Below are 144,179 nucleotides of genomic sequence, written 5' to 3'. Positions count from 1 at the left end.
AATGATTGTATGCATAATTGCAAGTTAACAACATTCCATATGGACTTTGCAGCCAGACGGGGTTGTAGTACTTCTTCTAAGCAAACGCAATTATCCCGTGATGAATATGCTTTCAAAGGCTTCCTAAAAAAGATTACTAGTTTGGCGCCAATGTTTGTCTTAACATAAATTCAAGTCATCATTACTATCCATCAGTTTGCGTAAATTATAACCGCGAACATTCATGCTGTAAAAATATCAGGTTCGCCCGTGCCCGATGATGATAGATATTTGGGCAAATTCACACAATTTAGTTTTTCTTTCAAAACTGCATTTGTTTGTAGTTACCGAACGTCAGCAAAAACAAAAACCAAGAAAAGAAACAAAACACACATACGCAAGGCATTATTTGACATGTTCTGGAAAATCGCTGACACAGCGATATAGCCTCGTCGAAAGCGTCCTTTACGACCACTACACTTTGACTGTTTTTCTGAAAACCTTAATTACATGCCTCTTTCTTAAAGGCACTGGACACCTCTGGTGATTGTTCAAGACCAGTCTTCTCACATGTAAGAAGACATGTAAGAAGTATGTGACAATTGCCAAATGTTTCCAGTAAACGTTTGTTATAAAATGCATATGGGTAGAAAGATGTTGTACAAGTAGAATATGACGATCCACACAAACATGCCTCAAAATTGCACAGTTTTCCTTTTACCTCTGCGACTAACACGGTCGGCCATTTATGGGAGTCAAATGTTTGACTCCCATAAAAGGCCGACCGTGTTAGTTCGCACAGTAAAAGGTAATTCACGCAATTTCGAGGCAAATTTGTGTGGATCTTTGTAATTTACTTTTAAAACATCTTTCCAACCATATGCATTTTACAAAAACACGGTTACAAACGCTTTTTATAGACCAACTCGTCCGATCCAAGGCAACGTGTTCCTTTAAAGCCATTGAACACTTTCGGTAAACAGTTTTGTCCATGGTCCACACTTCTTGTATCACAACTTCTATATCAAATAACAAACCTGTGAAAATTTAGGCGCAAATCGGTCTTCGGAGTCGGGAGAAAATAACGGGAAAACGTATCCACACGTTTCGCCGTGTCATGATATGTGCTTAAAATAAATCCGTAATTCTCGACAACGATAATTGGTATTGTTTTACTGTTTTTCTCAAAAAGCAAAGCATTTCATGGAATAATATTTGAAAAGAAGTTTTTCATCACTACCTTCTGTAAACCCTGTAAGTTATTTGTAAATCTGTGAACTTTTTTGTTTTTTTTTTTTTTGTACGGAAAGGGTCCTATGGCTTTAAGAACTACAGTTTATCTCAACAACGGCCTATGCATAAATTAACAAACTTATGAAAAGTTGAAATCAGTTGGTCGTCGAAGTTGCAAGAACACGTGTGCTTCCAGATGCCTTGATTTCGAGACCTCAGCTGAGGTCTCGAGTTCATTTCAAATACGAATTTAGTGAGAAAATTTAATCTTATTCAAAAATTGTTTCTTTCAAAGGGGGCCGTTTCTCAGAATGTTTTATTCTTTCAACAGCTCCACATCGCTCGTTCAGTAACTTGTTTTGCTTACACTTATTTTGAGTGGTAGTACCTTTAAAGTAATTTCTGCACAATATCTGCACCTGTCATGTCATCCGTGTGCCTTCTTGAAAGTCACAAACAAGATCGATTTGAGACTCATTTTACGAAGTAATCAGCGCTGATCGATAGGTGTGCAGTTTCATTGCATTGTGAAGTTTCGGCTCCAAGATAGGTTGAACACGATTGCCTTGGGTTGGGTTGGAATTGAGTAAATCGGCTACAGTCAAGTATCTTGGAAATCAGTAGTGTAATGTTTTGTGAAACCGCCATAGCTTACCAAATCGCTTAATGAACACAAACTAAGACAACAATATCAACAATTAAACACTAATTAAAGTGACAGTGACCCCAAAAAATGCGATAATAATTGAACAAATGTGAACTGAAAATGGCCCCACAAAACGGGGCTATCAATTGTCAAAACATCCGTTTCTAACACCCAAACTAATCATAGTAGTGAGAAATATAAATGAATACTCTAATCAAATCTGAATGTTTTACACGAGGAGGGCATGTATGCGGATGAGTGATTACAACGGCATCGTAGACATATCAACGAATAACTTTAGCCATAACAGATACTCTTATTTACTACTCCTATTATTTATTCTAGGATGTCTTTGAAATCGACTCCCCGCGGACACGTTTGAGAAACTACTTAATGTTTGTGGGTATGTGGAACCATTGGGCTACCGCTCAGTTCAAACCAAGCTAAAAACAATCTTGAACAATCTATCGGGTACACTTAGTTGCAGTTTCTATTTTTTCTTTATAAGAAACAAATCTCGCGAGTTAAAAGTTGTCTGATAAGACAATAATGCATAGAGAGAAAGCGATGGTGATGAGCGTCAAATCAAGAAACAGAGACCAAAGATTGATGCAGCCCCGATGCCGCCTAATTGATTAGAGCTTCAGCTGCGAAGTCGGGTTGTTTTGACAAACATTGTCGGGCTACATGGGTAAATAAGAACTGCTCTTATTCTTGTTCAATGTTCAAAGTATAGTATTCAGAGCACTGTTGGCACCGATGTAGAACTTAAAGCAAACAAACGCTGACGTTGTTAGGCGGAATACTTACCAGTATGCTTTCTAGCTTGAAGCAGTTGGTAATTAGGACTGGCACCAATTCATGTGGCCTGCCCCAAATAAGACAGATTAGGTTACTTCGGGTGTAACCGTGATAACAATAACCAATAACTCGCGAAAACTCAGTGATTTTGAAGGACTGCGAGCAAGACATCGCCGACATTCAAATGAGTAGATACAAAGTTACGCATTCCGGTTATAGCCGATATAGGGCAACTTACTAGACCAAAGGCGGTTGCACTTCCATGTAAAGTCATCGTGTATAACAATTTCCCGCTGATATTTTTTATGTGAAGCACTAAGCTCAATGAAGAGCTAGTCTTCCGAGCACTTTAAAAAGGTTGCATTGCAAGTCTTGAACATTTAGTGTATGACATCGAGGTTTTCTAAACATCGTGACTTGAGTTAGTTTCCCCCCGTATTTGTTTCTTTCTGTTTTGTATGAACCAATGTGAATGTACAATTTCATGTTTGTAACAATGCATGCGTTTGATAGTGCACACATTATTATAATTATCTGTAGCTTAGCGTCTTGTGGATTATTTCAACTCCCTTGGCAGTCTTAATAATTATTATAAACATTTATAAATAGAAGGAAACATTGTAAAATTTTCTCTTAAATTCCCCCGTATCAACTTATCATTCATGATTTAAATCCACGAATATTTTTTCAAAAAAGAAATGCTGGATTTTCACCTAGACATGCAACTTGACCAACCATTGACCGATTCAAGGAGAGTTCAAACCATCAGACCATCAATTGACAGAGGCCGATAAAAGAGAAGGTATTGAAAGATCAAGCTTCCTGCTAAGCAAATGCAATGATGTTTCCTTTTTTTATTTTTTATTGGCTTTAGCGCGTGGACTGTGTTGATGTTTGCATTGGATGTAAGTGCCTAGACGTTGTTGATTATCTGCAAAGGCCGAAGCGCAGATGGAAGATCATAAGATTGAAAACGGATCTATTTGAAATCAATCCATCCATTACGATGTGAAGATGCAGCCTCAATGGGCTCAGGATGTGTGTTAAATACTTTGAATAGGATTACAAATCTCACTATTACATGAGTGTATGGGTTTTGTCCACCAGACGAACAGTGGTCAAACTGTGTATTGTGTAATTGTTTTATTGTGTACGCCGGTACAAAAAGTTTCGGTCAACAACAACACCTGTTCCATAGATGAGTTTTCTTATTTAGATTAAACTGTAACTTAACAATAGCGAATAATCACTTTAAATCGCCCATGTATCGGTTATAACATCTGCTGTGAGCTCCAGTGATCGTAACATGCTGCCCTCATATTGTGCGCTGTGGGCAATACAACTACTTGCTATTATCTATTTTGTTTGTGGAATAAGTATGATTTACACAACTATCCCTCGAAATAAATGTGTTGTTTCGGTCATTAACCTTCCTTAGAAGTGCAGCCTCTTAATACGTTTGAGTATAATGAACAGACGTAACGAAGCAATTAATGATTAGGCAAAAAACCAAAATGTCTCTGGCCACGATAGAATAATAGAGAACGTGGCCAATTTCAAACAGTTGCTTAATCACCCAAAAAAAAGCTAAGCACATTAAAATGCTAACCAGAATATGGTTACCAGCCAAAAGAGACTCTCACTTAACGTATGTTACTGGTGCCCGGTTTACTTGTTCAGAGAGAAAACAAAAGCAATAGTTTGTGGTTTTGCAGCTTTTTGAGATTATTGGGCCAAAAGCAATACATTTGTTTCGTTCCGCCCTATCATATTTCAATACAACGTCGATTACAACGAACATCTTGTCTCCACGAGAAACTTTGAAAAATGGCAGCTAAAAAAGTTTACTATGATTTTGTCGGAGATGAAAAGAACCTACGTGATGATTCTCCAAAAAAAAAAAAAAGGGCCTGGGTCTGAATCCCACCTGAGTAACGCCTTTTTCACGCTACTCTATTCCCCGGGGTTGCCCCTGGGAATAACGGTCTTAACTGAATACAGAAAACTTCATCACACACATCTTTAAAAAGTCAATTTTGAAGAGTTTTCAACCTGTCGCTAGAGGGCGGTATTGTATTTTTGTGACGTCATTGATATTTCTTTTTGAACTGCCCACCCTTGCCAGGCACTAACATCTTTTGCCACTTTTGTTCACACTAAGATCGATTTACCCCTGGTCTCCCTCTGTCTGACCCGGCCTATCCCTACTCTGGGTTAGGGGTAAGCGGTCAAACCCTAGGGGGTAATCTTGATACGTGCAACCGGAACCCCGTGGAATAGTGATACAGCGTGAAGGTGCGCCGAGGTAACCATTGGAAAAAGACAAGTCCCGGGGCCTCTCCGGGGCTGTATTCCCCGGGCATAAGATATACAGTGTGAAAAGCGCCAATGATTTCTGAAGTTGTTTGTCTGTGGATATATGGTGCTTTAAACACATCGGTGTAATGGTCACAAACTAAATGACAAACTTGTACCTGTCGAATCCCGATGCATTTAACATAGGCTTATATCATCGCAGTGCCCGCTGCTAGGATTTACAATGCCTCTACCTACTATATGGCAGTTTTGGATAGTTATGACATTAGCTGTTTAATGGCGCGGGTTTGAGTTCTGGTAGAGTTATACGCCTGTGGTTGTTTCTTTCCTTCACATAACTCAGAAAAGCCAAAAGAGCCTTTTACACACATTAAGTGTAAAGGTAAACTATTACTTATTCCCACTGCAAGTAAAACGTACACAAACACGTTCATTTATACGTACTCAACGGCCATGTTTAATAATACCTTTTAACACACAAAATAGAGTTGTTGACATAAAACACATTAGCAACATTCTGGAATTGGGCTGTCCCTTCGGGGTAATTCGTCACAGCGCTGTAATTGCCCTGGCTAGGCGATGCCAGACTTTCCTCCTCTCTTGAGACTTAAAGACGGGATGAAACATCCACTGTTCAGCTGTGTAATCACAAGGCGAACAGTAGGAGCCAGCAGTACTTAAGGCACGTGATATAAGATCATTTGTTCTAAGATATTTATTGTATATAATCAAGAGGAGGGAATCTGTAATAAAGTAGAATGGGAGACTTCAGCTGATGTGCCTGTAATCGGTCTCGACTCATTCAGGTATTAGCATTCCTTCATTATCGAGATGAGGAGTCCCTGATTCTACATCTCTAATCCTCGAGAGCATCTATGTGATAATACATCAGGGTGATATATGCACCGCTCTCATGCTGTCACTCAGTTGTGTATATATTATGTCCGAAAAATCGCTTGCAGAGGAAAGAGAGAAACTAAGCAAAGCACAAGAACAGAATAAATGTGATCAGTAACAATAAATTGAGATATTCGATACATGCACCATTATCAAAAACAAAATTAAGTTTTGTGACTGGCCTATATTGAATCACGGTCTTTATGAGACGAGTCCTAATCAAAGTAAAACACTTGCCGAGGAAGGAGTGAGCCGAACAAATCACAAGAAGAGACCAAATGTGACCACATACAATAAATTGTGATATTCGATATGCACCAGAGAAATGTTGTCTGGGGACCTGCTATTGAAATAGTGGGTCCGGAACCCTCTCAGAAGCTGAAGTTGTTGTCATTTACGAAGCTTCTCATGCGTCGAGTTCGAACCGTGCATTGAAAACCAAGCTTTTAAAACATAAGGCGTAACTCAGTTCAACGGAAATGTGTCTAAACGGCTAAGAGCCGCAATAAGAGAAGGTGTATGAGTGGGAAGCAGGACTGACATAATGGCAATTTTGTTTTTACAAAAGTGGCACTGTGCTGCCTTATTTGTTTGAACAGGCTGACGGAGTGTTCCACTCCTACTGTTATGTCTGTATAACATAATATATAAATATAAACACAACGAAAACCATCAAACCATCACGTGTTGCCACCGTGTTCTCACTCCCGACAATAATGTCATGGTTTGCCTGCACAAGGGTCCATGTTTAACTTAAATTTCCCCTCTAAACAAAACCCCTTGTATTTCATTAAACTATTAAGAATTTCACTGTTGGCTTGCTCGAATTAGAAACGTGATGTAATTTATTAAACATCCTTGTAAATTCAGGGAATGCACATACAACTTTACAAACATTATTTTACGTAGAAACACGACTTTCATTAATTGTCTTTATGATCACATTTAATTCAGTGGACGCTACCGTGTTGGTAATAACTCAAACTATTTATTAGCATTTAACCTTACTTGGTAACGAGTAATGTTGAGCTGTTGATCATTACGGAAAACGGCTCCCTCTGTAGTATTGTGATTTTTGAGAATGAAGTAATTTTTAACGAATTTGATTTCGAGACATGAGTATTTTAATTTAGGGTCTCGAAATCAAGCATCTTTTTGTGAGAAGAGTGTTTTTCTTTCATAAATATCTCACAACTTAGAAAACAAATTGAGCTTAAATTTTCTCAGGTTTGTTGTTTTTGAAGACTCACTTGGACTTCCATGTACTTGAACGTACTCTACGCATTGCAGGCAAATTCAATGGGGGGTCGATGTTTGATCAAGGCAAAGTCTGCCTCGATTGACGTCACAAAAGGCTGAGTAACCCCTTTTCTTTTTTTACATATAAATCGTGACATTCAATTACTAAAACAATTGTTTTATTGTTCATTAACATATAGTCTTATATCATCTTACCTACAACTATCAAAGCTTTTCAACGTGCTGACAACAAGCGAAGGGGGCGTTTCATCCAATATGGTCCCTCACTGTAGGGTTAAACACCAACATGTTTCGTAATGTCCCATGTACTCTTCTTATTCACTCGTTTCTAACATCAGATACCTCGTAGGGATGAAAATTGATTGCGGGCAATCCATGGGTTACTCACATTACACCGATCTTAAATAGCATGATTCAATTGTCCCCCTAATCAGAATTATTTACCCGTAATATAATACACCGTCCGATCCTGCCCAGTGGATCCAACTTGTAAATTATTCCCCGGGGCTCTTCGTGATTAAGTTAATGACACACACGGATACGAACATTACAACGTATAACAACTCAAACTGATCAAAAGCTTTCCAGTGCGCTGATATCAAACCATGAGGGCATTGCAACTAAAATGGCCACGACGCGCAGGGTTTAAAAAAATTAGACATCGTCTTTCCCCCATAAGTTTTATTATATCGTTTCTTCCATAGAATTCCTCGTAGTGGTGATTATTGATCAATGTGGAGTCCTTAAGATACTCACATTACACCGGTCTCAAATAGCATGGCATTTAGTTTCCTGAACGACTTATGCAATCTGATGTGTTGTAATTCATCACTGATATAGTACTAATTCCAAGCATATCATATTTCGATATCCATTGACAATAAACTGGTGTTTAAATGCTGTCACTCCAAAGCGAATAATCCGTGCTTACCATACAGCTACCGTGTTACAAGGGTGCCCTTTATTTCATTATTATCTCACAGTTTCAATGACCAATTAGGTTCAAATGTCCAGTTTTTTCATACATAGTTGAGATACACTAAGTGAGAAGACTGTCTTTTTACAGTTAACAAAAGTCCTCAATGTCCATAAATTAAACAAGCCACTTAGCCAATATACCCTTATTAAACCTCCATCATACATTATCTAGTGTCCTTTAAACCCAACTTTGCACTTAGCTGAATTAATAATTAATGGCTTTAATCTAGGCCGACTAGGTCAAAATTATAGGTGCTACTATACGATACATACTAAAAGCAATTTCATCAACAATGTAATACTTTGTTATGAAATATAAAAAGGGTGCGCTGCACAAATTGCTTTATAAATATTGCAAACTGCTTCTCGAGCACCACACTCAGTTTTACCCTCGCTGCGGCCACAGTGCGTGTTTGGAACCGTACGGGTAAGGGTGTATCTGTAACTGACAATCAATTAAAGATCAACACCGAGTGAAGATAACTGCATTGCATCTAACAGCTTTCTTAGCTACCTTCAGAATGGACACGTTCATGGTTGCTGTCTTGATTATTTTCATGGTGGAAAGGCTACGTTGTCCAAATTGCTCTACAAAGATTGACAAAGCGCTGCTTGCACACTACAAAAATATCGGTTTTCGCTGTGGCCACAGTGCATGTTCGGTACTTAGCCGTGCGGGTAGGTCTGTCCATGTAACTGACGTCAAAGATCAACACCAAGTGAAGATACTAGATTACATATGGCAACTTTCATATTATCTTCATCATGAAACGGGTCATGGTTGTTGTCATGATTATTTTCCATGGTGGAAAGTTGCACAAGTGAGTGCATCACAAAAGGTTCAGCCTTTCACATGGTCCGCGATCGTGCGTTGCTGAACCATGTGTTTAAATGGAAGACTGAACCATCTCCAGTAAACTGCGTGCGACAATGCTTCACATATCCACAGTGTGTATCAGTCAACTATCACATCACAACCCGTTTATGTGAGTTGAATGACGGCAGCAGGTCACACGACCCAGATGACTTCGTTGAGCTGCAAGGAAGTGTGTACTATGATGACAATGTGAACAACACTCTGTACCCAGCACAGAGCACTGCAAGTTACAGCAGTTGTTTGATGATGTATCAAGCTGGTTATCGTAGGAGTGGCATATACACAATCTATCCAACAAGTCCATCTGGTGGGTTACAGGTTTACTGCGATATGGAGACTGATGGAGGAGGCTGGATCGTGTTCCAGATGAGACAAGATGGCTCGGTTGATTTTTTACCGTAACTGGACTGAATACCAATCTGGGTTTGGTGATCTGCATAATGAGTTCTGGTTAGGGAATAATATCCTGCGTGACCTTACTAAATCGGGTCAATGGCAACTCAGAGTAGATTTGGAAGATTGGCAGTCTAACAGAGCTTGGGCTTCTTATGGTGAGTTTGGTGTTACAGGTGTTACGATCCAAAAAACTCCAAACTATCCGTGAATATAAATCACTCAAAAAGCCTGAATTTCCTCAGATGCAACAAAGAAATCAAACAAGGTGACACTGATGTATAAGAACACAGAAACAAAGCGATTTAATGATAAAACTATCAACCACTTCAGTTACCGATTCGGTTTAACAAATATACAATGATTGATTAAATCAAATGTACATTAACAAATGGTTCTTATACAAAATAAGTATCTTACGGGCTAATACGTCGACAGCAACAGAAGATACGGTGAGGAACACAAACACTGGCTTTAAACGATCAGCTCCAGGGGCGATAAATAAGTTCTTTGCCGATGTGACTATGAGCTATCACGGGGTAAACTCACTCCGATAAAATGTCCAGAAGAAGACGAAACAACAACGGGTACACAATCTGACACCCGCCACAAAATATGGGGAAAAGGCCCCAAAATACCGAACTGTAGACTAAGTTCGAAAATGTCCTTTCCGGAATCTAAATACGCTCTTTAACTGCACTCGGTCAAACGCGAACTCTATCACAAGCTCCTTCAACGAGTTGTATCACAATCACAGAAGTCGTAGCTTCCACCAGTCTTGCGTAATGTGTCCTCTCGAAAATTTCTCACAGCCCGTATTTAAAGGATTCGTGTGTGGTTTTCTAGAAAGTACTACACTAGATTATTCTAGATCCTTCATAACAGATAAGCGCCGCCCACAGTAGGTCAACGGACTTACACAAATAAAATGATTGACAGCGTGTGCACATGCATTACGCAGGGTCTCATAACACAGGTGACAAGTACACTCTCCATGTCGGTTCATATGATGCTCAGAGTACAGCAGGTGATTCATTGACAGCATGGCACAATGGGCGCCCATTCACTACCAAGGACCAGGACAATGACGTGTTTGGTGTAAACTGTGCTGTGACATATACCGGTGCCTGGTGGTATAGAGATTGCCATACTGCTCATCTGAACGGTGTATACTTCCAACAGGCAGATGCGCCATTCGGACGGGGAATAGAGTGGATGGGTTGGAAAGGTCGAAGATACTCGCTCAAGAAATGCAGCATGAAATTACGGCAAGTAATATAAACTCAAAGTTTGTCACTGCGCACTGTCGTTGGTCCTTGGGGCAGTGCAAGCCCGCCCAGTACCAGCTTGGAAATATACATGTACCTAGTTCTTTACATCACTTACCTAGGTTCTACACAAATTACAAGCATGCCGTTACCTACCAACAGAGGCAGTAACATGGGGAGACGATTACAACCTGTGTCAGGGGAACTGTGCATCTTCTTGCCCCGTTTTGTCGTTAACTACTGGCACGAATGTGATGTATCGGGTGCTCACTTAAGAATTGTAGCATGGGAGTACGGCAGGTAACAGACAAGTTAATCAAAAGTAGGAACTCGAAAATAATTGACCCCGTTGAACTGGTTGTTAACTTTAAAAAGATTGTCTAACAATTTAAATCGTTCGTTGTCTTTGTTAAAGTGAAGGTACACCTTTCGTAATTGTCAAAGACCAGTCTTCTCACTGTGTGTATCCCATCATATGCATAAAATAAAGATAAGCTTGTGAAAGTTTAGGCTCAATCGGTCATCGAAGTTGCGAGTAAATGATGAAAGAAAAAACACTCGTAAAGGACGAATTTGTGTGCTTTCAGATAATTTCAGATAAATTACCCTTTTCGCAAAAACTACATTACTTCAGAGGGAGTCGTTTCCCACGACGTTTTTGACCATCTACAGCTCTCCAATGCTCGTTACCAAGTCAGTTTTTAAGTTAACTTTGTTTTGAGTAATTACGAAACATGTACCTTCCCTTTAAACTTGGACTATTTATTTGGTTTAATGCAGCGTTCGTTGCATTGACGTAATAAAACCATATCGATATAAAACATATTACAAAGGTTTGTTTCATTACGAAGTGGGGAAATATCCGGTCAGGATGGCCGAGCGGTCTAAGGCGCTACGTTCAGGTCGTAGTCTACCCTGTAGGCGTGGGTTCGAATCCCACTCCTGATACTTTTTTTAATTATACTATTATACATATAATAACTACTAAAACAAATAATAAACGTTATACCTTAGTCACATTATTAGACAGGATATCTGTAAGTAAAACAAATTGGCAGTGATGTTGTCGTGTTTGATATTGAAGCAAGCAACCAATGAAATACTTTATTAAGATATCATTTCTAAATTTGCATTTGTTTATATTCATAATACCGATAATGTTACTCTTTTCATTTCTAACTGTTGTAACGATTCGTACAAATATTCCGTAGTTTGATAAACACTTTTGCTGTTACGTCATACTATTGATAAACGTTAGCATACTTATTTCATAGGAATTTACACTCAACCAAACTCGTTACGGTATGCACTTTACTGTGGATTCGTTAGAAATAGATGTAGACTTGTTGTAAACTTAAGTTAAAAAATATACTTGAAAAGGATCGTCTTTTCAAATTAAAAAAACGTATGTAATAATATTTTAATGTACACATTCACGTTTAAGAAAAATCAATTGAGTAACACTTAATGTAGATGTTTCAAATAATGTTGCAAAGGATATCAAGTATTTCTACAAATTATACAGTAGTTATACACAAGACCAAAGTGTAGATTTCACGTAGTCCGTAACAATATACAAATGTGTTGTGTGCTTTAATTGCTCTAAAAACACCGATAACAGGTGTGGAGAGGATGGCTGTTTCCTCATCATAGCCATCAACAACTTGACAATGTGGAAACTGCCGCCTTCAATTCCAACAAGGGCACAAAATAACGATTAGCCTGTGAAAGTTTGGGCTCAATCGGTTATCGAAGTTGCGAGTAAATGATGAAAGAAAAAACACCCTTGTTGGACGAATTTGTGTGCTTTCAGATAGGAATAAAATACTTCTTCGACCAATTTACTAGCAAGTTAAGGGTTACTTTTATTTATAACGATTTAAGTAAAAGGCTATTGTAAAAGCAAATGCTAGTTTTTGTTTATACGACCCATTGTTTTACTTTTTTTCACAAATATTTTAAGGGAAGCTTTACTATTACTATTTGTCTTCAAATTGTGTTAGTTTAGTGTAAATATGTGAGCATTGTGTTTTGTGTTAGAAAAAGTACATTATACCCTTTGACAAAGTTGCTTCATGAACTGTCCATGTAGTACAAGTTGATGTTAATGTATGATAATTTAATTGAGTTTGACAAGTTTAAGTGATCACACCAAGTAAAAATGTTTTTTTAAATTAAAAGTGAAAGTCTTATGTTTGCTATTATACGGCACAATTTTAATTTGTATCAATTCTAGTGTTGCAGTGTGTTGTGAAATAATTGCAAGTAGGATATGTGTTATGGTTTGTTTGATGGTAGTTAAAAAAAATCAAATCTGCTTGCAGAAGCATTGCATGAACAGTCACACAATTAAAATGATTGGGTAAAATATTACAACAGTAGTTAAAATGGCTTATCTATAATAAACATTAAACATACAAAATAAACATCATAAATAAATCAAAATACAATACAATACAATAAAGCAATACAATGAACTTTCCATATTTAGATGAAAGTGACTCACTCGCCATCGGCTGGAGTAAAATAGCTTTTGAAAAGTGTTTGCAGACCACTGACTGCTTGTCGAATTATTAATATTTTTTGTGTTGCTGTACAAAGTGATTTAAAACTTCATGGTTTTGTTTCATACTTGACGAATAAACCATTCAATTAAAGGCAGTGGACACTATTGGTAATTACTCAAAATAATTATTACCATAAAACCTTACATGGTAACGAGTAATGGGGAGAAGTTGATAGTTTAAAACATTCTGAGAAACGGCTCCCTCCGAAGTAATGTAGTTTTCGAGAGAGGAGTAATTTTCTACGAATTTGAATTCGAGACCTGAGATTTAGAATTCGAAGTCTCGAAATCAAGCATATGAAAGCACACAACCTCGTGTGACAAGGGTGTTTTTTTTCTTACATTACTATCTAGCAACTTCGACGACCGATTAAGCACAAATTTGTAAACGTTTGGTATCTTATGCATATGTTGAAATACACCAACTGTGAAGACTAGTCTTCTATAATTACCAATAGTGTCCAGGTCTTTAAATTTAACTCAATTATTATATATCGCCCTTTTTACATGATCGTCTATCTCCACCATTTCACATTACCTCCAAAGTCGTCAATAAGAGAAAGGAAATATTTTTGTCATTTTAAATAATGTCTTTATCTCGCCGATGAATTCGAAGAAGGTTTTCCTGTTACATGAACGACATGATTCAATTTGGATTCAGGACCTCCCGTTGCCAATAATGTGCACTGCGATCTCATTAGTCAATGAGCATTGACAATCAGAACGAGAACATGCTGACATCCAACTGTCCAAATCTCAATGTGGGGAAGATAGTTTGCCTCAATTATATTGATGCGGCTCGTCAATCCTGCAATTCAATTATGCAGTTCTATCCAATTTAATCCTGCAACCCCAATGATGTGGTCGGTATGCTTAAAGGCAGTGGAAACTTTTGGTAATTACTAAAAATAATTATTAGCATAAAACCTTACTTTGAAACGAGTAATGGGGAGCTGTTGATAGTGTAACATATTGTGAGAAACGGCTCCCTCTGAAGTAATGTAGTTTTCGAGAAAGAAGTAATTTTCAACACATTTTGTTTCAAAACCTCAGATTTATAATTTTATGTCTCGAAATCAAGCATGAAAGCACACCACTTCGTGTGACAAGGGTGTTTTTTCTTTCATTGTTATTTTGCAACTTAGACGACCAGTTATGCTCAAATTTTCAGAGGTTTATCATTTTATGCATATGGTGAGATACACCAAGTAAGGAAACTGCTTCGACAATTACCAATATTGTCCAGTGTCTTTAATACATACACTAATAACCCGGGGATGATATTAACTGTTTCTGAATTATTTTTAGGGCTCGAAACATTACAGGGTCCCCATTGGTGGTTCATGTTTATAAACTGGACGGATTGACCCGTGCGTAAAACAATAAACGTGCTTAAATTGGTTGGGTTACGTTTGCGTCCCTTTAGTCAGAACAATATCCCACATTACAGCGCGTAAGTTGGCCCTTGAGAGTTAAGGTGGACTTCTCCATTGTAATAACACTATTTAACATTATTCTTTTTAAAAGAGATAGTCATTACATGGTGTTACCGCAAACCCTTCTATAACACTATTTAAGCATTTTTTTTAACGAAAATGTGTACTTGTATAGACTTGATAAGTCGACTGACACCACCAAATAGTTTTTACCAACACCAAATGAGTTTAATAGAAGCATAAATGCTTCAGCTGCCATGTATTACAACAGGTGCAAATGGGCATGTTGCTTGTATTTGTACTTGTTTTGAAAACTGCTATATGCCTCAGGGACATCGTAGAACGTGCAACATGTTACTTTTCATGTTTTCTTCTTATATTTCAAATCAAGATAATTAATGTTTCGCAGGATCAAATAACGGCTCTAAGCGCCTTCTGTCCTAGATATACTTTAAAACACACCCAATTTACCAGAGGCATGTTCCATATCATAATTAATCGAACCTTGCTCCCGTGTAAAAAACGTGCTTCATAGCGGCAACAGTCACGTGCCTTTGCAATTTGTTCGGGCAATCCTGCCTCCACCCACAATCATCTTTGTATCTTTGGTTACTAATCCCCAGAGGGATTTAACGAGTAACCGAACTTGGAATGACCCATTTGTTCTTCATCCCAAAATGGTCAATCAATTACCGTATGCAATATTGTTAGCCTAGTTCTAGTGTGGACGAGTTCTACTGGTGTTTTGCTGAGTGGGAACATACGTTGATCGCGTTCAATGAGGATGCTTTCAGTGGAGTTATCTTACATTCGAATAACCAAACAGCTTCCTCAATGGAATTAAACATTTAACGGGCATGTTAACTAGTCTCGTTTGTAGTTTTTCACATGTTAAAGGAACACGTTGCCTTGGATCGGTCGAGTTGGTCTCTGAAAAGGGTTTGTAATGCTTGCAAATGACTAACAATTTGTTATCGTTACCAAGCACGATACTGGTGAAAGTAATTCCGTTGAAGGTGTTTCTGATCTGGGACAAAAAAGACAGCTAAAAGGCTGCAAAACGGTATCCGTTTTTCTACGACGTGTATGCGCTTCTGTATCCGTAGCTAACATGTGTGTAAAATACGATAGCCGCGGATACGCGTCACGTGAACACACGAAGTGTTGACGAATCGGTATATGTATGTGTATCCGTAGACTTGCGAAACCTCTCCGATCAGGTCGCATGGAACCGTAACTCTCCACCCGGTTACTGCACCCTCGCGCCCTCGCTATTTAAATCAATAAAGCAAGTGTGTGCATCCATTGACCAGGTACAAATCATTAAAACAAGAACAAGAACTATAAGTGGGTTATGATGTCTCGAACTTCAGTGCTTTGGATAATTGATTTTGTTGACCCTGAACTAGAACCGTAAAAATCATAAGCCCGTTAAAATAAGACGTTAAAACCCAATTCATATTGCATGTGGACTGTGTCGTCAAGATCAATGCATGCTAGTGGCTGTAAATCGAATTGAACTCCCTTCCAGTTGCCGCCGACAAGCACGTGCGTTCAAACTGGGTTTAAGTTTTATTAAACAATGTACAGCCACGGGCCAGCTATGTGATTGGCCGACATTAACTAAATGGCCCCAATCATACTCTGCAGAGTGGGAGCTTCCAGCCGGTTTCCCTTAACGTTGTATTTCCCATGACAAATTTGAAGTTTTCGTCAATCCTGCAGCTAGTGCTTTCATCATTATTTAGGACGGACTAGATGGGTCGCCAGTGCTTTTCGGCAATGGTAAACAGACACTGGTCTTTAAAAGCCGAACGAAGTGTGGCGTCAGATTGTCGAGCCTGCCACAGACTTGCAATTGTAGCCACCTAGTTCTCAAGCGATTGCAATCGAGCGCACTCTTGGGATCACCGTCTCATCTTATCTGTCAATCGCAGCTTCTTAGCTTGTGCACTACTGATTATACCACTCCACTTTGCTTTGTCACACTGTCTAGCGATCGCAGCTTAAGACGACTCCTGCTCAGTGCTTCATCTTGTATTTGTTTTAGGGGTTCTCGTTCATATGTCATATGAAGGGTCTATGTACTTTTTCCTAACACTAATCGCAATGTCCACAGATTTACATTTAACTTACACAGTTTGAAGATTATGATAGTAGACAGCTTCCCATGACTTTTTACTTACTGAGGTGCTGTATTTTTGAAAAATTAGTAAAACAAATAGTTTTCGTCTGGGTTATGTAAAAACGTATGAACAAGTTATGCTATGGTTATGGTATATCTTTTTTTCTGAAATTTAAACTACATAACCCCAGTTAGTAATTTGAAGGGAAGCTTTCCACTATAATTATATTCAAACCCTGTAAGTTTAATGTAAATCTGCGGACATTTTTAAAAGGTACCGAATCCTTCAATCAATAAAGAAAATGTTCAACGAAATATTGCAATGTTAATTTTCCTTACCGTTAAACAATCTGTATTGTGATCAGAGTTTACCGTAGTTGAATCATTGCTTATTGTAAACCCCCCAAATTTGTTTTTGTATTTTGTTTGAACATTATTTGCAAAACCATAATGTTTTTGTTTAAAAGGAAACTAACACAAAACAATCTGTATGCCCCTTTGGTTAGGTTGTACAAAAGGCACAGAGTTCCATTTGCCATTAAGATTCTTGTTTCGATTTTGCAGAAAAAACATACGGAATTGTCCATTTAGCTGAACAAGTTAATTTTTTATTTTGTCTATGGTCCGTGCCATCAATACAACTTAGCAAGCTGCGCACTGCGCATTGCACACCCAGTGCTTACCTCACATACACCGTGTGTATTACTCTCATATCGAAGCCTGGTTTTATACTCGCAGTGTCGCCTATTTCCGCGCACAATCATGGATGATATCAGGCGGTACATGTGGTTCGTAACGCGGATGGCTCTGCCGTTGTGGATGTTTGTAGCACGGGTGGTCACATCGGATGCACAGGGTAAGTCTGCGTTCATTTCTGTATATTTATCTCGATGCCAACATATTTGATTTTGTTTTGTTGAATCACTTTGACACTATAAGCATTGCTTTATTATAAGGACAAAATAAGTATTACAAAAACTAGATTCAGTTATTTATGAACCGTTGATTTCAGAGTTCCTAAAAGCTATATTATTCCTCCGGAGAAAATGTCCCAACTTTGATAAATACAAGTATTGCAATAGCTTATACTTTGGCATTGTGTGAGTGATACAAGCCGTGGTGACCCTATCTTTAATTTGATACCTTATTGGACATTTGTCTTCATGGGGGAATGAGTTTGAGTGAAATTTTAAGACTGCTTAGTTTTTTGACGGGATGATGTGACTCCCTGTGAGTTACATACTGTATTTTACGTTATGCAATTGCTGCAAACAAAATGAGCCAGTGCGAATGTGCATTAAATTCAAACCCACCAAAAACTATAATCACAAACACTGCCTATAATTAATAACAAATGCTGATGTTTTCTTTAGAAAAAAAAATCGAATTATTTGGGGCGTTTCCTACATGGAAATTAGCTACATTGGTTGTTGAAACTCATTCACAGTATTTTGTTTTCACCAGTGAATGGAAACTCAATGTTTGTTTTGTCTTACTCTTACTTTAATTTGTAATTATGTATTCCTTACTTGTCTTGTCTGCGCCCTTTTTAAAATCTCTTTTGAAAGGGACTCCTCCAAAGGGATGCCATGCAGTCGATCCATGCATGGTTAGCCGTTTGTCTCTAGAGCCTGGAATTGGTGACATCGATGATAATACGCACTGTGAAATTCTGTATAGACACGTTTTCATATTATGAGACCATCTTCCAAAATAATACCATTATACATCTAAATGCAAATAAAGTAATAAGTCGAGGCACGACAGAAACGTGGACGGACTCCTGCAAAGAGCCTATGGTTAAATTTACTTTTCCTTAAACAAAAACTGTGAAGTATTTGAGTGAAACGTTTTTCGATCGAATGAGTTTTGTTTTAGAGAAAATTACATCTGATAACGGAAATTCGATATTTGTTTTCCACACACAGATAAAATGTTGGCAAAACGCTCACCATACGTTCATAATCCGTATACTGTGGTTAAGTGCTTGTTTGCGCTTCTTGCAAATTGCCGCAATTTACATCATGTTTTATCCCGAAGGGCACGTTTGTACAAATCAGCCTTAACAATTTAAGGCCACAATTTGACCAGCCTTTCAAATTTAATGAGACCATTTGTTCAGCCTAAACAACTTGACCAGCCTTATAAATTTAATGGATCGATTTGACACGGTCTAATGGATGTTTTGTACTAATGAAATGAGTAATTATGTATAAAGTGCATAATTTATTCATGTCTAAAATGATGAGAAATACATAATCTAATTTCGCGTTTGGAGTTTATCGCTCAGTGAGCGTTTTATTCGTTAAAATGTGATATAGTTGTTTTTTTAATATATTTTTTTTTTTTGAAATTGCCGATTGATACCAAACTTCGACTGTTTGTCAGTTTATGTATAATGGTGGATTACAGCAAGTGCTTTCACTGCCAGCAACTGTTTTGTAAGCAAACATATTCTGTATAAAACAAATACTACGGATACACGAATATCAATCATAGACAGAAAGGACAAGGACAAACTTACGTCCTGGTTGTTATTTTAGCCTACACACCTTAAAGGGTACATGTACTTTTTCCTATCAAATGTACAGATGTAAATTAAACTAACACAATTTGAAGATTAAGATAGTAGAAAGCTTCCCGTGAAATTTTACTTTCTGAAGTGCTGTAGTTTTTAAGAATACATAACCATTTACAGCTAGTAAAATACAACGGGGAAACGGGGGGAAGTACACTATTGATCGTTCTATACAATAAAACCCAAACTACCAAAATGTGGTCGCGTTTTTGAGATATGCGTACAACATCCGGATCGGGTACATGCCACAAAAGTACAATAATCCCTTCACGGATTTTTTGTTTTATTTGAGGATCGTTACTGACTGTAACGTTTTCCATTTTTTTTTCTATGGATAAAAACTATTAGAAATCAACATAACCACATAACTAACAAACAAATGATTCTAACCATACTTTATGCGATCAAAAACTTTTGTATGTCTGTCTTACCAAACGTATGCACCCCCTTTAAATGCTCAACCCAGCAATTGCCAAGGGAATGATTTCACAAATTGTTTCTGTAAATATTTACTGTGCTACAATGTTAACGATCTTAATTGGTGGCCAAACTGTGTAGTCACGAGGAAAATCAATATTTGTAACATGTACATCTCATCTTGAAAATACACATTGCCGATGTACTTAGCGGTTTATGATGCTCTTTTCTACTCGGCCACAGCACGCCCAAGTGAGCTGTCATGTCAGCCATGTTTTAATGGGGCCCCTTTAGCCTGGGCCCCAATTCCATAGAACTGCTCAGCACAAAAATTTGCCTAGCTTTCAATTGTCTTCATTGAAAAAAAAAAACATCGTTACCCACGGAATTTTTGCTTGTTTCTGGTACTCACCCGTTGCTTGCTTGTCCTGAAAATCACGTGGAACTTTGGTTGGTAAGCCTTTTTTCTTTCTTTTTTTACCAAGGGAGAGGTATCATGCTTAGCAAATTGTTGATGTGCTTAGCAGCTTCATGAAATCTGGCCCTGGTTGTTTATACAGACTTGGATACGATGACTGGGAAAACAGGCCACTCCAAACAAGCCTGTGTTTGTGAACAAAACATACTATACATGGCACGTGTTTCCACGTTCGATTTGCTCTGACATGTCATCGGATCAGTGACACTGGCTTTCTAAGAATACTTGACAGTGTCCAGGTGGGATTGACCAATCAACACACTCTACGTGTGTGGCTTGAGTCCATTGTACGGTATGTAATACAATTGTACGGTATGTAATACAATTGTACGGTATGTAATACAATTGTACGGCGTGTAATACAATGTAAGAACGCACCATATCAATGTCATTCTGTGAGCAGCCCAGAACCCACGAGAGAATTCTTTAGAAAAGGGAATAACATAACAACAAATAGCATACCATGCAAACCGGATCTGGATAAGGTTAATTGTTTAATCATCATTAGCGTCCATATTAGCAACCAACTTTGAAGGGGCAATTAATTATGATCTATACTGCGTGGGCCTACTCTCGACTATTGCCACTGTACTACTTTGCTTTGATGGTTTTTTTTCTCGAGGTTTTCGCATCAGGGTTGTAGCTAGACCTATTTTAATGGTAGGCAGTGAATCCAATTTTGTTGGAAGTCTACTGAGGGCAAGGAGATCAACAAAATTTATCATGTTTAATTATGGGGCCATGATTGCTGAAGTAGGACCAGTTTCCCAAACTGTTCGTGTTATGGGGCCATGCAATAAGTTGAATGGCCTTTGGTTTGTGTTATTTCTCACTCCTTATCATTAGCTGTGTCTCAGACCAGTGCAAAGTAGACAATATTTGAAATCTGTGCTGGGCAGCAGAATGTAGTTTTTCAGAGTGCTGGGCAAAAAATGTGAGTCCTGGGCAGTCCCACCCAGCACAGCCCACCGTGGCAACAACACTGTTTCGCCTCCGGCATTATAATACTGTATATTTTGAGGAGGCTGCGCGGTCAGTGGATTTCTGGTTTACCACGTAGGTTAACATATTAGGTAGTAAATAACAAACTCACTAGAAAGGCCCGTCTTTGAAGAAACGTCTTTGAATCCCCTGTAGTTGATATGCTATATTTGTATCGCAGTGACCTGCAACTAGTAAACAATCCTCTGCACACAATATGTCACCAATAAATGACAAGTTTTACTGTTTGTTTTGTATGTTCCCTTTTAAATACTGTATTGAATAGTTCGATGTCAATATTGATCACTAAGTTATCATTCTAAAAAGTTCGTGTAATTCGATTCCGAGAGTAAATGTTAATATCCGTTAAAGGCAGTGGACACTATTGGTAATTACTCAAAGTAATTATTATTATAAAACCTGATTTGGTAACGAGTCATGGGGAGAGGTTGATATAATGAAACACGTTGAGAAACGGCTCCCTTTGAAGTAAACTATTTTTTGAGAAAAAAAGTAAACTTTCACGAATTTGATTTCGAGACGTCAAGTTAAGAACTTGAAGTCTCGAAATCAAGCATGTGAAAGCCCACAACTTCGTGTGACAACGGTGTTTTTTCTTTCACTATCATCTCGCAACTTCAACGACCAAATGAGCTCAAATTTTCACAGGTTTGTTATTCTATGCATATGTTGAGATACACCAAGTGATGAGACTGGTCTTTGACAATTACTAATAGTGTCCGTTGTCTTTAAAATTTCTCACCTTTCAAGCGCATCATTTTTTTATTTAAAGGCGTTTAGTGTTAATAACAAAACAAACAGATGAATAATTCAGTCATGGAACAGTCTCCCAGAGGTTGTGAAATAGACTGAAACTTCAGAACAATTCAAAATGTTTACTTTGGAAACATTTTGTTTTCATTTAACATGATATGGGGAACTCACAGTTAGATGCGCTACATGGCAAACAAGTATTTATTTATAATTATTTTTAAGATTGTGTATCACACACAAATTTACTTTCTCTGCGAGTATTGCGTCAGTTCAACCAATTAAGACACCTTTAACAAGTGACATCGGCGATGTAAAAACAACTGAAATGCAAGTCTCGTGCATATTAAATTATTCGATGTTCTCAGATCAGGGTTAGTCCCAACCAAAATTGAGGTAAACATGTGTGTGATGTTTCTATTTCAAAATGCTCGTAAAAGCTTGATTCTAGAACAAAAAATAAAAATCATATTCTTTTTGGAATGTATACCAGAACAATACAGACAATGGAAACAGTTTATGCTGAGTATTTATTTTTAGGTTAAAATTTGGATATCGTTTCCTGGTACTTAAACAAATATTTATTATTAAACATTCTTGTGCATATTGGTAGCAAACATAATATGTTACACTACCTTAAATGTGTTCCGGGAAAAAGTGTTATAATAATAATGTAATTATGCGCAAGCAATAAATTGGCAAAGTTGTTTCGTCACGCATTGAGCATCTCCATATACATAATTGGATAAATAACTCATAATGCTGTGATAATTAGGTCATGCACAATTGAACAGGCTGTACTTAAATATCTGTTTAATGGGGCATTTTAATACAAGTTGTACTCGTCCCTAGACCGTAAACAGTGTACGTTTACATTACGGGAACGGCTTCTGGGTTTATAATTCCAGTATCAATGCACCCATAAGATATATATTTCCATGAAAACGAATTATATAGTACATGCAATAAGTAGGGCCTTGTTATAGTGAACATGAATAATTCACCCAGAAAAAAATATATTTACTACGATAATATTTTAATGAATATGATAGGTAGCATTAGCTTTCGATACAAACCGGACCTTCTACAGAGGTATCAAACAAGTAAAAACAAATACATATCCATTTATAGGAAAAGAGAGGGGAAAGGGATTAAGGGAAGGATTCAGAAAGAAGCGGGAAAATAACAGCCAATCAAAGTTTCTATTTCAGTGGCTAGCAACCAATAGGAGTGAAGTGGCGAGGAAAAAGTTTAGTATGAAAGGAAGGATGACTGGACCATTAAAGTGGTAATGTATTGTTCGACTACAATGCAGTGTTCTAATAATAATGTAATTATGCGCAAGCAATAAATTGGCAAAGTTGTCTCGTCACGCATTGAGCATCTCCATATACATAATTTGATAAATAACTCAAAATGCTGTGATAATTAGGTCATACGAAATTGAACAGGCTGTAATTAAATATTTGTTTAATGGGGCATTTTCATATAATTAGTACTCGTCCCTAGACCGTAAACAATGTATGTTTACATTACGTGAACGGCTATAATAATATTAATAATTCCAGTATCATGGCACTCACAAGATATATATATTTCCATGAAAGCGAATTATATAGTACATGCAATAAGTAGGGCCTTGTTATAATAAACATGAATAATTCACCCAGAAAAAAATATATATATACTACGATAATATTATAATGAATAGGATAGGTGGCATTAGCTTTCGATCTAAACCGGACCTTCTTCAGAGGCTTAAAACAAGTACAAACAAATACATATCCATATTAAGGGAAGGATCCAGAAAGAAGCGGAAAAATAACAGCCAATCAAAGTTTCTATTTCAGAACCAATTGGTGGCTGAGAACCAATAATAGGAGTGAAGTGGCGAGGACAAAGGATGTTTAATATGAACGGAAGGATTACTGGACCATAATAGTGGTAAATGTATTGTAAGGGTAGAATTAGAGAGCAAGTTGCATCATGATGCAACTAACAATGGTCAATTAATAAGAATATAGCAAGATCAAAGGTATGATGATTTTAAAAATAGGTATGAGGGACCTGTGGGAAAAAGGGGGGTTACTTACATCAGATAGTTATAGTGATGAATTTATACAAGCAAGTTTTTAAAAATGAACTTATATTTTATGTACAGAATATATACAACATAATTATAACTTCTTAGGCAGGAGTGAAGTGGAGGGTAATGGGAAGTTGTTTAAAGCCATTGGACCCTTGCGGTACAGACAAAAAAAAAAGGTTCACAGATTTACAAGTAATTTACAGGTTTTACAGAAGGTAATGGTGAACGACTTCTCTTGAAATATTAGTCCATGAAATGCTTTACTTTTTGAGAAAACAGTGAAACACTATAAAATTCTCGTTAGCGAGAATTACGGATTTATTTTAAAAAACATGTCATGACACGGCGGAACGCGCGGAAACAAGAGTGGGTTTCCCCGTTATTTTTTCCCGACTCGGATGACCGATTGAGCCTAAATTTTCACAGGTTTGTTGTTTTATATATATATATAAGTTGTGATACAAGAAGTGTGGGACTTGGACAATACTGTTTACCGAAAGTGTCTAATGGCTTTAACACCAGTGTTTATGTTAAGTCCAAAGGGTCTGACTGTCTTCAGTTGGTGAATCCAGTGTGATTTTCTACGATAATATTATAGTTATGCTTCAATAAATATTAGGCGAAGTTGTAGATTGAGCATGCGGTGAGAGACACTTGATCCATCGGCACCCACAATGCCATTTCAGTACTGATATATCAAAACACTTGAAACAACTTATCTTTACTTGAATGTGCAGTAAGCACTGGTGAGAAATACCCCAAGCTTGCACTTTTCCCCCAATATTTTTTAAAGAGCAAAATAGTATTGCCTCAACATCGCACGGGGCTGGTGTACTTAGAATACTGCTACAAATATTTTGACATCTTAAAGTAACACGTTGCCTTGGATCGGTCGAGTTGGTCTCTGAAAAGCGTTTGTAACTGTTCTGTATAAATTACATATTGGTAGTTAGATGTAAAAGTAGAATACAATGACCCACACCAACATGCATCGAAATTGCGTGGTTTTCCTTTAACCTCGTCGACTAACACGGTCGGCTATTTACATTTTTGACTCCCATAAATGGCCGACCGTGTTAGTTCGCACAGTAAATGGAAAAAAACATGCATTTTCGAGCCAAACTTGTGTGAATAATTGTATTCTACTTTTAAAACATCTTTCCAACCAAATGCATTAAAAAAAAAAAAAAATCGGTTATAAACGCTCAGTTATAGACCAACTCGTCCGATCCAAGGCAACGTGTTCCTTTAAGGCAGGAATAAGGGTGTTCTCGTTTTCTCACTCAAAGACTCCGATCCTGAAATGTGTTTAAATCACACACTTGTATTTTAATAAGTTGGTGTGAAAATCAGAGGTGTTCTGGACCGAATGCCCAACACACCTACTAATCAATCCCGGGGAGTCCCACACAATCCTGCTGGGACTGACAACTTAACCCACGTACTTCCTCCCACCGGGATTCGAGCCGTATCCTAATCTGATGCAAGACTTTAACCCCGCTTTCTAAAACGAAAGAAGGGGATACACCACATTTATTTGTGTGTTAAAGAGACAGTGGACACTTTTTGTAATTGCAAAGACCAGTCTTCTCACTTGGTTACTACACATGCATAAAATAACAAACCTGTGAACATTTGGGCTCCATCGGTCGTCGAAGTTGCGAGATAATAATGAAAGAAAAACAAACCTTTGTCACACGAAGTTGTGTGTTTTCGGATGCTTGATTTCGAGACCTCAAATTCAAAATTTGAGGTCTCGAAATCAAATTCTGTGAAATGACTTCTTTCTCGAAAACTATATGACCTCATCGGGAGCTGTTTTCACAGTTGTCCAGCTTTCCCCATTTTTCGTTACGAAGTTAGGTTTTTATGCACAGACATGTATTGAGTAATTACCAATAGTGTCCACTGACTCCAACAACGACATTTCAGTAATGTTTCAATAAACTTTAAAAACTTATATTTTTACCTTGATTGTGTCGGACATAAAGTAAACGCCTCAGTGGTTGATTGTAATGTTGTGAATAATTAGTTATTCACCAAAATCAAGTACACCGTAATGATGTGTAGTTATTAACTAGCAATAATCTTGTTAAGTTTCATCGTCATTTATTGAGCGTCTGGCAAGAAACACCTATCGGCACAAGTGGTTAAATTATTCAAATTGCTGTATAACTAATATCATCAAAAAATTAATATGATTTTAGTACGGGGTTCACTTCGATATAACGTCTTACTCATCCTTGAAGCGTAAACAGTGTATGTTTGCATTGTGGAATTGGCTCTGGGGGTTAGACATTGAGGCACATTGAATACTGATATTTCATGGAAAGTGTGACATATCGTTAAAGTAATAGGTATGGCCTTGTTATTATCAGAACATAAATAATTCACCCTGGACACAAAATAAAATGATAATAATGTAGTTATACTTCAGTGGTTAGTAGGCAATTGTATGGTGAAGCATTGAGCGTGCGGTGAGATATACACATGTATCAATGTAGTACAAACTGAGTAAAGAAGGACCCACCGCTTGCACTTATCGGCCAATAGTTTCCGAGAAAAAAGGGTAATTTAGTCAAACTAATACTAATAAATAATTATAAAAATAAGACTTTGTTCAACCCCAAAACTAATAAGACTTGTAATGCGCACGTTTCCACCCTGCTGGGTGTTCAAGGCGCAAATAGCAGGGAGCGGGATTTTCAAACTTATAATTAAGTATGATTTGAAACTTTGCATGGTGGAAATACGATATAGAAATGTTTGCGGTAACACCATGTTATGGGTTGTTCTAAAAACCCCTCGACCCCCTCGACTATTTGTGAGTGCACGTTTTTATGGTTTATAAACCATGATTTCTGACTGCACATTTTTTATGGTTTGTAAACCATGATTTCTGAGTGCACATTTTTATGGTTTGTAAACCATGATTTGTAAGTGCACTTTTTTTATGGTTTACAAACAACGTTTTTGAGATGTGTAAATTTTCATGGTTTATAAACCATGTTTATTAAGAAGTCTCGATTTTCATGGTTTATAAACCATGTTTTTTAAGAAGTCTCGATTTTCATGGTTTATAAACCATTGTCACAAACCATGATTGTATGGTTCATTTGTTATGGTTTATAAACCATGATTTGTAAACCACGATTTTTATTCTTCAATTTTCATGGTTTATAAACCATGTTTTTTAGATGTCTCAATTTTTATGGTTTGTAAACCATGATTTGTAAACCATGAATTTGATGCTTCATTTTTTATGGTTTATAAACCATGTTTTTAAGATGTGTAAATTTTCTTGGTTTATGAACCATGATTTGTAAATGTTTTTTGTATGTTCATGGTTTGTAAACCATAAACTTTTACACAACAAATACTTTACTGGTATGTAAACCATAACAGGATTTGGCAACAGTTTCTTTGGTTTACATCTAATTGCTGTAAACCATGGTAAAAACATGCCTTAAAAGTGTCAAACAATTAATGGACAAACGGCGCCCCATACTCGACCCCCACGACCCACGACCCTCCGACGTCCGCCCCGTGTTCGAAGAATGTCTAGGCTTGACTTAAAGTATGAGACTGCGGTTATATTCATCTGCATCAGCCACACAGAATTGGGAGTATTTACTCTCCGCTTCCGCACGACAAGTGCACACCGATTGGGGACCCCAAACACGTCCGTCTGGCCATTCGGTCGGTCGGGTCTACAACCTTGAGAGCAACTAGTAGTACCATAGTACTTAGGACGGGAGCGATCGGCCGGAAATGGGTCGTCCTGATCATCACGTAATGAGTTGGCCGTTATCGTACTCGGGCGGTAAACGCAGGTTTCCAGTTGGGATAATAATCTCGGATCGGCCAAGAGATACACGTGGAAATGCCGCGGTTTTTTATCTGTACATCGTAACTGCCACAGGCCCGATCTCGGCAGCCAATCACGCGAAGTTTGCTTCGTGCATACTACGTGTCTCGCACGCTGTGTTGTTGTGTTTTGCGAGGCATGGTAGTCGATGTCAGCATACAAAATAATTATGTGCGTGATTGGCTGAGGTTGTGAACTGTGGCAATTTCGGTGTACAGAAAAAAAGATCGCCCAAAAGTCGATGGTCGAGGGGGTCGTGGGTCGAGGGGGTTTTATAACAACCCCCATGTTATGACTATCTCTAATGAGTTGGGGTGGTTCTGAAATGAACCGTTGGTTTCAACTCGACGTTTCGATCAGTATGATCTAATCGTCTTCTCTAAACTTATTTGGATCGTGAAAACCGAGTGTTCATCCTAACGGAAATTGCACCACCCACAATTACCATCAGAGACCAACCTTTACATGTGTTTGGATAATAATTGAAACCTAAATCCCAACAAGGGCTTATTAATCATATCACACCAATTGATGTACAACTGGTTATGCTTTTTTTTTCACCCCAGCTCTCTTTAAGCCTGTCTTTGTGTTTTATTTGTAATTTGTAGGACTAGTTTTAACGGCAGCCTGTAAAATTGGTCTTCTGCCCTTCAAATTATTTGTATGTGACTGTACTGTGCTATTTATAGCGTGTGGTGTTGATTAAATGATTGCGATCAATTCAAGTGCAGGAGATCATTAGTTTCCGACGCCATTGGTGGGTTTGTATTTCATGGAATTTCAGTGATTACTTGTCCCTGAAGGCGGGCTACGTTCACTTGGTTGTTCATTCATCATCATCATCATCATCATTCGGCATAGACTTGAGTCCGTGGCTATCTCGTCATCATGTTGTACTGGGGGCGCACTCATGGAGTTGCCGCCACCACCTGGTGTCTTTCAATCGCTGCTCGTCTCAGTTCTTCGACACTTCTCCCACTCCACTTTGTGACGTTGTCTAACCAGCGCAGCTTAGGGTGGCCTCTGCCTCGAATTGTGCATGTAGGCAGACCATAGCTGCGCTGGGTAGGCCTCATTCGAAAGCAGTTTATATCACATTGTTATGGAGTTTATACAACATTGTATTGCAACCACTGATTGAATTGGGCGATAACTTACGCAAAACTAATAAATTGAAACACCAAACACAATTTGTCTATACAATATTGCAGTCAGATTTAACGCACAACATCGGTAAACAGTAGTGTCCAGAGGCCTACACTTCGTGTATCACAACTTACTGATAAAATAACAACCCTGTAAAAATTTAGGCTCGATTGGTCATCGGAGTCGGGAGAAAATAACGGGGAAACCCACCCTTTGTTTCCACACATTTCGCCGTGTCATGACACGTGTTTATAATAAATCCGTTATTCTTGATATCGATAATTGATAATTGTTTTTTTAGTGTTTTCTCGAACTGTAAAGCATTTCATGGAATAATATTTCAAGGGAAGACCGTCTGTAATCCTGTAAAGTTATTATTTGTAAATCTGTGATCGTTTAATGTTTTTTTTTCTGTTGAGAAAGCGTCCAGTGGATTTAAAAGGAGTTTCAGAAAATATAAAACAAATCAAACATTAGTAATTAAAACTTCACTAGAAACATCACCAAATTATGTGAATGAAACGAAACACAATTTTGTTTTATATAAACGAACAAATCTTAGATTTTTTTTAGGGAGGTTTTGGAAATCATATTTTTGAAAATATTGTTCCATGTTTGCAATGTATATTTCGAACCCCGCTACATACACGCTGAAAACGCAATACTCTATGACCACGTTGATTGATGTCCCAAAATACATTTCAAACCATAATGCGGTACATTTAATTTTTTTTATTGACTTATTATTTTATTTATTGAGTGATTTATTTATTTATTTTTCGGAGGGGGGGGGGGAGGTAAACTGAAATAGTGTATTTTGTTGAAAAACAAAACAACACAAAACGTAAAACTTGTACAAAGTGATTGATTGCTGGTATTTAACGACGGCTTCAAAAATTACTGGCATCAGTAGCCCTACAGTTAAGGACGAATTGTCGTTTTCGTATCGAAACGCCAAACGTCCAATTACGTTGGAGTATTCTGATCACATGACTCAAAATCTGGGCGGGCATAGCAACACGGATAGCTTTGTTTACATGTGTTTGTTTCTGTTCAACTACTTAGCATAAAGGGTCAAAGGTTTCCAATGATACCATAATGTACGTAGAGATAAAAAAAAAAAAAATCCCAAAACGACCCCTTCCACGTGAAACCGTCCATTGCCCGCTAACGCATAGCGCGACATCTGATTCATTTTTACGTAGCGGGTCACATAATCAAGACTCGATTATTATCAAATGGTTACACCCATGCATCAATCTTTCTATCCATGATCCATACCCCTTTCTTTAAATCACGATATGTAAATATCTTCTTTCATAGTAAACAGTTGTAGCGTGATTGTTTGGCGATACCCCTTCGATAAAAGTGACCACAGCACTCGTGATAGGGCGCTGAACCAATACAGAATACCGTCAAGACTCTCCTTTGAAGATGTGTTTCTTTCTTCCCTCCTTCCTGGAGCAATCACCGTATTTCCTGTGGATGCCGGGTGTAATTCACGGTGAGCTTTGACGTGGTCAAGGGAGCTCGTCAAGGGAGGTTTGGCCGATCGAATTACGCTGACCTGAATCACAAGAGTGCAAGCCGCTTTGTCTGAGATCTACAGATCATGAATCGATTGTATACAGGTCGTGCCGCTCTCATTTACAAAAATCAATGTCATCAAAACCAAGAGCCAGAAATAATGACTTCTTTATGCGGGATATGATGTGACCCAGTATGAAATTTTCAATATTTCCGTCAACTATTTTTTAACCCTTTTATACGTTTCCATTCTTTTTTTTAGAACAGCAATTAAACGGAAAGTATTTCAAAAGTCACTTGAATATGATCTTTAGAGACTCAAATTATATTTCGTCCTTTAATCATACAGGGCCCTCTAGACGAGCTATTTTTCCGCTAAATTGCATTTTTTTTAATAGGCTTGAAATGAACATTACCCCCATTTCTCGCCGGAATCATTGCAGAAGTATAACATTTCACATGTAGCCTCATTGGCGAGTTTAACATACGTTTTATTACTTGTAATGTATATTTTCATGGTACATTTTCACAATCTCTTTATGCGATTATTGAGGCTTTTAAATTTGGCTCTTAACTGATGTATTAATTTTAATTGTTGATATTATTCAGCTTGACTTTCATGAACGACATGTATTGTATTTGTCTGCATAATGGTGCTTCTAATTTAATAACATCATTTATCATTACTTTTAAAAGTGACGATTGGCAAGCCTTTGGTTAAATTGTTGTTATGGATTAGCGTTGTAATATCCATCAAAGTCAAGATTTGCTCCAGATTGTTATCTTTTCAGATATTGCATTTAGTTCATGCGTATCAGATGGAACATAACCGATATGAAAGATTCATCCACACTGTGGATTAACAATCGTTAAATGATTACGCGTAACCTACGACACGATTCCAATAACCACAGCGACGTGTGGAATAGTGTAATTGCCATGTTTGCATCAATGTACACTGGCAAAGTTGCAAATAATTTGGGACTTGCGAGTATCGTCAATATTATTGTCGGCCAATTTAACAAAAATCCATTCAATTTAATACCCGGCTCATTCTATTCCGTTTGAAGATTAATGTTTCGTTGAATCAGAATCCAATAGTTAGAATGAGTAATTGAATTTTACAGGTTTATTAATCATTAACTTATATTACAAATGAACATTCATAAATACCTCAGTTTCGCTATTCCTATTGGCGGAGAGCGCGTCACGTGGGTGTGTATAAACATTGGTTTATGACCATTAAAAAGTGTTGAAACATGGGCGTGACACGCAAACTTGCACCTGTTCTTATAAGATGGTGTCACACTCGTTGTCGTGTTTTAGTTTCAAGGGATACAACAATCTATCCCTTCCTCTTTTTTGGTTGGTTTTGAGCAGCAAAGGATAAACAATCTAACCATTCCACTTTTCAGCTTGATTTAAGCACCAAATGATAAACAATTTTATCCCCTCCTCTTTTTGGCTAAGTTTGTGCACCCGATATTGACTTTCTTCTCCCTAAGGTACTTTATGGAGAAAAACAGTATCATTTTAACATTTTGAAAACATCTTCAAGAAAAGTTGCTATATATTACCAAAAACAGTACAAAATTATTTTTTGTTTATTTAATTGTGAACCTGTTTATTTTTGGTCCGAGAATTGCTCTCGAAACAGGATTTTAAAGCAACACGTTTTTGTTTTACCATTTTATCCTCCAAATCGTGTAAAACATGTTGCCGTGTTTGGGTTCAAGGGATAAACAAATCTACCCCTCCTACTTTTTGGTAAGTTTTGAGCAGCAAAGGATAAACAAATCTATCCCTTACACTTTTCAGCTTGATTTGAGCTACAAAGGAAAATAAACAAATCTATCCCTCATTTTTCTTGCTAAGTTTGTGCACCCGATATTGAATTTGTTCTCCCAAAATTATTTTATGGAGAAAAACAGCATAATTTCAACACTTTGAAAACATCTTCAAGAAAATTTGCTATATATTACCAAAAAAGGCAAAAATAAAAAAATCATAGTTAATTTTGAACTTGTAACTGAAAAAAAGTGCGTCATATTCGGGCCTTGCTAGTATCGTAAAGATTTTACCGGCGCATTCAACAAAAATCCATCAAATGTTAACACCCGGATCATTCTGTTCCGTTGGCAGTTGAATGTTTCGTTGAGTCAGGATTAAACATTAACCAACATAGTAATTCAATTGAGAATGTTTCCTTGAATCAGGATTCAAACTTCAAAACGAGTAATTCAATTTCACAATTTAGCAATCACCTGTAAACAAGTAAATTCGATTCCATGGGACTGCAAGATTAAATTACTGTCGAAAAAGCTAGCAGCATGAGCTGGACAACCATTCAATGCCATGAAGCTTATTCAATTTAATAATGATGAAGTATATTCATGAATGTCCATGAAATCGATTGACTGAAACACGAAATCATGTGCGCTAGAACAAAAATAACTCCATTACACAAGCCATGAAGAAACCCTACTTGAAAAGGATTAGTGGTAATTGCATGAATTTGAATGGTCGTTACTGTTTTGACCTTACTTTATGAGGGGCTGAAACTGTCCGGCAAAGCTAATGGGTAATTTTATTTAATAATAATAAAATAATAGTAATGATTACTTTTATATAGCGCTTTATACTAAAAATAGGTTTCTAAGCTCTTAAAAAAAAAAAATAATAATAAAAAAAGCTAGAAATATACAACAACAATACCAAAAGGTACACGAAATATACAATATAACAGGCTATTTAGAAGAAACCAATATCATTAGACTATGATAATTTTTGTTTACCATGGCTGAGGCTTGAACTTCCAGAATATGTGACTGAGATGGAGCCCGAAGTTGAAGTCGTAGCAAAGCTGGCGTTTTGAATGGGCCAAGCAACTCATAATACGAATCAAGCACATCTGCCCCTTCTAGGAATTATTCAGCTTATAATGATGAAGTATTCATGAATGTCGATAAATGATATCGAATAAGTGATTCACGAAACCACGTGCGCTCGAAAAATAAATAACATTAAATAAATTAGTTGCACTACACTAGATATGAAGAAGCCCTATCTAAAAAAAAAAAAATATATATATATATACTGGGGCTAAAACAGGCCGGCAAACTTGTAAGATGGATAACTTACTTGACCACGGGTGATGCTTCAACTTCCAAATAAGTGACCGAGAGGGAGCCCAAAACCCGTAGCCAAGCCCAAAGATGTCGGTTTGAAAGGGCCAAGTAATTCCTCATAAGAATCAAGCGCCTGCATAAACATTGATGAATAGGCCTTTCTGACATTCTGACATCCGAATAGCTACGTCAATACGACCTTAAAAAAGGGTGCAACCACTTGAACAACTTCCAGAGGGGTGCCTGATTAGTATTGGGTTTTTTAATTAAAAAATATATCCAATGCATGTAAACGTGAAAAAAAGACAAACAAAAAAACCTTAGCCGATAACGTTAGCTGCAAACATAAATTCGGACACGGACATGTTTTAAAAACAATCCAAAATGATCGCTTTTCAACATCAATCAGCGAAACCGAACCACGTAGTGTTTACACCTAGGTCTGCTCTACCATGATTTAGCATCGATACCTGCCTACGTTTGAAAACGTGTCTCTGCAGCGATGTGTGGCATACGAGAGAGATAACCACATGTGAATTCAAAACCGGGATGGAAATTGCCCCGGGTGACTTGATCAGGATGTGGGCAGCGACGTGGGCAGGTTGGGAAAAGAGGTTATTCGATTCTGAAAAGCAGTGCGTAGATTGTTGAACGGGTTTTTGAATATTTTTCAATTTTTTAACTCTTAGTTGTTAGACTTGTTTTTTTCTATGGCCAGAACAATCCAATGTATTATTTAAAATGTTTAAAAGAAGCAAACCAAACATACATTTAAAAAAAAAACTTCATACTGTGGTACACACTTTACTTGCTACGAATTGAAGCCACACGCAGTAAGTATGTTTGGTTGATGTTCTGGGCGAATAAAGATAGTCTGTACGCCTAATCAGGAATAAACTCACCATTTTTTCGGGAATGATATCGTAAAGACTTCAGTGGCGGTTGTGCGGCACCTAAATGTAGCCCGAGCCCTAAATGTAGCCTGACCTAAATGTAGCCCCAAACATGTATCTAAATGTAGCCCGGACCTAAATGTAGCCCTAAGCATGTACCTAATAGGGCTCGGGCTACATTAAGGTGCCGCACATGCACTGGAAATGTAAAACTTGGAAATGTAAAACTAAAGTGTCCGCAAGGTCAAAGTAACACATACATAGGGCCCACATTTTGTGTGTCTTTTTATATTATTTATTTTAAATCTTTGGACATAATTCTTTGTTGGCAGGGGCCGTCCAGGGTAAGGCACAAGTTTTAAAAACTGTCATCAAAGCGATGTGCCCTCCAAGACCCCTCCAACAAATATCGTACTAGCCTTGCTCAAGGCAGTCGCATTATTCGCTCCGAAAAGACGCCGCTGTAAAACCACCCGTATACCCTGTGCGTGGAGGGTGCGATCACACCGCAAGCCATCCGCACTCGTACCATTACCCGCATGCGGAGGCCGTCAGCGGCCGACGCATGCGGATAGTGTACGGGGGTATCGTGTCGTGCGATGTTACGCACAGTGAATACGGGTGGGTTTTATACAGCGGCGGTCTTTTTTTCGGACTGAATAATTCGACTGCCTTGAGCAAGGCTAATATCATACATGTTTATAAAAACACAGAAAATAAAAGCATACATTAAAAAAAAATAGATAATAAAAAGTGCTAGGCTTTCAATTGACATTCAAATTGTCGAGCTTGTGGATTTTCCATTGGTTTGTGTTTTGGGCCACAATTTCAAGAATTTTTAATTATTCAGAACAAAACCAAATCTGGGTCAAACCAAGCATTTTCAATGTGATTATTTGTTGGTTTGAATTTTGTTCAAAATTTAGCTCAGATTTATATGTTAGAAAACAGTTACTGGTCGACCGACAGCGTGCTGTGAACTGATCATGTTTAAAATAAAAAAAATAATCGAAACAAGGGGTTGAAATGGACCAGCGGTGCGCTTACCCCCCCCCCCCCCCCCCCCCTAGAATTGTTTGGCTGCCCCACTTGTGTTGTGAATGTAGTAACTCGCAAACACTTACAAACTCAGCATCGACACAATTTAGCACGGAACGACCAGTCTTCTCACTTGGTGTATCCCATCATGAGCATAAGTTATCAAGCCTGTGAAAATGTTGGCTCAATCGGTCATCGAAGTTGCGAGAAAATGATGAAAGGAAAAACACCCTTGTTGGACGAATTTGTGTGCTTTCAGATAGAAATAAAAGACTTCTAGCTAGAAGTATTTTATTGTTTAGTGAGAAATAACCTCTTTCTCAAAAACTACGTTACTTTAGAGGGAGTTGTTTCCCACAATGTTTTATACTATCAACAGCTAACCAATGCTCGCTACCTCGTCAGTTTTTAAGTTAATATTTGTTTTGAGTGACTACCAAACATGTACCTTCCCTTTAATAGTGTCACTGCTTGAAGGGAGAGTAGCCCCAAACAACTCGAAATCATTCAGGCAAAGATTGAGACGCCCCGAAGATCAGATAAAACGACACAATTCAAGTGCCGAGGCTTCTAAAGTCGTCTTTGACGTGCCGAGCTGACAGGGAGCCGACAGTTCAAGAAGATCTGGAAATAAAATGAAGGGACCCCGGGGATTGTGACTGGATGAACATCAATACTCGGATCAAGATGTCAAATTCGTTTAAGGGACAGGTTCCATTGCATCTCAAAGAAGAAAACTTCAATTATGGAACTGGAGACAAAATCATAATTAATTGTATAACTCACTCTGTGAAAAGAATGTGATTGGATTATTAGTTACTTATTCGTGTCTTAATCTTTGCCTGAATGATTCTTAGATGTTGGCGCTGTTTTCCCTTTAATCAGTGACACCGTTAAACACTACTAGTTACTGAATGTCAAGAATTCGAGATCAACTTCTTAAATTATTTTATTGACAACTCCTATGTGGATGGACGCCAAATGAACTGAAAATATTTCTAGGGTTAATTATAGGGTTTCCGTTAATTCTATATCAGAAGTAGCGAAGGGACTTAAATAACCCATGGGACAAAACCCTCCACGGAAAGTTCACTGACCAAGTCGTCCATTTAAAGAGTTTTGTTTTGTTTGTGCGGTTCCAGAAACAAACGGTGGAATGAGTATGCCTTGTCTATCCACGGGTTTTAAAGGCTTCGAAGGAAAGACTGTTTCAGAATATTTAGTTTCCACTGTAGGATCTCGCCCTCTGCCTTGAACCGGACGATTCTCAACTCTCAGCCAACGATAGTACTAGACTGGTCCATGTTTGTTGCCCAAATTGATTTTAAGCTTTTAGTTTTGTGTTATGATAAGCTATTCCGATAATACGAAAACAAATTCGGCTACATATTCATGCACTGAGCTGTACTTTCGATCGTCTGTTGTGTGCATTATTGCTTCATCTAATCGATGTAATGTATAGGATCTTGTGGGTGAATGGACTTAGATCAAGGGTTCACCTCGCAGGGTTCCGCCAGTTGATCAAGTGAAGTGTTGTACATACATACATATTTTTGGAGGGTAATAGTATGATTACCTGGACATTACATGTAAAATTACTGATTTTAGTACTTGTTTGAGTAATTATACGGATACTTGAACGTGTACTAGTGAAAGTCTTCAAGAGTACATGTTAGTGCACTTGTAAGAGTACATGTTTTAGTGTACTTGTAAGAGTACTTGAATAGTACTTGTATGACTGATTGTAATAGTACAAACTTATGTTTTTATTGTTGTTTTGCTAATTGGGGATTGTGTGGCTAATTGTTTAATTCATGATGTACGAAATGAATACGCTATTTAGGCAACGAATAGTTAAATCTGAGTAAAGACCCCAGGTGAGTGTCGCCGTTTTCGCAAACGTATTTTAATTAAGGGAATACAAGGGTAGCGACGTGTTCTTAATTGGCCGTTTAAAACCGGTACGGCCACGACCCTGGAAGGTTTTTAAATGAGTCACTACTATTTTATTCCCATTCATAAATGTCATTTCGATTAAAAGACGTAATACAGTAGGAAACTCTGTAAAAAAAAAAAATGATCTGCTTCCCGACGTCTAGCTCTGTACGTGTTTTTTTTTTTATGAGACAGTTTTCGGATATGTATTTGTGTGCGTAATGCATCCCTGTATCGATGATGCTAAAAAGGCGCAGCGAGATCGATCGCGGGCCTGTGAACGAGGTTGTGGGCTTACCTGTATAAACTTATCAGAAAACAACCGGTTACAAACAGCTCCAGCTGGTCATTATGACCGTTGAAACACCCCGCGTGACGCGCTGTCCACCAACAGGAAAAACTAAACTGTTTGGGTATTTTTTAATGTATTAAACGCCCCAAAATAAGTGCATTAATTGTGTAAAATGCTGATGAACTCTTCTTAAATAATCAACTTGCTACCTAGTGTGCGAACTTACTACATAGCGAACGTGCACATAATCCCTAACACTTCATCCACTTTTAGTCACTGTTTTCTGAAACATATGTCATTCTAATTTGGTGGAAGTTGCCGCAGGTTGCTCTGAATTGAACGATTTGTCCTTTTGCAAACTAAAACAGTGGACAAAATGTCAAGAACTGCATCGTGTGGCAGTTCTGGGTTGGCAAAATTATTGAAATGTAAAAATGCCAGTCGGTGGCTATCAATATTTCCACCTGCGATTAAACAGCCAATAAAGGATTATCTCAAATATATAGATACTACAGTTTTCTAACAGCTGAAGTCCATCCAGGAAACATAACAAATAATAACGAGTCTCATACCTCACGTTAAACATGGTAAAAATGGGTTATTCTCCAGAACGCTCCAAGCCAAATTTGTAAAAAACGTGGGTTCAAACAAGCCCGCGCGACAAAGGAATCGTGACGTCAGTGGCGGCTATTTGGTGTGGAAATGCCAAAGTTAAAGAACTGTGTTCAAAACCAATAGGGGAAATTCGTCACTGGCGTCCAGGGTCATTATAATAGATAAGCCGTTTTTGACTCTCGGCTGAACAAGCCGCGAGACCGGGTGCATTTTTGACTCCAGGTATTTATTACTAAATGCAAATGTTGAGAGTAAAATGGTTACAAACCTCCATCTGCGATGTCTGTTTGGCCATAAAAGGTAACAGTTGACAAACTTAGATCATCCTTTATTGGCTCTTTAAATAAAATGAACGTCGTAGAACACCCACGGCATGAGTGGCGACTCTAAACTGTTCAAAACTCAAAATAGGAAGACTGCAAATTTGACTTTAAGAAAGGTACATACATTGCACATAAAATGTGGTTGACATTATTAAACTGGTCATGAATTTTAAAACGTTTTGATTTTGACAAAATGTCAGTGACTAACATGATAGCGTGTGAATCTCACAACAGATGTATGGGACGATTGCCGAGGTACAATAATAATAATAATAATAAAAAAAGATATTTATAAAGCGCCAAATTGCCAAATAAGGCCTCAAAGCGCTAGATACAAAAGTAAAAAAAAACAATTTACAAAATACAACATTACAATACAGAGGGTTTCTGAATTGAACAAGAAAGGAGGCTGCGTCGAGGTGGTTGGTACGAAAACATAAGTAACAAATATTTGAAGACATTTTCATACATCTTATGAAGAACTTGGTACACATAGGAGCATGACAAATATTATGACATCCACATTGCTTTTTTGCTCCCTACGGCACATGTTATGATGAATATTATTTTACACAGTACAGTCACTATAACGATTACATTGACATATTTAGGTCAGTAGAGCAAATCGTTTATAAAATAAAACCACAACATTTTGTTTATGGTTCCCTGCGGCATATTGCACGAGGGAAGTATATCAATTTACATATGATACTAGCGTTATTACATGTTCGATTCTGGGGCAATATTCAATACTGTAACATGCGGTGAAAACAACAAGCCGTGGGTAAGAGCAAATACTACACACCTACCCAAGTCAAACATTTCGAAGTTTTATCCACAAGGGTTTTAAGCAAACAAATAATATTGCCCTAGTTTATTTCATATTGCCTCTAAATATTGTTTTACTGGATTGTTAAAATTGGGTCATCGCTATGTACTTAAAGTAGTTGCCTTAAGAACAGATCAACCTTCTCGGCCTCGGTCAGCTTATTAGTTCTTCGATACGATCATCTTCCTAACCGTCAGCAATTTGTTCTGAATTACTGACAAAGTCATTCAGTTCAACTTCCACGCATCGCTACTCAAATTACTTCGCCTTATTTTATTAGTTCATATGTTTAGGGGTAATTTTGTATTATTATTATGGTGTATACGTACAATACATATTATGTAAACTTTCGAGCTTCGTGATTACAACTGGGTTGATTTAACCACAAGCGTTTGATCAAATTCATAATTATGTTTGTATTTCGTATTGATATTGCTCTACAAAATAAATACACTGAAAAGAGGGCATTATTTGACTGCGCAAACTATAGTTGCCGTAAAGAAAATATTCTCCCCAGCCTCTCCCTAAGCCTTACTCAAACTACCGGACAGGTTAGCTCAGAGTGCCCGGGGGAAACTGTTCTTAGTTTAATCACCTCGTTACATCACAACGTTCACTGCAATGTAAACTCCAGCCTACATCAATGGGTAAGAAACTTCTGGGTTCAAGTTAGAGGAAGGGGACTTATTATTGTACGTGACAATCAACATACAGCTTAAATTAGTTGTCTAATCAAAAACAAATTGTTCCAAGCTCCGGTTAGCTTATTGCTGATCCTATCATCTTCCCGGTCTTATACGGCAATTTATGTGTGGGTTTAAGATAAAGCAAATCTTTAAGCTTGCACTCAAGCCTCTCACTAAGCAGTACTCAAATTACCGTACAGGTTCGCTCAGAGTGCCCGGGTGAAACTGTTCTTATAGTTTAATCACCTCGTTACATCACAACGTTTACTGCAATATAAAGTCCAGCCTACATCAATTGGTAAGAAACTTTTGGAGTGGGGATAGAGAAGGGGTCATTATTATTCGTGACCATCACTAACAGCTTATAGTAGCTGTCTAAAAAAAACAAATTGTTCCAAGCTCTGGTCAGCTTATTGCTGATCTTATCATCTTCCCGGTCTAATACGGCAATTTATGTGTGGATTTAAGATTAAGCAAATCACTAAGTTTGCACTCAAGCCTCTCTCTAAGCAGTGCTCAAATTACCGTAAAGTTCGCTCAGAGGTTACTACTACTAGGGCCCGGGGAGAAACTGTTCCTAGATTAATCACTCCGTTGCACAGCGTTCACTGAAACTTACTCCAGCCTAAAACGAAGCGGAATAAACTTTCGGGTTCGAGATAGAGAATGAGACAAATTGTTATATGTGACCATCACTAACAGCTTAAAGTAGTTGTATAAAAAAAAAATAATAATAATTGTTCCAAGCTCCGGTCAGCTTATTGCTGATCCTATCATCTTCCCGGTCTTAGATAGGGCAATCTATGTGTGGGTTTAAGATAAAGCAAATCTTTAAGCTTGCACTCAAGCCTCTCCCTAAGCAATACTCAACTTCCCGGAGAAGTTCGCTCAGAGGTTACTACTATCCTAGTGCCCGGGGAGAAACTGTTATTAGATTAATCACCCCGTTACACAGCGTTCACTGACATGTACTACAGCCTACAACAAAGTGGGATCAGTTTTAGGTTCGGGATAGAGAAGGAGACACATTATTTTACAGGGCCATCACTAACAGCTTAGAGTACTCTGTTGTCTACAGAAAACATATTATTCTCAGCTCCGGTCAGCTTATTGTTGATCCTATCCGATCGTGCTTTCGAGCGTTTAAACGGCAGTTTGTTTTAGTTTAATAGTTAAATAAGTAAGATCAACATTTTCAAATGCCCGCCCCCCCCCCTTTACGCGATACTGACAATAACGGAGAGGTTCGCTGAAAGAGTCAAAACTCTTATTTCGGTAGTTCGTCCTGTATTGTCACTAGAAAACAAGACTGTTTATAAGACCCCTTCTAACTGCTAAGATATATTTTCTTCACTGATTGCGGCTCGTCGTCACGTTAAATCAAAGAGTTCAACTACATGAGCACCAGCCTATATCGATATTGCCTAAATTGATAAATCAAAATCTACTGCTTACAGCAGTTGCCCCAACAGCTCTGGTCAGCTTATTGCTGATCATATCAGCCCCCTGACTGTTTATACGGCAATTTAGATTTCATATATTAATCCTGCCCCAGAGCGATACTTAAATTACCGGACAGGTTCGCTCTGGGGCTGCCACTTTTACTGAGCAAACTCTGATCTCTGGTAACCAACTCGTTACTACAGTACAGCACTCACTGAAATAAGCTCCTGTCTAAATCGAAAGGGCAAAAAGCATGCATCCCCCCCCCCTTTGCCTTAAAAACAACAGCTATACCAGACTGCTGATATCAGACCACTACCAACCGCTCAAGTAGGATAAATTATCTTCTCTGATCACCTCGTTAACTCAAAGCGCCCACATTAAATAAGCACCAGCCTAAATCGATATTGCCTCTACAACCACAAGGGGTGGTGTTAACAAAAAGACCATCGCTAACTGCTTTGGCGCAGTAGAACATGACTCCCCAGCTCCGATCAGCCTATTGCTGATCCTATCATCTTCCCGACCGTAAAAAACGCCAATTTGTTGTTGTGGTTTAAAGGCTTACCCTTAGCTTTTTTTCAAATTGCCGGACGGATTCGCTCTGGGGTTGCTACTGTTTCCGGACAAACTCTGACATCTGCCCACCACCTCGTTATAACACATCAATCACTGGAATACTATCAGCTTAAAACGATGCGAAATAAACATAATATAGGGCCACCACTAACAGCTTAAAGTGGCCCTAATAAAACAAACTATTATCAGATCCGTTCAGCTAATTGCTCCCGGGGTTCTGATCATCTTCCCGATCGTATGTACGACAATTGCTGTTGTGGGCTTATAAGGAAAACATCGGGTTAAGACTGTACGATACCTCCCCTTAAGCGATACTCAAATGACCGGACGACAGCTTCGCTAGCTTTGGGGTCGCTACTAGTGCCCGGGCAGACTCTGATCTCTACTCACCATCTCGTTACATCACAGTACTGACTGGAATATGCGCCAGCCTAAAATTTATGGTAAAGCAGCCTTTTGGTTTGTGGTTAGGGAGGTGGGAGGGGAACACGATTAAACCGTCAAGCAGACGGGATGATGGGGGCGCGGAACTGCACTTAAGGGCCTAGCAAGAAATCCATGTTAATGGGTCTGTTATGAATCGAGGCTTTGGTCTGCATGAGTTTGATATAAGTGGCATGTCGATGACAGTAGATGGTTGGAGGGGAAGGGGTTGGAATTTTGAGGTCGGGTCAACAACCCAATATAGCCTGGAGGACGCAAAAGGCATGCATAATCATCGAGGTTTGATTAATTTGTTAATGTGTGTCTATGGGATAAATCATCAAAAATAATAAATGTGGTGCTAAATGTTTTCCTTTTTGCTTGAAAACATTTTCATTTCAAATTTATTTTTTTAGCAAAGATGACCGACTAGCCTTTTCCATCCAATGGAAAAACTTGTTAAGGTGAAATTTACGGCACTTTACCTGGCACCCAGCTGCCAGGTAAAGTGCCGTAATATTCACGGTAGAAGTTTTGCAAACTGCGCGATTTACAAACCTTCTACTATAAACTTACGGCACTTTACCTGACAGTTAGGGTGCCAGATAAAGTGCCGTAAATTTCACGGATATTTTTTACAGTGCGCCAACCTAAATCGATGGGGAGGAAGCCATTGGCATTGGGGACTGAGGAGAGGGGGTGGACATTATCTATCAATCAATCAGACGTAATGGTGAGAGGTCGGGAAATGCACTTAAGGGTCTAGAAATAAATACATGTTGATAGTTCAAATTAGTCCGTTAGGAACTAAGCTATGAAGTGCTTGGTGCTGGATACAAGTGGCTTTCCAACTGCGGTAGACGGTTGGAGGGGTGAGGTTTTTAGGTCGGGTGAACAACCCTCGATAGCCTCAAGGACCCTTAAAGAACTACCATGTCATCTTAGTTTGATTACGTGTTATTGCGTGTCAAGGAACAATTATCAACAATCAACTTTAGGGTGTGTTATGACTTACCCCTTGATTGACAAATTTTCAAATTAATTTAAGCAAATGTGCGACTTGTAGCCGGCAATTTTCATCCCATGTGAAAACATATCGCGTTTACTCGCGCTGACTACTGGTGCGTTTGAGTCTGCCCGCGGTACGTTCAAATAGCTTTGACAGCCTTGCAGGGGCTCACCCGGGTCAGTGCCCCGCTTATGTAGAGTGATCGTTCGATAAGCTCTTGTTAGGGGCTCACCCGAATGAACACCGCGGGGTCGACTCGGGGAAGCTTCTCGAACACACCCAGTGTGCCGTTGTGACGTGTGTCCTAATGTTGTGCATCTATGTTGGTTTTCAGCCATGCTGATATTTCGACCCTGCCTCTGGTAAGGGATTTGGTCTTTTCAACTAACAATGAGAGCTGAATTTAAAGCAGCCTAGTGTATAAACCATCTAGGGAATTTGACTTATTGTTGCTGTGGTCCTTGGCTCGCAGCCATAGATCAAAACACACACAGTTGCAGGGCGAAGCTTTATCTTCAGGTCTCTTGAAAACAAAACTTAATATAAATGGTGTTGACTAATTGGAAGCCTCAAGCCTACAGGTCATGTCAGTATCCAATACTATGATTGAAGTACGGGTTTTGTTCCTCACACTAATCTGAATCCCACTGAGACATTGAAGCCACGTATTAGGCAGGCATGTAATACGAGGGATAAAAACTGTAGAGGTTTAACATGTTTTGTGAACAGCTCGACAAAAAGATTGACCATAACAAACTATGTGGTTGGAACGACTGGATATTTTGATTATTTGATACATAAACATGGAGCAGAAAAAAATTCAATGCGATGGCTGGTTTCTGATATGGTGTACGCCTGTTTCTCTTACCTTTTTAAAGGTGAATGCATTTTTGGTAAAAAAATCCGGTGAATCTTTTTTAAACACCTCTTCAGCAAGTGAAAACGAAACATTGCAGTCACAAATTAACACGAATCCTTTATCACGTATACAATTTTTTTGTGGATCATAATGCGCGAGTTTTGTTTTTGTTTTACATCGTACATTGCATATTCCTTAGTACGGCGTTGTAAGACTATCGAAGCCATTACTGAACGAACAAAACGGTCACAGGACTTTCTCATGAACGTGACATAGATCACCATTTACCGATGTGACAGAGGGTAAAACTTCATGTGTGGATTCAGCATTGCGAACAAACATGAACTTCCATAAATCTATATTCCTCTAGTCTCTTCTCCGATTCGATGTTTTTAGGTTGAGCAGCCTTCAAAACATGCGTCAAATGGATAAATTTATTAAAATATTTTATTCAGGTGCTGTGCATCTGAGTTTATATGGCCATGAATCTACTGAGTACTTTCCAGGACATAGGCCTTGCTTTGATCTGATAGAGTTCGGATACTTTTCGTCAAGGATTGTTAGGCCGAGAAAAACAATGAACTTGTTTAGCGTCCCCGCCCGCTTCCTTTTAAGAGACTGCCTCATTTTTTTTTATATGTTTTTTATTTATTGCACATTAAAAAAGAAGAAGAAAAAAAAAAAGGGAATTATACTATATATTTTTGTTTTATGAAAAAGGGTTATTTTAAACGAGTTCAGCTAAAACAATCTGAATATCTTTTCTGAATGTCTTGTCCACATTTATATATTGTGTGTTTGAGCAGTAAAAACAAAACAAAAATGATATTTGATATTTTAATGGCGAATGGCGGCCGTCTTGAATAACAGGAACCAAAAAAAAAAATCCTCCTTCCTTTTTTTGAGAAACCCGGACGCTAAACATGTGCCTTTTTTTTACTCGGCCTTACCAGTGAGTAAAACGCTTCCCTATTATATTATGCTGGATCAACAGCCACTCGTGTTGGCTTCCACTGTGTCTAAAAAACCGAGTTGGGTTGATACTGGTTGCGTTTCCCGCGCCCATCCCCTGTATTTCCGCTGATTTCCGTTTTAATCGCACCCATGTCACGTCCATTTGAAATAATAAAATCCTTATTTTATGGTGCTGGCTCAAGAACCACCATTCGTGTTGGCTTCCAGTGTGTCAAGAAACCGAGCTGGTTGATAATGGCTGAGTTTTCCGGGCAAATCCCCTGCATTTCCGCTGGTTTCCGGTGTAATCGCATCCATGTCACGTCTATCTGGAAGAATGTGTAAGCAGTGCCGCAGGCTTAGATTTAGAGTATGCCAAATCACCGCGGAGAGGAACTCAACTTCTGCCTATACAATATTCAGATCCATGTCGTCGGGTTTAGAATGATTTGTCTTGTCTCCTTTTATACATTGAAAACAGTGTGACGAAAGGGCAATCTTAGAACCTTCCTTGCACATAGCAAGTTGCTTTCCAGTTAACAACTAATGTTTATAACTTTCTCAAACATTTGAATAAAACTACATGAATGTAACAAATCGGCCTTCGTTCGGACCCAGTAATCCAGCATAATTTAGTAAATTTGAACTCTTGTTGGCATTGATTTATTGTTTTAAATAGTGGTTATATTGAAAATTTTACCTGATCCTTGCAAGAACTGTTCGGTACCTTAAAACTACAGATGCGGGAAAACATGTTGTTTCCAGTGAAAAGAAAAAGGGAAACAAAAACCCATAACAACATGACACTTTAATAGCACACTACAACCCACTAACACACAATGTCAAACAAACATAGAACATACACCCTAACACATAATCAAACACACAATCACAAAAGAACAATCAAGCAAAACACACCAATTTACATCCAATAGGAACCAACAAAATTGCGGCGAAATTAATAATTTTGTTTAAGCAATTTACGTATATTATTAGTCGTTCCCGAAAAAAAAAAAAAAAAAAAAAAAAATGACACCCCGACAAACGCAACAGACCAATGGATAAAATACGATAACAACAAAAAAATGATTTCAGGACCCAATTTCATAGAGCTGCTTAAGCACAAAATGCTGCTTAAGCGGAAAAATCCTTGCCTATGAAAATCAGATTACCGGCCAAGACTCCACTAATTGTTATGATAAGTAAACAACAGCTAAATACCAGTCATAAGCAATGTATATGGCATGAACTTTTGTCCAGTAACATGTGTAAAATAAGCAAAGTATTTTCGTGGTTAAGCGACTTTTTTGCTGAAGCAGCTCTATGAAATAGGCCCAAGGAAATAACGACAATTGCCTGGAGCAATGGACCTTGCCCTTGTGCACTAAGCAAACGCGCAAATGCCTCTGCGTCATGCAGCCATTAGCCGTGTACAAAACAGCTCGATGTTTCATTATGTTTGCCAAACAAAATAATAGTGCGTACGCGCTATGTACAATTTACATATTTCATGGGAAGTGTCTATTCGGATTTAGGTTATTCAGAAGCAAGTAGATGATTGTATTGAAATCAACAATCAGCAAGCGAAACAAGTTAAAGGAACACATTGCCTTGGATCGGTCGAGTTGGTCTTTGAAAAGCGTTTGTAACCGTTTGTTATAAAATGCATATGATTAGAAAGATATTTTAAAAGTAGAATATAATGATCCACACAAGTATCACTCGAAATTTATGGTTGACTCCCATGAGTGGCCGACCGTGTTGGTTAGCAACATTAAAAGAAGAAAAAAAAAAAAAAAACACGGAATTTCGAGGCAAACTTGTGTGGACCAGTGTATTCTACTTTTAAAACATCTTTCTAACCATTGGGCATTTCATAACAAACGGTTACAAACGATTTTTAAAGACAAACTCGACCGATCCAAGGCAACGTGTTTCTTTTAACAACGTCCATCCATAAATCACATTTTGAATCGAATCACTCATCATCATCATCATCATCATCATCATCATCATCATCATCATTAACATCAAGTCGAGCGCCATATGGAAGCGCGAGCCTGCCCAGTGATTTCTCTCCAGATGTTCCGATCCAACATGCCCGAGCTTAGTTCCTCAGCGATGGCCAAGCTGGTGTCTCGTTTCAGGGTGTCTACGAAGAAGATACATCTTCTCCCACGAGATGCCTTGCCTCATGGGGGCTCCCAGGGGATGGTTTGGGCAAGCAGCAAGCTCGGAGTGGCGGATACAGTGAGATGGCGTTCGTGCACGGATCTTCTCTGTAGCCTTTGGCCAGCCAGCATACAGGTTGGAGTTTCACATTATGGAGTGCCATTTTTATCAGCTTTTGATCAAAACATATTGAAATAGAAGATGAACAAACCCAGGCTGCCTATATTATTTCCTTAACATTTCTGTGTCAAGTATTAGTCAAGTGGGTAATTGCAGTATTGTTACAAACCATGATTGCCGACAGCCATTTCGAACCCTCAAAACCCGGAAATACATATTAGGTCAAGTTTAGATAATTATATTGACCTACCAGTAATTAAACCTCTCTTTAGTCAACAGTTTATATTAAGGATAATAACAACATGAATTTAATAGTCAATTTTTTTTATATAAATTATAATACAACAGGGAACTAGACTGCGAATTATTTCAAACGCAACATTATTCGTCACTATTGTTTAACTACTGGCTCCAATTTAATGGTGCATCTTTGATTGAAGGTAGAACGTAAACTGTATTATTTCGCCGCGCCTTGAGCGCTATTCGTTGGATAGAGTAGTTGCTCTTGACATGTGTTGTATACTGGCATGAGGTGTCACAGAAAGTGTAATTATTGGTGTACGGAAACTGTGAAGTACATAGTATAATGTTTCAGATGTTTCCGCATGGGGAAATTAAACCCAACGGCATCAGAATGCTCGCCGTGTCAATCATCATTAATGGTTTCTGATCATCTAAGGCCAACGGGGCAACTACTCGTTTTCCATTCATTGACATGCCTTATATATGTGCCTTGGTGTCTTGGTGTTCCTTTCTTTGGTAAAATTCACAAGTCATGTACTTGTATAGCTGTGGTGACATACAGCTTGGTCATGTTTTTCACAATCGATGTTTTTTAACAATATTGTTCACGAACCTACTTTGGTGCATTCGAAATGACCGATTTAGTATTTTACTCAAGAGTAAAATCCGTCACTAACGGACTACTCTAAACCAGAACCAAATACCACGCTCCAAAGTCATGCATTTATTGATGGTCTGTATAAAACCAAAATGTGGACTGGAATTTATGTTACATACAATTGTTCAATCAAACAAAATTATGCGCTCGACCAGATGAAGACACACGCAAGCCTTTTTCAAATGGTGTCGGATCTTTACTTGTATTGATTGTTCCCTTATTACAAGCACTGCAAACAGATATTACATTTTACATTCCTGAAAAAATAACTAAAACCAATAAACTTTTCAATTTTAATTTACTTCAGATGCATTTCCAAACTGAAAAAAAGAAATAAAACAAAAATACCGAATGTGATACCAAACAGAGTAGGTTTCACAGTCAAAGGAACTGAACATTATGAGGGAACAACACGTGAAATATGTTTGTATAGATTTCCTTATTTTTGGGGGTATATGTTTTCTTGGTCAATTTCGGCAAATGGGAAGCCAATTTTACCACCAAGCTTTTATTATATATCGCGCGAAATCGAATGCTACTAAAAAAAGGGTCCTTCGATTTCGTTTTAAGACTAGTCAAATTAATATAATGTTGCGTCATTCAATTTATCAAAATAATCACTAAATTTAACATTCATCAAAGCAGCATTCAAATTCACAGACGCTTTTTAAGGTGTATGTGTCTCGAAAAAGAATGACGATACACTAAATTGAACAGAGTGCTAAAGGAGTTTGACCGAAAAAACAACTATTTTTATTATTGTTTGTGTTAGTGGGTTGTAAGTGTTTGCGCTGAAGTTTGCCGATGTGAACCTATCCGGCTCCTAGTATTGTTATTTTTCACCAGAAGCCTGTACAATTCACAGCAGTTTTATAATTATCCCAACATTTTTCGAAAGCAACACCCATCTAAATTGAAAGTTTATTCTACAAACAATGCTTTTATAACCAAAATACTGTTGTGGTCATCATTTGTTTAGAGTATCCGATAATTATATTACCCCCATGATTTGACAAACCGTCCTTAATTTTCAACCGTTCCTGTAACTACTTCTTTAAATTCCAGTATGTTACGAATTCGGTGCAAGGACACTGTAAATTAACTTGCCCTCATTTTAAACGTTGATTTTGTTTCCCAGTTGCAATTGTCTTGGCGTCAAGGCTAGAACGGTCTTACAGAATCAGCATTGCTGACTTAGACACGTTATAAAGGTTTTAGATTAATCAGTCTTTTGTCAGATCTTAGGCTCAGAAGACATACAAAATAGAACTACAAACAAAGAGCTGGCTCGATTGTGGCCCTTTTTCCGTTGTTATATACACTACAGCCAAATTTCCATTAACAACCTGGGGCCAATTTCATAGAGCTGCTTAAGCAAAACAAATGTTTAAGCACGAAAATAGCTCGCTTATTGTACACATGTTTCTGGCCGAAATTTCATGCCATATACATTGCTTGTGACTAGTATTTAGCTGTTGTTTACTTAGCACGAGTGAAATCTCGGCCGATAATCTGATTTTACTACGCAAGGATTGTTTCGCTTACGCACAATTTTGTGCTTAAGCAGCTCTATGAAATTGGGATATAACCTTATTCTAGTCCATTAGGTTAACAAAGTAAAATGCTCGAGCGTCGTCTAAAAAAAAAGGACATGAGGAAGTTGGTCATTTGGTCGATTTTTACGACGGATTACTGTAATTTGCTGCCCAGTTCGCATAAAGAACGACTATGGTTGGTTAGGTGGTTATGGAATGCTTATTGAGCTTTAATGAAGACGGCTTTCAGCGTTGGGAACGCATGTCAAATATTCCACCATGTGACCCCACAAAGAAAAGATAAGCTATATTTACCCCTTGCACTTTTAACACAAACCAATTGGGTATCCACTTTCGTTTTATGAACAATTTGCATCGACGCATAAAATGCTCACTATGGCAGACAGTTGACGGGTGTATGCATAAAGATAAGATCGTTTCAGAGAGTGAAACCACTCATGACATGACCCTGCGGCGTTCTTGCTTTGCATCGCGTGTCCGTCATACGATACAGATCAACCACTGTTTCCCATTCAACAGGCTTTAATTTAAATCCCGCGTCCTCCCAACTGAGTCCCTGCTTGTTTAATTCTTCTTGGTATAAATCAAAAGCTTTGTAAATGTTTACACAATACAGACCGGATACAACCTTTACATAATTGTTAATCCGGTTTGCATCGGGGAAAAGATAGCCATGCAATTCAATTCTCATTCCAGTAAACGAAACGCCCAAACATCGGCATCGTGTCCATTTTACAAGCTTTAAATATACCGCGTCATCAAAATTGAGTGCCTGTTGTTAAAGGCAGTGGACACTATTGGTAATAACTCAAAATAATTATTAGCATAAAACCTTACTTGGTGACGAGTAATGGGGAGAGGTTGATAGTATTAAACATTGTGAGAAACAGCTTCCTCTGAAGTGACGTAGTTTTCGCGAAAGAAGTAACTTTCCACGAATTTGATTTCGAGACCTCAGATTTAGAATTTGAGGTCTCGAAATTAAGCATCTGAAAGCACACAACTTCGTGTGACCATGGTGCGACGAGGGTGTGTTTTCTTTCATTAATATATCGCAACTTCGACGACCGATTGAGCTCAAATTTCCACAGGTTTGTTATTGTATGCATATGTTGAGATACAACAAGTCTTTGGCTGTTACCATTAGTATCCAGTGTCTTTAAAAGGAATATTACTGTGCGTACAAAAAAACAGTTGCTGGCAATGTTAGCACTCTATGTAATTCAGCATTTACATAAACTGACAAACCTGTATAAGTTTTAGATCGATCGGCCATCTGGGTCACGAGAGAATAGTGAACAACCGATAATAAACTTTGTATTGCATCGATGCAAACATAAAAATGAATAAAACGCTGACTGAGCGATAAACTCCAAACGCCAAGTTGGATTATTTATTTCTCATCAAATAAAATATGAAACTTCAGACAGAACTATTTCAAGGGATGTTTCAACTATCATCATCATTTTTGTTTCTTACCAATCCTGTAACGTTCCGTTAATTGTCATTGCTTAAATTCAAAATCTTCGTAGTTTTCCTACAAAAAGACCGGATACAAGCTTCACTTATTCACTGTAAAAAATTTGTGTGAATTCACAGTAGCTTTTTTGTTGGAAAGAATCCAAAATGAACAGCAGAAGTTGCCGTTTTCCTATTTCTCTGTGAATATACAAAACATATGCAGTCTCTAAACAGTGTGCTCCTATTCTCTGTAAATTTAAAGTAAGTCTGCTGTTGTAGGAACATTTTGTGACGGTACAGTGAACCCTTGAGGATTTGACACATTCTGCTGTTTCTGAACAGCCGGGTTGTCTTCTAACATTGACAGTGTCAACATTAAATCATCGGTGATAGCCCCCCCCCCCCCTCCCCACCACCGACTGAGGGCCTACCGCACGTCCCGTGGCGGATCTATAGCTCAAGGGAAATTCAATGTTATAAATTATAATATTATGATACAAGAATACTTTTTGTAATAGGCCTACACTATCATTTATACGTTGAAGTTTATTGTGGCACCTGCCTAAGTATGAGGCTAGTATTTGGGCATGAAACGAACCTTTAACAAAAAATCAAATTCAGTAAGTCACTTGAACTAACTGCACTCTGATATAGCAGCTAATTGCCTTCCATTCTTAGCCACTATAATAAACTGCGGATTTAGGCTTTAATATCAGTGCTGGAAAGGGAAAACTACGGCCCTCATCATCGGTGTGGCGCGGGCGGGCATGTGTGGTGTAGGCTACTCAGTAAAGTAAAAATTGGAATGAAGACTCGTAGGCCCTAGTAGCCTAGAGCTAATTTTCGTCCGAAGATTACAGGATATGCCCCTACTCATGTAAAAAAGCATTGCATTTACTATCATAGGAACATTGTGGTGTCGCACTAGAAAGCTCTGAACTTTCCTTGGTTCAATGATAAAAAATTCATTTAACAGAGATCGTCCCCCCTAGCGTATCACACTACAGTGATTTTTCCCTGGTGGCCCTCAAATTTTTGCATTAAACAAAGAGAAGACGGGTACCATTACGAAGTTCTTGTCGTCTTCTGTGTGTGTGCGCGGCAAAAAGGGGAAAAAGTGATCAGCAGGAACTGGTTCAGACCGGCTGGATCTTCCGCCGTCGTTTGTGCGCGTGCGCTCTCTCCACCATCACGTCACATTGTGCGCTCACTTAACTTTTGGAAGAGTTTGTACTTGACCTTTGCTGATCAGTTTCCACGACAAAAAAATTACAGGTAAGATTAAGAACACTATTCTGTGTTATTAATATGATTATTATTACTATTATTGTAAGTCACATGGTTAACATAAGCCTAACGCTCGTTAGGCTTAAACATAAAATATGACAATTGGAAAATTTATCATGTTTAGCGACAGACGATCGTCAGATCGATGATAGACGTGATAGATGACAGATTGTGTGTGTTTGTGTGTGTGCATGCATAACGTCAACACAACACACACAGACAGGCTGCATGTGGATTTGGGATGATTTGTTGTTTGCCATGGTCCATGGACATGAATTATAAAGTTGTTTTTCTGGTTCTGGAAATGTCTTGTCTTTTGCTTTACTAGCTTTCCAATTTCAGTTAATTAAAATTAGCCTACCCTCTGGCTCTAGTTTACTACACTACTAGACTAGTAGTATTTTACAACATGTCTAGTCGATCATCTGACTGACATTGTGACAATACATAGATGTCTTACTCTTAGTAACATTACATTACAACTAAAAATCAGCAAATTAACTCAGTAAAATTAAAATGAATGTGATTATTTCAGTCACAATTTTTTATACTAAAAATTCCTACACTAGGCCTAGGCCTACCTATTAACCTTACTACTGTTTTTGTACTTGGTTGGCAAGCTGATTTATACTAAACTCACTGTGGTGAACATATGAGCAGATGAGGATGCATTAAAACACATTTTTTAGCCTGGCATGCCTGGTCTGGTAATGGTATAGTAAGTGACGATCCATTTTGTTTGTATCTTTTTGTCGATTGAGTGCTACTGCTAGTAGTAGTACTGTGTAGTACTGTTCTGTAGTAGTAGGTACGTTCACAACCGCTAGAGGGCGCTGCACGCGCTGGACCAATTTCTGTTAATGAGAAACTGTGCCGCGATCTCAAGTAGTGCGCCAATTATTTAATAACTAATGGATCAGTTGAAAGTTTTCTTTAAATACTTTTCAAGTGGGAACATCTTCCAGTTCTGACTTAACCAGATATATTCGGCATTTGTTTATAGACAAAAGGTACAAGTACAACATCAATATTAAACCCTTACTTTTCAATATCATGAAATAACCAGTGAAAAATTCATCGCGTTTTATATGCTCTTGTTATGAGAAATGCTGACAACAGCTTGAAGGGACACAAAGTATAGCAGTGTCATGGTAATTACCAATGTTGTAAATAGCCTCTGGTATTTATATATTTTGAATGTTATACATGTTTGTGATTTGTTTTCTTTTTCTTTCTGTATAAAGGAAACTGCAAGAAGCTCTGACTTTGACTGTGACACGGATAGCCCTGTACTGGCCTATGCAGGTAAAAAATACCTTCGAAAATAGCTGACATTTTAGTTCCCCAATTTAATTTCACCATTAATAATAACTTGAACATTGAATGATAATTTTCTCACCTGAAGTACATTTGAGTTGAAAATCAATCATACTTAAATTTTTGTGCATATGCTTACAAGGCTAAGTATAGTATTACTGATGGAACTATAGTGTTTCCCATACTTAATAAAATCAATCTTAAATCAGATGGTTTATTGTTTCCAATAAGACATTTTGTCTACAGCTTTGTGCTCATATTTGAAATTGTAAAGTGAACTTGCCAACATTTTTCTTAAAAACTGAAACTCCCACACCCTGGATCATCTGAAAAATACTGCAATATTTTGTGGTCAACAAAAAATGTCACCGATTCAACATTTTAAGCCCACAGATTTCCTATGCTCATTAGACTTACCCTGTGTGTCTTAAAAATATTAACTGTGGGTAGATGTAAATAAAGATTTGGTAAAAAAAAATACCTCATTTTATAACCTAAACTGGTCCTTTTGTTATTTGCATTTGCAAATAAATTGATGTTTGTTTAAATGCTTGTTTCTGCTGCAGGTGACAACCCCTTCCTGAGCGCAAAATGTGCAGTCTGCATCGAAAGGAATCCACTACTCCATTGCAGTGATCTTCGCAAGGGTCTTCAGATGTGGTTCGTGTTGTTTTATGTTTTCAATCTACAATACCCACCTAATATTGCAGCTACTCCTGAGTTCATGCAAAGGTAATTATTTTGAAGCACTTGTATTATTCTTCATTTTGGCCAAGTGGAAACAACTGCAGTTCAACTGCACTTAAAGAGCGGCTTTAATGTGATGTACTCATTTTCCAATAGATATAGTCCTCATGTGAGTGGTGAAAAAATTACAAGTCTCTAACCTCACGTTAAAGTGGTGTAATTGCCATTCTATTCGATACCCTCCAGTGCAAAATTTGTCAACGTTCAAAACATCCTACATGACATCATTCAAGAGAAAAATGGGTTCATTTTTGTACGGGTTGTTTTGGTTCATTCGTGACTTCAATTTGAATCATGACGTCATTGGATTATCAACAACTAATGAGTCTTTTCCATCCAAGGAGGCATTTTTTGGAAAATAAGTATATCACAAAATTGAATTTGACATTAAAGACCCTCTTTAACTGTGTGATTAAGTCTACAGTGCACAATCCAATAAATTCAGTAAAACTGTTGGAATAAATCAACCACAATTATTTTGTTCATAAATGCCAACAAAGATACAACCGCTTTTGTTCCAGCTAGTTTACCTGCCAAACTTGTGTGACTTAAGACATGCAAGTGTAAACCGAAATGAACACTTATTTTACACGGTACTGCAGCAAACAGTGCAATAGTGTAATGGAGCACAAAAGTTGGATTTTTGCAAAAATTAGTTGTTGTTTTTTTTCTGAGTGTGCTTACCCCCCATGAACATTTTGTTTGCAATTTTTTTTTCTGTTCTGTGGATTCAGTGAACGTTTTTGAGTCTAATGGTACCATGTTAGAAGAGTTTGTGAGCAGCCAAATTAGTTTTACACGCAATTTCACACCGTACTGCAGCTGACTGTACGATGGGGGGATAGATGCTTTTGACTGGCATGGTGCAGCGCAGGGTTAAGAGCAATAGTCAAAAAAGAAAACAAACATTTTTTAACAAACATTTTCCCTCAAGAGTATTTACTACTGTTAACTTCCTTTAAGACTACAATCTGTTTAGAACAATGCCCATCAACGAGTATGACAAATAAGCATAATCATACAAATCAACTTTAAAGTGGATACTGGCATAGATTAGAATTAGATTGATGTGTATAATGTACAGTTTTGTATCTTTTTTATGTGCAGACTGCTGTTCAAGATTAGACCGGAAAGAGGCAGCAAGAGGTCCTCCAACACCAAAGGAGGGCCCAATAACAAAGTTGTACAACTTTGTACCAAGCTGAAAGACTTTGAAGAAATGTGGGTGGTGTAGAAGTAAAACAGTTCAGATAGCACTAAAGTTGAATGGTTTTTTTTTAAACAGCACTACATGGTGTATGTAACAAAATTCCTGAGTGTTTTAGCTAGTTTTCTTGTTAAAGTGAACGCTTGATGCTTTGAGCTTGATAACAATACTGTTTTTAACTGTTTCACTCTTGAATTAACAAGCAATAAAGTAGGGTAGGTTTGTCTCAGTTCATGACCCCCCCCCCAAAAAAAAAAAAAAAAAAAAAATAATAAATAAATAAAATAAAAATAAGCTTTGAAATTTCATAAAATTTACTTGGTGTGACAAACATGTAAAAAAAAAAACACTAACTGGGGGAATTTTTTTTTACAGATGTTCGCTGTTACCCTGTTGGGCTTAATATCTGTGTTTTTCTCCATGCACTGATGTGTTCAGCACTGCATACTCAGTACTGGGTATATAGTGCTTATAATTTACATCAGTGTATGGATAAAAACACACAATTATAATTCTTTATCACCGATGCAAAATTAACATGAACATTTTCTCTTTGAACCAGTTCAAGTATGTACTGTATTTAATGTTTTTATCAGTATTATTGCTGCAATGCTTATAATAGACAGATTGAAATTGTGTAATCATTAAAGACTGAAAAAATCTTCCCTTTTAAGTAATTTTAAACAATGTGAAAAACACAATTTTATTCAAAAACATCACCTTCAGTACACATTTGCACACTGGCAGAAATTTAGACAAAAGGCCTATACTTATGAAGTTGGAAATACTGAGCCAGTGTCTCCATTGTCCGATCATTTGAAACTGTATGTAAGTTGCCTCAAGCCGACCTTTGGGGGTTCAAATTTTTGGCAAACTTTGATTGATTTTCGATAAAGGGGCACTTCAGACCCAAAACATTTCGCAGGATGCTTACAACCATGATCATCTTTGTAACAGTAGTCTTTAGGTTGAAAATGTTACACCATTTGTTATCAAGGTCATTACCAGTGTATGAACCTACCCCTAATTAATAGTTTCTCTTGAAACAATTTCCATTATGAATTGAACACAAACGTAGTACGAATCGTGTTTTTGTTATTGATGCAATATTTATGGACAATAGAGACTGGTTGAAGTTGGTAATGTGTAATAGTTAAAACATGCAGAGTTGTTCACTTATTTAAAGAGGAAGGGAAATGAGGAATTCATTTTTGTGATGTACTCCTTCTTTTCCAATAGATAGAGTCCTTATGTGATCAGTGGGGAAAAATATCTCTAACCTCACTTTAAAATGATGTAAATGGCCCTTGTATTCGATAACTTTCCGGGGCAATGGTTATCGAATACAATGGCAATTTACACCATTTTACAAGAGTAGAGAATTTTCCCCCAATCACACGGGGACTCTACCAAAATTGAATTGGTCATTTCCCTTCCTTTAAGTCATTTTAAACAATAAATTATAATGTAAAAAAAAAACATGCTGCTATCAATTTTTTTTAAAGTATTATTCCTTGTGTACATTATGACGACAGTTGCATTATTTTGAGTGAATTTCAATTAAAGTTGAAAAAACTGTTAATGTTTTGTGAAACTGAGATAAAACGTGTGATATGTCTTTTATTTTCTTGTTTGAATTATATTAATGAGAGGGTGGTCAAGTTAGCAAAACAAAGCATTGTGTATACACAGAAGATTGGTCATCCTATGTGACATAACAGAGATTCAACGTAAACGCGCAGAAAGCAGTGTATGTTCTGTCACAGAGAGTGGTTCGTGTACAAAATCCTATGTTGATGAACAAAATCCTTCAAATAAATCTACTGTTGTGTCACAGAGCTTCTACATTTTAGCCAACATCAATTACAGTGGATTGTGCTGTAAAGGTACAGTACACATCACAGGAGATTCTGATGTTGATGCACAATGGAAAATCACAGTTGAATCTTCTGTAGACAAAAGTAGCCTCCGTAATGCCAATTGACAAAACAAACTACTGTAAATTAACAACATTTTTTTTAACAGTGTTTGTTATTTCGGTTTGCATCGGGGAAAAGATATCTATGCAATTCGATTTTCATTCTAGTAAACGAAACGCCCAAACTTCAGCATCGGGTCCATTTTACAGGCTTTACATACCGCGTTATCCTAACTGAGTAGTGCCTGTTGTTAAATTGTCATTGCTTAATTTAAAAAGCTTTGTAGTTTCCAAACAAGAAGACCGGATACAAGCTTTTATGCTCATCCATTTAATTAAAGTTGGTTTCATTTGGAAAAAAAATAGCTATGAAATTAAATTATAATTCCAGAGAAGCAAATATGACGTAAGAAAATTCCACTTCCACACGGTTGCAATATTTTGAGAAGTATTATAATCATGGAGTTTCCCGTTTGAATATCAAATAGCAAGTTAAATCACAGTAATGAAATAAGCCACACTGTGACAAAGAAAAGCAATTAGATAAAATGCATAATAAAAACATATTTTTTAAGGGCAAGTAAATTAAAGTTACTGGGCCGTAATGTTTTCAAACTGTTCGCAAGCCTATTTTCGTGTCACGCTTTATCACAAGTTTGATGCGTAATGAAGAACACTTGCAGTTGACACCACAATACAAAAGAATTATCTAGATATGGGGAAGACAAATATTGCAGAACGTTTTTTTTTTTTTTATTTAGCTGGACGGAGTGTTAAAAGAGGCGTAATATATTAAAACAACAAGTTTTTATATCAATTAGCTAGGGACAGTGTCGTTTAAATTAATGTTGTTGTTGTTTTTTTTTTATTTTTTTACTTTGTGTTTTGAAAGAAATTGTTAAACCAAACAATGTTAATCTTAGAAGGGCTTAATAAATGTTGTTTTTTCAGTATGTTCATAACAAGTCGGTGGTGAATTGAAAATAAGTGTTGCTTTTAAAATAATCCATGCGGTGTTTGTCTACTGCATGATTCGACTTACGGTACATCAATATAAGGATCCGCATTGCAAGTATTTTGTACTGATCTTATTGACATCAACAATTTAACTGATAGTATTGTTTCTGCTGTTTCTAAATGAAGGAGTGATAAAAAATCCCAAAATAAATCAACAAATGACTGAAACTCTTTTGTTTTAATACAGAAACGTGTGGGAGTGCTTCGATTAAACTTCAGCCAACGGAATCACTTCATCTACAATCACCTGGTTACCCATCTGACGTTATCACATCAACAGATTGTGAATGGACAATTATATCATCAAAGGGTACACGGATACAAATAACTGTAAATAATTTGCAAATCTGGCCATTCAGCGCTTCGTTCAGCATTTCCGATATGACATTTTCAAATGACACACAATACATTGTACGAAATCCACGCGAGGCCAAGCTACGCGAAGTTGTGTCTTACGGTCACGCGATCAAAGTGACCTTTTGGGCAGAAGGCGCTGATTGGTCAGCCGGATCAGGGTCAAAGGTGAATGCACGGTTCTCGCTGAAACTACTTCAAGTTGCAGCAGGTAAATGGTTTTACATCAATTTCGTAAAGTATTGTTGTGAAAACTGCAAACCAAAACAACAATATGTCTGGTAATTTATGACCATGCTAAGATTCGCGATAACCTTTACGACAATGAGAACATTTTTCGAGGTACTAATTTTGTCTACATTACACAAAAGACTTCATCATTGTTGAAGCGTATCAACACATTATAAGTGATAATTAGCGACATTGCAACACCTGCACAGACGTTTGCTAGGTTTGATATCCAATCAGGATCAACGTATAACCTGTCCAGCACATCCACTGAATGATTTGCAAATTAGGATATTGAAGTTATTGTTCTCCCTTATTGCATTGTCCCGTCATGGTGACATCTTTTTTAAAGTTATGGAAAAATTTGCGCTAACACAATATAAATGACTGGGATTATGGCACGTTTTTGAGTCCGCATATTATGTTTCATCCAAAAACAACCCTGTACTTTTCAGAAACCAACAATGTTGTATTGCCTTCAATACGCATCAATTAAAACTCAATGAACATTGGCACCATGGCGATCGAACTGAACCGAAACTCAGAAGAGGAACTGTTATTGTGTGGATTCATAATCCATTCAATTTTTACAGATTATTCCCTGCACAGCAACTGCAACAACATAAATACGCATCAGTTAAAAATTCATTGAAATTTGGCACCATGACGATCAAACTAAACCGAAACTGAACCGAAAGTTTATATATTTATATAGATTATTCCCTTCAGAGCAACTGCAACAACATAACCGCCCGGTTTCTTTGCGACAGCGGAGACGCCTGTGTAGATAGAGCCGGGCGCTGTGACGCCGTATTGGATTGCCCGGACCAATCAGACGAGCGAAATTGCGGTAGGTCGTTCATGACGTCATGCGACGGAATACAAACTGTAGCTGTGCTGTTTTATTTGTGTCATTCTTTAATTTACTAAACTAAAAGAACTGAAAACAATTTGTTTTGTCCGGTCTAACATATCGACAATAATTGGGCAGTGTAGAAAAACTCTTGGCACGATTTATTAGATTGTTTATAAGTTTCACTTCACAATTAACGAGAGAGCAGAAGTTCCAACAAACGATGATTTGGCATTCATTTAGGGTTGCATGAAAACACTATCAAGCAAATTAAAGGCATTTGTCACTTTTTTGAAATACTCAAAATGATATGTAATAGCATACATCTTTACTTGGTAATGAGTAATGGATAGAGGTTGATAGTTTAAACCAATGTAAGAAACGGCTCCCTCTGATGTGACGTACTTTGCGAGAAGGAAGTACATTTTCAAGAACTTGAATTCGTTACCTCAGGTTTATAGAATTAGGTCTCAAAATCAAGCATCTGAAAGCGCACAAGTTCGAATGACAAGTTTTTTGTTTTTTATCTGTTTCATTATTACCTCGCAACCTCGACGACCAATTGAGCTCAAATGTTCACAGTTGTTTTTTAATTGTATGCATTTGCTGATCTTTGACGATTACGAATAGTGTCATATGTCTATAAATAAGACGACCATAACGAAAGGTCAGCCTAGATGTTGATTCAGGAAGATGTTGTTCTTATCATTGACGTCGTCGTGTTTGTTGTCGTTGTCATTGTCGCTGTTGCTGTTGTTGTACATGTTGTTGCTGTCATCTATTTCGCTTTTTTTTGTCTTGTTGTTGTTGATGCTGTTGTTGTTGTTGTTGTTGTTTTGAAAAAAAAATTCTTTGAAATTGTACCCATCATTTCCAGTAAATCGTAATAAGACATGTTAATGATTTACTTTTTCTTGGAATTTTGTTCGTTTTGCTTGACTGAAGGTCATTTGTGTCCATTAAAGGAGCGCTGTAACAATGGTACCACGTGTCTTCAAAGGAGATTCCATTGCGATAGCATCATTGACTGTCCGAATGGCGAAGATGAACAATTATGCGGTATGTTATTAAGCAATCACGACATCCTTTGTCAAGCAACCCGACCATTCACAACGAACCACTATTGTTAATTAACAAAATAGTTTTTGTTGTGTATTGTTTTATGTGTAAAATGTCTTAATACTATTTTGTTTTGTGTTCAACTTGCATGTTTTAATTATCAACTTTAATTTTCTTTTTGTAAGGATTACACTAAATAATATATTTAAAAAATGAAAATCGTCCTCAGAATTCGCATAAATATTTTCCCTCTTGGGGAAATTTAGACTTCTATTCCGGTTTCAAGCCCCGGTACTTGAAAAACGGGTTTAATCTTTAAGTTGTCCTTAGAGACACTGGACACTATTGTTAACAGACCGATCCATTAAGCTTCGCCCACGACGCACGTGTGAGCAAGAACACGTGGGGCTCTCCAATGCCTTTCTGCACAATCTGCCGCGCGCGCTAAGCATACGAGCACGCATGTCGGACCTTATTTTGTCGGACCTTCGTTGCGTTGTGATTGGTCAATACGCAATGGGGCGGAGCTTAATGGATCGGTCTATTGACAAAGACCAGACTTCTTACTTGGTGTATCTCAACATATGCACAACATTACAAACCTGTGAACATTTGAGCTCAATTGGTGGTCGCAGTTGTGAGATAACTATGAAACAAAAAACACCTTTGTCACACGAAGTTGTGTGATTTCAGATACTTGATTTCGATACCTCAAATTCTAAATCTGAGGTATCGGAATCAAATTCCTGGAAAATTACTTCTTTCTCGAAAACTACATCACTTCAGAGGGAGCCGTTTCTCAGAGTGTTTTATACTATCACCCGCTCCACATTACTCGTTATTTTATGCATATGTCGAGATACACCAACAGTGAAGACTAGTCCTTGATAATTACCAACAGTGTCCAGAGTCTTTGAGTGATCGTGCGTAACATAAACTATACAAATGTCAACGACAGGATTCCCTAGGGGCATGCCATAAGCCTCGTTCACTATTTAAACAAACGTGTACGATACTGTGTTGCCAACTTGCCATAGAGACATAATATCCTAGAGCATTAACACTTTTTTTCGTGTGAGCATCATACAAAACGTCTGGTGGTGTGTATGATGAGTTTGTGTGGGGGTGACACAAGCTAAAGGCAACTGTCAAGAGACATAGTACCCAAGGTTCCAGACATCACATCTCCGGCCGCAGCAGTCAGTGGTGTTCGATCGTTTACAAGCAGGTGATAGCTGCACGTCTCGTAGCTGAGTGGGGGGTAATTGGAAGCACTGGTTAATGTTGCTCCATACATTCAAATACAAAATAGAATGTACGCAAAATAGGTCGAGCAAGCAATTAGACAAATTACTCCCCTCCTCCTTCACGATATGAAATAAACCGCCGGTAGTGTTACAAAAACAATCAAGTAGAAATATATGAAAACAGAGTGTCACATATCGATAGGAAATAATAACCAACGAAGGAGAAAGCGGGGGAGTTCGATGGTTGGTCGGATATTTTTACATAAAAACGAAGTTGGAAATACCAAAAGTCAAAATTTAAGGTGAGGAAACAGAGAACGAGTTTGTGCTAAAACAGTCAGTCTGATCTACACAGAATGTTCGGTCGAACGAAACTATTAACACTCGCGAAGGAAGTGAAAACGATAAAACGATTCTCATAGAATCACCGTAAATGAAACCATGTCCCCAAAATGGTACCAAGGTGAATTCAAGACAATGGATTATATAGGAAGTGAAATTCCATTAAATTGAAAGCATTGACCTTGTTAGTTGAAATGTAATAATATTATACTTTAACTGACAAGGTGAATGCTTTCAATAATAATTTCCGTCGCCGTCCCTTAACAACAGGCCTGCTTAACAACTCATGTGCTCGGGATCTTGACGGCTGGCCTAGATGTGCTTATGGTAGGGGTTGATTTTGGTGTTTCACCTTTTCAGACCACCCCCCCCCCCCCCCCACACACACACACACGCACATGGCAGTCGACCTCTCAGTCCATTCGATGTAGAGAGAGGGATTGTTGTGTCTTTTGTACATTGTAATAAATATTGACACAGCAATATTAAAAAGTTTCACATGAAAGATCATGAGCAATACAGCTTAACATGGTCAGCAGAAATTACAAAAACGGTTCTCCACAGAAACGACTAGTAAATATACGTAAAGCGAGATGACTGCGGATACCAACAATTTGTGTACTTCTGTTTGCAGCATTTGCGAAGTAACACAGACCCTCCGTAATAAGAGAAAACATTTTTGCATGGACCGTTATCTGACTCAGTTCTTCTTGGTGCCTAGTTTTCCAAACCATATTAATTTCACACCGAAGAGATTTGTTTTCCCATTTTACTTCATCTATGGTGATTCATGGTTGGAATATTTACCAATCGTATACATCGTCTTTTATGCTAGTTATCCCAAAGTGGCTGTTCCTCCAAAGTGTGCAACTTTAATCTCAGATTGATAGATTATTCACCTTTTCGCGGTACATGTGTTAACTTGTTTTATTTCCACAATTTTATCTGTATATTATAAATCTAGATCTTCGACTGTGTCCATGGGGCTGCACGTGTAAAATGAACAGTATTCTGTACATACCAATGATGCAAGTAAACTGTACAAGTCACCCTGACGCTTTTGATGCTCTGAGAAAACTACCCAGACGTACGAATGGAATGTAAGTTATAACACGAACATGTATTGTGCAGTTCAAGTGTAAAAGCATTTAATATAGGTTTTCTCGGTCAAATTCGGTAAATAAACAGCCAATTTCATTTTCATGCGTTCGAATTAAAGCTGTTTTGCCTCTCCAGTTGTTACTTAGTTTCAAATTCAGAATTCAGTCATTCAATTTCGTTTTGAGTCGAGTCAAATTCCTTTAACACTCTGTTCAATTTAGCGTATCGACATTCTTTTTCGTGACACACACGCCTCAAGAAGCGTCTGCGAATTTGAATGCTGCTTTGATGAATTGTTAAATTGAATGATCATTTTGTTAAATCAAATAACACAACATTACATTTGACTAATCGTAAAACGAAATCGAACTACCCTTTTGAGTAGCATTCGACTTCGCGCGAAATAGAATAGCTTAGTGGACACTATTGGTAATTAGTCAAAATAATTGATGGCATAACACCTTTCTTGGTGACGAGTAATGGGTAGAGGTTGACGGTGTAAAACATTGTGAAAAACGGTTGCTTCTGAAGTGCCATAGTTTTCGAGAAAGTAGTTTTCCAAGAATTTGATTTCGATACCTCAGATTTAGAACTTGAGGTCTCGAAATCAACCATCTAAACGCACACAACTTCGTGTGACAAGGGCGTTTTTTCTTTCATTTTTATCTCGCAACTTTGATGACCGATTTAGCTAAAATTTTCACAGAGTTGTTATTTTATGCATAGGTTGAGATACAACAAGTGTGAAGGCTAGTCTTTGACAATTACCAATAGTGTCCACTGCCTTTAAATTGGCTGTTCATTTGCCGAAATTGACCGGTAAAACCTATATTCGACTCAATTTAGAGCAAAAACTCAATTGGGGGACTATTGTGTTTTCTTTAAAGAGCTTGACTGCACATCGTATGGGACAGTGTTAAGTAGCCTAAAGGGACAATATAGACTTACCTGACTGCTTGGGTTATCTGTGTGGAATAATTATCTGTGTTTCATTCCGCACATCAACAAATAATTGTTGCTATTAAATCATTAATTTCAGCAAAATGAGGCGAGACCTAATCACGGATTTGGAGCCCGGATCATTCGATGCTTTACCGAACCTCATCATCCTGTAAGTCATAAAACAAAACGTAAAGTGGTCCAATGCAAACAATCAATGACATTTAATATACTTACCAATATCGATATTATAACCTTTAAAAGAGGGTCGGCTAATTAAGCACAAACAAAGGCAAGTAGTTCACAATGACCCATGTCCGGATAGAAGGGAAAATAAACTAGAAATAAATGATCCTTAGTTTGTTTAACCTTAATTTGCATTTTTGTTTTCGAAATAATATGCGGTTCGAAAGACTGAGGTGGACACTCATTATGCAGCTTGGCAATATCGTGCCTTTGTCCCGTGTGTACAACCTTTAACTCGGCAAGGAAATGAACTCGGGCACAAAATGTGTCACAGTGTTGAATTATTAACAAATACGATTATTTTATATAGGAGTTTTTACTGTTTTTTTTCTTTTCCAGGGATGTAGAACAAAACCATATCACGAGGTTGAAACATGGTGTTTTTCGTCATTTAAAACTTCTAACTATTCTGTGAGTACTTTTAACTAATTGTTTTCTTCAAGGCTATTTATTGCTATAGTATTATTTACATTAACACAATGCATAAGATAAGCTATTTAATTTAAATTTACCAGTTGGGTGAGCATTTTAGGAATGTTTCGTGTGCAAAAAAAATATCTGTAGTTGAACATCCTCTCGAATCCCTCATTCGAACGCACGAAACAAGGAGATCAAACGTTTGATGCCTGCAATAAAAGTGTAATCGTATTTTGTGTGTGTTCATTTGTGTATCATCTTTTAAATTGTTTTCGTAGAGGCCCCATATATTTGTTCGTTGCATTATTGTGCTCCGTTAGTTTTAGGCAAAGTTTCACCTACAATGTAAAGTTTTACTTGTGTTGCGTTTGTGTGTTATTCTTCCTGTTGTTGTTTTTGTGATTTGTACTTTATTTTTTCCTCTACCTCTATAGTTTTTAATATTATACTCTATGTTCTCTTTTTGGCTTTGCAGTAAGCTCAACATGAATGAATTGGTCACCATAGATGCGGGAGTCTTTGAACCATTGACGTCACTTGTTCAAGTACTGTAAGTAACAGTTGTTATTTCTTGACGTAAATTTTGTATTTGTTTTTCTTTTTCTTTTTTCTAGTTGTATATAACTCTTTTTGAATTGATCGTGGATGATTGTATGTGTTTTTATGCCGAATAAAAAAATAATAATAATAATAATAACAATAACAATAACAATAACAACAACAACAATAACAATAACATTGACAATAACAATAACAATAACAATAACAACACCAACACCAACACCAACACCAACACCAACACCAACACCAACACCAACACCAACACCAATAACAATAATAATAATATTATTAATAATAATAATAATAATAATAATAATAATAATTGCATTTTCGCATTGCAGACACTACTTAGGCCTACTTAAATTAAATCTAGCTGCATTTAATTTGTTTTTCTCGTGGGTTCGGAAGGGTTAACAAGTACAATGAAACACAAACCACGACAGATTATCAGAACAAAACATGTTTGTGTTAATTGTTACACTTAACTAGTATAAACACGTCCTTTAAAAAGCCAATCAAAGCTGGGATAGATAACGTTTAAAGACACCGAACACCTTTGGTAATTGTCAAACACCAGTATTCTCCCTAAGTGTATCCGTAACATGCATAAAATAACAAACATGTGTGAAAATTTTGACTAAATATTGGTAATTAAAGTTGAAAGCAAACGATGACAGAAAAAACACCATCGTTGTACAAATTAGTGTGTTTTTAGATAAAAATAAAAGGCTTCTGCCAGAAGTCTTTTATTATTTTGATGAGAAATTACCTTTTTGTCAAAAACTTCGTTACTTCGTTAGGGAGTCGTTTTTCGCAATTGTTTAAAGCAAGACACTCGGATGGGACGTAAATCCGTTAGTCCAGTGTGTTGTGTAACGCAACACTAGTACGTGCAAGTCATACAAGAGTTTATACGTTTCGAAAAAGTTTTGTTTTTGCATTTTTCCGGCAATATCGACCAGGTGTATAGCTGGATGCAGCTAAACAACTAAATATTGGGTCAGTTTGCAAAGTGGTCCGGTCCGACGTCTTTCCCAGCACTGTGCAGCAAACACTTCGAGCCGTCGTGCTTCGAGAATCCGGAATACACTACACATTTTGAAATGAAGAGAAAAGTTATTTTCTAAAACATGACGCCATCCCAACAATTTTGCCAGCTAGTCGGAAGTCAAAGAAGGTACCTGCAAGATGTAACGAACCTGAAGGAGCATTTTGCCTAACGTGAAAAAAATCACGTATTGTTTCAACGTTGAGGGCATGTTTTTAGCTTGCGCCAAGCGTCACTATCATGTGTTGGCACTGCATGCGATTCATCGCAACTCGAGTGACGTCACGAACAGCGCCCTCTCGGGTCGGGCTTATTTTCAAATTTGTTAATAACATGGAAACTATTGTATTTAAACCTTAGTTAATTGTTTAATCATAGTCCACTCATCAAAACACATATTTTAGTGACAAAAGCTTTATTTTGACAAAATACCACTTCCAGGTGACTGTAAACATTTGAACTCAATTGGTCGCCGAAATTGCGAGAGAATAATGGAAAAACAAAAACACCCTTGTGTGTTTTCAGTTTATTGGTTATGATACCTTTGCTGATGTCTCGAAATCAATTCAAATATTTTTTTGTGAGAAATTACTTCTTTCTTAAAAGGAAAAAAAAAACAGTTATTTCAGAGGGATCCGTCTCTCAAAATGTGTTATAGGCCACTATCAACATCACTCTATTGCTTGTTAAGTTATTTTTACGCTTACATGTATTTTGAGTTAAATACACTGGACACTATTGGTAAATGTCAAAGACCAGTCTTCTCACTTGCTGTATCTTAAAGGAACATTACATAATTGTTTTTTTGCTAACAAAACAGTTGTTGGCAGTGTAAGCACTTTATGTAATCCACCATATACATAACCTGACAAACCTGTAGATGTTTGAGATCGATCGGTCATCTGGGTCACAAGAGAATAGTGAAAAACCGATTACAAATTTTGCATTGAGATTAATTATTTCTCGTCAAATATGATATTTCATACATAAATATTTAAAGGGATGTTTCCAACTATCATCATCATAACACAGTTTGAGTTTGATGTAAATCTGTGATCTTCACGACTTTTGTTTCTTACCAATTATGTAAACGTTCGTTTAACATATGCATAAAATAAAAAAAAACATGTGAAAATTTGAGCTCAATCGGTCGTCGAAGTTGCGAAATAATAATGAAAGAAAAAACACCCTTGTCACAAGGACGAAGTTGTGTGCGTTCAGATGCTTGATTTCGAGACCTCAAACTCTAAATAATATGAGGTCTCGAAATCAAATCGTGCAAAATTACTTCTTTCTCGAAAACTACTTCACTTCAGAGGGAGCCGTTTCTCACACTGTTTTATACTATCAACAGCTCTTCATTATACTCGTTACCAAGTGAGGTTTTATGCTGATAAATATTTTGAGTAATTACAATGAGCGTCCACTGTATTCACGTTATTTTTCACGCTTACAATTATTTTGAGTTAATATTTGTCTTTACCAACAGACGGCTAGACAGTAATCGTCTTGTAGAAATAAACGAAGACATGTTCCGAGGACTCGCAAAACTTAGATATCTGTAAGTACATTTTTGTTATAATTGTGTTTTCGATTTGTATGGACTCATATTATTGTATTACTATGATTTATATTTCGAGGTGGAGATTCAAAGGACGGATTTTTTATAAAAAAACAGAGTTTCTTTTGTAAAATATCACGATTAATGTTTTTGTTCTCGCCTGTTTTAGGCGCCTGGCAAATAACGAGATCCAAACGCTGAAATCCAACACATTCCGACACCTTAGCAGCCTGCTCTCTTTGTAAGTTGTAAGTTATTATTATTTCCCTGTACTGCACGAAATTTGTTTTTAATATGAATACATTGGTATGTGGCAATTCACCTACACTGTTAGGCCATGATCAACCCCTGGTTTCCCTTTCATTTCGTGATACTAAAGCAATAATGAGGATACCTATAACAACATTCGGACTTTTCTGAAACAAAGTCACGGTCCGAGTGTTTGCTGACAATGTTAGAAGACTATGGAGAACCATACATGCCCCCCCCCCTATCAACAAAGAATTAGGTATATTAATAAAACCATTTGTTTTTTGTGATGATAGTCAACCCCACCTCTGAAAAAAAATTATGTTATCTTGGAATTTCGAAAGTTAGACTTATTAAGTATCCTCATGCTCGTCTTCTAGCAGATGTCGTCATAGTAAATTTAATAATATATCAAGCTTTGCTAAGTACAACCAGTTTGTAATTCAAAGTCATGTTGATTTTCTGTTTTACAGGGATCTCGTACATAATCGTATTACATCCATTGAGCCGGGTGCATTTGCTGGGCTCGATAATCTAAAAGCATTGTGAGTAATGTTTGTATAATAGATATTGTTTGTAAGAGTGAAGTAAGAGATACTGTGGCTTTTAATAATAACAATTACTTTCTGAAATTCGCCACATCAACTTGGAAGCTATATCCATCTTTTTTTCTAATTATTTGTATAATTTTGTATGTGAATTCTTATTAAATAGTTAGCCTACAAGTTGTCCATAATGAAACAGTTGGTGTGAAATTAATTATGTTTACTTTGTAATTCCCAAAGGCATATTTCAGATAACCTGCTGACGGTTTTTCAACCCAACGTTTTCACTGGATTGCATTCGGTGCGTCACCTGTAAGTAAACTATTGCTTTAGCATGAAACGTTTCTCTTAAAGTGATGTGCCCACTTTGACTAAATTGGGTTATGTGGGTGTTTGGCATTTGTTGCAAACATAACTTAGGGCTCGTTTAAGTTGAAACAGTTGTAGAAATCCAAGCGCAAGTGAGATTGTTCCAATCATGACTTCGCAGCACTTCGTCAACCCCTTCTTCTAACCATTGTTAGTATTATCAATTATTTTGTAATACATATCTTTTCAGGGACATAGGCGACAACCCATGGACAGTTATCAAACCTGGGGCATTCAATGGTCTGGATAGTCTGGAATTACTGTAAGTTTAAATTATGCATTGATGGCAGAGTACACCTTTGTTTAAAGGCAGTGGACACTATTAGTAATTAATAAAAATAATTATCAGTATAAACCTCACTTGGTAACGAGTAATGGGGAGAGGTTGAAAGTATAAAACATTGTGAGAAACGGCTCCCTCTGTAGTTTTTGAAAAAGAAGTAATTTCCACGAATTTGATTTCGAGACCTCAAGTTTAGAATTAGAGGTCTCGAAACCAAGTACCAAAAAACACACAACTTCGTGTGACAAGGGTGTTTTTTTCATTATTATTTGTACAGGTTTGTTATTTTTTGCATATGTTGATATACACCAAATGAGAAGACTGGTCTTTGCAATTACCATCAGTGTCCACTGTCTTTAAAGTATCCTCCCTTTTTTCTTTGGAAAAATGTGCAACTGCAAATGTGAACATTGCTTTGTCCATTGGTCAACGAAGTAATTAACATTTGCTATTTACCTAGCAATATAGTCAAATGTTCATGTAACTTTTCACTGCATAAAGCCCGGTTCATATTTTCTGCGAATGCGAATGCGAAGCATATTTGACGTGAATTTGACGTCACAACCCTCCTATCGCAGCGATATTCGCAAGTGAGTTGAGCAAGGTTGAACTGCTGCGAATTATTCGTTGCGAATTTTTGACGTCAACATTCGTATCACATTCGCATTCGCAGGAAGTATGAACCGGGCTTAACTTTGCAGTCACAACCGATATACATGAATAAACACACTTTTAAAAGCCGTAATCCTTGTAATTAACACTCTTTAAACTATTTTTTGTTTTCGTAACCCAGCTTCCGGTAAAAACGTCGGGGTATTACCAATTATTCCATTTAGTTTTACCCGTAAACACCGACGTGTATTAGCACTGTAAACTCGGTACTACCCGAGCTATGCGAACACAAATATCACAGGCATAAATTACTTATAGGTAATTACTCGAGACAGTTAACTAAAGTATTGATAATACCCACGTATTTTGTACGGAAATTGTTCAACTAGTTTTCTTACATTCGGACTGAATGCTTCAAACTTTATATGCATTGTTTTGTATGTTGTTTGTCATAATTAAATGGGCGACTTTTGGGACGCTTGGTGGCAGCATGTAAATCCACTGTTCTCGGTAATGCGCGCATGTTCAGAACTATCGAGAACACTGGATTTTTACCTGGTTAGTCTGCTGCCACCTAGCGTTCCAAAGAATCCCGTTGTGTGTCCTTCTTGACTATGTTTTACTATTGTAGCAACTGATTTTGTTCGTGGCTTTGTTTTACTTCAGAGTTTTGAAGCGTCGTTCCAATGAGACAGTCGACTTCATAGTGAATAAACACGAACTGGAACATATGACACACCTCACCTCAGTGTAAGTTTAACCTTAGTTTATAATTTTCAATGAATTATTTCAACACAACACCCCTCCAGCTATGAAAATGGTAAGGCCCTCGGGTAAACAACTCATTATACGGGAATGCTGTGAGCGTATCGCGTGATGTGGCACAACTGTCCCGGTCGTTGCTCGAGACAAATATGAATAAAGAAACTATCTTATAAACACAGGTGCAAGCTCGCGTGTGACGCCCATGTTTCCACATGTTTTACTGGTCATAAACAAAGGTTTATACATACCCACGTGACGCGCTCTCCACCAATAGGAATAGCGAAACTGTCTGGGGTATTTATGAATGAATGTTATCGGTGACGGATATGTCCGCGCCGCACATACAACTAGTAAACAACTCTATACTTAACTAAACTATTTAATCAAGGGTAACTTTCACATCAACCTATTACATTTAATTTTTTTATTCGTTTTTTTTTTCTTTTTCTGAAGGTTGGTTGACGATTCTAAACTGTGTTGTCTCCTTGACACGAAAACCATCGGAATCGACATTTGTGTTCCTGACAATGAGTTCCATACGGAGATACCTTACCTGAGCTGTAACCGGATCATGCACAGCTCCGTATTACGGGTATTCGTCTGGTGTCTTGGATTTAGCGCCCTCATCGGCAACGCGGGAATAATTGTATGGAGACTAAACATGAAAGACTCGGGCAAGCGTTCCCAATCGGTCCTCATTCTCAATCTGGCTGTGTCAGATCTCATCATGGGTGTGTACATGTTGATAGTCGGTGGAGCTGACGTTCATTATCAGGATGATTACTTTCTCCATGCGAACGACTGGAAGTCGAGCCCCATCTGTAAATTCGCCGGTTTCCTGTCGATGCTAAGCTCAGAAGCATCAGTGTTTTTCATTACAATGATCAGCATCGATCGATTCCTATGTGTGGTATTCCCATTTGGGAAGAAATGGTTCCGATTAGAATCGGCCCGAGTAGCGACGCTCGTCATGTGGTGTATAGCCCTAGCCATAAGCCTCCCTCCAGTGTTTCTACAGGATTTACTCGACGGCAAGAACCATACATTTTACGGGCTGTATGATATTTGTGTAGGGCTCCCTCTTGTGATCAAACCCAGGACAGGTTCATCAAACAAAACTCTTCTTGAGGTAACACTTTTGAACCAAACCGTAACACAGAAAGCCGGGCCTTCCTGGATATTCTCAGCCACAGTGTACTTGGGGATCAACTTCGCCTGTTGCCTGGTAGTCATCGTATGCTACTCAGCAATAGCGTTTGTAGTCATCATCAAGTTACCAGCGAAGAAGTTACATGCGAGGAAAGACAGAGAGCACCGCAGGAGGGAGATGACCATGGCAACGCGCATGCTCCTTATAGTCGGTACTGACTTCTGTTGTTGGATGCCAGTCATCATCATGGGAATTTTATCACAGTCTGGTGCCGTAGACATACCAGACGAGACATACGCTTGGGTTGTTGTCTTCGTGATACCGATCAACTCAGCGATTAACCCGTACCTCTACACGGTCTCCAACGCGAACTCAGTCACATTGAAGTGTTGTAAATGCCGCAAACCTGGCTTAATTGATGCAGTCCGTCTGAAACCTATGAACAGTCTGCAGACCAAAGATACACAATCGAATCGACGGAGTAGATCAGGAACAAACAATAATCTCTGATCGGAAGCCAGTCTGACCATGATAAAAGAAACTGGTCGGTGAATGATAAACAATTGCGAAACACAACTTCAGTTTGTATTACTGTCTGGGGACGGGTAGCCTTGATATAAACTGTATCTGATCGTCGTAATAAAGACTTGTAGGTGAATGACAAACAATATTGCGAACCAAAATTTCAGATTGTGTCACTATCGGGGGCCGGTGTTGCGGTTTCAACTTTCCGCTGTGTTCAGTTTTCCGAACGACCAAATACGGTAGCATTGCGTCATGCGATGCCTGCGCACAGCAAGCGAAAGTAGTCCATTTTTAGTGCCGTATTGAGTCATCCGTTACCCTCCGGTAGCTGTCATGGCGGTGTCCACGAGTCGAGTACGACTAGCGGCAAACGCGTGGATCGTACGAGTTGTTTTTTATGCAAGCAGAGTCTGACCTGCCTAAAGCTGTACCCATGAATACATGTAAAGATGGGGCAAGAGATTATGTGACTGCATTGACAATAATCTTAATTATAAACAATTTGGGGTCACTGCTGAGAGAACTACAGTACTCGCAAGGGTACTCGCGGCGGTATCTGACAGGTCACCCGGATAACTGAACACGCCGGAAAGCTAAAACCATTCGAACAACGTGCTGATATGTCCGACTACGTCACCAGAGACACTAGTCCACTTGTTTTGTAATTGCAAGGTGTCTCTGTATTTTTGGCGTCAGATAAAACACTAATACACTGAACATTGACATTAATTTTGACAACACGACTAAGCTGTTTGGTGTCCTTAATAGAAAATGGTCTGCTCTCAATTTAATTCTCATTCTTTGCCGTTTTCATATTTATCGGATGAAGATGAACGACAGAAAGCCTTCATTTGTTCTTATCAAAAAAGAAATAAATCACTATTTTGTAATGGAAAAAATGATCTTTGTTAAGAATAACAACTTAGATAAGTTCAATACCAAATGGGAGCCTTTTGTATTGCTATGTACCAACTAAATGCCTTGCATAATCACCAAACTTCCTGTTTTTGCAATTTGCCTTTCTCTCTTAGTATCGTTCTATAAGTAGTTGGTTTTACCAGTAGTCTGTGTAGCTTTGTACATTGAAGAAACTTGAATAAATTTCCCCCTCCAGGGGAAAAAAAAAAAAAAAAAAAACTACGTCACCAGGAAAACTGCACACGGCGGAAGACTGAAACCGCCACACTTGGTCACCTTGATAGAAAAAGTATCTGGTTAGGTTGTTGTGATTCAATAGGTATACACGTTAGGAGTCTGAAATGTTGACAGATTGTCGCACTTCTATTGCTGTATTGATTTATCCAATGGAAATGTTAAACGTAAGACTCTATGAAATCACCGTATCGTCCACTATGTGGACCTCCTTTTTCGCAAAATTCTTATGGCGAATACACATTCTGAGAATTGTTTTGGGCACAAACTGTCTAATTTTAAACGCTTCTTAGATTGTGTACTCTGATATTAAATTTCTCCTGCGTGGAAACAACCTCTTCAGATAACTTTTGATCTAAACATACTGGTATAATAAGCATGAAAGACAAACTTTAAAATCACAAATGTACAGCTAATTATGACCAGTGGTCATGGCAGATCCATGTTATGCCAGGTTTTATGAACAAACATTTTTCATATTTATCATTTTCATTTGTCCCTAGACGAATCCCATCATATACAAGGGTAATAAGACATGCTCACAAACTAATTGAACGTGATTTCCGACTTGGGTCAAGTCCACAATTCAAGAGGGGGGTAAGTTCTACACGTCAAACTTCCCAGGGCGGCGTTTTTGGTGCTCTGGTGATAAAAACACTCACTGCCCGTCACACCGTATGTTTAGCACCACACAAACACAACCCACACGACTTGACAGACGGACAGACATAAACATTAGTGGGTATTGTAAAGACAGTGGACACTATTGTTAATTACTCAAAATAAATTCTAGCATAGACCTTACTTGGTAACGAGTAATGGGGTTGGTTATATAAAACATTGTGGAAAACGGCTCCCTCGGAAGTAAAGTAGTTTTCGAGAAAGAAGTAATTTTCCACTAAGTTTGATTTCGAGACCTCAGATTTTAAATTTGAGGTCTCGAAATAAAGCATCTGAAAACACACAACTTCGTGTGACAATTGTGTTTTTTTCTTTCGTTATTGTCTCGCAACTTCGACCAATTGGGTTCAAATTTCCACAGGTTTGTTATGTTATCCATATGTTGAGATACACCAACCGCGACGGCTAATCTTTTACAATGACCAATAGTGTCAAATGTCTTCAAGAAAACTTCTAAGAATGCTGTTAACTCTATGTTTTAAAAACCTGGTGTTAAACACCCAAACTCTCTCCAGGCAGACAGCTTTACTATTCTGTGATTAGTAGACTTTTTCTGCATTCATTTTCATTACAGTTTTAATGTTCGAGCTATCACTGCATGTTCAGTATTCGGTATCACAAAAGTATTTGTTTCACAATTGCTGTGATGATGCGTACTGCTACAATTACTAACCGTTTTAACTAACCCTTTACCGAGTAGAGTAAGTCATCGTTAAACAAACCTCAGTATTTCCACTGAGCACCTTTGGAAAAATAAAATTTTTATAAATTCCACATAAATAAAAAATAAATATGGAAACGTGAATACTTATAAAAAAAAAGCAACATCAATAAACGTTATAAAGCTTGTCATCCCCCCCCCTTTATTGTTAACTGTTTTTATGGCTCTACGGAACCAAAACACAAAAATGAAACACCGTTTTTTTGCACCACTACTCTTCTGGGTTTAGGAGTCCTGTTTATTTATTTGTTTATATTTTTTTATTTAATATTAATTAATTTACCTTTGTAACGCTAATTCATGAACGGAAAACTTCCAAATGTTTTGCCCATAATGTTAGCAACCAGTAAGAGCATATCACTGAATCATTTGAATGTAAACTTCAATTAACAATTAGCTACACTGATTTACTTAAATAATTAAATCTACTGTTTTTTTGCGGGGGAAAACACGCTCGACAAAATTCAGACGGCCCTTAAACCCACAGAGATGGAGAAAAACCAACAGAAAAAAAAAAACAGGCGGTATAAAATGGGGTGGAGGTGGGTGATGGAAAACAACACGCAGCCTGACTGTCGTGTTCGTTTTTTCGTTTTGCGCACAGCCAATGCTGTTGCTATGTAGGGAACTTTCATCCAATCAGAGGCGATGACGTAGTGGCGCGGTCCGCTGGACACGATAAACACAAGCCACACCGTGACCCTGTCTACTCAACATGACCCAGTCTACTCAGGGATCTCGTTGTAAAAACAAACACGCTAAACTTTGTATTACTATTTGTAAACAAACTGTAGGGGATGCACGCATGGTTCCCGTGTGCCATAAACCTGATTAGGTATGCGCTTAAGCTTCCTTTGTTGTATGTAAAGGACACTGGACACTTTTACCGCCACCGCTGCCATAGCCTTGTCCAAGACTCTTTTTGCAAACACCGGCCCACTGCTAGTTTACTATACCGCGCACACGATACCGTGGGGTCGAAGATGGCTTTGCGAGGTATCAACGAGGTTACAAAAAAGCCATGTTTCGAGCCCGCGGTATCAAGTACTGTATGTGCCGTGCGGAATATAGTTATCTACGCATTTCGTGAAGTCAGAGCGGGCCGGTGCTTGCGTACAGAACCTTTGACAAGGCTACCGCTGCCACTGCTTCGAGATGGTCGTGTGGATGACACATCAAGACCATTCAGTTGCGAATGTAACGACTTTCACTCCTTGCCTGGCAACCTTGGCAGTAACGATCATATAATTTAGGCTCTTTGGTTGTACTCCATCTTCATGCGTATATAGGAAGAGTATTCGCCATCCAAGTGAAGATGGGATGGCGTGGATCGCAATACTTGCAATGTACTTTTCCGGGTCAAGATCTTTCAGTTGCATGTTTAAAAACTTGCAAACAAGACTAATACATCCATTCTGTTTTGGCAACCTTGGTAGGTACACCTCTAAAGAGTAGGTCCATTATTCGCATCATGATTGTCCATACCTCCAAGTTGAGATGTTTGTGTGGATCGCACAATTAATACTTACGATTTACTGTTCTTGGTCAAGATCCTTCAGTTGCGAATGCATTAGCTTTCATTCATAATAGCCTCAGACAAAGAGCAAGTTCCGTGTGATAAAGGCCCTCACCTTGGGCTCGGGCCTTTATCACACGGAACGACCCTGCCGGTTCTAAACGGCCCCAAACGAAGGACTCACTACACTGTAATCCCTTAATCTAGACGCATAACGCTTTTCTCGGGTGGCAAACTTGGCTGTAACGAGTGTACAAATTTTGCCCTGTTTTGTTTGAATCGGTCTATTTCAGTCATCCAATATTTTTTTTTCCAAAACTAAATTCGACACATATAATACAGGAAAAATACAATTAAATATATCACAAGAGACACCCTTCTTCAATATTTATATAAATATATAACTTTTTAATTTTCTGACCACAACAACTGTTGGAATAAACAGTTTACATCGCGGCTAAATTATACCACACTTTGGGTATTCGAGAAAGTAGTTTTACTGTTGTACTGCTCTTTGCAATATTTTTTTTCTCATCCAATAGTTTACTTCATATCACTGGTTTAGTACAGTTTGTATAGTAATCAAAAACGCTATATTTGTGTTTTGTAAGCACACACATAAGGAAACGATTACGACATTTAAAATATCGGTTCTTATAAACACTCCGACAACAACAAATGCTGTTGTATTAATTTGGGTTTGTACCCATACACCAACGACCCTTGCAATTCTAGAGCAGTGTTTTACCAACTAGACTACCGAGGTTGCCCGGTAGCTAGAGGCAGTTCGAACCCTATGTTTTGGCAGCGGGTACCGCAGCGATAATAAGAAATGTTAAATTTGCATCGGGGATACAGCATTATTAAAATGATATTGTGTTGATCTTTGTAATGATTTCACTTGATCCATATTAATTTGTACTTCCTTGGATGAGAACACAATAATATAATAATATACATCCAATAAGTATTTCGTTAATAATCTATTTAATCGCAGATAAATACAAGATTAATCAAATTCAATATATTAAAAGCGAAAAACGTTTTCAATACAAACTTTCTTTAGCGCTCTGAGTCAGTGACAACCTCAAATGTTTGAACTAGCAGTTATTGAGAAATCCGTTTCATCAATATTAAACCGCCATTTGAGTGTTAAATGTTTGGTTTGTTTGCTGTTGTACTAATCTTTGCCATCATTTCTTTTGAACCACATTTTTATTTCATTGGATGAGTACACAATAGTTATACAATAATATATATATATATTTTTTTTTCAAATCTAAACTTGACACGGATAAATAAACGATAAATACAATTTAGTATATCACAAGAGACAACCTTCTTCAAAATGTTTAGTTATATATCACTCTCAATACAACAGCTGTTTAAATTGAGTACTTTTCAATTGAAAACAAAAACATGTGCTTCATCAAATCTAAACAACACGATATGAGTAGTCAATACAAATTGTTTTGCTGCATTGATCTTAAATACTTCTTGGATTCGCGTCTCTTTGTTTCCTTGGATAAGTTTATCTTGATAGTAGTCCTATACTTTACCATACGATCCTTTTTTTACACGGCAACATCTAAGACTAAGACACTTGAAAACAACCAGGATAGCAACTTTCTTCAAAATGTACTTTCTTAAACAATCCATACAACAACAAATTATTGATTCCGCAGTTCACAATATATGAGACATCCGCTTTATTCAATTAATTTTACACCACCTTAAGTATTTAAAAAAATAAATGTGCTGTTGTATCTTCGCATTCATTTCTTCGGATACCAGGTTCTGTATCTACACTAGTAAATTAATGAGTGACTGCTAATATACTGCTAAGTCTACAAGACAATATCAATGGCATTCGAATTTGAAACAACTTTCTTCAATAATTATGTACTTTCGTAAACACTCTTCCTACACCAACAATTGTTTGAACTAGGATTTCGCAAGTTTGGTATATTTTTTTTTTTTTTTTTTTTTTTTATATAATTTCTTTAAAATCTTATCAAAAATAGTATTCCTTTGTATTCACCCAACAAATTATTTTTGCCAAGAAATGCTCCACATAATTTTCTAAAAGAATACATCTATGCTCCAAGTGGTTCAGTGACAATAATCTTAAAGTAATTTAATGTCACCGATAAGCATAGTACACAAGCATAGCATACAATAACAATCTTTTTCTTCTCTTGTATCCGGGGGTTGTTAGCAAAGCTTTTTTAGAAGTCATATGTAACATGTACACGATTAACTAACACGTATTCTGCAGTATTGAAACAATCAAAATGTATACCATTTAAATTGTGATATTAAGACTGTACGAATCTCGGAGCTTGGGACTTGTTCATGTCCATGTTTGATTAAATTTGACTCCATGACAACTATTTATTGTATTTAAAAGTTGTTGATACTGTAACCTCATGTCATCTGTTGTAATGAACGAGCGAGCAATCGGTACTTCCAAAAGGCCTACTTTATTTTAGGTAATCTTTTTTTATTAAATTATAACAACAAAAAAAGCTACACAGCTTGCCGTATTTTCATGCTGCATTTTTTCATGGAGTATCCCAACCCTGTCCATGTTTGCCATTGAATTCCTTTTAATCCTATCACATCTCCGTATGTATAGTATTTTCCGTTCAGATGAGCCTCATGGCAAAAATCAAACCACCAGGCACCTTCCTCGCTCACGGCACAATTGTTAAATTTTCCTGCATCATTGTCCTGATCTTTTGTTGAGAATGGACGCCCATTGTGCCGAGCTGTCAATGAATCACCTGCTGTACTCTGAGCATCATATGACCCAACCCGGAGAGTGAAATCGACACCTTCAACTGCAAACTCACCATAAGAGGCCCAAGCGGTGTTGGAACCCCAATCTTCCATATCTACCCTGAGTTCCCATTGACCTGATGCAGTAAGGTCACGCAATTCATCATTCCCCAACCAGAACTCAGCCTGCCGATCACCGAACCCTGATTGGTATTCAGCCCAGGTACGGTGAAAGTCAACGGTGCCATCTATTCTCCTCTGGATGACGGTCCAGCCTCCCCCATCTGTATCTGTGTCCCCGTTTTCCTGCATCCCATCAGTCAGACTTGTAGGAAAGCTGCAATTGCCACGGTAACCAGCTTGATACATCTCCATACAACTGCTGTTACTTTTACTGCTGGGTGCTGACAACGAAGTGTTGTTCACATTGTCATCATAGTACACACTTCCTAGCATTGTCACAAAGTCATCTCGGCTCTGAGCTCTGGTGGCATTATTCATCACACATATATGTTTTGTGATGTGATAGTTGAATGAGGCACATTTTGGGTTAATAAAGCAGTCTCGCCCACATATCACGGGTGTGGATACTGTCTTCCAGTGAAATACGTTATTCAGTAACGCACGGTTTTCAGCCAAGTAGAACGTTTCCACGAACCGTTGTTGATTTGCACACTGGCAAATTTGTACCAGCACAATCACAAACAACATTGCGATGATAACTTCCATGATGAATGTTGGGAAATTTTACTTTTCAAATTGCAACAAAGAACAAAATGTGTGCTGTTTTCCCCTATTAACTCACGGTTGAAAACTGTCGTGATACTAACAATTTGTCTTCGACACAGAGGGATCAAATGAACCAAGACTGTTGGTGCTACCAATTTTAATGCAGTGAGCTCTACCCTTTGACGTCACTGTTTCCAAAGCAATGAAAGAGAGAGGGAGGGCGAGAAGGAAAACCAAAAAGATAAACCACAGCTCCAACGAGGGCGGGTTTGATTGGCAACCTTGACAGTAACGATTATTTGATAGAGGCATTTTTGTTCGTAATTCATGTCCATGCATAGGCAGTGTATTCGCTATCATGATTGCCCTGACCGTCAAGCTGAGATGGTCGTGTGGATATCACAATCAATACTTAAAGATTATAACAAACAAGTGAGCGTTGTGCGACTTCAGTGTACACGTAAAAGCAACCTTTTGGTTAGACTGGGCCCCTGTATTTATCCGCAAGGATAAAGACAGGTACCAGCTATTCAGATCCAGCGATTCCATTGGGTATATTGATACCGTTGAATAAATGCATTGACTGAAAGCTACCGTAGCTGAGTTTATTTTGATTGGTCTGACTCACCTCGGTTGGCCAATCAAAACACAGATATGGAAAGCTTACTTTCGGTCGTCCGCACTTCTGTGTCCACGTGTGTGGTAATACAGTACATGCATGGTGGACACGGTACTTGCTTGGTATCGTTGGTGTATAATTCGTGTGCATCTCTTTGAGAGGTCAAAGGTCAAACCACCCGCCGGTTTTTTTGCCGGTCTCTGGCGTTATTCACGAGCCTCGAAGAATGACGTCAGACGTTCAGGCTACCTTTATGGCCAGATCTTCAACTTGATTTTATTTTATTGTGTTTTTTTTTTTTTTTTTAATAACACGTAAGCACATTCTTGGCACAAAGGTCTCGAATACGGTCCAGCCTCCTACATCTATCCAAATGGCACACACTAACATGTAACCCACAAGCCAGACTGACATATTATTTAACTTTAACTTTATTTGTCGGTAATTTTGGCCGCCACTCGGATAATATCAAGTTCATCGAATTTTTGTTTTCAACTGTTAACGTCTAAATTTTGTTTAAGGACCCAATAATGCACCCGTAAAACATAGTTGTGGGTTAGCCATGACATTATTTTTTGTAAAAAAAAACTAACAAAAAAAAACGCACCGATATGCCCAACCGTTATTCACTATGTGCTTGGCCGGTTTTAAACACTCTGTTCAACACCGGTTGCACTCTGGATGCGATAATTATCCGAGCCGGAGGCGAGGCCAATATGTTATGTTTGTTTTAGTGATTTATTTCAACAAATTTAATACCCCTCCAGCTATGAAACTCCTTATAAGGATATTGGTACGTGCGCGTCGCACGTATCGCGTGATGTGGCCCATGTGTTCCAGCCGTTGCTCTCGACCAATATGAATGAATAAACTGTCTTATAAGCAAGCTCGCGTGTCACGCCTATGTTTAAACACTTCTGGCTGTGGTTATATCGTCCGTTTAAACACCCCCGCGTGATGGCCTCCCAACCAATCAAAATGGAGAAATTGTCCCCGGTGATTATTACTACCGCTATTATAACAATTCCCACCCGGTACGTTTTTCTAGACCGGTTTCGTGTCCGGTCTGGAGCTGTTAGTATAACGTTTTCGCAGCGATTGTGAGTAAAAACTCACTGACCCATCTCCCTGACCATACTTTATATGAGTATAGTGGGCGAGTGTTGTTGGATTACCGACTACAGGGATTATTTCCAGCTTAGGCCCGGTCACACAGGCCCCGATAACGAGAACGAAAACGATAACGATAAAAATGCACGCTCGCGATTGGTTGAATTGCTCCACTCAGAATACGTCCACGCTCATTCAACCAATCGAGGGCGTGCATTTTTATCGTTATCGTTTTTGTTCTCGTTATCGGGGCCTGTGTGATTATCGGGGCCTGTGTGACCGCGCCTTTAAAGCCCGGTCACACAGGCCCCGATAACGAGAACGAAAACGATAAGGATAAAAATGCACGACCTCGTTGTGTCTGTTGTTTGGTTTCAAAAGGGGAGCCATGGTTGTGGACTCGACACAAATGACCCAAAGTGGAACAGCTTGAAGCTGGGCCAGTACACCCGGTTGCTCTCTGATAATTTTAAGACACAGGCGGGTACCAGGGGCGTTTTTTGTTTTTTTTTACCGAGGATTAACATTATCATGTCTCGGGTCCCCGTACATACATCAATATTAGGGAAGGGACAACAATCGAGACCCGAACCGAAAGCTTGGAGACAAATTACATCAAAATCTGTAGTGGGTTTTGATTGGCTGTGCTGTTTTTAACAACATCGATCAGTTACGACTACAATAACTTTATATTAAGTCTCATTACACTGGCGCCTAACTTGGCAGTAACGATTATATAATATAGGTTCGTTAGTTTGTCTCCATATTGTCCGTTCTAAGGCAGGGTCTTTGAAGTCATAATGGCTAGTCCTTCAGGTTGGGATGGTGGTGTGAACCGTACAATCAATACTCACAGTATAATACTTAACATGTAAGCTCTATGCGACTTCAATGAGGGCACTGATTTGGCAATTAAATACATCCATGATAATTCCGAAGACCTAAACATTATTGGCAGCGCTAATGGGGAGAGGCATTTTAATCGCATTGGTACTGCCAGACCTTCTACCTCAGAAGGCCGTATTGACTGTTTAATCAATGCCTACCTTATACTATACGTTTTCTCGGTCAAATTCGGCAAATGCGCAGCCAATTTAATTTGCATGCGTTCGAATTAAAGCTATTTTGCCTCTACGGTTTTTACTGCGTTTCAAATTCAGAATTCGGTCATTCAATTTTGTTTTGAGGCCTTCAAGTTCCGAGCACACTCATTCTTTTTCATGACACACAATCATCATTCAATTTTAGCAAAGCTGTTTCGACTAGAGATTTTGCTGATTTAATCATTTTCAATTTCGTAAAGAGACAATCAATTTCGCTCACCGAGGATTCAAATAAGTACGACTTATGACATACGAACAAACCTGATAAACTGTATAAGGCAAACCGTTTCGTACCTTCACTTTTAAATCGAGCGAACCTTATTTGCTTTGTTTCCAGTATAGGGCCCAATAAGGGTTGATTTCTTCTTTATTTTTTTCGGGAGACCTTTAATGGTTAACTGACCAAGACCTGACATTTGAAAGTGTTTGAATGTAGTTGTTTTTTGTTTGTTTTTTAATGTTTTTCCAGTTGTTGTTTTTTTTGTAAATATTCACCAACCATCTGTTGGCGGGCCAGACATCTTAGCATATTATGTTCAAGAGTGCCAACAGATTAACCGCATGCATTTAACATTCGTAAAGGGAAACAACAAGTTAACCAAGCGTTATATTATGCAGTTCGTGAATTCAGAGCGGACCGGTGCTTGCGTAAAGAGCCTTTTACAAGGCTACCTCTGAACAGAAACACATGTTGTTTACAATCACAAAAGGCATGGACCAAAGCAATTTAAGCTCCACGGTCAATGAAATCTTTCCTAAGGGAGATTTAATGAGATTGTCATTTGAGTTGATCAATACGGACGCCTTGGGGAGTAAAGTAATTATCACATCGATTAGTTGGCGTTATAAACTAGGAAGAGTGAAGGCCTGCACTAATTGTCGCGCAATTTCCGTGTAGAGCTTGAATTAACTGGAAATTGATGAGTTCCACAAAAAGCTGCTGTTTACGGCAACTTTTTGACTTGTACACTGGCGTACAGCACGACAGGCTTTCTTAATACACGGTAGTTGCATGGGTGTGAACGACATCGCACTCTTGCTGCGTCGTATCGAAGTTCAAAAAAGAATAAAAACAAAATCAAAACAAATCATTCATCATTAATCTCCATTAATCTCCCTGTTAAAGGATGTGGGTACTTTTTTTTCAAAAAGTCAACAGATTTACATTAATGGAACACTTTGCCTTTGATCGGTCGAGTTGGTCTTTGAAAGCGTTTGTAACCGTTTGTTATGAAATGCATATGATTACAAAGATATTTCAAAAGTAGAATATAATGATCCACACAAGTATCTTTCGAAATTGCGTGGTTTTCCTTTTACCTCGTCTACAAACACGGTCGGCCATGTTATGGTAGTCAAATTGTTGACTCCCATAAATGGCCGACCGTGTGAGTTCGCAAAGTAAAAGGAAAACCACGCAATTTCGAGGCAAATGTGTGTGGATCATCGTATTCTACTTTTAAAACATCTTTCTAACCATATGCATTTTGTAACAAGCGGTTGTAAACGCTTTTCAAAGACCAACTCGTCCGATCTAAGGCAACGTGTTCCTTTAACCTTACAAGGTTTGAAGATAATGAATTTTGAAAGCTTCCCTTCAAATATTACTAACAGAGGTTCTGTAGTTTTTGAGAAATGGGTAAAACAAGTCACAAAGTAATTGTCGTCTCAAGTGAGACGAAAATTATTCTAGCATGTAAAATCCCCGTAACCAGTTATGGTATTATACCAAATCCAAAGCACAACTGGTTAATACGATTTTACATGCTTAACTTGTTTACCTCTTTTGTGACGTCAATCGAGGCAGACTTTGCCTCGGTCGAACATCGAACACACGTACGTGCAAGTACATTCAAGTCCTAGTCGTGAGTTCGTACAGTACGAAACCAAAAAATAATATTGTATTTTTCCGACAATGTCGACCAGGTGTACTGCTGCTGGATGAAGCAAAACAACTAAAGATGGGGTCAGTTTGCAAGTCTTTTCCAGCACTGTGGCAGCCAACACTTCGAGCCGTCGTGCTTTGAGAATCCGGAATACACTACACATTTTGACATGAATAGAAAATCCCATCCCAACAATTTTTCCAGCTAGTGGGGAAGTCGAAGAAGCTTGCGCCAAGCGTCACTATATTGTGTTGGCACTGCATGCGATGTATCGCGCCTCGATTGACTTCACGAACAGCGCGCTCTCACAATGTCCACAGATTTACATCAAGCTTAAAGGCAGTGGACACTATTGGTAATTTTCAAAGACTAGCCTTCACAGTTAGTGTATCTCAACATATGCACAAAATATCAAAACTGTGAAAATTTGAGCTCAATCGGTCATCGAACTTGCGAGATAATAATGAAAGAAAAAACACCCATGTCACACGAAGTTGTGTGCGTTTAGATGGTTGATTTCGAGAGACCTCAAGTTCTTAATCTGAGGTTTCGAAATCAAATTCGTGGAAAATTACTTCTTTCTCGAAAACTATGGCACTTCAGAGGGAGCCGTTTCTCGAAATGTTTTATACTATCAACAGCTCCCAATTACTTGTTACCAAGTTAGGTTTAATGCTAGTAATTATTTTGTTTGTTTGTCTGTTTGTCTGTCTGTCTGTCTGTCTGTCTGTCTGTCTGTCTGTCTGTCTGTCTGTCTGTCTGTCTGTCTGTCTGTCTGTCTGTCTGTCTGTCTGTCTGTCTGTCTGTCTGTCTGTCTGTCTGTCTGTCTGTCTGTCTGTCTGTCTGTCTGTCTGTCTGTCTGTCTGTCTGTCTGTCTGTCTGTCTGTCTGTCTGTCTGTCTGTCTGTCTGTCTGTCTGTCTGTCTGTCTGTCTGTCTGTCTGTCTGTCTGTCTGTCTGTCTGTCTGTCTGTCTGTCTGTCTGTCTGTCTGTCTGTCTGTCTGTCTGTCTGTCTGTCTGTCTGTCTGTCTGTCTGTCTGTCTGTCTGTCTGTCTGTCTGTCTGTCTGTCTGTCTGTCTGTCTGTCTGTCTGTCTGTCTGTCTGTCTGTCTGTCTGTCTGTCTGTCTGTCTGTCTGTCTGTCTGTCTGTCTGTCTGTCTGTCTGTCTGTCTGTCTGTCTGTCTGTCTGTCTGTCTGTCTGTCTGTCTGTCTGTCTGTCTGTCTGTCTGTCTGTCTGTCTGTCTGTCTGTCTGTCTGTCTGTCTGTCTGTCTGTCTGTCTGTCTGTCTGTCTGTCTGTCTGTCTGTCTGTCTGTCTGTCTGTCTGTCTGTCTGTCTGTCTGTCTGTCTGTCTGTCTGTCTGTCTGTCTGTCTGTCTGTCTGTCTGTCTGTCTGTCTGTCTGTCTGTCTGTCTGTCTGTCTGTCTGTCTGTCTGTCTGTCTGTCTGTCTGTCTGTCTGTCTGTCTGTCTGTCTGTCTGTCTGTCTGTCTGTCTGTCTGTCTGTCTGTCTGTCTGTCTGTCTGTCTGTCTGTCTGTCTGTCTGTCTGTCTGTCTGTCTGTCTGTCTGTCTGATTGATTGATTGATTGATTGATTGATTGATTGATTGATTATTGATTGATTGATTGATTGATTGATTGATTGATTGATTGATTTATTTATTTATTTATTTATTTATTTATTTATTTATTTATTTATTTATTTATTTTTTTATTTTTTTTCTCTTGATGTGGAGTTATATTACTCCGTTTATTCAACATTCATCAGCAAAGGCATACATCAAATAAACACACTATCAAAAGACACTCCAGTAAATACTTCTAATATATAACAGGCACAGTAAGTAACAGAAGCTCAGAAAATAACAATAATAATAACAATAAACAAAATAATTAAATAGTTAAATGAATACCTCTCTTATATATACAAATATCTACAATTTAGCGTGACTCGGGAATCACGTGGTTCGGGAAAAAACAATACTGACAACAACAAAAACAAAAATTAGAAAAACATGATACATATGGGACAAAGGAAAATAACTTGGCCCTTGATAAAACAGGCAATTAGTAATTAAAATTGACTTCGTCCTTAGTGGTGAAACACAAAGCATTGTTCCTCGTATAGCAATTTTCGAATGGTTCTGGTTTTAACCTGTTCTTTTCCATTCGAATAAAATATTTCAAAGACTGTGAGATGATGTCGATTTCTGCTGGTCTTGAATAACTATTAAACACCTTTTTGCATCGAATATTCCAGATCAGCCTAAGCAATTTAGCAACAACGATGGCCTGAACCGGTTTTAGAGCATATCCAAGAATTCTGTTAGAGTCGTTTAAATAAAAATGTTTGTTACCTGTATATTTGCTAAGCAATCTTTCTACAAAAATCCAAGCATCCAATGTGTGTGAACAGTAAATGAAAATATGCTCATGAGTTTCTCTTTCTACATTACATAGCGGACACGATTCTTCTCTAAAAATACCAATTTTAAGCAAAACATCTTTTGTAGGTAAAATTCTGTGTCTAAGTTTGTACATGAATTGTTTATCATCAGGATCCATTAAGTAGTTCTTAAAATCGCTGATCCATATCGCAGACCAATCAAGATCTTGACTAATACTGAATAGATTTTGCCAAATTGGTTGAACTCTAGGAACGACACTTTTTTTCCTAATCAGGTTGCCGTAGTTGGTCTTGGCTTTAGTTAAATACATCGGAGCAGACTCCTCTCCGTTATAATCTTTGATGACTAACCAATTACATAAAGGAGTAGCTGGACCTTCTCTTTTTTCTTCAACTAGGTTATAATCCACATGATGCTTAAGGCGACCTAGCATTCTACCGGCATTAATATTACGTAATGCACACATTTCAGCAATTTCTTTAAAAGAGATCAGTTTACCCTGTTTCACAATATGTTTTATCCTGTTAATACCAACAGATTCAAGCAAGGTACTACCAAAAGTGACGTTGTCCTTGGTGACGCTAACATTATTCCACAAAGGCATTTCTCTTGTTTCTAAGACACTAGAATGTTTACAATCCATAATACCTCCTGCTTTATCAAAGGCATTGATCACATCAATATAAAAGGACGTGGTTTTCAAAGCTTTTTTCTGATTGGCAAATATATACCATCCCAAGTGATCATTGGCGCTAGCTTTATTAATCCAATAGTCAAAAAAATATTTCCATTTCCCTTGAGATAAGGGGTAGCGAGCTTGCCAGTTTAATTTGAGGCTCATTAATTTGCAGTTAATGTCAACAAGACCCATTCCACCCGAGTCTTTTGGACCAATGATGGTAGCCCTCTTAATTTTTTAATTTTTTAAATTCCAGATCATACTATTCATTTTTTTCACGGTTTCCTCGGGACAGGTTAACACGCTGCCAAGGTAATTAATACATGCCCAATCAAAATATTTACAATAACACGCTTGCCATGATAGGTGAGATTACGTTTAGACCATTTATCTAAAGTACTACGGATTTTTGTAATTCTCGGACCCCAGTTGTCATTTGGTACGACATCATTCCCAAATATGATCCCAAGGATTTTAAGTTTATCACACCATTGGAAGTTACAAGGTTTGTCGACTCTACCCGTCCACTTCCCAAGCCACATGCCTTTGGACTTGTCTACATTGAGTTTAGAGCCGCTTCCCTTACAATAGGTACTAAGTATGTTATCAATAGTAACGAACTCCTTGTTGTCACCAACAAAGAAAGTTATGTCATCAGCGTGTTGAATTAATCTAATACTACTTTCACCTCCCGGCGTAACAATGCCTTTTAAATCACAATCAGTTCTAGCCAAACTCGCTAACCCTTCCGCACAGATAGAATAAAGGAGAGGGGATAAAGGACATCCTTGCCTAATCCCTCGAGAAACCTTAACTGGTGAACCAATAAAATTATTTACAATAATGTTACAATTGGGATTGCTGTACAATAATTTAATCCATTTAATTAAATTCGAAGGAATTCCCATTTTTGTCAAAACAGTGAACAAATATTTCCAGCTAATTCTGTCAAACGCCTTCTCTTGATCTATACTTATGAGAGCAGCCTCCGAATTATCTAATTCTACATAGTCAATGGTATCACGCAGAACCATAAGATTATCATGAATATTTCTTCCTACAACTCCACAAGTTTGTTCTTCACCTACAAGAAGGGGCATAATAAGCTTCATTCTATTAGTGATGACCTTGGATAGGATCTTATAATCGACAGTGAGCAAGCTGATAGGACGCCAATTTTTTAAATCAGTTCTTTCACCTCTGTTTTTATAAATAAGTCTAATTAACGCAGAGTTCATTGATCTACATAAAATACCATTCTTGAAACAGCAATTATAGACTATTAAGACATCAGAAGCGATTGTGTTCCAAAATGTCTGATAAAACTCAACCGTAAGCCCGTCTAAGCCAGGAGACTTATTTTTGTTCATTTGAAATAGCGCTAACTTGACTTCATCAGCCGTAATTGCTTTTTCAAGATTACAATGAATATCATGAGGAATTTGTTTTCTACTTATTTTAGAGATAATATCATTTAAATGATCATCAGAGATGTCTTCCTCTTTATACAAGTCAGAGTAAAAATCATTAGCATGATCAAGCATAGAGTGAGGTCGATCGATAAATTTCCCTTCGGCATTAACCAACCTATCAATTTTACTATTCTGGACTTGCTGTTTTTCAAGATTCAGAAAGAATTTAGAGGCTTTTTCACCTTCCTCTTTAATGGTATTCCGAACTCTAATTTTAGCCTTGGACCATTCTTCAATTTCGTAGGTTTTTATTTGAGCTTCAATGTCTTTAATGGCATCAGCACTGGAGTCTGGATTCTCCAAGAGCCTGTTGTATTTTTTCTTAAGATCATTATGTTTTTGTTTTTGAAGGTGCGCTTTTTCTTTGCCGTAATCTTGGAGAATTTCTTTTATTCTGAATTTACCACTTTCCCACCAATCCAACAGAGACTTGTAGTTGTATTTTTGAGAAGTCCAGAATTGTAAAAAGGTTTCTATACGATATTTACAATCATTGTCATTTAAAAGACTATTATTACATATCCACCTTCCTTGGCCATGCACATTACCGGGATCATGTAATTTCATACAAACTATAGAGTGATCAGAATTACCATGTGGATTAACACGCACGTCTAAAACATTACTCAGAAGATTGGACGCTAAAAACAAATAGTCAATTCTAGTCGACTGCTTACTAGCTTTGTGGTAATGTGTGTATCCTGCTTTATCAGGATGAATAGTGCGCCAGACGTCACATAAATCTTTCTCGTTAATGACATTTTTAAGAATAGTTTTACTGCCATCTTTGATTTTTACATTATCAATATTACAATTGAAATCTCCACCAATAATAGAAGAATCGCTAATTATCCATCAGACATGTCATCAAAAAAATAAGCCCTATCGTACGAATTGTTTGGAGGATAAACAGAGGCAACTGGAATGTCAAGATTGTTCCATTTAGTTTGACCCTTTATCCATCTCCCTTCCTTATCCCTAGAAATATTATCAATGCAGAGACCAGATTTTTCTGAAGTGAGAATAGCAACCCCCCTGGATTGGCGATTGCCATGACTAAAATGCATATTTCCTTGCCACTCTTTACTCCAAACGGGTTCGTCATTTTCTTCACTGTGAGTTTCTTGAAGAAAAATTAGGCTAAACTTGTTACGACATAAAAATTCAAAGATCACATTACGTTTTAGGTTATTCCTCAATCCATTAACATTTATGGAGGCAATAGACAATATGAACATACCAATGATGATGTTGTACATTAATGTCTTCATCTCACCAGCCATAATGAAGGTAAAAGTTACTTTGGCTTCCCTCTTCCTCTCCCTTTCTGGCTTTGTTGAACTCGTTGTTTGGGTTGGCTTTCGTTGTTCTTACTAGGCTTGTTGGTAGTTGGGTAGCTTGATGGACCCGGTTGATCAGTGTCACTGGTTTTACTTGTTGTTTGTTAAGAGTTATTCGTTGTTGATTTCCTTTCCCATGATGTTCGCTTTTTCCTTCGTCGACGGACTCCCCCGCGTGTGTAGAGAGTGAATTCTCCGCCTAGATCTTCTGGGTCTTCACTGTGATAATCTGGATCAACGAGTCTTCCACTATCCTCGTCGATCGATCCTTCCGAATATGTATCGTCGGATCTTTCATCCGTATGTTCCTGGTCGTGCATGTTCTCTGGTGTCTCATCAACTGGGTTTTCGGCTGCCAAAGTTTCCATATCTGTTGGTGTTGACTCATCACGAGCTACTTTAGATGATGCTGTTGAAGCTTCAGTGGATTTCCTTTTCCGCGACAACTTTCTAACTGCTTGGCTGTTCATGGCTTCGTCCCCAAATCCTTGTGGTTTTGTAGGAGTTTTCTTGCTGGTTGTTCCTGCAACTACTTCTTTGAATGATAGCTTAGATTTAGAGGCGGCTTCTTTTGGTGGGTGCTGTTCTGTGTTCTCTGTTTGATCCATACCTTTCTTTTCTTCTCCTTTCTTTGCTTTGGAGCTGTGTGTTTCATCTTCAGCTGGCGGTTCTGTGTTTTGGGGCTCATTATCTTCTTTCTCTCCAGTAGTGTCCTCTTCATTTTCTTTATGTTCATTTGCCGGATTGTCGTCACGGATTTCATCTTGTTCGCTGTTGTCGTATTTGTCGTGCCAAGCCGCCCTATGGTCGTAGCTTCCACATACAAAGCATCGGTTTCTTGCCGGACAGTCTCTCGCTAGATGGCCTGTTTCTTCACAGATTTTGCAGGTTTTCTGTTGCCCCCTGTATCGAACTGGCAAAGTAAAGCCGCTGAATTTGAGAAAGCTCGGTATTGGTTTCTTGAGGCTCTTGACGAGACAGCTTCTCACACCGGTTTCAATGGTGTCGTCAAAACCGTGATATTGACGTCGGATGTTGGCGACAGTTCCATACCGAGACAGGAGCGATGTAATGGCATTGTCCGGAATTTCGTATGGTGCCTTGATGTACGCGATCACAGAGTTACGAATGTTAGCTCTTTCACACTGGACGAGGGCATTATGTAATAGCAGGCCTTGCGATGCTATAGTCTCACAATCCTGCTCATTGTCAAAGGTGACGTTGTACCAGTTACGTTCCAGTTCAGCAATGCATACTATTGTTGATGTTGAATCCAACTCGTGATTGACAGCTTTGTAGACGTCTCGGGGTGTGACACCTTTCGAAAGATGGTGGGTGTTGAACCTCACGGTGTTTGGTCTGTTAAGACCCATGGCAGAAAACATGGCGGCCAAGCGGCACCGCCGTTGATTTGAGAGAGCTTTTAGGGCCAAAAGGCCCTAAAAGGTTGGTTTCAATCTCTCTTACTTCAATGAAAGTGTTCTATGTACAACTTGAGAGACACTTGCTAGTAGAAAAGGCTTCCACAAAAACGCAGAAGGTGAAATTTCTGTCAATTTCCTGGAGCTCGATGTAGCTATGTCACACGTCCTCAATAATATTTATTTATTTATTTATTTATTTATTTATTTTTTTATTTATTTGTTTATTTATTTATTTATTTATTTATTTATTCATTTATTTATTTACTTATTTATTTATTTATTTATTTATTTATTTATTCATGTATTTATTTATTTATTTATTTATTGATTTATTGATTTATTGATTTATTGATTTATTGATTTATTGATTTATTCATTTTTTTATTTATTTATTTATTTATTTATTATTTTTTTTTTTTTTTTTTTGGGGGGGGCAAATTTAATGAGATTGTAAATTTAGTTGATCAATACAGTCTATTGAGGAGTGAAGTGTATATCAATTGATTTTTCGGGCGTAAATAATAAAGGAAGACTGGAGGCCTGCGCTATTCGTTGCGCTATTGAACGGCCGAGCTTAAATAATAAGAAAATGATTAATTTACTACTCCATGGCGTCAATTGATTGAGTTGGTCTTGTTTTGTCCACACTACAGCGTATTTTACTCTCTTGTGCTCAAGTGTTGTACAAACTGCTTCATTTACTTAGGGACCTTGTCAAAACTCATCCTGGACAGCCATCGGACGGCGCCCGTCCAGGACCAGGTTTCTCGTCCCATGTTGAATTCCCTAGTAGTGATTACTATTTCGGATGGGCTATATGACGAGCTCACAGTGTCTGGCCTTCACCATATATCATTTGTGTACAAAAACCAAAGTGTCTAAGATTGCTATGTACTGGAACAACAGGGGTTCTATGGCCAATCCGACAAAAAATTGACATCGGATGAGCTTCGTCCGGTGGTCTGTCCAGGATGAGTTTTGAAAAGACCCCTTATTTGAACTACAACAAAACAAGATCGACGAGAACTTCTTGAGCAAACATTTTCAATTACTGCATACATAGTTTGAATATACTAATAATAATAATAATAATAAGACTTGTAATGCGCACATATCCACCCTGCTGGGTATTCAAGGCGCAGTAAAACCAAAAACAAAACAAAAACAAAACACAACACAAAGAAAAACAGACACAACAAAATTAGTCATTGAAAACCTGTGACATAAGATAAGTTTTGAGAAGAGACTTGAATTTTGCAGTACAAACACAAGATCGAAGATTAAGTGGTAGAGAGTTCCAGATGCGTGGCGCAGCTGAAGAAAAAGACCTGTCACCCCATGAGTGTCGAGACTTGGGTTCAATGAGGAGAAGCATAGAACTTGATCGAAGATTCCTTGATGGAGTGTAAACGTGAAGCAGTTCAGAAATATAGTGGGGAGCTTCGCCATTAAGAGCTTTGTGGACAATGAGCATCAGCTTGAAGATGATTCGTTGAGAGATAGGCAGCCAGTGTAGTTGTTTCAGAATGGGGGTGATAGAACAGGATTTTCTAGACAGTGTCACAATGCGGGCAGCAGTATTTTGGAGCCGTTGAAGTCGGGAAATCTGGTTGTTAGGAAGACTGTAGAGAAGAGCATTGCCGTTGTCAAGACGAGAAGTAACAAATGCGTGAATGACCTTTTCAGTGGCACTTTTGTCCAAGTACTTGCGAATCTTACCTATATTCCTGTTGTGATATGATGATAAACGAACAATGTTGTTGATGTGTGGCTGAAGTGTCATCGATGAATCAAAAATAACCCCTAAGTTCCGAGCTTTCAGCGAGGGAGCTATCCGAGCATCACCGATGGAGATGTATGGCACTGAAATCTTAGTTAACTGTTGACGTGACCCAAATAAAAGGAACTCTGTCTTATCATCATTTAACTTCAGGAAGTTTTGTTGTGTCCAACGTCGAATCTCTTGGATGCATTTCTCAAGTCTTGCAATAGATGCATTGGCGTTTTCTTGAGAAGATTTAAACGTGATGTATAGCTGAGTGTCGTCTGCGTACACATGGTAATTCAGATTAAATTTCAGGATGATGTCACGAATCGGTAAAGTGTATAGCGTAAACCACTGCGGGCCGAGTACCGACCCCTGTGGCACAGAGTAGTTCAAAACAACAGGGTCGGATATCGCGGTGCCAATACATACATGCTGAGTTCTATTGTAGAGATACGATTTGCACCATGCTAGGGCTGTGTCCTCTATGCCAAGGTGATTCTGGAGCCGAGAGAGAAGGATGTTGTGATCGACAGTGTCAAAAGCAGCACTCAAGTCTAGCAGGACTAGTGCTGTTAGGTTACCATTGTCCATTGCAGAGAGAATATCGTTGCTCACACGGACTAGTGCAGCCTCGGTCCCATGGAAAGGCTTGTATGCTGACTGGAACACGTCGGACAGGTTGAAAGTATGAATGTGATCAGAAATACGTGATGAAACTACTCGTTCGATGACTTTTCCAAGATATTTTAAGTTTGCAACCGGTCTGTAGTTTTTGAATATCTCCTTGTCCAGGTTTGGTTTCTTGATGAGCGGCCTGATGTAGGAAACTTTGAGGCTATCGGGGAAACAACCGGAACTGAGGGATTCGTTTACAAGCTTAGTGATGTAGGGTACAAAAATATCGATGTTTTGCTTTATCATGGATGTTGACACTGGATCCAGCTCACAGGATTTTGAAGGAGATTTCATAATAACCCTTTGAATCTCAGCAACAGTCGCAGGCTCAAACACAGATAGTCTACACTCTGGTTGAAGTTGTGGCAATGTCTGCGGCACGTTGTAAGGGACTGATGAAAATGATGAGCGGATGTCTGAAATCTTGGTGACAAAGAATTTCTGGAACTCATTTGCTAAGTCCTGGTCATTGTAAGTGGATGGAAGGACAGGGGTTTTGGGTTTGAGCAACAACTTACCAAGTATCTTGAAAAGCTTCTTTTGATCTCCTGAGGATTCTTGTACTTGAGATGAATAATGGATGATCTTTGCCTGGTTGATCAAATTCCTAACTACTTTAATGAATAATGGATGATCTTTGCCTGGTTGATCAAATTCCTAACTACTTTACATTGGTTGCGATATTCTTGTCGTTGAATTGCCAATTTGCCATTTTTCCGCCACTTCCGCTCCAGTTGACGACAGATCTTTCTCGCTGTACGAATATCATCATTGAACCAGGAGACTTCAGTTCGGACCTTGACTGATCTCGTTTTCCAAGGTGCGTATTTATCCAAGATGTCACTGACTGTACTCTCATATTGGCTGACATAGGAATCCAAGCAGTCGTGATCAACTTCTAGATTTGCTAAATGGGAGCCTATGTCGCGGAACACTTCGGTAGGATTAACATGTTTCCATTGTCGGCTCTTTATAGTAACGGTTGGGACTTTGGGCTTGCACAGACTCAAGTTACACATGACTGCATAATGGTCTGATAATCCAGGTAGAATAACAAAGTTTGAGACAATTGGTGGGGAGATTTCACGAGTTATGACAAGGTCTAGGCAATGACCGAGACGATGAGTCGGCTCCTTGATATGCTGGGTAAGACCAAAAGCCTGAAGTAGATGCTTAAACTGGTTTGCATTGGTGTTGTGGATGTCATCAACATGAATGTTAAAGTCGCCTGTGATGATGATTTCCGATGGATGAAGCAGATATTCCAAAATCAAATTCTCAAACTCCCTTAGAAAACTTGAGAAAGTCACATGTTGGCCGTTTGAATCTTTTTCAGGTCTGTATACAATGACAAGGCGAACAGATTTAGAGTTTCCGGAAACTTCAGCATGAAGAGATTCAAAAGTTGTGTACTGGACGTCATTACTTTTCACAGAGACGGATAAAGTAGATCTGTACAGTATTGCAACTCCTCCACCAGTCTTGTGAGGTATTGGGATGTGATGAAAGTAGTAGCCAGCAGGGGTACACTGACGACATGTTAAGTTGTCGTCTGGTCTCAGCCATGTTTCTGAAACGGCAACAAGGTCCAGATCTTTTTGCAGAACAAAATCAGCAAAATCGTCATACTTGTTACAGATGGACTGTGTGTTTATAACACAAAGGCTGAGTTGAGATTTGGCTGGAGTCACTGGTACTGGAACAGATGGGAGTGTAACTTCGGGTACGGGGGGTTTATGAACAGTTCTACGGCGACCAGCTTTTTTACCACGATGTGTAGGTCGGTAAACAGTGCTGGGATTTACAAAAAGGCCAAGGTTCTGTAATGATAATATACAGGAAGGCAGAAGAGTTGTAGCACGTGTGGATGGGGCATAACGGAGACTGAGAAGCTTGTTTCGTGAGTAGGAATTTGCAGAGTTTGGACTAGCTTCTGCTGAGTTTGAGTTATTGACACCTTCAGGGCCGGGATTTACAGCAATGTCACCAAAAATCACAATTTCCAAATGAAAAGTGGCTGGGGAGTTGTCATAGTAAGAAATAGGGCATTTCAGATATTTACGACGCTGGATGAACTCTAGATGTGTCTTTGGCAGAATGTAAGCATCAGACACAATTGATGCTGATGGAACAAAGCTGACCACAGATGAGTCAGTACAGTACAATGGTCTAGCAAGCAGAGAGAGAATGAAAAGGATACTTACCTCCATTGTCCCCAGATGGGCGAACAATGTCCATGGACTAGGTGGATGACTGCACAGGATGCAGCCACCTAAGTGTGTGTAAGCTTTATACACCAGAATTCTCAACTGAGACAGTGAAAAATTCCAACAGAAAAACACTATTTTCACAATTCAGATGACTCCAGGATACAAAGAAAAGGTCCTGTAGATTCCAGGTGTAGTAACAAATCCAGTTGTATAAAAATAAGAACACAAATTGAGCAATATACTAAGAAATTAGCAAACAAACACAGAGCTGATTTGAGTGGCTGCTGTCAGGCGCTCAGTAACCCAGGAAACAATTCATGTTTTCCAGTTTTGCTTGCGAAATATCGTAGGGCAAACCCCACTCATAACTGATGAGGTCGTCTGTGCATTTTGGTTCGCGGATACTTTTAGAGACAACAGTTATGTACACGCAAACAATCGTTGTTACTTAATTATTCTTGCGAATTGACTGGTTTATTGACGACTGAATTTACTGAGGTAAACTTACACAAAGAAGATATATATACGTTGGGTGAACTACTTCAGCTATGCCAGTGTTGCAGGACATTCTGATTGCGCCCTCGTTTGTTTCATATTCCAAACTCATGTTAAATCCTCATATTATGTGGGACAGAATCTACAGAACAAGATTCCCTAAAACACTGGCTTCGACTGGGGATATATCAGATTCAACAATGGCTTTAATTTTCTATTTAATTATTGTATTTTTCAGATTCTTTGTTTTATGTATATATAATATATGTTGTATCATCGTCGTCATCATCATCATCATCATCATCATCATCATCATCATCATCATCATCATCATCATCATCATCATCATCATCATCATCATCATCATCATCATCATCATCATCATCATCATCATCATCATCATCATCATCATCATCATCATCATCATCATCATCATCATCATCATCATCATCATCATCATCATCATCATCATCATCATCATCATCATCATCATCATTAGCCACAATAGGGCGACACTTTATGCGTATAATTGTATGCTATAATAGGGCGACATTAAATAATTGGGCGACACCTAACTGTCGCCCTATTATATTCATTATGCCTATCCTTCAAAACAATTTTCTCAATGTACACAACTGACCAATTAGAAGATAGAGGGACATCTTTTAAGTTGAAATAAAACACTTTTTGGGATTTTGATGAGTTAGATAGACGGCGGTGGGAATGCAAATTCCGCGCTGTTATTATTTCATGTGATACAAAAGTGCTGCAATAAGGCGACACCATGTTTTATGGGATAATCAGAAAAAAAAGAATTATCATTTCAAGATCTCTTTTGTTTGAAGAAATGTAAACCTTTTGAAACAAAAGTACTATATGCCATCATGCAGGTTTCAGTGATTCACATGACAAAGAACTACTGTCGCCCTATTATGGTGTTTTACATGACAAATAATAACTGTCGCCTTATTGTGGCGTTTTACAAAGCAACTAATAACAATCACCTACATGTTTATTAGGTAAGAACATAATGATATAGCGGTGTTTGACCCCCTTCTCTTCTACGTAAATGAAACCCCACTTCAGCCTCCAGTGACGAATTGTTCTTGAATATTCACGTACGCCATAAAACAAAGCTAGAACAGGGCGACAAATATTAGTGTCGCCCAATTGCAGCACAAGTTGTATAACAAATAATTGGGCGACCTCCAAAAAGTTGTTTCCCAAACCAATGATTTATTAAATCATTAATTTCATAAAAACATGTCTATAAAGCATTTGTTTTTTCATATACACAACTATCGCCCTATTAGAGCATTTTTGATGATGTCGCCCTATTACAGCTCTGAATACAGCTCTAAGACTCCGTTTATTCATCACCAGTGTAAACAAAATGGAACATTAACACATTTACTGTTAGATCAATACATTAAGTACATTGATGATACAATAGGGTAATTAATAGACAATGAACAAAAGTGATATTACATATCAAACAACAAGACAACAAAATATCATAAAAGCAAATTTATGCAAGGAAACGTTAAACTTAAACGAACGTAAAGGACAGTAACTGAAAAGATGAACAATTTCGATTTATATCAAAACGTCAATTTTGGAGTCTGGTCTTCATTGAGGACACACATGAATTTGTCTCCCTTAGTAAACATGATCTGAGGGCTTCTTTATCGATCTTGATAATATTATTCGTGAAAACTTCGTCCTCATTGAGGACTAGATTGCACCGGGTTCTCCAATTAATAACATTGTTCATTATGCTGACAATTATCTTAGATACAAATGACAAATTCATACAAACAAATCTAGTACAATCGCTTAGACAAAATAAACAGCAGCCAGTTTGTTTTCTAAATAAAGATTATATGTACAACCAGGGTTAAACCATCTTGTTACAGTTTAAAAACAAATGTTCGACCATTTTGGTATCGGACTTACAGAATTAACATTCTACTTTAGCTGTGATTTCCATTCGATTAAGTTTATCTCGGGTTGCAAAAATCATGTGATAACGTCTGAAACGAATGTCTTATATGGCGTCCATAATATTGTTCATGTTTAGTTTGGTCCAAATAGCGGCCCAATCGTAACTATCGGTGCGACCTAAAAACCGAAACCCTCTTGTCTTGCTTGAGCTTTAGGGTGAACACAATCTTTGACCGTCAATTTGGCTTTTTTTTTTTTTTTATATACTTGTTATTAGCGTTATTATTAATATTATTTTTTTTTTATTTCTTTTTGGTATAACTTCCTTTGTATTTTTTTATTTTTATTTTTGTTTTTATTTATTTATTTATTTATTTATTTTTTTTTTTTTGGGGGGCGGGCTTGTGTCCGCCACTCATTGACGCTCAAGGCGCCTCGATATTTTTGTTTTCCCGTCAATTTATGTAGTTATGAACCGACTCATTTTACATAGCACAATAACCTAATTTATTTACAAGGTGTTGCCGATTTCTAAAGAGCGATACCAAACCAAATCGTACACCAAATCTAAAAGCTAAATTGAAATTCTGCTTACAATATAAACTTGATAACAAAAACAGTTTGTGTCAACAATTTTGTTATGTTATCATTAACAGTGGAAAATTGAATTTCTAGTGATAATCTGACCCAATAAAGAAAGTATGCGAGTAAATTAACTGCAAGTCAATATGACTCACAACTATATAAGTCCTAAGTGGTGACGTCATGACGTCACCTAGAAACAACACAAGTTTGTTGACGTTTACGTTCACGGGTTTGCTCGCAAAACGCGCAGTTAAAGCTCGCTTGTTCCATTGAGTAACGTACCGTTTAAAACTGACAAATGTCACGAACTAAAACGATCCTTATTTGGAAAAGGGCCAATAACTTCCAGCCAGTCGAAATCAAACATTTTCGTTGTCGGGACATTTTATAAATATACATACGATAGTATTCGACATCGGGCTAATTTAAACTCTTAACTATTTGTAACGCTATACTCTCAATAATATCCCATCAATTTATTGTTGTTCTTTACAAAAAGTTGCCTTTAAAAACAATAACCCGTTATAACCGGTCACTTGTTGGTGACTAAAATAGTGTTTTACGTTGACGTTTATTTTATAAAACAAAACTCCAAGGGAACACTTACTTTGCTAATATTTCTGACAATCAATTTAAAAAAAAAAAAAATGATTTAGAAGATTACAGTAGCTTTCATAGTGTTCAACACATTTAAGAGACATTTAAATTCGAAGTATTCTTGGTACGTACTAACTGATAAGATTTATGGCCCGAATCTCGATTTTTTGAAGTTGAACTCAGATCTTGTGTATTTATTAGCCACATTTTCTTGTGGCAATGGGCCGGATTATCGGCGATGACTCAAAACCGCAACCATCTTTTGCCATGAAATTTTCAACAGGTTAGTGTTATTGTATACATTTTCATTTATACACAATTAAATTCAATCCAACGGTTTCAAATACCACAGGTTTTCTTTATCACAATGATCCAAACTGGTAGGCATATCTGGCTTTGCATGCAAATTACGGACTCTAACCCAGCTACTGCAAAAGCGAGCGCCCTCTGTTGATCTGGACTAAATTGCATAAACTGCTTTTGGAATGTCTTAGCTGAGCACAAGAACATTCAAAATATTTCGACAACGTTTTAAGCTTCGGCAGCGCCTAGACCCACCCACCCTCTGGGTTAGAGTTTATATTTTTAGTTAAAATAACTTGTATTAATGCATTTGTATTTATTAAGGGTAAACAGAACTTTAGCGAATAAATACAGAAGCTTTTGAATTATGTAAATTTTCTTTTACATACAGAATAATACAAATTTGACGGCGGAAACAAGACAAATACCACATTCGGCCAACAGCACTTAACCATGAACAGTAACTTGAACTATCTGATTAAACAATGTTAGAATCAACACCTCTCAAATTACTCCAATTAGTACATTGGAAATGCAGTTTACAAGTGTTTGATATTGTCAACGTGTATTACAAATTGAAGCTAAACATGTGTCGGTTAAGTATTTTAATTAGGTCTCACGGTGGCACCCGAGAGCTCTCGATGGTTTAGTTGGCACCTCTGAAATTAAAACTGTACGCAAACTCGTATTAATCTATTATAGAACGACATCAGCCGTTCTTATCTGAATAATGATCAGATAAAAAGGTTACCTTAATGTTCAGCCTTAAAATACTAAAAGGGTAATGGTGAGTTGAAAAGCAGTAACTCATGAAGCAAGGTAATTTTTCAAGGTTATTATTAACCATTTAAAGTAGCAAAAAAACTTACCATACCAGACTATACCGCGCCAAGCCAAATCACGATGTAACATGCGTATTTTAAGACTTGTTTCCTGGTAACTTGTTCGTGAGCCGCATTCTTAACTCTTCTTTACAAAAGCTTTAAATGACACAAGTTAATTAAAGTTTAATAATTGTATAGAGGATTAAAACAACAACTTATCTGCTAACAACACAATGATGGTATACATTCGGTTGAGGTTAAACAAAAAAGGATAGCTTCATTTACATTAATCGACAATCAAAAATATATCCGTAATATTACAGCTCCAAACTTCATTTAAAGGCAGTGGACACTATTTATTTGTAATTACTCAAACAAATTATTTGCATAAAATCTTACTTGGTACCGAGTAATGGGGAGAGGTTGATAGTATAACACATTGTGAGAAACGGCTCCCTCTGAAGTGGAGTACTTTTCGAGAAAGAAGTAAATTTCCACGAATTTCACTTCGAGACCTCAGATTTAGAGTTTAAAGGTCTCGAAATCAAGCATCTAAAAGCACACAACTTCGTGTGACAAGGTGGTTTTTTTTCTTTCATAGTTATATTGCAACTTCAACTACCAATTGAGCTCATTTTTTACAGGTTTGTTATGTTATGCATAATGTTGAGATACGTCAAATAATAGTGTCCAGTGTCTTTCAACTTTAAAAGTTGCAAATTTACATTGTCATCAATATTATTGTACATTTTACGACCATGACGTCATCGACACTTACACTCGATGCAATATCTTTACCGAGAGCAGAGCAGCCACGATGAGGTCACCGGTCGGAGTAAACGTCATGCCTAGAGGACAGTGCAAGCCACGAGCTACACAGCCGATGTGCTCACCTGATGCATCGTAATGATGTATCTCACAAATACCATCACCATCACCATCACCATCACCATCACCATCACCATCACCATCACCATCACCATCACCATCACCATCACCATCACCATCACCATCACCATCACCATCACCAACACCATCACCACCACCACCACCACCACCAACATCATCGCCATCGCCATCAACATCACCATCGCCATCACCATCACCATCACCATCACCATCGCCATCACCATCACCATCACCATCACCACCACCACCACCATCACCATCACCATCACCATCACCATCACCATCACCATCACCATCACCATCACCATCGACATCACCATCACCATTTTTGCGTACGATACACGCATATATATCTCCAGCATCATCACAACACACACCAGTAGAAAATATAGGTTTGCCGTCAAGGGAGGTGCTTATATTAAACACCTCGTTTCCCATGAAATCCACACAAACTAGTTTCGACTCGAGAAGGTTTGTAAAGATCAGTTGCTCCTTGCTGTTAACAGATATAAAGCTTGGATAGCCACTATCGCCACTATCATCATGATGTATTGTGGAAATGGTGGATCCATCCTTGTTATGAAGAGATATTACCTTTCTCCCAAAGTCATACACTGCAATACGATCTTTCTTGTCAACAGCAATACTAACGAGTAAACTCTCTGACTGCCCCTCGACTTCGTTCTGTGAGGGTCTGAACTTGCGAATATATCGTAGTTCTCTATCATAAACCTTTACATCCTCTCCGTCTGTAACCAGAAGCAGGTCATCAGATGTCACCGCAACACCGCCAGGGTCTTCTAGTTGTCCATCTTCTGTTCTACTTTGCACACCTTGAGATTTGTAACTACCATTCGATGTAAATGTGGATAATATTTGCCGCTCAGAATCAGTAACGACGATGTCATCGTTGCTTAAACAAGCAACGTCCCATGTAAACTTGAACTCCCCCTCACCTTCACCTTCTTTACCAAACTCTGTCTTCACCTCCCACTTCTCTTCCTCTAGTATTTCACCGATATCCGCATCAGTGACGACATCATGACCTTTGAACCAGATGAATGACTTGCTATGCTGCACTGTTTGAAACTTGAGCTCATTGTGGAATGTCAAGTTGTGCATAACCTTTAGCTTGAGGTCCAGTAGCTCAAAGTCATCAGCATGTTGCATCAAGTCGTTGACTGAAGCTACGATCTGCTCTGCACGGCTCATTTTATCGCTGTTGATGCTCTGCTTGCTGCCGAATTCCCCACCTCTCTCTATGCTGATTTGAGTGACTCTTTCTTGAAGGAGGCGAGATGCTTTTCTAATTTTCTCGACTTCCTCTTCCTCCTTAGCCACAATATCTTGAAGAGCCCGGTCGACCATGAGCTGTAATCTATGCTGTGAGTGTTTGATAAAGTCATCTACTTTTTGAAATTGCTTGCGACATTCATCAAATCTCATCAATGCCTCTTCAACAGCTTGACGATAAGTACGAATGGAGTCTTTGATTTCAGTTAGTTTGTGGTTTTGCGCTCTGTGATCAAATACCACACATTTGAGACAAACAAGTAAGTCACACGTTTCACAGTAAAAACAAAGTTCCTGGTCAGTGTGTTTCCGGCATTTTGGAGAGCAAGTTTTTTTCTGGTTTCTGGATCCCTCATTTGACGACCCGGCTGCATTAACGACTCGATGATGCCTGTTCAATTTTATTTTGGCGTGGTATTCCAAACAAATCTTGCAAAAGTTCGCATCACAGTCAATACACCGTGAGACGGCTTCAAGACCTTCGTCGCATCCTTCGCAAATCGAGACAAGAGGGTTAATGTCCACCTCGGGACTATTCGGATTGATGACGTCATCAATAAGCGAGCTCAAAAGAAAGCAGTTGAGAAGAGCCGATGGTCCCTTAGCTGGGATTGAAGTTTTCTCTCTACACACTGGGCAAAGGATGAAATCCGTCTTCGAATCCTGTTTGTCTACAAGTTCCTGAAGACATTTTAAGCAGAAGCTGTGCTGGCAGTCCAGGATTTTCGGATCGATAAACCGAGTCAAGCAGATTGGGCATTCGATGTGTACATGTCTAATCTTGCAAGTGGTCGCAGTGTGAAGTGCAGCTTCGGCCATCTTGGTGAGACTGGGCTGTCCTGTTATACGAATACAAACAAATGTTTCATTTTCATTAAATCATCCAGTCAATGACTTTTGGACACTTGGTGGCAGCAGGCTTACTAGGTGTAGAGCAGTGATATATGTTATAATGACTGGAGAGCGGACGCCATTTGAAAACACCAACCAATCCTGTTTTTTAGCCGACATTATTTAGCAAAGTGCCTGCCCGTGTGGCAATAAACTGCAATAACATATACTAACATGGTTGTGGAAAGAAATTCCATCTATTGTTCGCGATTGTTTGTTTTATAAGATTTTAAGGCTAAAAAAACTTTTTGTTTTTAATGTACCTACAGCGGGTGAAGAAATAAAAAAACACTGGTGAAACAAAACAAAAACAAACTTTCATTGTATGATACAATAAATCGTTGAATTAAATTCCATCATCAAACCCCCAAATATTAACAAACTGTCTTATTTTATTATGTAAGTTTGATATGTATAATTAATTCGATATTGTTACCATTATTTCTTGATCTACTTTGCGAACCCAACATAGCATGTCTGCCTTTATATAAATCTATGCTTTGCAAATGGGAGAAAACAATTGTCCACATTCTTCAAAGCGTTCCGCCGACGTTGCTCTAAAAAATATATCAACATACCATTTTCAGTACAGTGGATCGGTAATTTTGTCGTCCAAATAGTTGCTAACAATAATGTTTGCCTCTTTGAATGAATTGTAATCGTTTGGAATATGTAGGTATTTTTTTGTTTTACTCCTAGTTTGGATAACTCTATAAAACTACATGTACACATTTCATTTCAAAATGTGGTATTGTTTCTGATTATTGCCTAAGATTTGTAGCAGTTATATCCACGCAAGGAGAATAATTTACCATTGGAACGCATAACATGAAAAACGTGTCTGTCAGTACCAAATATAAATATTGTTAGGATAAAAATTGCAATGTGATTTGTTTCATAATTGAAGTACTTCAGAGTGAAAAGTTCTTCTAAAATACACCATACTAACCAAAGCTGTATTACATATATTTCAAGTAATATTGCAATGTAATTGATATTCAGTCTTTACTAAACGTATATAAAAGGACACATTTACTTTGTTAAACAAACAAGCAGTAACAATGTTTAGCATCAACATTTAAACGGTTAATGTTTCCACAGTAAACTTGCATCCATCATTTACACATACCCGAGTCAGCGTTGTTGGTTTTTAGGGTCAATCTGGTCAGCATTTATCTAAGTTTGGATTTGGGAATGTTGCCTCAATCATTCGTCTCACCGACTATGTAGGTTGTGACCAAGGAGGACCAAAACCACATTAAGGGTAGTGTGGCAGTATATATGCACATGGGTGACATGATTGGCTTGTGCGTAAAGCGCTCGCCTCTCATCAAGGTGACCCCCGGGTTCGATTCGGCTCGGGGAAAAAAAATCGATATTGGCTGTGCTCCGTGGCCATAACGAGTTGATGTGACTGGCAGCCAGATGCGCCATTGCATGCCTGCTTCTAGAACACGTTGTAGCCGCGTCCTTCGCAATTCAGCTCTAAGCTGCGAGTAAGGATGATCAGCCCGCCCCCCCCAAAAAAAAAAAATAAAATAAAAAATAAAATAAAATAAAATACTGGTTCTTATGTACTAAATCATGATCACATAGTTCACAATGTCCGTGCTGTCATTTAGGACAGCAAATACCCTAATGAAACACAGTCTTACCTGTAGCTGTAGATGCCACTTTAATTAACACACTTAACAAAGTTGATCTTCTTTGCTTAACTCACTGATAGCCGGCAAACAAAATACAAAATGACATTGGAATGGGACAACAACAGTTACATATACAGTGCATATATCGGCCAAACGCCCTTGCACAATGGTAGTTTCACACCGCTGGAAAAACCCAATTGCAAACCCTATTTGCATATGAAAGTACAGTGCGTAGGCTTACATGTTTGGATAAACACTCATGCGCAACTGGAAAAACACACTAATATTTGTAGCGTCCAATGGTACCAGGATTGGTAGTGCGTGATAATGTTTCCATTTGACATCAACTGATTCGACAGTCAATTTAACATTTGATCCCAACATAAACCATATGCAAAACGATGCAAGTGTAAACTATACAAACATGTACTTCCGTATTTGGTATTGAACAACGTACGAAAATTCTCAGATGATGATTGTTTAATGTCATGTTATCGACAAATCAGGGGTCGATTTCACAAAAAGTTAGGACTAGTCCAAACTTAGGACTAGTCTTAGGAGATACTAAAAACGTATGGCTAGTCTTAACTCATTGTGAAATCCACGCCTCTTTTAACAATCGAAGTGTTTTACAGTATATTAAAGATTGCCCTCAATAAAAGTAAAACATTTTCAGTCATCAAAAATACAACACATTAGAGAATGGAGAGGCAAAGAGAGCCTGCCAAATTGGAAAGACTTAAAAAAAAGAAAAGAAAAAAAAAGAATATACGTCACACATCACAACATCATAAACTGTATATGCATGACCATGACATTCCCTGAAACGGACAAAAGACTGGGTATTTGTATACAGCATTGTTGTTATGCAAAAACTGTTCACACTTGACTGGCGAAAATATAGGTACAGTCCTGTCGTGTTTGTAGTTCATGGTAAATGAACAAAATAACAAACGGAGTCAACTTTCTGTTTTATTTGATGATTGTTCTTTAATCAGAGTTTAATCAGTTCAGTATAACCAGGAAGGTAAATCAGGAATTGTTGATTGCTAGAATTCAGGCTAATTGGATCACTTGGTATGAATGCTGGGCATTTACATGTAGTTCAGTAGGTGGATGTAGTAAGTTTCATTCATTTATTTAAGAAAAGATAGGGATTAGGAAATTAATACTGCAAAACAACTAATAAGAGCGATTGGCAGATAATTGGAAAGGGCGACAATAAATTATTCCCATATTTGATTCACGTATCAAAATGACGTATATTATTTCCGACAACTAGAAATTTGGGACTGGTGTTGGCTGGAAATACACGATAACTACACAATAGTATGAACAATCTTTATCAATTCTAATAAACAATTACAGACTGGGTTTTATCAAAACATATGTATATTAACTAATGAGTTAACTTTGATTGGGGAAAAACTCACCATCCGATTTTAACCTAGTCTAAACTGCACGCGAGAGCAACTTTTCGGCGCCCTCACGCATGCTGAAAACGTGAGGTTTTTACAACACAATTGCCTGACATTCACGTTCATTAACCTGGCAAATCTGAAACCACCAATTGTCCAGAAATTCCCTCATTATGCACATATATATCATAGAGGAAAACTAATTACATAGGTAACAATATGTACTGTCCCATTATACTTGGTAGGAACCTACCATCCCAATAGCAAGCAGCCTGGGGGACTCCTCCAAGATTTCTGCAACAGTTCTCTCCTTATCCTTCACCCATTCTGCCCTGTGCTTTGATGTCAATGAAATGTACTCGTTGACTTTGGTAGAAGGTGCACAGTTGTCCTTTAGCCACTGAACCTTTTCAAGTTCATCTTCAGCTGTCTCTTTCTTCTCTTTGGGATCAGGAGTTGCTGCACTTGCAGTAACTTAATAAATACAAACACATCAATATTATTTTAACCTCCAGATAATCTACTTTAAATAATATTCATTTAATCCCTTTGTTATATCTATTCATTAAGAGTCAGTTCAGGTAAATAATTGACATAGTTGCTCACGGTCAAACAATGTTTTTTTTTTATACTTTGTGAGTGGAAGGGCCTTGGGGTGCAAATAAACAAAATTGCATTTTCAATTCTATATATAGCCCGTTGCCATGGTTACGGCTCATTTTGTTTTTTTGTTATTTTTGGCCGATTTTAGGGTTTGAAAAACTGGTTTTTAGCTCATATTTACAACTCCACCCCACCAAAATGCAACATTATTTCAAAAAACTTTTTATATCACTACAAAGTATCATCCTTGGCCTTCCTTGAGAAAACAAATTATTGCTTTAAATATCACCCTTGTGCTATTTTTGCATCATGCATTACAGTATGTTTTTAGAACTTGCAAAATCGACATTTTTACCCTTTTTTGGACCCCAAAATGTCAACTTGCCAGTGGTCTCAGAAAATTTTCCTTTCGGCTGTGATTAGGGCCAACATTTGTCTTTCCATATCTGGTGTCAAAAACTTGGGCAATTGTATCCTGTTGTGACAGTACTGCCTCAAAACTAGACTTTTTTCCCCAAAACGTGAACAAAATCCTTTTTAAGGGTCTTTTCACATAATATCGACATACGTGTCCACGGTAAAAAAAAAAGAATATTTTGGTGGGGTTGAGTTGTAAATATGAGCTAAAAACCAGTTTTTCAGACCCCAAAATCGGCCTAAAATGGCCAAAAAACAAAATGAGCCGTAACCATGGCAACGGGCTATATATAGAATTGAAAATGCAATTTTGTTTACTTGCACCCCAAGGCCCTTCCACCCACAAAGTATATAAACAAAAATTCATTTTTTGACCGTGAGCAACTATGTCAATTATTTACCTGAACTGACTCTTAAGCACTCTTCTCTTAGCAGCTCCATCCAAAGCTTCCATATCTATTGCATTGTCTGTGAGGAAAATGAATAAAACATAACATACTAAATGTTCTACCCAGAATGTTTTACTATTTTACACAAGTATAAATACATAAAGAAAAATTTTCTCAAGTGCTGGGTTGATGAAAACTGCTGCGTAAGTAATATGTGTCTTGTTCTTTTCAAACCTCAAAAACTCCTCTGCCAAAACAATGTTTTTGTTGTGGACTATAACATGTCTTAGTGATTTAATGTAATTGTTCTAATTTAGTATGAGGCATGTAAACTTAAAATTTACCAAAGGGATCATCTGACACACTGGAACACAGACATGTTAGTAACTATGTGCTGTCAATGGTGCCTAGTAAGTCCTAAATTGTAAATCATTTAACCATTTAAAATGGTAAGAAATATATTTAAAAAACACAAAGTCTCAATGACCATGTTGACTTGGAACTAGACTAACAATTTTCTAGGCAGGCGCTACGATGTTTGAGTCCCAAAATACAGTCACTGCCCATGTTCAGAAAGCCACAGTAAAAATAATGTATGTGCACACAGTGCAAAACTGCAAGTTCATGTACACAAACTACAAGAAAACCAGTGGCAACATATATAGTGCCAACGTATTTACTGCTAAGTGAAACAAACACTACACATAAGACAATTTAAAAACAAGGACAGTTTGTTAAAAGTAAACTTCAACCTGAAGTTGCACAAAAATTAGATGGCATGCAAGGTTTGTTCGCCCAACGAGTAATACTTTTGCAGGAACCCTGCTCAAAAGTTGGGCATGATTTAATTTGGCATATTTAAATTAAAATTCAACTTAGATTTGCGTAAATGACATGTCATGCAATGTTGTTTGCCCACTAGTATTACTTTTGCAGGAACCCTACTTATGATGGGTTGGGCATGATGGGTGTTGACATTGCCCAAATTTTATTAAAAAAATATCGCTCTCAAACATTGGGTAATACGCATACTACAATAGCCCAACTATTGGTAGAAACCAGGCCTTTTGCCTAAAAGTTGAACGTTAGTCTGTTAAACGTTGCTCAAAAGTTGGATAGTCAGGCTTAAACGAACACGTTTCCTTGGATCGGTCGAGTTGGTCTTTGAAAAACGTTTGAAACCGTTTTTTATAAAATGCATATGGGTAGAAAAATGTTGTAAAAGTATAATACAATGATCCACACAAACGTGTCTCGAAAATGCACGGTTTTCCTTTTACCTCGTCGACTAACACGGTCAGCCATTTATGGGAGTCAAATGTTTGACTCCCATAAATGGCCGACCGTGTTAGTTCGCACAGTAAAAGGAAACCACGCAATTTCGAGGCAAACTTGTGTGGATCATTGTATTCTACTTTTAAAACATCTTTACAACCATATGCATTTTATAAAAAACGGTTACAAACGCTTTTTATATACCAACTCGTCCGATCCAAGGCAACGTGTTCCTTTAACTTAAGTTATGGCAAGTTGTCTGCTGGAAATTTTAACAACCATGACAACAATTTAAAAAAAAAAAAAAAAAAAAAAAAAAAAAAAAAAAAACACACATACACATACAAAAGAACTAAATATTCAACAACAAACAAGACAAAAAAGACACACCATACTTTTAAGAACCAATTTGCAAAAAAAAACTCAACGAGTTGTAAATTTAATCTTACTTTAACTCTACGCCTAGGGCAGGCTAGGCCTATTCGACTCACGAGTTAACTGTCAGTGTCACACACACGATGTGATGTAGTGTGAACCAAGTTTAATGTTTTTATTTCTAAATTATATCATACGGTCTTGTCATCTCCATTGTCCTCTTGTATTACCTGAGAATGTCTGGTACAGTTCTCCATATAATTATGCGCGAACATGACATCGTGACTGTAGCCCTGACGTCACACTTAGATGACAGGGGACCAGTCTAGTCTGCTAAATTGTTGATGATTTAGCGCACTCAATCATGTCAAAGTAACCAACTGGTGGGCTTATGGCTGATTTTATACCCAACATCTAGAAAGCCGATTGAAGCAAGCACTATGTACCCTTTTGTTGTGTAAAGATTACCAAACTTTAATGACTCAATTTCGTACGAACATTGGCCAAGCCTTACCTTACTCAACAGAAAAGTTGACCATTAAATGTGTTTAAAAATGACAAAAATATGTTGGAATAGTTTTACTTAACACCCTATTACCCATTTTTCTTTACAGTGTACTAAGCGCGCATTCATGAATGGGAATAAAAGAGGAGTGACTCGTTCTTAAACGTCAGTTTAAAACCTTGCAGGGTCGTTGCCGTGCGCTAAAGGCCATCACACGGCAATTCGACCCTGCCGGTTTTAAACGGCAGTGTAAAAAACCGTCGCTGCCCTTGTTTTGACCGGATATAGCGGATTATAGTTGGGGTAGTTGTTGGGTATAGATTCACATTATTGGATGATGTGTTATTGAGAGTGTAGCGTTACAAATAGTTCTGAGTTTAAATTATCCCGAGGACGAATACTAATAAAATGTTTTATAATGAAAAGGTCTGATTTCAATTGACTGGAAAGTTTGTGGCTCAAGTCTAAATCACGGACGATGTTGTGTAAGGATCTTTCCAGTACGTAATTGGTCAGTTTGAAACTGTAGGTTAGTATATTAGTGGGACAGTATATAAATATGTTACCTATGTAATTGGTTTTCCTATATGATCTATGTGCATAATAAGGAAATTTCTGGACAATGGGTGGCTTCAGACTTACCAGGTTAATGAACGTGAATGTCAGAAAATTGTAAAGGTTAAAATCGGATGGTGAGTTTTTCCCTAATCAAAGTTAACTTATTGATTAATCTATTTATGTTTCGACAAACCCAGTCTGTAATTGTTTAATAGAATTGATAAAGATTGTTATTCATTCATACTGTTGTGTAGTTATCGTGTATTTTCAGCCAAAACCAGTCCCACATTTCTAGTTGTCAGAAATAATATACGTCATTTTGATACGTGAATTAAATATGGGAATAATTTATTGTCGCCCTTTCCAATTATTTGCCAATCGCTCTTATTAGTTGTTTTGCATTATTAATTTCCTAATCCCTATCTTTCTTTAATAAATGAATGGATCTTACTACAACCACCTACTGAACTACATGTAATTGCCCAGCCATCATACTAAGTGATCCAATTAGCCTGAATTCTACCAATCAACCGTTCCTGATTTACCTTCCTGATTATACTGAACTGATTAAACTCTGATTAAAGAACAATCATCAAATAAGACAGAAAGCTGACTCCGTTGCTTATTTTTTACATTTACCATGAACTTCAAACATGACAGGACTGTGCTTATATTATCGTCAGTCAAGTGTAAACAGTTTTTTGCATAACAACAATGCTGTATACAAACACCCAGTATTGTATTCATTTCAAGGAATTTCATGGTCTTGCAAACAGTTCATGATGTTGTGATGTGTGACGTATTCTGTTTTGTTGTTAGTCTTTTCAATGATGTAGGCCTTATTTGTCTCTCCATTCTCTAATTTATTGTATATTAGCTGACTGTTTTCTTTTTACTTTTAAATTTAATGTAAAGCACCTGGATTGTTTAAAGAGGCGAAAACATGAAAATAAACAATCGTCAAAGACCATGCTTCTCACTTGCTGTATCTCAACATAAGCATACAATACAAAACCTGTGAAATTTTTAGCTTGATTGGTCGTCGGAGTTGCCAGATAACTATGAAAGAACAAAGCACCATTGTCACACGAAGTTACGTGCTTTCAGATGCTTGATTTCGGGACCTCAAATTCTAAACTTGAGGTCTCGAAATCAAATTCGTGAAAAATTACTTCTTTCTCGAAAACTACTCCACTTCAGAGGGAGCCGTTTCTCACAATGTTTTATACTACCAACCTCCCCCCATTACTCGTTACCAAGTAAGGTTTTATGCTATTAATTATTTTGACTAATTACCAATAGTGTCCACTGCCTTTAAAATCAGTTGATGTCAAATGGAAACATTAGAACGCACTACCAATACTGGTACCATTGGACTCTACAAAATAATATGTGTGCGTTTTTCCAGTTGCTCACGAGTGTTTATCCAAACATGTAAGCCTACGCACTGTACTTTCATATGCAAATAGGGTTTGCATTTGGGTTTTTCCAGCGGTGTGAAACTACCATTGTGCAAGGGCGTTTCCCCGATACATGCACTGTATATGAAAAGGTGGGGTTTGCTAAAGACAGGAACTGTTGTTGTGCCAATTCAACGTCATTTTGTATTTCGTTTGCCGGCTATCAGTGAGTTAATCAAAGAAGATCAACTGTACGAAGTGTGCTAATTAAAGTAACATCTACAGCTACAGGTAAGACTGTGTTTCACTAGGGTATTTGCTGTCCTATAAATGACAGCTCGGACATTGTGAACTTAACTGCTCATTATCATTCAGGAAACTTTGTTTTCAATCAAGTATATTTTTTATTATTTATCACTCTCATTGTATTAAGTTATATACCAATGCGAATCTGGAGTGTATTACTTTAAAATGATACCACATTTGCAATGATGACATGTTGCTGAAATTGGCCACATGAGTGGGACATAGACAAAATTCACAAATCAAATGTGCAAAAATTTGCATAATTGTGTTACTGTATGAACAAATAATGACACTGTAATTCAAGCAAGCAAGGCAACTTTACTGATCTTAATCCATAGTTAGACAAGAAGTTCAGAAACCAGTCTTGCAAATACCCAAACAAGGTGTTTTTCAAGTGATGGGGGGGGGGGGGGGGGTAATTGTGTGTGGTGTTTTCACTGGTGCAAATCTTTGTGTAAACCATTCATGGTTTTGAAGATTGACCGGTTTGATTATTGATCATTACCTATTGACTGTTTAGTACAGATAACGGTAATTTTGGCACATTTGAATTGTGACTTAACCTCATTGTCATTCATGTAGCCAATTTAAGCAAAATGTCATCATTGCAAAAGTGGTATCATTTTAAAGAGGAACACCCCAATTTTGGTTAGTATGGTGTATTTTAGAAGAACTTTTCACTCTGAAGTACTGCTATTAAGAAACAAATCATATTGCAATTTTTATCCTAACAATATTTAAATTTGGTACTGACAGACACATTTCTCATGTTATTATTATTCATGGTTTATTTATTAAAACACTGCAATACAGCGGTTAAAAAGCCGAAATGCACAGTTTACAAAATAGTCATTAAAAACATTACTATTAAATTAAAAAATGAAATAACAAATATTGATGTATAAACACACAGGCAACGCATTTGTGACAGAAACACATTAACGAGACATGTTGCCCCAGATCGGTCGAGTTGATCACCAAAAAGCGCCCGAGATCGTCCCCCACTTTAAACTGCATGCGGCCGGATAGACAATTCGAGAGTAGAGCAGAATAATCCACACAAACACCCCCCGAAACTGCACGGTCTTCCCCCACGTCGCAAACAAACACGGTCGGCCACTCCGCGGAGTCAAAATTTTTACTCGCAAAATGGCAGAGCACGCCAGCTCACGACGCATACAAAAAAACAAGATACAACCCCGAGGCATGCCTGCACGGACCACCATTATCCACTCCCAAACCATCCATCCAACCGCAAACCGCAAAGCATTCCATAACAAACGGGTCTCAAACGCCCTCCCAAGACCAACCCGCTCGTCCTAAGGCAACAAATCCCACAAAATGTTATGCGTTCCAATGGTAAATTATTCTCCTTGTGTGGATATAACTGCTAGATGTCTTAGGCGATAATCATAAACAATACCATATTTTGAAATGAAATGTATCCAAACTAGGAGTAAAAAATTAAAAATATTACCTACATTTTCCAAACGATTACAATACATTCAAATAGGCAAACAATATTGTTAGCAACTATTTGGACGACAAAATTACCGATCCATCGTACTGAAAATGATATGTTAATATATTTTTGAGAGAAACGTAGGCGGAACACTTTGAAGAGTGGGGACAATTGTTTTCTCCCATTTGCAAAGCACATAGTTATGTGTAGGCAGACATGCTATATTGGGGTCGCAAAGTAGATTAATAATGAATGGTTATAATACCGAATTAATTATAAACATAGAACTTACATAATACAATAAGACAGTTTGTTATTTTTTGGGGTATGATGATGGAATTTAATTCAAAGTGTTATTTTATCTGATAATGAAGTTTGTTTTTGTTTTATTTCACCAGTGTTTTTCCATAAAACAAACAATCGTGAACAATAGATGGAATTTCTTTCCATAAACTGGTTAGTATATGTTATTGCAGTTTATTGCCGCACGGGCAGGCAATTTTGCTAAATAATGTCGGCAGAAAAAAAAGGATTGTATGCACAGTTGTAGGTGTTTCCAAATGACGTCCGTGGTGACCTCAATGAACGCACCCAAACCGCTCTCAATAGTCATTATAACATAGATCAATGCTCTGCAACTAGTAAGTCTGCTGCCACCAAGTGTCCAAATATCATTGACTGGATGATTTAATGAAAATGACACATTTGTTTTTATTCGTATAACAGGACAGCCCAGTCTCACCAAGATGTCCGAAGCTGCCGTTCACACTGAGACCACTGGCAAGATTAGACATGTACACATCGAATGCCCAATCTGCTTGACTCGGTTCATCGATCCGAAAATCCTGGACTGCCAGCACAGCTTCTGCTTAAAATGTCTTCAGGAACTTGTAAACAAACATGATCCAAAGACGCGTTTCATCATTTGCCCAGTGTGTAGAGAGAAAACTTCAATCCCAGCTAAGGGACCATCGGCTCTTCTCAACTGCTTTCTTTTGAGCTCGCTTATTGATGACGTCATCAACCCGAATAGTCCCGAGGTGGACATTAATCCTCTTGTGTCGATTTGCGAAGGATGCGACGAAGGTCTTGATGCCGTCTCACGGTGTGTTGACTGTGATGCGAATTTTTGCAAGATTTGTTTGGAATACCACGCCAAAATAAAATTGAACAGGCATCATCGAGTCGTGAATGCAGCCGGGTCTTCAAATGAGGGATCCAGAGACAAGACAAAAACTTGCTCTCCAAAATGCCGGAAACACACTGATCAGGAACTGTGTTTTTACTGTGAAACGTGTGATTTACTCGTGTGTCCTAAATGTGCGGTGCTCGATCACCGATCGTGCGACCACAACCTTTCTGAAATCAATGATTCCATTCGATCGTATCGTCTAGCTGTTGAAGAGGCTTTTATGAAGTTTGATGAATGTCGCAAGCAATTTCAAAAAGTTGATGACTCTATCAAACACTCACAGCAAAGATTACAGACCATGGTCGACCAGGCTCTTCGAGATATTGTGGCTAAGGAGGAAAAGGAAATTGCCAAAATCAGCAAAGCATCTCGCCTCCTTCAAGACAAAATAACTCAAATTGGTAAAGAAAGAGGTGAGGAATTCGGCAGATTACAAATCAGCAATAGCGATAAGATGAGCCGTGCAGAGCAGATAGTAGCTTCAGTCAACGACTTGATGCAACATGCTGATGACTTTGAGCTGCTGGACCTCAAGCCAAAGGTCATGCACAACTTGACATTCCACAAAGAGCTCCAGTTTCAAACAGTGCAACATAGCAAGTCATTCATCGGGTTCAAAGGTCATGATGTCATCTCTGATGCGGATATCGGTGAAATACTAGATGAAGAGAAGTGGGAGGTGAAGACAGAGTTTGGTAAAAAAGGGAAAGGTGAGGGGGTATTCAAAGTTGCATGGGACGTTACTTGTTTAAGCAACGATGACATCATCGTTACTGATTTGGAACGGCGGATATTATCAAAATTTACATCGAGTGGCAGTTACAAATCTCAAGGTGTGCAAAGTAGAACAGAAGATGGACAACTACAAGACCCTGCCGGTGTTGCGGTGACCTCTGATGACCTGCTTCTGGTTACTGACGGACAGGATGTAAAGGTTTATGATAGCGAACTGCGATTTATTCGTAAGTTCAGACCATCACGGAATCAAGTCGAGGGGCAGTCAGATAGTATACTCGCTGGTATTGCTGTTGACAAGAAAGATCGTATTGCAGTGGCTGACTGTGAGAGAAAGGTAATATATCTTCATAACAAGGATGGATCCAGCATTTCCATAATACATCATGATGGTATTGGCGTCATCGGCAGTCCAAGGTTTATGTCTGTTAACAGCAAGGAACTACTGATCTTTACAAACCGCGATGAGTCGAAACTAGTTTGTGTGGATTTCATGGGAAACGAGGTGTTCAATATCAGCACCTCCATTGACGGCAAACCTGTAAAGCCTAACGATGTGTGTTGTGATGGTGCTGGGGATATATATGCGTGTATCTTATGCGATGATGGTGATGGTGATGGTGATGGTGATGGTGATGGTGATGATGATGATGATGGTGATGACTTTTGTGAGATACATCATTACGATCCATCAGGTGAGCACATCGGCTGTGTAGCACGTGGCTTGAACAAACCTCTAGGCATGACTTTTTCTCCAACCGGCGACCTCATCGTGGCTGATTTGAAATCAGTCAAGATATTGCATCGCGTGTGAGTGTAATAACCAAGAAGGCATTTACACCCCCACAAGACGCGCTCTCCACCAGTAGCAATAGCGAAACTGTCTGAGGTATTTGTGAATCTTTATTAATTGAAGTAACTGGTGGTGTTATTCCTTACAAGTTTAAAACAAGTTTGCGTACAGTTTTAACTTCAGAGATGTAATTTAAATCATCGAGAACTCTAGGGTGCCTCCTTCACACGTGTTTAAAATACTTTAAACCACACATTTTCAGTTTCGATTCGTAATACACGCAAGCATCTGTAAACCAATGTAAACATTAACAAACAAACCTTGCAAGGTTAAGTGCTTTGTTGGGTGCACTTAATTACAATTATCTAAACATGGACAACCTGTTGTTGTAATAAACAAATGATAAAGGCAGCAACCATGGTGCTCTTAACCAAGCAATCAAAAAACACTGGTCTACGATACAACGCAACGAAACATTTTCGTGAATCTTTCCGGATCCCCCTTCATTGCATACAGAAAATGCCAAAACATACGAGAAAAATTGATCAGAGCTAAACTAAACCAGAGTCAAACCGACTAAACTTCCCAACAGTTCAATCATACGTCACATGATTCAGGTTTCACCAATGGTCAGGACTTCACTCCCAAAAATTCACACCGGCAAACACAACCCACAAAATTTCTTTCTCTCTTGAGATTGGATACCTATAGATTTAATCTGAATCACCCACACCGCAACTGAAGAGTGCACGAAATTGAGGCACGAAATCATGTTATTGCTATAATTATAAACGGGATCTGAACAAATATCCCCGCGGTCTCACCCCAACCCACACAAACCAATGGCGCAACCGTCAGAACGGCTTCCTCGGTTACCCCAAATGTATCCACCCACCACACACTCTATGGTAAACCCAACTGACAGAGATATATTTAAACTGACATGGGTCCCACCCATACACCTTGCAAACATTTATGTTTAACAAACCTATGGTATAAAGTCAACAGTCTCAAAATGTCACTGAAGTGGACAGCGCCATCAATTATTTACCATGTTGTGAAGAGGAGTCGGCCATGGAGGGAGAAGAAGAGGCTAGGCCTGACGACACAGGAGAGGACGAGGGAGACAGTGGGGATGAATGGGGTGCAGGGCCCGTACAAAAGCCACGACAAAAGCGGAGAAAGAAGACCTTCATCGAGCCCGACTCGGATGACGACCCGGACCCTCCACCTGTATACCAAGAAGACCATGCTCCACACGAGGGAGGCTTGACGAGAACTCTTGAAGACGTCAACATTCGCAACTTTAAGGGAAAGCGACCTAGTGGACCAACCTTCAAGAAGAAGAAGGTTCCAATCACCTACTTCTTGAAGTTTGTCCCTCTCTCTCTCCTTCAGAGGGTGGTTACTTGGACCAATGTGAACCTAACTGCAAGCCACAAGTTCCGTACCACTATTCACGAGGTCAAAGCGTGGTTCGGCATCCACATGCTGATGGGCCTTGTCAAGATCAACGATTACAAGAATTATTGGTCAACTCATCCCGGGCTCCAGAACAGACTGATCGCAACAACGATGAAGCGAAATCGGTTCGACACGCTCAACCAGCACATCGCTCGTAATGACCTTTCCAAAGACCCGAGCTCATCCGTGACAAGGCCCATTGGTATCTGACGAAGAAACGGAACCCACTATACCCCCTCCAGCCTTTGTGGGACAAGATACGCCGACGGTGCCTGCAGAATTACCGACCCAACCGTGAGCTGGCTATGTGAGGCAATGATTCGCTTCAGAGGTTTTAAAGCCAGCATAAGGAAAGGACATTCTTTATGCCACTGAAACCGATTCGCGCTGGCTTTAAAATCTATGCTCTTGCAGAATCTTCAACCGGTTACTTCTTCAACTTCATGACACACCCTCATGGCGACCAACCAGCAAAGATGACGGACATTGATGGCCGTTGCAAAGCACCACCTGAATGTGTACCACCACATCTTCACAGATAAACTGTACACTTCAGTAGGTCTTGCACGGTCATTGCATACCAAACGTACCTACCTCACTTGAGCCGTCAAAAGCAACAGTAAAGGACTGCCTTTGGACTTCGTTGCGAAGAACGGGAATATGAAGGTGAAGAGGATGAACCGTGAACCCAGAGGCACATTTTACACCCGGCAGAATGGCCAGCTCACCGCAACCGTGTGTAAAGACAGCAGAGTTAAGATGCTCCTCTCCACTGGACACCAGGGCTGGAGAGATCACACCACTCACACTCTAAAGCGAAAGTGTGCAGACGAGACAACCGGCCGACTCAAGCCTAGGACCATCATTGCTCCTTGTCAAGCTGTGGACTACACTAAATCGATGGGCAGCGTGGACAGGGGATATCAGCTGCGGTCCTATCACACCTGTGCCCGGAAGTCTCAACTGTGGTGGCGCTCCATTTTGTATTTCCTCATCGACATTGCCATAGTCAATGCTTTGCTTTCTTATAAGCACCACCATCCAGTCATTGACAGTGACAGCGACAGTTCGGAGCCAGAGCCAGAGCATACCACCAAGATGACACATGCCAAGTTTGTCCTGGAAGTAGCGACCAACCTCATCCAGTATTACTCCAAAGGCACCACCCCACGGCAGTTCAGTGGCTCACAACCGGTACCAGCCCACAACAGTGGAGGGCACTACTCCACCAAGATACCTGGCAAGAACGCAAGATGGTGCAGATGGTACAGGCAACACAACATCACCACCAAGTCAGGGCTGCCAAAAACAACCAGAAGAGGCTGCCCAGTTTGTGATGTCAACCTTTGCCCAGGGGAGTGCTTCTTCAAGTATCACGCAGCAGGCCACACAGAGACGAACACCACGTCAAGCTCAACTGAGTATTCACCGAGCTCTCCTTCAAACGAAGCCTCACTTCCCCCTCCACTCATTCACACAAACAAATCAAAACAAAACTAAAAAGGGCAATGATGGCAGTTATACTTGTGAACCACCAGGTGTGGAACCAATTCCCCAATTCTAGGGTTAAGCAAAAGTGATTTGCGACTGCGCTGAACCCCCTAAATAAATAAAAAAATCAACAAATAATAATTGTTGGGTTTTGATTAGGTTTGGTACTGTAGGACTAATATAGTCAAGCAAGATACATTACAAAAGAACCCACTCAATCATAGTCCAACAGCACTGAACCGTTGGATAATGATAGGTTGTGTACTCTTCCAGTACATAAGCTGTTGGATATGATGGGTTGTGTACTGTTCTAGTAAGTAACCTGTTGGAGTATGATGGGTTTTGAATGCATTCCGGTACAAATGCTGAGGGGGTTAGTTAATACATTGTTTATCCAGAAAGTGAAAATTACTGTAAACTGTTGGGTGACGCTGGCCGATTTTTGATTATTTTTTTGTTCAGCGTCAAACTATTTATTATGTAACTCTGTAGAAGGCAGACATTAGCAAGATTCAAAAGCTATTTTGTATTTTTTTGTTTCTACAGTTGTGTTAACATTAATTTACCCTTTATTATACAAAGACATTTAGCTAGTTTAAAGACAATGAACACTATTGGTAATATTGTCAAAGACTAGTCTTCTAACTTGATGTATATAAACATATGCATCAAATAACAAACCTGTGAAATGTTGAGCTCAATCGGTCATCGAAGTTGCGAGATAATAATGACAGAAAAAACACCCTTATCACGCACACAACTTTGTGTGACCATGGTGCGACAAGGGTGTTTTTTTTTATTTAATTAATATCTCGCGACTTCGAAGACCGATTGAGCTCGAATTTTGGTTTGTTATTTTGTGCATGTGTTGAAATAAACCAAGTGTGAAGACTAGTCTTTGACGACTACCAATAGTGTCCAGTATCGTTAAGTAACGTTAAACGTAAATAAATATTGGTCGACGAAGTTGCGAGATAACTATGATAGAAAAAACACCCTTGTGTGCTTTCAGATGCTTGATTTCGAGACCTCAAATTCTAAATTTGAGGTCTCGCAAAATAAATTGTGGAAAATTACTTCTTTCTCGAAAACTACGTCACTTCAGAGGGAGCCGTTTCTCCCAATGTTTTATACTATCAGCCTCTCCATATGACTTGTTACCAAGTAAGGTTTTATGCTAATAATTATTTTTAGTAATTACCGATAGTGTCAACTGCCTTTAACATAACTAAAGTTATGAACTGAAACCGGGGGGGGGGGGGGTCGAGGCGCTGCTGGAGCTCAAGATACTGCCGACAACATTGTGAATGTTGTGTGCTCAGCAGCTCAGCTACGCTTTGATCCAAAAGTTGCTTTATGCATTTCGGTCCAGATCAATAGAGGGCGCTCGCTTGCGCAGTAACTGGGTTGTAGTTCTTATTTACATGCACAGCCACATATGCCTACCAGTTAAATCATTGTGATGAAGTCAACCGTCAAATCATAAGCGATTTGCGTGAAAAAAATGCTTTGTACAAAGCTCAAAAATATGTTGTTTTATAAAAACCTCTAGAACATGGTGGAACTTACTCTTTCAGCAACGTCTTTTACACACATAATATTTACCAAAGTTACAGTTGGTGTAATAAATAAACCTGACTAAAAGTAACCTACAAAATGCAAAGATACTCGTTTACAAACAAACCTTATGCTATCATAATTGAACCTTTTTTTCTCCACAAAATGTTTTTGGGAGAACAAATTCAGTATCGGGTGCACAAACTTAGCAAGAAAAAGGAGGGATAGATTTGTTTATCCTTTGGTGCTCAAATCCAGCTGAAAAGTGGAAGGGATAGATTTGTTATCCTTTGCTGCTCAAAACTAACCAAAAAAGTAGGAGGGGTAGATTTGTTTATCCCTTGAAACCCAAACACGGCAAAATGTGCGATATGTTGTAACAAATAAGTGGAATTTATATATTTTTAAAACGTTAGCATAGCAACATTAGATTGGTTCGTAAAATTTACAGCATGTTTTTCACGATTTGGAGGAAATAATGGTAAAACAAAAATGTGTTGCTTCAAAATCATGTTTCGAGAGCAATTTACAGACCATAATGACAATTTTAAGCTGTAAATTTGAAAAATAACAAAATCTAAAGAAATACAGTTAAATACGAACCTGTTGTTGGAAGTCCAAGTTGCTTGAAATAACACCTCTCAAAAATGGTCAAACAATCTGCAAAGTCTGCCCTTGTTTTATTGAGATATTGTATGCACTAAATAGAAGAGTTTGTTTACAGTAAGAGAAGCGACAAATAAATCAATAAATCTTTCAATTGCATTTAACTAGTTTTAACTCTCCTGATTTGTAGTATTGTTTGTTTCGTTTAAGTTTGAAAGCATATAGCTGGTAAGGGTGTCCACAATAAAGGTTTGAAAGATCAGAAAACCTGGCAAAGAACAACTTTGTTTTCCCCCAAAGTCTATTTAATTTCTTAACCGATATACGATTCTTTAAAAAGGCAAATGTCATGAGCATTAAAGCCAGTGGACACTATTGGTAACTGTAAAAGACTAGCCTTCACATTTGTTGTATCTCAACATATGCATAAAATAACAAACCTGTGACAATTTGAGCTCAATCGGACGTCGAATTTGCGAGATTACAATTAAAGAAAAAAACACACGTGTCACACGAAAATGTGTGCTTTCTGATGCTTGATTTCGAGACCTCAAATTCTAAACTTGAGGTCTCGAAATCAAATTCGTGGGAAATTACTTCTTTCTCGAAAACTAATGGCACTTCAGAGGGAGCCGTTTCTCACAATGTGTTATACCATCAACCTCTCCCCATTACTCGTCACCAAGAAAGGTTTTATGCCAATAATTATTTTGAGTAATAACCAATAGTGTCCACTGCCTTTAATACGTCTGCAATGGAACAAGGAAATAACAAGGTTAACGACAAAATGTCAAACAGCCAACAAATGGTCAAGCTGTGAAGCTTTCACGAAAAATTTTTGAAAGCCAAAAAGGCTCTCAGGGCTCTTAGAGTTGGACTGTCTTTGGTTGTTTTCAGTCCCGGCTGGTTGAAAACATATCCCTCGAAGAATTTCCACACACTTGTGCAAAGTTGCTGATATTTACAGTCGAGGACGAAATGTGCCGTATAGCACACATCTACGGCCTTGAGTAGGGTTGGTTTGGGGTAAGGCATCATTTTCAATGATCACAAATACACTTGAAGGTTTTAGCACAGATTCACTGCACAGTACGAGCAGGAATGGCTGAGGATGTGTTGTTGCATCAATGTTTTTCAATTATGTTGGCAATGTGCACAATATCCTGCGGTATCCCCCCGGTAAGCTAAAGGCGAATGAATAGGCAGTGTGCTCGTGACATACCGAGTAAACAGCGAACGTGAGTTGAGACAGTCCTGCACTGTTTGTGTTACTTGGTATGTCACCAGCACATAGTCTGTTCATTCGCCTTTGAATAGCGCGGGTAAGCTTCAGGTGTTTCGTCTTCGCAGAGGCCGATACTTGAATATTCACCATTAGACCGTGGGATGATCATCAAAAAGGGCTCTAGTTTTCGAGTTTTGTGGTCCACCCTCTGCAACTACCTGAATTTTTCCCCAGATGTTCTTATGGTAGTCCTGAATAACATGTGAAAGTCGTCAAGGGCAAAACTTGCACGGTAATGAGTTATTTTAATTAGAAAATACTTATAGGGAAATAGCGCCCTCTATTGGTCAAAACTGGAGAACTATGCACAAACTCTATGGGCATATCACCAAGTGCACAAACGAATGGGGAAAATATACTGGCTTATTTATTGTGCTTTCATTTACAGGTTTTCAGCTCTTTTTTCCCAGATCTCAATTAATTAATTATTTAACATCCCTGGTCATCAATCATTTCCCCAATTGAGTTATTTCAATTGTTTCAAATTAATGTCACTAACAAACTTTCTGGGCCTCGTTTTGGTCATTTACTAAGTCTTCAGAGCTTAGACAGGCCTTAATTAAATTTTAATCGAATGAATGACTGAACTTGACAAAAAAAAAGATATTGTTGACAAGAGACACACATTCAGATTTTTTTTATTTCTTCTCTTCATATCATAATGACACCTTTCTGGTACAATACTCATTGTTATTATAAACATATAAAAAGTTAATTTTACCCTCATGATGAGTTATGTTACTTTCTTGAAAAGGCCCTTTTTAAATTCCCCCAAACAATTCAATTAAAAACAATTCAAATTCAAATTTAACAGCTGAACACTCATCGTTTGTTCAGCCAATTGTGTCCACATGTCATCATTGGTTTGGAACACAAAAAGCTAACCAAGAAATTATGCCCATTGGATATTTTTTGCAATTTACAAATTGATGATCATGTATTTAGTCTCTCAAAACACAGAGTTTTTTTTTATTTAAGGGCTTGCCACACCATGGCGTATTACCTGTTTGTATGTTAACGTTTGCGAACGTTTGTGAAATATCAACATTACGTTGGTGTACGCTGATATAGGTTAGGAGTAATATGTCGTTAATGTTATTAGAGCACGCTGTGATACGCTATTAAAATTTGGAGCATGTAGAGCCCGCAACAAAATATTGAGCATGTTCAAAATTTCTCGTTGCCCGTGGCACGTTAGCTATACGTCAGCGGTACGTTACTTGTTGGCTGACATAGGGCTCTGTGATGTACTTTGGTTGACGAAATAAATACGTTTATGTGCCGTATAACCTATGCCTGGCATATCCCGAAAAAGTCTTGACGTATTCTGACGTATCCACCTGTAACATAGTATACATAACTTCATTTTAAGTTAGTGATACGCTACCAATTCATTAGTCATACGCTTTGTATACGTTCAGTACGCTATGGATGCGAATCTGGGAAGTTTGGCACTCTTGGATTTTTAAAATGCTCAAACTAGTTTCTGTAGGCCTATACGCCGGCATACGTTAAGGCGATACGCCATGGTGTGACAGGTCCTTTAACAATTTCAAAGATATAAAGATTTTACAAAATTGAATGAAAATAATACAAATCTAGTTCCCAAACTTTCTTTCTGGTACCACAGTAACGATGGGTTAATTCAATTCTCAAATAATCTGTTGCACATTTATTTTAAGGTTCGGGTTTTTGTAAGCCAAAAGCTTACTTTTTACACATTGTACTTGTGCAGAATTCTCTTCTTGTTTTTCTACTTTTCTATTGAAAATGATGATTTAGACAACATTTTGTTTAAATTAGTTATCATCAGAATAAACATCCCCGTCCGAGTCCTTTGAAGCCACTCCGCAACTGGCACAAAAGCATAAGTCTGTGCAGGGGAAATTGATTTGTTGACAGGAACATCTTCTGTGTGATATTTTCCTTAACATATTTTCTTCTTCAATCTGCACGATACACTGTACGGGGAGCACGTTCAGCTGAGGCGTTTCAGAATCACCAGTGTCAGAGCGTAGCAACCTTTTGATCGGGTTCACCTTCAGTTGTCTCGTTGCTAATGGCATCACTATTCTCGCGTTCTACAAGCGAATTAGAAAAGCATACTCGATGACTGAACAGACAGTACACAAAATAAAAACAATTTGTAGGAAAAGCAAACATGTACAGTTTTGGCGAAGGTACAATATTACAATAACAACATAGAAAAGCAACCAGATCAACTCATTGTTCCTTAATTGCAGTACACATCCAATCCAAAATTTATTTAGGCAGTATGAATTTCTCATATCCAAGTGGCATGACCTCATACCCTAGTCAACTTGTGCCCAATTATTAAAGGTCAATCCATACAAAACGTATGATAAAGAGCACTGGAAAGCTTTTGGTATAAAGATGACATTTTTTACCCAATACTTTGAACTTTTCATTATCTTGTAGCAAATTCTTGTCAAAATTTACACAGATTTTTTATTCAATGGGGATACTGGTCCTGTTCAGAAATACCAACAGTTTACCATATATTTATTTGTTTTTTTTTTCTCTCGTTTTCCTTAAAACAAAAGAAAAGAAGGTTAAAAGGTTACGCACAGTATTTCTTCTGGTGGACGAGAGTAATGAACAAGTTATTTTTTTTTTACCTTCAATTTTTGTTCTACTTTAGCTTTCTCAGATTAGTTTCTGCCTTTCTTTGTTTCTCCTACTACCTGCACGCTTCATTGTCAGCGAAAAGTGTTGATAGCACTAACCCAGAGCGGACATGTCTTACTGAAAAGAAAAGAAATACAAATAAATGAGGCCCTAGTTTGCTCATCTTATTTGAAAACAAAATTAGGCTTGTTCCCCTTAGTTTAAACACACAATTTTAATTTTAATACCACATCTCAAAGAAAGCTGGTTGTTTGCCTCTAGAATTTTAAGAATAAAGGTGGGGATGTTATTTATTATTATTCAAGCAAACTTCATCACGTGATTCGTATGGGGGTCTTGGGGTGCGTGTACATGTATGTACCCTTGCCCTTCCTCCACTTCAGTGTTTTAGTTTAGTAAGTAAGGGCCAATTTAATTTTTCCTGAATCGTGTAAATTTTTAATCGGCCTAGTGCATTAAATATTTAATGCTTTTTGATTTTTCATACTGTAGTCTGTACATGTAATTACTAATTGTAACAACAGTGCATGTATGTTTTTTGTTTTTAAGTATTAAGTGAATAACTAAAACCGATGTGCGTCATCATCATGATTCATCAACAAAATGTGTATCCTCATCATGTGATCGTGACTCTGATTTCGTTTCATTTAATTGAGAGATCGGAGCATTTCGTTTTGTTTAACTTGACAAAATAAAAATAAAATAATGATTAACTGCTTTGCTTCGAATTAAAGCACAACTTATTCTGGAAAGAAATGTTGCCTAAATACCTTCAACTTCCACTAGTACATATACGGTACTCCAACCAGCAGCTGCCGCTGTACTTTCTGGTGAAATTGGATCGGAAGGTCTTGTTTTTTGTAGGTCGCTGTCATGTCATCATCCATGGCGTCCAAGCATGATTGATATTGATACACATTCCACATGTCATGATGATGTCGTCCGTCAGTGTCCGTATGGTCAGCACAATACCGATGCTGATAGTTTTTCCTAACCACTGCTGGGCCAACGAACTCCTGCCAGCGATAACTATTTTTCCAAACTAGCTTGGATTTAATTTATGTTGTGTTCATGTAACATAAAACGAGCCGATCTTCGCAACTTTCTTCCCTTCACACAGGACGAAGTTTCCTGAGAAGCGTAGACGACATCTTTCTGAAACCCTTTTCGAAACCACGGCTTCGGCTCCGGATGCTAGCTTGGCCCCGCGGTTGTTTTGGCAATTGTGCGTGCTTTGCGTACGCGCTCAGTCAGGGCTTCAGACGAGATAAGGGAGCCTGAAGCTGAATCCAACACAGACGCCGTCGTTTCGAAAAGGGCCACAAAACCACAGGACTTCGAAACAAGCTCTTTCATTGGTCCATACATCTACATGCATGTCATATGCGCTTTGATTGGCCGAGCTTATAAGTCATCTATTTTTGTGCTTGACGACTTTTTTTGGGTGGTCAGTTGAATTTTCTTTAAATTTTGAGACCAAATGTAAGTAGTTGTGTAGGGAAGAGCACTGAAAAGCAGAATTTGGAGCATCATCCCACGGTCTAATAGAAGTTGTGGTACACAAAGTGTGGGCCTTGGACAGCACTGTTTACCGAAAGGGTCCAATGGCTTTAACACAGGAGATTGCACATTTTTGGCTCAATCTGCGCTTAGGCCTATGTTATTTCCAGTGTTGTCATGTACACCCGATCATGTTCGAATAAGATAGCATAGACCCTAGTGAAAACAAAGTCTTACCTGGTGCTAGTACACACTTTACTCACTGTGTACAGTTGGTCCTATTTGCAAACTTCAGGAAGTGGCTGTTAGCCGGCAACAATTGTCGATTTAGTTCAAAAAAATTAACACAGGAGATGGCAAATTTGGGGCTCAATCTGCGCTAATGTTATTCCAGTGCTGTCATGTATTACTCTTGAACATTTTCGTATTTAAGACAGCATCATAGACCCTAGTGAAAACGAAGTCCTACCTGATGTTATATATGTTAATTACTCACTGCATAGAGTTGATGATCTTTGCTGAACTTTTGGAAGTGGCTGAAAGCCGGTAAAACTATTGGGTATTTATCGACAAATACCGTTTACCCAAACACTGTCTGGTTTCAGCAAACCCAACTTCCGCGTCTGAAAGTACAGAACATGTATCGGCAAAAATAATACCCATACCCTCTGGTAGTTTCACACAACTGGAAAACCCATATGCAAACACAACTTCCGCATACTATGAAAGTAAAGGTCAATGATCGGTTAAACGCCAATGCGGTACGGCAGTTGCACACAGCGGGGAAAACCAACACGTAGTTCAAAGGTCTATAATGATTGGTAATGCGTATAATGATGTATTGCAACCCGGCGTTGCGAATGTATCGCGCTGTGTGATGATTTCAACCAAAGATTATAGAGCGCCGAAAGGCGCAAGATGCGGAACTGAAGCTTTATCTATTGTTGGAACGTGAAATACGCAAGGGCGCCATTTCAACAAGTTAATGTTTTGGTTCCCATTGATAGGAATGGTCATTGTCTGCACTAAACGGCACTGATCTATTGTTGTATCAAAATAGTTACTTGCCGAAATGGCATCCAGTGGGATTTCACATTAAAAAATTCAGCCTGAGTTCGCATCTTGCGCCTTGCGGCGCTCTATAATATTTGATTTCAACGGATGTGTTTATGGAATTTGATCTTTGAGTGTTTTAGCTGCGTGTACTAGTCTCCATTCAAGCCCCGTTCTCGTACGAGAGGACCATTATTATACGCATATCGTAAATACAATAACTGCTATTGAGATTCAGTCCCCGATATGGGAGCTTTAAGGAACACGTTGCCTTAGATCGGACGAGTTGGTCTATAAAAAGCGTTTGTAACCGTTTGTTATAAAATTAATATGGTTAGAAAGATGTTTTAAAAGTAAAATGCAATGATTCCACACAAGTTTGCCTCGAAATTGCACCTTTTTCCTATGCGAACTTACACGGTCGGCCAGTTGTGGGAGTTAACACATTTTACGGCCATTTGTGGGAGTCAACATTTTGACTCCCATAAATGACTGACCGTGTTAGTCGACGAGGAAAAAAAAAAAAACGTGTAATTTCGAGGCATGTTTGTGTGGATCATTGTATTCTACTTTTACAACATCTTTCCACCCCTATGCATTTTATAACAAACGGTTACAAACGCTTTTCAAAGACCAACTCGACCGATCCAAGGCAACGTATTCCTTTAACGTTGGCTGAAGGAGGATGTTTCAAAAGAGGGCGCTATATGAAGTAGTTTGTAAACAGTTTGCCATACTTTAATGGAGGACCGTTTATTCAGGGGAACGGAATCTTCTTCCACACCAGCCGCGGAAAAGTTGTATGACGTTAGGCGCGCGACGGGACTAAAAATAAACGGACTCTAATCCCAAGTCCTCAGTTAAATTCAATCCAAATCATTATACTTCGATTCGATTTAGTTAATTTTAATTCAGTTAAATTTAATTTAATTAAATCCAACTCGAGTCAATTCACTTTATTACAAACATCACGTTAAAAACATGAACATTGTTTTATAGTGTGCATCAACTCTAAAACATCAACATTTTGTGAAATAGAAAAGAAAGACTAACACAGATAAACGGGACAAGTAATACACAGCGACCCGATACTCACAGTCATCCTACAAGTACTAGGGAGACGACATACAAACAACTTTATAAAACCAACCACCAAAGTAAAAGAGCAAAAATACCATAAAACACAAGTTAAAAAGACTAACCTACAACAATTGGTGCCAGCAAACCAGGAAACAAAACAAAAAATAAACCATATATAAACCATAATATGATAGTAACTCGTCCGTATCTTGCCCGGCAGCCAGCAGAACATGGCGGTTCAGCGTTTCGCAACATACAATATTTGGTTCTAAACAAAATGAGGAATTGGGTGTAGACAGAAAGGGGAAGCAAGGGTTTGAGTTTGTTCTTGTTTTTGTTTGTTCTTGTAAGGCACTTCACTGCAATCCTCGGCTTTAAGATGTTGCCTTCATACTGATTTCATCTGCTACCTTTCTCACTTACTACAAATTTCTATTAGTCGTATAATTCCCATATTATTGCACTGTTAAAGTTTGTTTTTCTTTAAAAAAGTATGGAAATAAATGTGAGCTGCAATTGAATCGATTTCAACTGAAGGGGGAGGAGGTGAGCAAAGTTGCCCGTATGAACGACCCAGCATGAATGAGGACGGCAGATGTTATGAAAAAAAAGTCCAGTCTGGCACAGGAAAACCAGTTTGTTTAAACCCTATAGGCCCAATGGTTGAATCTGTGAAGTGTAAAGCTTCAATGGCATTTCTCAGATTGTGGATTCATTTTAAAGATTATTTTCCTGCTTGGAAATTGCACCGTTTTTTTAGGCGATATCTCAAACTGTGAACACCTTTTGCCATGCAATTTCAAAAGGTTAGTTCAATTGTACACATTTATATTTATACAATATTAAATCCAATCCAACGGTTTCAAATCACAATGATCTAAACAGGTAGGCATATGTGGCTGTGCATGTAAATACAAACTATAACCCAATTACTGCGCAGGCGAGCGCCCTCTGTTGACCTGGACCGAAACGCATGAAGCTATTTTTTTGTATCAAAGCGTAGCTGAGCTGCTGAGCACAACAACATTCAAAATAATGTCGGCAGTATTTTTAGCTCCAGCAGCGCCCCCCCCCCCCGGTTTGAGTTCATATTGTTAGTGTTGTTAAACTATCTGAATGTGTTTGTTTAGTAAAGGATAATCTCAACGCAACTGGAGAAGAAAACAAAAATACAGTAGCTTTTGAATCCTGTTAATTTCTGCCTTCTACACAGTTACATAAAAAATAATATAAGTTTAACGCTATAAAAAAAAAAAAATCGGCCAGCGTCACTCAACAGTTTAGAGTGATTTTAATTTTCTGTAAACGATGTATTAACAATCAAAACCTCCCAGATTAGTCAAATGAGCAGTTTACAAGTTTTGTTTATTAATGCTTATATTGGTTTACAAATGTTTGCGTGTATTTACAAATTGAAGCTGAACATGTGTGTTTTAAGTCTTTTAAATACGTCTGAAGGTGACACCCTAGAGTTCCCAATGTTTTAAATTACATCTTAAATTACAAGTTAAAACTGTACGCAAACTTGTTTTAAACTTGTAAGAAATAATACCACCAGTTACTTCAATTAATTAACATTCATAAATACCTCAGACAGTTTCGCTATTCATATTGGTGGAGAGCGCGTTACGTTTTTTTTTTTTTTTTTTTTTAAACCTTTGATAATGACCAGTGTTTGTAACCGGTTGTGAGCGGATACTCCGCGCTAGTCTTGCGGGAGCTGCCGGTGAGTTGGCCGCGCTGTGTGTGAAAGGAACACGAGAACGTGTTGCAACAAGACTATACGCGCACGAACGGAACCGGAAACTGTCGGAACTAGGCGTCTCAGTCATAACAATGCAACACACGGACGTCGTACATGTAAATACATAGCTCAAACACGTCGGAAACAGTTGTACAGAGCTTCTTACTCTATAACGCCTTTTAACCAAAAAGGCATCCATGAGTGGGAATAAAAGAGCAGCGACCCGTTCTTTACCGGCCGTTTAAAACAGACAGGGTCGTTGTCGTGTGATAAAGGCCCGAGCCTTCCACACGGCAACGACCCTGCCTGTTATCACACGACAACGACACTGCCTGTTTTAAACGGCCGATAAAGAACGAGTCGCTACCCTTGTATTCCCTTAATAATTCACATATAACATGACACTTTTAATGTAGTGAATAACGATCAATTAAAAAGGATACCATTATGTTCAGCCTTAAATACTAAATTGGAAATGGTGAGTTAAAAAGCAGCAACTGATATATAACAAGGTAATTGTGTGTGGTTATTATTAACCATTCATAAATACCCAAGACAGTTAATCCATTCTGATTGGTTTGTTATTTTATGCATATGTTGAATATTGGTCTTTGACAGTTACCAATAGTGTCCAGTATTACCAATAGTGGTCACAAAATACTACACTTTGATACGGATATTACACATTTAAGCTGGTACTTTGTAGGTTAATGTTTTTACTCGCAACTTCAACGACCAATTGAGCTCAAATTTACACAGGTTTGTTATGTTATGCATGTGGTCTGTTGTTTTATGCATATGTTGAATACTGGTCTTTGATGGTTACCAATGGTGTCCAGTATTACCAATAGTGTACACTTTGGTACTGATATTACACATTTAAGCTGGTACTTTGTAGGCTAATGTTTTTACTAAAACGTACTTAAGGAATAAATGGAAAGAAACAAAAATCACCCAATTAATATAACCGCCAGAGCGAAAGAAGCATTTATTTGCAAAAATATCACACTAGATTTGTACTAAACGATTGATGGTACATTGTGATGGTAACGTTTTGTCCAAGTGGCAGATTATTTGCATTCTTGAGATTCATGAAGATTAACTAAAAGTGTTACACTTTATAAGTTGCAAGTTGCCTTGTCATCAATAATAGTGTATCTTTACGACCATCTCTTCATCGACACTCACACGCGATGCAATATTTTGACTGAGTTCAAGTCAGCCACGATGAGGTCACCGGTAGTAGTAAACGTCAAGCCTTGAGGATAGAGCAAGCCACCAGCTACACAGCCGATGTGCTTACCTGATGCATCGTAATGATGTATCTCACTGGTTCCCTCCGTATCGCAATGAATAGACACGTATATATCGCCAGCATCATCACAACACACACCAGTAGGCTTCACAGGTTTGCCGTCAATGGAGGTGCTGATGTTGAACACCTCGTTTCCCATGAAATCCAGACAAGCTAGTTTCGACTCATCGTGGTTTGTGAAGATCAGTCGCTCCTTGCTGTTAACAGATAAAAAGCCCATGCCGTCAATCTCATCATGATGTATTGTGGAAAAGGTGGATCCATCTTTGTTATGAAGAGATATTACCTTTCCCCGACAGTCAGACACTGCAATACGATCTTTCTTCTTGTCAACAGCAATACCAAAAAGCATACTCCCTGACTGCCCCTCGACTTCATTCTGTGAGGGTCTGAACTTGCGAATAAATCGCAGTTCTCCATCATAAACCTTAACATCCTGTCCGTCAGTAACCAGAAGCAGGTCATCAGAGGTCACCGCAGCACCCGTAGGGTGTTCTAGTTGTCCATCTTCTGTTCTACTTTGCACACCTTTAGATTTGTAACTACCATTCGATGTAAATTTGGATAATATCAACCGTTTCAAATCACTAACGACGATTTCATCGTTGCTGAAACAAGCAACGTTCCATGCAAACTCGAACTCCCCCTCACATTCCCCTGATTTACCAAACTCTGTCTTCACCTCCCACTTCTCTTCCTCTAGTATTTCACCGATATCCGCATCAGTGACGACATCATGACCTTTGAACCAGATGAATGACTTGCTATGCTGCACTGTTTGAAACTGGAGTTCTTTGTGGAATGTCAAGTTGTGCATAACCTTTGGCTTGAGGTCCAGCAGCTCAAAGTCATCAGCATGTTGCATTAAGTCATTGACTGAAGCTACGATCTGCTCTGCACGGCTCATCTGATCGCTATTGCTGATTTGTATCCTGCCAAATTCCTCACCTCTTTCTTGACCGATTTGAGTAATTCTGTCTTGAAAGAGGCGAGATGCTTTTCTGATGTTGGCAACTTCCTCTTCCTCCTTAGCCACAATATCTCGAAGAGCCTGGTCGACCATGGTCTGTAATCTATGCTGTGAGTGTTTTATAGAATTATCCACTTTTTGAAATTGCTTGCGACATTCATCAAACTTCATCAAAGCCTCTTCAACAGCTAGACGATACAATCGAATGGAATCATTGATTTCAGAAAGGTTGTGGTTTGACGATCGGTGATCGAGCACCGCACATTTAGGACAAACAAGTAAGTCACACGTGACGCAATAAAAACACAGTTCCTGATCAGTGTGTTTCCGGCATTTTGTAGGGCAAGTTTTTGTCTTGTCTCTGGATCCCTCATTTGACGACCCGGCTGCATTAACGACTCGATGATGCCTGTTCAATTTTATTTTGGCGTGGTATTCCAAGCAAGTCTTGCAAAAATTAGCTTCACAGTCAACACACCGTGAGACGGCATCAAGACCTTCGTCGCATCCTTCGCAAATCGACACAAGAGGATTAATGTCCACCTCGGGACTTTTCGGGTTGATGACGTCATCAATAAGCGAGCTCAACAGAAAGCTGTTGAGAAGAGCAGATGGTCCCTTAGCTGGGATTGAAGTTTTCTCTCTACACACTGGGCAAGTGATGAAACGCGTCTTTGGATCATGTCTGTCTACAAGTTCCTGAAGACATTTTAAGCAGAAGCTGTGCTGGCAGTCCAGGATTTTCGGATCGATGAACCGAGTCAAGCAGATTGGGCATTCGATGTGTACTTGTCTAATCTTGCAAGTGGTCTCAGTGTGAAGTGCAGCTTCGGCCATCTTGGTGAGACTGGGCTGTCCTGTTATACGAATAAAAACAAATGTGTAATTTTCATTAAATCATCCAGTCAATGACTTTTGGACACTTGATGGCAGCAGACTTACTAGGTGTAGAGCATTGAAATATGTTATACTGACTGGAGAGCGGGTTGGGTTCGTTCATTGAGGTCACCACGGACGCCATTTGGAAACACCAAAAACTGTGCATACAATCCTTTTTGTTTTAGCCGACATTATTTAGCAAAATTGCCTGCCCGTGCGGCAATAAACTGCAATAACATATACTAACCAGTGTGTGAAAAGAAATTCCATCTATTGTTTGCGATTGTTTGTTTTATGGAAAAACACTGGTAAAATAAAACACAAACAAACTTCATTATCAGATAAAATAAAACTTTGAATTAAATTCCATCATCATACCCCAAAAAATAACAAACTGTCTTATTGTATTATGTAAGTTCTGCATTTATAATTAATTCGGTATTATAACCATTAATTATTGATCTACTTTGCGAACCCAATATAGCATGTCTGCCTATACATAACTCTATGCTTTCACATGGGAGAAAACAACTGTCCCCACTTTTCAAAGTGTTCCGCCGACGTTGCTCTTAACAATATATTAACATACCATTTTCACTACGATGGATCGGTAATTTTGTCAGCCAAATAGTTGCTAACAATATTATTGTTTTGCCTCTTTAAATGAATTGTAATCGTTTGGAATATGTATGTATTTTTTTGTTTTACTCCTAGTTTGGATAACTGTATAAAACTACACGTACACATTTCATTTCAAAATATGGTATTGTTTCTGATTATTGCCTAAGATATGTAGCAGTTATATCCACGCAGGGAGAATAATTTACCATTGGAACGCATAACATGAAAAACGTTTATGTCAGTACCAAATTAAAACATTGATTAAATTCAATACACTTTTATTCCATACTCTTGTTGAGAAAACAAATAATAAAAAAATTGTGAGAATTAAACAGTACATAGAAATTTAACAAATCTAAAGTGTATTAAATTATACAGAAAAACAATATAAACTATAATAAATTATAAATAAATAAATAATAAATTAATAACTACGAATTAACTATGTACAATACAGGAGCGAGAGCATGAGGCTGTTAGTTAAACCGTGGCTAGTAGACAACAGCCTTTATACAGAAAAGAAAACAAACAAACAATTAAACATCGAAGAACAAACAAGGGCAATACAATTACACGATGACAATACAAAATGCTGACGACAAAAACACAAAGAATGTTAAACCAGGCTGAAAAATAAGCAACGGAACCAGCTTTTTGCCTAATTTGTTGATTGTTCTTTATTCACAGTTTAATCAGTTCAGTTTGATCAGATGGTAAATCAGGAATGGTTGATTGTTATAATTCAGGCTAATTGGATCACTTGGTTGGTACGAAGGCTGGGTAGTTACTTGTAGTTCAGTATAGTAAGGTTGATTCATTTGTTTATACCAATTATATAATATAGTCTGCAAACAAAGGAAAAGACAGGGATTAGGAAATCACTAATAAAAGAGCGATAGGCAGATAATTGTGAAAAGGCGACAATAAATTATTCTCATTGGTTTGATGCATATATAAAAAGGACGTCTATTTCCGACACCTACAAATTCGTGACTTGTTTTGGCTGGAAATTCACGATAATTACACAACAGTATTTCACTAAATATGCATGATAAACAATCTGTATCAATTATAATAAACAATTACAGACTGGGTTTTATCAAAACATAATTAGATTAGTCAATAAGTTTACTTTGATTGGGAAAAACTCACCATCCGATTTTAGCCTTTGTGAGGAGCACGCGAGAGCAACTTTTCGCCGCGCGGTGGCGCCCTTTACGCTGCAATTTCACAACAAGGCTAACTGAAGACGACAAAAGAAAACAACTAAGTGGAGAGAAAAGCTATGTTACATAGTGGGATAACAATTGCAATATGATTTGTTTCATAATTGCAGTACTTCAGAGTGAACAAAGTTTACACATAGTTTAAGTTGATATTCAGTCTTTACTAAACGTATATAAAACGACACATACTTTATTAAACCAACGAGCAGTAACGATGTTTAGCATCAACATTTAAGACTCGGTTGCTGTAAAAATCAAAGATTTTTTTGAAATGTTGGCAAACTTCCAAAACTGGATTTTGGCAAAACTCCATGTATGAGTAGGCATGGGTACAAAAAAAGAAAAAAATAAATAAATAAAAAAATATATCACACATTGGTTGCCATGGTTACGGCCAAAATAAGATTTTCAGCAAATTTGCCAAGTTTCTTGCCTTTTAAAGTGTTGAAATATAGGTGAATTTAAAGCACTGGTACGTCTAAAGGGGAAAATGTTGAAGTTTGTCTTTCACACATGATGCACAACCATGTTTACTCTTTCAGAAAATGTTTTACAAATTAAGTTTGCGATCAACTTTGGATCAAACCACTATTTCAAATATTTTTTTCGTATTTTCTTATAGCGAAAAATAGGGGTATTGAATTGGGCCATAATTCCGAAAGTTGCACTTTGTGGACTATGACACTTTTATAGTTGGAAGATAAGGTACCGACCTACATACACATGCAATAAAATGTTTTGGTATTTTAAGTGCGTGAAAGTTAGCACTTTTTTTTTTTTTTTTTTTTTTTTTTTAATTACCTTATGGAATGAAGGGCTTTGAGGTGCATTAAAGGCAGTGGACACTATTGGTAATTACTCAAAATAATTATTAGCATAAAACCTTTCTTGGTAACGAGTAATGGGAAGAGATTGATGGTATAAAACATTGTGAGAAACGGCTCCCTCTGAAGTGCCACAGTTTTCGAGACAGGATAAATTTTCCAAGATTTTGATTTTAAGACCTCAAGTTTAGAACTTGATGTCTCGAAATCAACCATCTAAACGCACACAACTTCGTGTGACAAGGGTGTTTTTCTTTCATTATTATCTTGCAAATTCGATGACCGACTGAGCTCAAATTTTCACAGGTTTGTTATTTTATGCATATGTTGAGATACTGTGAAGGCTAGTCTTTGAAAATTACCAATAGTGTCCACTGCCTTTAAAACAAATAAACCTTTGAAATCACCACATAGCCCGTTGTCATGGTAAAAGTTCATTTTGTGTCTGAAAGAACTGTATTTTAGCATACTGCAACTCCACCCAGCCAATGCGCTTTTTTTTTTACCTTTCACAACAATACAACGAGTCGTCCTTGAGACAAACAATTATTGCTTTAACTTTTACCCTTATGCTATTTTTAGAACAGCATAAGCGCATGTCTTTAGAAAAATAATTGCAAAATCAGCATTTTTACCCTGTTTTTGGCCGTCAAAATGACAGTTTGCCAGGGGTCTCAAAATGTTGTCCTTTCGGTTGTATTTTGGGCCAACATTGGTTCTTCCGATTTGATAGAAAACGTTTGAGAAAAATTAGCCTTGTGGAGTACCCAACATTGACCAAGAATATTTTGAATGACCTAAGTTTCGTTTTTTATACCCCCCCATCCTCAATGCATTACAAAGCGCTGTGAACAACGTCTCCTTTGTTGAAATTCCCTTTTGAAAATTCCCATTGCACATCACTAATAGTAGGACAGTTTGTAGTGTATTCAGTTTCCTACAGAGAATATTTCGGTTGTGATTGGCGATTATTTGTATTTCATGTCGGGGGAGCACAGATTAATGGGCAGCTGTGTCATGTAGTGACCCTGTCTCAAACATGGTAATATTTGCAAAAACAAGAACAAAATAATTCTCTAAAATGTCATTTCTTACATGCTGAACAATGGAGTTGATTGAAAAAAAAAAAAAAACAGGATACAATAAAGCAAAGCAACTTAAAATAAAAGTATAACTCTCAATGGTATACAGTGTATAGTTCGAAGACTAACCCCAAGCTAATTCGGCTGGTATAGTGTTATCCGGCTATGTTCCATTAAAGGCAGTGGACACTATTGGTAATTTACTCAAAATAATTATTGCACAAAACCTAACTTGGTAACGATTAATGGGGAGAGGTTGATGGTATCAAACAGTGTGAGAAATTGCTCCCTCATTGTTTTCGAGAAAGAAGTAATTTTCCACGAATTTGATATTATGCATATGTTGAGATACACCAAGTGAGAAGACTTGTCTTTGACAGTTACCAATAGTGTTTAGTGTCTTTAAGGAACTTGGGAATTAATTGATTTTCGTAACCATTAATTGTACAGTCACGGATTATGTGATGCCTGTGCGCTGCGTTAATGACGTGTTACAAATGTTTGACGTTCAAACGAAGACCTGTGAACGTCCATTTGTCAAGAAAAAGGAAGATGTTGTTGTTGATTGTAGCTGCTATAGCCAAACGTAAATGACCACAAACATGTACAACAGAATGTCTTTGTGATGCAGATTTATACAGTTGGAATGTATATATTTATACACAGTTGTAAGTTGCTTTGCTATATCGTGTGCCTGTTTTTTTTTTTTTTTTTTTAATTAAAATTATTTTTCAGCATGTAAAAAAAGTAATTAAAGAGCATTATTTTTTCATATGATTATGAAATTTGCAAAATACATTTTTTTTTAAGCATGAAGTTTCTGGCACCACTGCTCCCCAGTTCAACAAATACCAAAACATTTTTTTGAAATTCCTACAGACCAGTATCTTATCTTTCAAGCCAGGTAGCAAAACTTTCCTGAATATGCTACTTTCGCACTTCTGACAAACTTAGCAACCCCCTCTATTTCCCAAATTGACCTTTGTTCAAAACACCCCGTTTTGAAATAATGGATTGTTCTGTTCACAATTAACTGTCACCTGTGTCAGGTGCATTTTGTGAAAGACCAAGGGTGTATATTTACCATATTCAGCTGAGAGGCAGATCATATAATTTAGTCTTTACACAGTAAAGCTCTCAATTTTGGGTAGTTGTTTACGAAAATAGCTAAATAAGGTCAAACATGGAAATTTTCTGATTCAAAACCGTTGTCATGGCAACCAAAGTTTGGTTGAAAGAATTAACATGTGCCAAGAGTAAACAAGATCCTTTAAAACAAAATCATATACTTTGTTTTACACAATTTGAAAATAAACACCGGTTTTTCCCAGCCTTCCTCAAGGCAGTCGCATTATTCGCTCCGAAAAAACACCGCTGTAAACCCACCCGTATACCCTGTGCGTGGTCCGTATGGTCACACCGCATGACTCACCCGTATACACACTGTCACATCGTACGACTACTGTGCACACAAGCCATCCGCACTCGTACCACTAACCGCATGCGGAGCTCCGCATGCGGATAGTGTACGGGGCATCGTGTCGTGCGATTTTACGCACAGTGAATACGGGTGGGGTTTTATACAGCGGCGGTCTTTGTTCGGAGTGAATAATTCGACTGCCTTGAGCAAGGCTAGTTTTTCCCCAAAAAGCACGAAGTTTGTGGCAGCACTCCTCCCCAGTACAGCAAATATCCCCCAACAAATTTGGAAATTCTTACAGACCAGTATCTTATCTTTCACGCCTAGAGGCAAAACTTTGCTAAGTATGCTACTTTGGGACTTCTGACAACTTTAGCAACCCCCTCTATTTCCAAAGTTGACTTTTCCTCAAAACACCCATTTTTGAAATAATGGAATCTTGCATTCACAATTAACTGTACTTTTGTCAAATGCATTTTTGGAAAGATTTAGGATCTATATTTACCATATCCAGCTGAGAGGTAGGTCCACTATTTGGTTTTCACACAGTGACGCCCTCATCTTTCGGTAATGTTTACACATGAAAAGTGCTAAATTTGGTGAAATGGTAATTTTATACTTTTGACCGCGGCCATGGCAACGAAGGTGTAAATGAAAAAAGTATGTTTTTTTACACTTTGGTTGATGGCCTTCACTTGTGCAAAGTAAAAACGAAATCCATTTTTAAAAGGCTGCCACCTCTTCTTCGACTTTGACAGCAACCCAGTCTTAAACTGTTGTTGTTTCCACAGGAAAATTGCATCCATTATTTACATATACCTGAGTCAGCGTTGTTTGTTTTTAGGGTCATCCTGGTATAGCCTTTATCTAAATTTCGATTTGGGAATGTTGCCTTGATCATTCTTTCATTGACCATGCAGGTTGTGGCCAAGAATGACCAGAACCACATTAAGGGTAGTGTGGCAGTATATATGCACATGGGTGGCATGGTTGGCTTGTGCGGAAAGCGCTCGCCTCTCACCAAGGTGACCCCGGTTCGATTCCCTTGGGAAAAATCAAATTCAATCTTGGCTGTGCTCCGTGTTCATAATGGGTTCATGTGGCTGGCAGCCAGAGGCGCCATTGCATGCCTGCTTCTCGAACACGTTGTAGCCGTGTCCTTCGCAATTCAGCTCTTAGCTTCGAGTAAGGATGATTAGCCCCCCCCAAAAAAAAAAAAAAAATAAATAAATAAATAAATAAATAAAAATACTATTATTATTATACGTGTCAACGTTTAAGTGTCCTAAAAACAAGCAAAACATGCTTCAACATCAATAACTTTCCCTTCCCCGTAGCCATCATACAACTCGTCAGAACGGGTTTTAAATTACAAGTGCATGTAGGCCTATACTTATTATTAACAAAATACTGGTTCTTATGCACTGAATCATGATTACAGAGTTCATAATGTCCGAGCTGTCATTTAGGACAGCAAATACCCTAGTGAAACACAGTCTTACCTGTAGCTGTAGATGTTACTTTAATTAACACACTTCGTACAGTTGATCTTCTTTGCTAAACTCACTGATAGCCGGCAAACAAAAGACAAAATGACATTGAAATGGCACAACAACAGTTCCTGTTTTTAGCAAACCCCACTTTTACATATACAGTGCATGTATCGGGTAAACGCCCTTGCACAATGGTAGTTTCACACTGCTGGAAAAACCCAAATACAAACCCTATTTGCATATGAAAGTACAATGCGTAGACTTACATGTTTGGATAAACACTCATGCGCAACTGGAAAAACACACTAATATTTGTAGCGTCCAATGGTACCAGGATTGGTAGTGCGTGATAATGTTTCCATTTGACATCATCAACTGATTCGACAGTCATTTTAACATTTGATCCCTACATAAACCATATGCAAAAAGATGCAAGTGTAAACTATACAAACATGTACTTCCGTATTTGGTATTGAACAACGTACGAAAACAATCAGATGATGATTGTTTAATGTCATGCTATCGCCTCTATTAACAATTCAGGGGTCGATTTCACAAAAAAAGTTAGGACTAGTCCAAATTTAGGACTAGTCTTAGGAGATACTAAAAACGTAGTGCTAGTCTTAACTCATTGTGAAATCCACGCCTCTTTTAACAATCGATGTGTTTTACAGTATATTAAAGATTGCCCTCAATAAAAGTAAAATATTTTTAGTCACCAAAAATACAATAAATTAGAGAATGGAGAGGCAAATACGGCCTGCATCATTGGAAAGACTAACAACAAAACAGAATACTTCACACATCACAACCTCATGAACTGTATGCATGACCATGACATTCCCTGAAATGGACAAAAGACTGGGTATTTGTATACAGCATTGTTGTTATGCAAAAACTGTTTACACTTGACTTGCGATAATATAAGCACAGTCCTGCCGTGTTT

The 144,179-nt window shown here is 38.1% G+C and overlaps 4 protein-coding genes, 2 long non-coding RNA genes, 1 other non-coding gene and 2 pseudogenes across 8 annotated transcripts; 6 read left to right on the top strand and 3 right to left on the bottom strand.

The window, feature by feature from the left end:
• Nucleotides 1-8,875: 8,875 nt before the first annotated feature.
• On the top strand, nt 8,876-10,661 carry LOC139943160 (microfibril-associated glycoprotein 4-like; annotated as a pseudogene).
• Nucleotides 10,662-11,513: 852 nt separating this feature from the next.
• Trnal-cag (transfer RNA leucine (anticodon CAG)) lies at nt 11,514-11,596 on the top strand. The gene has a single exon. It is a non-coding gene; the product is annotated as a tRNA-Leu (tRNA).
• A 41,425-nt stretch (nt 11,597-53,021) lies between these two features.
• LOC139943308 (uncharacterized) lies at nt 53,022-58,073 on the top strand. The gene is made up of 4 exons (XR_011786798.1): nt 53,022-53,121; nt 54,378-54,438; nt 55,017-55,182; nt 56,305-58,073. It is a non-coding gene; the product is annotated as an uncharacterized lncRNA (long non-coding RNA).
• A 1,647-nt stretch (nt 58,074-59,720) lies between these two features.
• LOC139942711 (uncharacterized) lies at nt 59,721-73,896 on the top strand. Its single transcript, XM_071939510.1, has 14 exons — nt 59,721-59,904; nt 60,637-60,771; nt 61,720-61,833; nt 64,387-64,522; nt 65,563-65,634; nt 66,048-66,119; nt 66,601-66,675; nt 69,224-69,295; nt 69,465-69,536; nt 70,018-70,089; nt 70,330-70,401; nt 70,649-70,720; nt 72,020-72,103; nt 72,572-73,896. The coding sequence occupies exons 1-14, from the start codon at nt 59,721-59,723 to the stop codon at nt 73,776-73,778; spliced, it is 2,439 nt and encodes an 812-aa protein (XP_071795611.1). The 3' UTR covers nt 73,779-73,896.
• A 29,324-nt stretch (nt 73,897-103,220) lies between these two features.
• Nucleotides 103,221-109,261, bottom strand: LOC139943024 (uncharacterized). The gene is made up of 2 exons (XM_071939836.1): nt 109,218-109,261; nt 103,221-105,848 (listed from the first exon to the last, which is right to left on the bottom strand). Exon 2 carries the CDS (start codon nt 105,826-105,828, stop codon nt 103,582-103,584), a length of 2,247 nt encoding a protein of 748 aa, XP_071795937.1. The 5' UTR covers nt 105,829-105,848; nt 109,218-109,261; the 3' UTR covers nt 103,221-103,581.
• Nucleotides 109,262-117,000: 7,739 nt separating this feature from the next.
• Nucleotides 117,001-118,995, top strand: LOC139942578 (uncharacterized). Its single transcript, XM_071939435.1, has one exon. The coding sequence runs from the start codon at nt 117,001-117,003 to the stop codon at nt 118,993-118,995; it is 1,995 nt and encodes a 664-aa protein (XP_071795536.1).
• A 1,053-nt stretch (nt 118,996-120,048) lies between these two features.
• LOC139942710 (piggyBac transposable element-derived protein 4-like) lies at nt 120,049-121,938 on the top strand (annotated as a pseudogene).
• Nucleotides 121,939-126,027: 4,089 nt separating this feature from the next.
• Nucleotides 126,028-130,778, bottom strand: LOC139942968 (uncharacterized). 2 transcript variants are annotated; one of them, XR_011786719.1, is made up of 3 exons: nt 129,996-130,778; nt 128,017-128,143; nt 126,028-127,458 (listed from the first exon to the last, which is right to left on the bottom strand). It is a non-coding gene; the product is annotated as an uncharacterized lncRNA (long non-coding RNA). The 2 variants fall into 2 exon arrangements; XR_011786720.1 differs by lacking the exon at nt 129,996-130,778 and adding an exon at nt 129,764-129,972.
• A 3,055-nt stretch (nt 130,779-133,833) lies between these two features.
• LOC139942947 (uncharacterized) lies at nt 133,834-143,363 on the bottom strand. Its single transcript, XM_071939773.1, has 2 exons — nt 143,243-143,363; nt 133,834-136,545 (listed from the first exon to the last, which is right to left on the bottom strand). Exon 2 carries the CDS (start codon nt 136,523-136,525, stop codon nt 134,588-134,590), a length of 1,938 nt encoding a protein of 645 aa, XP_071795874.1. The 5' UTR covers nt 136,526-136,545; nt 143,243-143,363; the 3' UTR covers nt 133,834-134,587.
• Nucleotides 143,364-144,179: the final 816 nt, after the last annotated feature.

Source organism: Asterias amurensis, chromosome 10 (assembly GCF_032118995.1).
Source record: "Asterias amurensis chromosome 10, ASM3211899v1".
In the NCBI taxonomy this organism is placed as follows: Eukaryota; Metazoa; Echinodermata; class Asteroidea; order Forcipulatida; family Asteriidae; genus Asterias; species Asterias amurensis.
This window is presented reverse-complemented; position numbering and strand designations above follow the sequence as displayed.

Bases quoted from the DNA above. Each gene is read 5' to 3' on its own strand.
- LOC139942711 (XM_071939510.1), top strand. From the start codon at position 59,721: ATGACATTTTCAAATGACACACAATACATTGTACGAAATCCACGCGAG. The intron at 65,635-66,047 runs GTAAGTCATAAA...TTTCTTTTCCAG, and splicing joins TTACCGAACCTCATCATCCT to GGATGTAGAACAAAACCATA. The intron at 72,104-72,571 runs GTAAGTTTAACC...CTTTTTCTGAAG, and splicing joins ATGACACACCTCACCTCAGT to GTTGGTTGACGATTCTAAAC.
- LOC139943024 (XM_071939836.1), bottom strand. From the start codon at position 105,828: ATGGCCGAAGCTGCACTTCACACTGCGACCACTTGCAAGATTAGACAT.
- LOC139942578 (XM_071939435.1), top strand. From the start codon at position 117,001: ATGTCCGAAGCTGCCGTTCACACTGAGACCACTGGCAAGATTAGACAT.
- LOC139942947 (XM_071939773.1), bottom strand. From the start codon at position 136,525: ATGGCCGAAGCTGCACTTCACACTGAGACCACTTGCAAGATTAGACAA.